This window comes from Nilaparvata lugens, chromosome 6 (genome assembly GCF_014356525.2).
Source record: "Nilaparvata lugens isolate BPH chromosome 6, ASM1435652v1, whole genome shotgun sequence".
In the NCBI taxonomy this organism is placed as follows: Eukaryota; Metazoa; Arthropoda; class Insecta; order Hemiptera; family Delphacidae; genus Nilaparvata; species Nilaparvata lugens.
The window spans coordinates 52,496,430-52,636,893 of NC_052509.1; the positions used below are offsets into that span (position 1 = coordinate 52,496,430).

The window sequence follows — 140,464 nt, forward strand, 5'->3', positions numbered from 1 at the left end:
CTACGTTGAACACTACTTTGGAAGAGAAAATCTTCTACACTACTTACATCAAACAAGAGAGAAAGTTGTAGAATAAGTTGACTTTTCGATTGAAATTCATACTGGATATGATAGTTTGGGTACAGTACCCACTTTCAAAATATTACTACCCTAAACAATCTATGTTTATTTACTGAAATTACTAGCACGAATGAAAATTAATTATCTCCCTCAAGCATGTTCTATTGATGTTCAAATTGAATATCAAATATGAAATACGTACTGTGATACTGAAATGATATTTTTAATATTGTTTATGAATGTTTATTTCAGTAAGATAATTGTAATTTGAGTGGAATATTTTTCGATATTACGTAGACTGTATGGAAACAATGTATTTATAGGTAGGCCTACTTTTCCAAATACTATGATCACATCTTTTTCCAGGAACTTTAACATTGAACAATACTAGAATTTTCAAACCAAGCTAAACTTTCACGCAATCAGAACATTGTCATGATTTTGCTATTACACAGTAATTCATTCACTTTCCAATAGAGAGGCGAAGTTTGCAGACACTATTAATATTGAACCATTTAACTATCATTGAAATTGTGATATTTTACATTTAAGCCTATCTTATAATGATGAATGATTTCAAATGTATTATATTTTCTACCGTACTATATTTGAATACCCTGGGTGTCATAGTATTCTGGATAAGATATTTTGTAACAGTGAAAATAATATATTACCACGTTATGTTATTGTGTTAGATTAGATTAGGCATTTAAATATTCGGTTTAATATTTATTAGAACATTATCCTCAATGTTATTTAGTATTCTAGTTTGGAATTGAATATATTTACGAATAATCAAATATTATTGTTCAATTCATCGATTTGCATCGTTTAGTTAGTTTTGTTACAAGGAAGCATTCAATAGTATTACAATTGATCTAAAAAAAACGAATTCAAAGCATCCACGTATCCATATCAGGAATACACGTTTCATTTTTATTTTGAAAAAATGTTCCAGGTTTTTCATGAATTACAAATAATCCGTTCAAAGATTGAATCTTTTCACATTGATGGTGCTGCAATTTGCTTTTATCACATCTTTATTGCCGGTAAATAGTGACAATTACATTTTCTCATTCATAATCACGTCCATATAAAAATTTGCAATAACTTTTAATAATATATGCATGTATAGTTTTTATGTTCTTTAGAAACCAATGATTAAGATTTGTAAGGAGTAAGTTATTTTTTATAAATAAATATTGATGTTTAATTAATGTTTTCTGAATAAAATAAGTTAGACACGTATAATTCTTCATTTTTTGTCCTTTTCAAGTTAATGAAAATTATGTTGGAAATTCCTATCTGATTTCAAATTTTCAACAGTAGCTTGTAATTCCACTAGCATTCAGTATCTAGTTGCAACCGATGTACTTCAACTGTTCTATAACTCGATTGAGCAAATTTCATAGCTTCATAGATTGAGCAATTTGTCTGAAACTCACAATTAATTGGATGTATTATGTATAATCCCAACAATAAAACCCAAGGTTTCCACCATGGAAAATTAAATGACATACACAGATACATATGGGAATGGAATGCAAGATCTATAAGTCTGTTTATAAATGTATATAAGTGTACTTATAGGATGAGAAGATATATAAATGTTTTCTTGAATTTCAACATGAGTAAAAATCAAATGTATTGAAAACTAACAATAAATGTGAAATAATTTCATGTATAAAAATAGTTTTTGAATCATATAAAGTTTATTATTGGAGGAATTGGATAGCTATCACTGAGAAAAGATAGTGAACTGAGTTCCCACATGAGTAAAAATCAAATTTATTGAAAACCAATAATACCTTAAATGTGAATTGATTTCATGTATAAAAAATAGTTTTTTTTAATCAGATCAACTTTTGAATAACTTAAGTTTCATTCTTTGTGAAGTACTTCACATACATTAGTAAATAATACTAGTGAACATATGATATTATACACACATCAAAATGTAGGTGGAAACAATACAAGAGATAATATTATTTTGTGTACTTTCTATAACAATTTTCAAGAAAATAGCACCTGAGCAAATTACGTCAACCAGAATCATAAAATCGTATAGATGTTTCATTCGTCGAATACAAAATAATTAATACTTATGTTCATACAAATAATGTAATACAAATGTTTCACTCATTGAATACAACACTTAGTATAAATACAGTACATATATTTAACAAAAAACCTAGCATTCTACGAGACTAACAGATAGATAATACAATAATAATATATAACATAATACAATGAGATAAGATATTAATAATTGAAAGCACATTTCAATATCACGTTATAAGAGTAGAAAAATACCTACTCAGCTCTAGTCATCGCCTGTATGCTCTGGCGAATTCTGAGATACTTGTCATAGTGCCAGTTATGAGGCCAACTATTCCAAAGCATACGATTAGAATATTCTTCCACAGTCGCCAATTGAATCGACCCAGACCGGGTGAGTGCCAGTAGACTAGAACTTCACAGATCGGAGGAAATATCAGCCCCACGATACTCAAGCTTAGGGCCCCAACCAGTGTCAGAAAAGGACCCAAATTTGGAAACAGCGCTGCAATCACAACTGAAAAATAAGAGAATGAAATTTTAGTAACGTTTTTGTAAGATGATTCACAAGCAGTAAAAAATATAAATTTTAAATTAATTAAGTTTGTAGCGCGAATATTGATGTTGTGGAACTATTCCATAATTGGAAAGACTTGAAATGTTGTCAAAAAATCTAATTTATTTTAATAAGAATTATGCTCATGTGAAATAATAATTTTTAAAAATAAAGTGGATTTTTCGACAAGATTTCAAGACTCTTCAATTAATTTTAAAGGTAGGTAAGGTGTTAAATTTGGTATTCAAGATTGTTCAGTCAACGTATATGACATCGTCTTGTATTAAAATCAATCTCTGAAGCCTGGGAGGAAAACTACTTAATTGAAATATCACAAGGATAAGGTACATGGTTTGTATTTCACCACGTTCACAAAGGGGAGAATCGGCGTGTTGCTAATTGTGATTATTTCGCTAATTGTGATAATTTTTGTGCTAATTAAGTATTCTGAATTTCTTATCAAATATAAATTTTTCTACTAAGCTAGTTTAAGCAAAAAATGTGAGCATTTTAATCTCTGAGATTAGTTTCAACACTTTTATCAGAAATATTGTAGAATGATCCATAATATAATATGAATACAATAGGCTTTAAAATAGGAGGTAAAATACTGTATAAGGTTTTGAATAAAATACTTAAATATAAGTTTATTGAGACAAAACGTTCCTTTCAATTCTGATGAGCCCAAAGAAAATGCTTTAGGCCTATTAAAATAATTTATATCCTATTTAAAGCTCATTGTATTTTCATTTCATTGGATAACAGTGGAAATGATTACATATGAAATCTCTTGTTGATTCAAAAGGTAATATTCATGAAAACACAGGAGTTCAATGGTAGCAAGTATTCAAAAGGCTACCAGGATGCTTAGTCCACAAACTATTGTTTTGACAAACATCTAGAAAGGATGATTAAGGAAATTCAACACTTAAATAAGGATAATATAATTATTCCACAGAACTAGAATCGTATCAATAAAATTGAACATAAAATCAGATATTATTATGATCAGATTTGGAAAGCAGATTCAAAGAACATAAAAATCGGTAGATAAATCACTACTGGTTGAAAGTGAGAGATTTTTGGCTAGTGGTCAAAATCGTATCGGCCAAAAAAGCTTTTGGCTTTGAAGTACAGATTGTACCGGCTTGGTGAGCCCAGCTGCTCAGCCTCTGCTCTGCCTTGAGTTCAGTTCTCGGCCAAAGGCAGATCTTTGCTAGTGTACAGCACACTACTTGTGTTCAACAAGATTGCATCAGATTTAAATAGACACTGATCTCATTTGCCGGCAACCAACAACTTTCAAATACGGTAAGTACGATGATATTTTTGAGTTCCAGTTGGTTTCATTTATATTTAACGTTCGGTTTAGCATTGAACGTTTGATAAGAATGAATTAATCACGGTATTTATCAGACAACTAGCAACTGAATTTAATACCTCGGATAATAGCCTAAAGTTTGTCTGTGGAAAGGTCGTTGACCGTAAGCTTAATAATATTTTAATTACATCCACTCAGATATTAACTTCGGATCTCGATAAAAACTATAAAATCTCGATAAAACTAGATAAAATAATTTTATTATTTGAACCATTGAATTATCATTAGTTACATGATAGCTTACAATTGACCATCTCATTATTATTTCTTTCTCCTAAATTCAATAGATGAATATAATGCTTTTGGATAGGAGCCAATACTTTTTAATAAATTATCAATTCTAGTGATTAGAACTCAGTTTATAATGTTTCATAGACCTTTATCATGTAGTGTATTATCATAATAATTGGGTAACATACATTCTCATTTTAAAAAGAATATCGTTGTTCAGTAACTTCATAATTATTGGGAATGTTATGGAGTCCCTTTTTTTCTATCTATGGACAGATACTCAAGCAGCTCATGACACCAGTATTTATGATAACCTGATATTCAAAAAAGTATTGAAAATTGAAACTTTGTCCGATAAATAATATATTTTATTTGAACGTTTATTATTTCCAATATTTGCCTGACTTTAAAGATAGGTATAGATAGCAAAAAAGCAAGGAATCAAATAGTGATCCATGAGAAAGTATATTATGAACAAACATCAGTCGGCTATATCAGTAGCCTACATCAGTAGGCTATAGATTCACTGAGACATCATACATTGGGTCTGTATAATCCACAAAATCCCAATTAGTTGATTTGAATTTTGACTGAGACAGCCTATAATTTAATTCTCAAGGCAAGATCCCTTCAGGTAAGCTATGCTTTAATACATGCACCTGTAGCTCACAAACGGATAAAAGAGTATAGAGAATTCAAAATGTATTTATGTGATCCAATCCAGACCTTGACTCACAGATTAAAAGCCAAATCACTGTCTGTACAGCATGGAGCTAAAATCATAATATTAGGTACCTTCAAGAAACGTGATGAAGCACACGTTCTAATTTACACATTTAAGATCTAATCGCTTTATCAATTACATTTAATGATTCAATCCGCGACTAAATTTCCAACTCTCAAAATTTATTTAAAATTAAAATTCAAGAAAATTAAATGATTTCATGTCATGTATGACAGCTCTGATTATCATTTTGTAAGAATTCTGATCATCAGGAATACTTTTTTTAAATGATTATTAAATTTGATCACGACTATTAATTTTTTAACTACATATTTTATTGTAGATTAATTATTTCTAAAAATTAAATTTCTGATTGACTTCAAATGATTTTATTCCAACTAAAAATAAATTACACATCATTATGTGTTCGATACTCTTCTGTTTTTTGAGGATATTGTAGGATTCCAACTCTTCGCAAATCCTTGTAAAAATGGGAAAAATTCTTATAAGTGTAGCTAGATAATTTAACAAATGCATATTAGCTTCTATGCGCATTTCAATTCCAACAGCTAAGATATTTGATAGGTATTTATTTAATACATCTTACATTGCCTGGTCTGACAAGACCTATAATGGCAAACACTGGTAATAATAAATAAAATAATAACACTTCTATGATGAAAAATAAATCACAATAATGAAACATATTTGTGAAAATTCATGCTGAAAATGAAAATGCTGGTGATATGAATGAATTGAATCAATAGAATTTACAGGGAAGTGGAAAATATGAAAAGTACAAGTGGGAGGATATTATAAGGATAGGTGAGGGGTAAGGATGTAAAATATAGAGGATTATAGATATAAAGGATATGAAGGAACCCGGATTTTCAGTGGGGTCTACCACTCTAGCACCTTGGGACACCTAAGACAGTATTTAGAAACTATTTTTGAATAATTATGAGCTACAGTACTATCAAGTTTGGTGATGGATTGAGAGGCAATGACTTTAGCACGAAGAAAAACAAACAAAGATGTTTTCGCCAACCACCCGATGACAAATGTGGCTGGCAAACTGCCATCAATATTGAATGCACATGCATGTATCACTTGCTAAAATAATAAACAAATAATAAATTGATTAATGAAAGTAGGAGATGATTGATTGATTGACTGATGTTGATACTGAAGAAGCTTATTGCGATTGGCAACTGTGTGGGGTACAAATAGGAAATTAAAAAAAAAAAACTAACGAATTTAGTGACTCGATAGTATGACCTAGAAAGTGAATAAAAAGCTTTTGAATTAAAAAAACTCTTGCTTTTCAAAGTGATGAACCCAAAAAGGTTGTTTTTATTTCAAAATATAACTCGTTTTAAAATTTTCAACTAATAAGTTTACTCATACTCAAATCAAAAACTTATAACTAGAACAAAGGGAAATAATATTTCTAGAGGATTAATTATGGTAATGATAGAAAATGACTTATTTCTAGAGGATTAATTATGGTAATGATAGAAAATGACTAACTGCTAGTCAATATGTATTTGAGTGTAGTTTTTGATCGGCTATCCCTTGGCTATGGGAAATAATTTTGCACGGAATTTTGGAGATGGAGGTGTTAGATAGTACAAATAAACTGCCTAAACAGCAGTCGTTAGGTCATGTCAGAGGCCCTGAAATTAATCAGTTGCGACCTGAAAACTCTGACACCAGACCTGAGCCAGCCAGGTCACTCGTTATTATTATTAATAAACTAATGTGAAACTGGCTCTCATTCGAATGGAATCATTAAAATTTTACTTTTATCTCCAATTAAGGAAAATGAGCTGTAATGTAGAACGAAAAAATGATTGGGCAGCCCATCTACTTCACTTAACAGTGAATAGAACATTCAAAAACGAAGCATAAATTTCGAATAATGTGCACCAAGAACACTTTGATTGTGCAATGTGCATTATAAATAACAGTATAGCCTATTATTTCAATGCCAAGAGCTATTCTCACGAGAGCAATGGCCTCATAAAACTTTTATACCCCTACATTAAATTTATAGAAGATTTCAAGATAATTTGTGAATTTTGAAAAAAATATATTAATTGAACTACAGTATGATTTTGTGCAATGAATTTCAATTTTCAATGGAATTGAAATATTTTTGAAGTCGAATGACTTTACATATATTAATTAAATATTGACAAACATATATTAATCGAACTACAGTATGATTTTGTGCAATGAATTTCAATTTTCAATGGAATTGAAATGTTTTTGAAGTCGAATGACTTTAGAATTGAAACCCCTCCACACTATCAGAATACAACCAATCAAGGGGAATAGTTTGACTGACAATCTTCAAAAACTTCATGAATGTCATTGAAATAAATTAAACTTTGAAAAGCTCATATTGAAAATGTTTCTTATGAGAGGATTTGCGCTTGATGCAATAAAGATTCAAATACACAAATTATTTTCTACCTGAGAGGTTCATTACATTATTATTTAAAATTTACACTACGAACAGAGATAATGTGGAATTTCTCCAAAAATCATGTTCAACTGACAATATAGTTTTTATTTCACTTTAATATTATTATTTTCTGTCCAGTGTCCAAACAATTTAAATTGCCGTACTCAATTATTTTATAAAATATTATAAAGCTCCAAAAATATTGGGAGAAATAGAGCTTATCATCAATTTTTCTAGTTTTCTAAATCTAGTTTATCTCTGTTCTTTAATCTAGATTTATTCTAGTTTATGTTCGAAGCAAAACGTCTTATTCATGAGCAGAGTGATTAACCGAGATGAAAATTTTGGAACGTTTACAGAATCTTACGTAACGGTTAGTTAATGAGCTGTCAACTTCATAGAATACCGTGACCATCTTTGCAAATTGTGCCATTATTTCACCCGCGAAGTACTTCAAGATCCTTACGGTTATCGAGATAGCTTTCAGTTGTAGAAATCAAAAAACCTCATACTACTGAAATGGACCTTAGATGCTAAGCTATAAACTTTATGATTTCCTGACCACTTATGGAAGACATCAACTAATTATCTATCTAATACAAGTATCGTACCTAAGTACACATAAAGACAGGAATGTTAATTTATTTTAAACTGTTAATAGGCTACTTACCAGTTAAGACGATCAACCATATCCTTATACTGTTCTCGGCATACCTTTGCAGCACATTATCTCTCAAGAGATCAATCGACGCGAAGAACAGCAAGGAATACGAGAGAAATATTCCCAGAGCTATTACTATCTTCAGTACCTGAGCTAATCTGTGAATGTAAAAGTTCATAAGTTATGTCAAGAAAAGTGAAAATTGAAATAATTTCAAGAGTAATGGAGAAATGAGAATATTATCAAAAAAATTATGAATAATTTAGAAATGCAGAATGCAAGTAATATATGCAGCTAGCGTTATTCATACAGAAGTTTATAGCCTACTTTTATTAATATAAAAGTCAACTCTAATTTATAAATTATTGTGAACGCCCTTGAACAAAACAAAAATATTCAAACTATGTCTCAATCAATTATTATTTCTTTTAACATCGCGATTAAATTTGAAAATTTTAGAAATTTTGAAATTAGAAATACAATATGGACCCACAGCAAAATAGAATTACTGTAGTGCAACTCAACAACTTGATCTCTTATTATGTTGAGAAGTTTATGTTTTTTATTTCGTAAAAAGTTACATTATAGAGGAAAATGTATAATTGAATACATTTTTGTATAAATTGTTCAGGTAATACTATTACAAAAACTTACATATCAAGTGAGATTATGCACTTGGTTCTTTTTCTTCTGCATCTAATCCTATGTAGGTAGCATACATATTATTATTAACGATTTTGAACCATATTATTGAATAAGATTAATCAAACACATGCCCGTTTGCACAAAAGCTCGTTAAATTTTAATCACGATTAAATGTTACGAGAACCAATCAGGGAAGGTTTTTTTTTGAAAAGAAGGCTCCCCTGATTGGTTCTCGTGGCATTTATCCCGGTTAACATTTAACAGTCTTTTGTGCGATTGGGCTTTTTTGATTTGGTTGTATTGAAATTATAAATGAACATGCTACGTAAATAATATTATTGGTATTGGCTCAAACTTGACTCTCAAATCAACATCCTAAACACTTTTTTACATTATTGAAGGATTAATCAGACACACTAGTAGTTCTGAGAACAGTAGACCTCGCCCTTTGTAATTTAAAAATCGATATAGTAATTCAAAATAGTAGGAATCTTAATACTCACGGTGCACCAGTTGGCAAATTGAATGTAATGCTATCGTCAGTGGCTGCACCATATTTTAGGAATCCAAAAAACCCTGTTATTGAGTACAGCGTAACGAGAATTATCATTCCAATATTCAAAACGCCTGGACAGCCAATGAAATGTTTCGGAGTTTTCATGCTATTTTCAATCGGCATTATCTGAAAATCAATGTTTGATAAGAAATTTTTGATGTTTGATGAGATGCCTAATAGTTTTCTGATTGAATTTCCATAATTCAATAATTTACATAATTATTACAAAGTTTCAATTTGGGGACCAACATGATTGACGAATATAATAATCATGTATCAAACCCACTGCCTTCAAGATGTTTCTACCAAGAGAAATTCACTACTATCTGAGAAAGTATAATATTTTTATAAAATATGATGTGAGAGTATCACTTGGAAATTTTAAGAATGTTCTTCACCAGTTTGACAATAGCTTATCCATTAACATAATATTTATAAAACTAGGAAAAATGAAAAGCAAAACATATTAACGTCTGCCAATTTAAAAACTGTAGATTCAACTGTCAAGTCAAGTTCAAAACGTGTAAGATCTAGAAATGTCTAGATGTCTACAAATATGAATGCAATTTGGACATAACTGTGGATGTTGGCCAAGTATTAGCCACATGCTTCTGCTGTACATCACAGTAAAAAGTAAGAATGACTTATCACTGACATTGGCCATGGCCCAGAGCCTTATTTGTTTAGAAGAAACTCTCATCACGGTTAAACGGTCAAACACGTTTACTTTTCAACTGTCAAGAAAGATAAGATGCAGTGAAATTAGCTAAGAGAATTTTTCAAGAATTGAACCAACTTTTTGAAATGTAGATCATGCAAGACGGATTATGATGAAGATGACGACATTAATAGAGGATGTTATGATGATTATGAAGTTGATAATGATGATGATGATGATGATGTTAAGTGATGATTCTGTAGAGTATGATGGTTGGACTAGCGATGCATTTGCAGCCAGGAGAGATGTGAACTTCAGTTAAGTTAGGTGTAATTTCTCGAGAATGATGTAGCGAGACAATGTGAGTAGGCATTTCCAATCACTAGAAAAAAGGAAAATGGTATTGTAATGAGAGGTGTGTCTTAATATTAGAACCGGTATTGATTTGTCAACAGCAGAAGAGATTATATTTTATGTGAAAATACCTATCAATAGTGGAAAATTAAATAAAATGTACATAATTATCATAGAAATTACCTACTATTACCCTCTTTCTCTTTTTTTTATGTTAACACAACTAGTGTCAAAATGACACTTGAAGATGGCATGAGTGCTTGAAACTAGTTGTGTTAACTTAATATAAAAAAGTAAAAAAGGGTACTAGAATTTTCTATAATAATGAAACAGCTTAAGTAGCTCTATTAGAATACTTTATTATTAAATGTAGCTATACAGAATGTTCTGAAAAATGGTGCCCATAAGTCAGGGCGTGATTCCTCACATCAAAATAAGGAAACAGTTCTAATCAACATAGGTCCGAAAATGCTTAGTTACCAAGTTATACACGGTGAAAGATTTCGTCTGAATTTCAGTTCCCCTGATGAAACGAAGCCCTATGGGTATTAAATATAAAGAAAAAGAAAAATCTCAGTACTTCATATCACTTGAAAATGGCATAAATGTTCGAAACATGTTGTGATAAAATATTTCTAAAAGGGTACTGAGATTTTTATTTTTCTTTATATTTATATTACAAGTAGCCCTATACAGAAAAGAGATAAACCTATGGGTATTTATTGGCTGTTAATTGAGATGTACAATTTACCGTACTTCATGTAAAATTAACTGAAAAATTGTATAAAACCGTTTCCAGACCTGTAGCTACAGTGATATAATAAGAAAATTAACCCTTTCAAATCAAACCAAACTATAGTGAGGTCGACGTTATAATGGCAGTGAATGAAGAAAGGAGAACAGCGTTGACTATTGTCTGCCTTAATTAAGTATATTTCTACATTGTTTAAAACGGATCTGGTAACGTTGTGGAGCTAGAAAAGGATAGCACTATCAGCTTTATCGAATGATAGACAAGGATAGCAATACAATTGCCAATCAAACACTGCCATTATAACGTGGACCTCACTATAGGTAACGTACAGTATTGTAATATTACATTTTTCTTCTCACATTGGAATCGAATCTTCAATTCGAGATCTATGGAACTTTATAGTAAATGTCAGAGTTATCAATAGACGGACAAATTTTTTGACGGAGAATTTATTATCGTAAATGTTTGTTGCATTGTTCCATAATGTCACCGAGGTAGGGTTAACAAATTACTAAATAAATCGTTTATTTGAATAGAATATATGTATAAAAATTTAAAATAACATTTTCAAAATAAAGTTTTATTGAGAACAGATGTAGAATGTGAATTCTAAACTTATAAGTTATAACTTTGTGTTGACGTGTCTGTAAAGATCGATATTGAAGAGGGCGTTGTCTTTCGTGACTGGCAAATTGTGTCCTTTTCCTGTTCGAGCTTCTTCTGAAAAACATGGCTGGCTGTTGCTTGTATAATTTTGTGCTCTGAGTTATTGTCTGTTTAAATGAATTATTAATGTTTTAGATTGAAGTTTATATAAATTTTTGTGCAAAATTCGCTATTAGTGTAGTAAAGCCAATAGCCACTGTGTTTCAACTGTAAACTAGATAAGTATTTTTTAGTTCGTAATAACTCTGAAATCATTAGGCTTGTAAGTTATAATGTTCTTTGTATATTTCTGTGTTTTTGCCAAAATTTTCATCTGAAGATTATAAGTTAATTTGCTCTGAAAACTGGATTTCTCATTCATAGGCAATAGATCCATTCACAGTTTATCAAGCATCTATTTTATTGGAGCCGACAACTTTCCTTAGGTGATAGGTGTTATATGCTATTCCAACCGTTTAAGGAAAAATTGATACCACGGCAAATGTTACCCCTGTGGTGGGACAGAATTACAAAATAAATATGTCCCAAATGGTACACTATGAAATCCCTGGTTATAAAAATTATTAGTAGGATAGATATCTTGATAGGTTATGAATGGTTTGTTGCTGAGTGGGAAATCAGTTCAAGAGAGATCAAGTCCTAATGAATATATTATCTGTGCAGACTAGCAAAATGGCATACAATATGAAAAATATTAAAATTAATGATGAGTTAATAGCTGCCTTAACACAACTGTTTGATAAGCAAGATGCTAAGTTAGACCAAATGTTTAAAAATCAAAATGCTAGATTTGATGAGTTAAATGCTAAATTTGATAAGCAAAATGCTAAGTTAGACCAAATGTTTAAAAATCAAAATGCTAGGTTTGATGATATGAAGCAAGAATGTACTAGCATTAGACTAGAGCAGGTTAGTATAAACCTTCTATTGAAAGATGCACATGAAAAACTGAGTGACAATCATGAAGATGAAAACAAATTGAAGCATGATAATAGTAGTGTTAAGATACAGGATCAACTCATTCAAGTTTCTGAAAATGTAGGCCTAGTTACTGTTGTTGAAAAAGTCAACCATAGTGAAAGTGTAGAATTGAGTAAAGAAGTAGGTAGGGAGTTGTCTTCATTGAAAGTCAACTATCAAGAAAGTACTATTGCTACATTGAAGGTTAGGAAAACAGTAAACAAATCGAATGTTTCTATGGATCAGATTACTACATCGAAAGTTAGGAAAACAGTAAATAAAATGAATAATTACATGAAACAGGTTTCTGTGGAGGTTAGGAATAATGTCAACAAAATGAATGTTGCTTTGAGTCAAGTTGATGAGTTCAACTTTCAACTGAAAATTGAAAAGGTGTATGCAATGCATTCTCAAGTGAACATGACTAACTTTTGCAAGCAAAATGGCTTTGTTGAAACAAATGAACCCATGAATAAAATCATGCTATTGAAGAAAACAAAACGCAAAGTCACCATTGATGTATTAGTATTCAAAGGTTGTTTCAAGTTGCTTATTTACAAGATGATGACTGTGAGTCACATGATGAAAGGGTATTCCCCAACACACAATGATTAGGAATCCTGTGTCATGCCGGGATTCAGAATAGCAATGACCGTAAATACTACGTATGGTAAGAGTCCATAATTGTATCTTTTTTCTTTCCTGTAGCCTATTTTCTTGGCCCTTAATCTTTTCAATTTTCGATTCTTTCCTGTCTTTGTGTAATATTCAGTAAATTTCTTCTATGATGCATATCTTAACCAATCTTGTCCATAGTCATTTAAATTTGTATTTTTTTCTGAAATAATATTAGAAGTTGAAATAGTAGCTTATTTTCCTAATCTTTAAATTGTTGATAAAACTTAACTTTTCCAAAATCTATCCATTGTAGAGTAAAGAATTGTGTGCTTGTGATATATTTTTTCATCATGTATCACTTATGTGAAGTGTATCAATTTTGTGTGTATTGTTTTAGGGAATTTATTTACCCAGTTTTCTTTTTCTCTTCTTTGTATTGTTTTAGGGAATTTATTTACCCAGTTTTCTTTTTCTCTTGTTTGTATTTTTTAGGGAACTTATTTACCCAGTATTTCATCTTGATCATCTTTGTATCATAATCTTGAAATGTTTATACTTATTATACAGTCTTTAAATTTTAAATTATTTTAAAAAATAATTGGTTTAATTTAAAACGTTGTGTTATATTATCAATTGAAATGAGTTAAAGGCTAAAATTTTTCTAAAGTGTTTTGTAATTGATATTTTTTTTTTAAATTTTAAAACTGTTTGTTCTATAAATTTTGATATGATTGATTATCGTTTGAAATGGATGCTGGAGTGTATGTAGAATTTTTAGTGGGGTTTGTTGATTAGAATTTTGCTGGTATGTGATTTGTTTTTTTTTTGAGATGGAAACCCATTATTGCCTAAAGAAGGAATAACAGAGGTTATGACTTAGAGAGGCAGTAATGAGATAATATTTTTTGTGTTGATTAATAATGTTGATTGCCATAGATGCAAAATGATGATTACTTATGAATATTGTTTGCCTTTGAAGCAGAATATTATTGATGTTTTGAATGATTTCTTGTTTAATGATTGATAGTAAAGTTTTGTCATGAAATGTAGTTTGTGTTTAGAACATTGAAGAGTCGAAATAAACTATAGTATCCAACAAACGATGATTAATAATATTAAATAATTGCTTTTTATACAATTTTTGAACAAAATTAAAACTAAATAATTTTGAAACCCTGAATGATAAATCATAAATGTGAAATGAACATGCTATAAATGAAATGTTATATTAATAATGAAATGCAAATATATTATGAAATGATTGAATAGAAGACCAAATGTCTGAAATTATTGAAATATGTATTGAAATTAAATTTTGTTGTGTGTTATGATGTTTGTTTTTTACAATTTTGATAATGATACAGGGTGTTATGAAATTCTATTTCTATTTTGAAGAATGGATTAAAATTTGATATTTGAACAGTGAATAAATGAATTTTTTTAAATTTATCATTGATATGTCCATATTTCACAATTTATGTATTGCTGACTGTATAATAAGATGTTAACAAATTTCAATTTCATATATATTTAAAATAATTTTTATGTGTATTAGATTGTATGATAGCCTAATCAAGTTTTTCTTTTTAGTTTATAAGCATTTTAAGATAACAGGTACAGCACAGACATTAACATTGAAATAGTTATCATGTGAATCTCGAAATCAGTAACAAGTGAACGCCATGAAGAGTGTTAAGAACATTTGGGTGATTTTCAAACTAGTGTGACATAACTACGCCAATATCTACGCCTAAATCTACGCTGCGGCCTACACCAATAACTACGCTAATGTCAACACCAATATCAACACCAATAACTACGCCAAAATCTACGCCGATGCCTGTGCTGATGTCAACGCCAATATCTACGCCAATGCCTGCGCCGAAGCCAATATCTGCGCCAATGCTGATGCCAACAACAAAAATCAAAGCCAAAATCTGCGCCAATGCTGATGCCAACAACAAAAATCAATGCTGATGCCTGTGCTGATGTCAATAGCTACGCCAATGCCAAAATCTGCGCCAATGCCAATAGCTACGCCAATGCCAAAAATCTGCGCCAATGACAATGCCAACAACAAAAATCAATGCCAATAGCTACGCCAATGCCTGCGCCAATGCTGATACCAAAATCAACGCCGATGCCTGTGCTGATGTCAATAGCTACGCCAACGCCAATGCCAATATCAACGCCGATGCCAAAGCCGACACCAAAGCATACACCAATAGCAATGCCAATGCTTATTGCTGACTCTGTATCTCAAACTTCAACACTACTGCATTACCTGGAGGTAATTGCCATCCATGTTCACATTCACAACTTTGAATTCAGAAGAACAGTCACAGTATCATGAAAGAATTGATTCAAAAAATCCTCTCCTAAATTATTCCTGTATGCAGAACTCTAAACCTTGAAAGCTGAAAATATCAAAAAACCAAACTTTACCTAAATTAATCCTCACCTAAATTAATCCTGTATGCAGCGTCTATCTCTTTTCCAAAAAACAAATTACATTGTCATTTCAAGCCTGAAATGTACATTGTATAATTACAAATATGATACAAAATTTATGTGACTCTGTATTGAATTTGGAATGCAGCCGTCTACTACAAACATGAAGCAATGCTAACTGAGATGTCACCGGTATCAAGTTTGGAATGCAGCCGTCTACTACAAACATGAAGAAATGCTAACAGAGATGTCACCTGTATCGAGTTTGGTATGCAGCAGTCGACTACAAGTATCAGCCCAACACTACGTGCATCCAGATCAGCCCAACACTTAACGTCATCACATTGGAGTCACACTTAACTGAAAATCATACTGAGTGCCTTAACGGACTGTTTTCCAAAATGTGCATCAATAAAATCAACCGCGTCAATAGTGAAAGAAATGAACATTTTTTGATTTATTGAAATTTTATGTGAAAATTAAATGTAACAATTCATCAATTCATTAAAAAAAAAAATAAATAAATAAATAAATAATGATAATAAATTTTTTTATTCAACATACTAAAATTTTTTTATGCAATAAAAATTAAATTTTTCTATCTATTAAATTTATGTGCAATTTCAAAAAACTATTCTTTACATATTAAACTTTCTGTTGAGATATTTTTCTTTAAATTATAAAGCTAAATCAAAAGTAATATTGATATTCTATATTTTGAGATATTGTTTGGAAACATATAACAAACGCTATTGATGAATTTTTATAATAATTTTCAATATTTTTGGATGACATGTAATGTTTTTCTAGAAAAAATTGTTACTGTTCTCAAATTTAAATTTCAACAATTTTCATTAGGGTCAATGTAAATTTTTTCTTTAAATTTTCAAACAGTAAAATTTTTTTATGTCAAGAGGGGGGTATTTGTAATATTACATTTTTCTTCTCACATTGGAATCGAATCTTCAATTCGAGATCTATGGAACTTTATAGTAAATGTCAGAGTTATCAATAGACGGACAAATTTTTTGACGGAGAATTTATTATCGTAAATGTTTGTTGCATTGTTCCATAATGTCACCGAGGTAGGGTTAACAAATTACTAAATAATCGTTTATTTGAATAGAATATATGTATAAAAATTTAAAATAACATTTTCAAAATAAAGTTTTATTGAGAACAGATGTAGAATGTGAATTCTAAACTTATAAGTTATAACTTTGTGTTGACGTGTCTGTAAAGATCGATATTGAAGAGGGCGTTGTCTTTCGTGACTGGCAAATTGTGTCCTTTTCCTGTTCGAGCTTCTTCTGAAAAACATGGCTGGCTGTTGCTTGTATAATTTTGTGCTCTGAGTTATTGTCTGTTTAAATGAATTTATTAATGTTTTAGATTGAAGTTTATATAAATTTTTGTGCAAAATTCGCTATTAGTGTAGTAAAGCCAATAGCCACTGTGTTTCAACTGTAAACTAGATAAGTATTTTTTAGTTCGTAATAACTCTGAAATCATTAGGCTTGTAAGTTATAATTGTTCTTTGTATATTTCTGTGTTTTTGCCAAAATTTTCATCTGAAGATTATAAGTTAATTTGCTCTGAAAACTGGATTTCTCATTCATAGGCAATAGATCCATTCACAGTTTATCAAGCATCTATTTTATTGGAGCCGACAACTTTCCTTAGGTGATAGGTGTTATATGCTATTCCAACCGTTTAAGGAAAAATTGGTAGCACGGCAGTATACAAAAGAAAGAGTTATCATTTTAGAAAAGGTATCCCAATTCATCGCTTGTGGTTCATATTGAAAAATGTAGGAATTTGCATGCACAGTAATAATGGTTTTGTGCGGTATGCGTGGGATATGTTCAAGTCAAAAATTCATTCTAAATTAATTCTTCACTCTATCATTGTTGAAAATGTTGAGATCTAAAGAATCTTTAATTTAGATAATGGTATAAGTTATTTGAATAGAAATTTTCTTGGATTGTTAAATTGTATTTACTATTTCATAAAACGCATTGAAATTATTCTAAAACCGATAACAGAACTCAAATTGTATGATTGAGGAAAACATACCGTCCCAATACCTTCCATAGCAAATATGGCAGTTCCGAAGAACTTGGGCCAATGGTGCCACGATACAGCCCACGGTCTCTCTCTCACTGAGGGCAGATCATCGAAAATATAGTAATACGAGACACCCACTCCGCCCATGAACAGTGAATTCGAGATAACTGATATTGGTGTGATGAATCTCAGAGACTTTCCCATGTTAGTTGTGATGAGGCAAGGTACTAGTAGCAGCATGTAGAAACGAACATCCATTTCATGTCCGCCATAGTGATCAACCAACTGTAAAAATTAAAAAGAATATTTAATAAACACAACATTGGATACATGAAGAGCAAAGTACTTCATAAATACAATATAGGAATAGATTCATAATTTATTTCTAAAGGCCAATTTGATAGATTTCTTCAATGTTAAATAATCACTTTTGAACAACTAATTATGACATAGCAGTCAGGTATTTATAAATAAAAGCTATATAAACTATAAAGCTATATAAACATACTAAGAGAGACCCCCACAACATTCTTAATGAGCAAACAAACTTCAAATCACACAGCCTCTTCAACCTCCTACTCCAATAACCTACAAGTTCAAACATTCCCGCCACCCCCGCCACCAACCATTCAAAAAATCATCCCGCCACTCCCACAACCCACGCTGCTTACTAACCATATGTATTCAACAACGGAAGTGACAGCCAATGTTGATGAAGGGCCTAGTGTACGAAAGCGCTCCACTAATGTGAGTAGATTTAATTTATAAATACCTGACTGCTATGTCGTAATTAGTTGTTCAAAAGTGATTGATAGATTTATTATATAGAATCACTAGTACCCTTTTATTCTATTAGATGACACGACCGGTTTCGGCAATTCATCCATTATCAAGTGTCCAAAAAATGAATTATCATATTATTTACGAGTTGATTCATTATTTTCCATATAGGTACCATTTATTTATTCATAATGACAGACTAATAACTAATAGCCTACAGTGTGATGGTAAAAGAGATCATAGCAATTGGAAGCTGAAAATCGCAAGAGATAATATAGCCATTGGGAGCTGGAAATGAAAAATCTCATTTCAAACTATCCTATGTGTTATTGATTTTTCAATATTGAGATCTTTTTCGTTTTGAAGCCTATACATTTTCTCATGCGTGAACGAAACGAACTTATGGATTTTGACAAATTTTGTCTCTTTTGCTTGATTAATAAACAAATCATTATCAATAAATTATTAAGAAACAAATCATATTATTTATGCATATATTAACGAAATGGAGGCTTGAAAAAGGATATTGGAATTCTAATGAAAACAATATTGATGTTTTTCATACCATACATAAGAGCTGAATCACTGTATATTGTTTCCAACAATTCTTATATTATATCTCATATACACCTTTGTAACAGGAAAATTCTTTATGAACCACTTATAGAAATGAAACTTACTTGAATTCAATAATAGTATTTATTAATAAATTTGTTTATTAATCAAGCAAAAGAGACAAAATTTGTCGAAATTCATAAGTTCGTTTCGTTCACGCATGAGAGAATTTATAGGCTTCAAAACGAAAAATATCTCAATATTGAAAAATCAATAACACATAGGATAGTAAAAAATGGAGATATTTCATTTCCAGCTCCCAATTTCTATATGATCTCTTCCATTTTCAGCTTCCAATTGATATGATCTCTTTCGATCACATTCCAATGATCTAATTCACTCAAAATTATAGTGAGTAAATTACTGAAAAAGTGAGCATTACTAATTTAATTTGAATGATAATCTGTAGGAGCAGTTAGACAATATGCGAGTTGAGAAAGAACTCAAAAGACAAAAAAATAGGGAGCGAAAGAGTGAGAGAGATGAAGAGAAAGAGGCTATACTGTAAGGCTAAGGTACAGTATGAATTGATCAAGTGAGTATTGTTTAGTAACGTGAATAATAATTACCTGCTTCATACTCTTTGCAACAAAAACGACATATGCACAACAACAACCAAGAAGTTCCATCAGTAGAGCTGCCATTACTGTTTTCCTGAAAATAATAAATGAAGATAAAATTAAAGAAAAAACGAATTTTTGATGAATTTTATAGTGATGAATTTATTGTGACAAATTCACAATACTGTAGGCTACAGTAGGTCTACAGTGGCTCATGTTTCCTGGCCAGCCCTCAGCGAAAAGATTCTTGACAATCATGAAAAATAGTTTGGTACGGTACTGGCTCAGCTACAAGTTCCTATTTATTCAACCAATTGCATGGTGTCTCCACCAGATAAATTCACCGCAATGAATAACTCAATTTTAATTAGTTCTTGCTAAACAGCCCAATCAAATTTCATAGTGGAAAGTTAATAGTGCTTCAAATAAACATTCACTGGTGTTCCATAAGAAACATTTTGTGCAGTAGTTCACAAGATATTGTTATGGTATAATTGTAACTAGAGAAACTAGTGTATTGATATTTTAATAAATTAGTTGTTGAGACAGTTTCTTACAGTATTATCGAATACTTGACAAGAAATGTCATCAATGTATCATCTATCTATATATATATATAAAAGCGAAATGGCACTCACTCACTGACTGACTGACTGACTGACTGACTCACTCACTCACTCACTCGCAGAACTGAAAATCTACCGGACCAAAAACGTTCAAATTTGGTAGGTATGTTCAGTTGGCCCTTTAGATGCACACTAAGAAATCTTTTGGCGATATTTCAACTCTAAGGGTGGTTTTTAAGGGTTTAAAGTTCGTCTTTTAACATGTATATTCTTCTTATTCTCTTAATTAGAATTGAAAAATGTCCATACCATAAATGTTAATATCGAACTATAATCTAGAGAGAGTACCTCTTCGAAACAGTTGTTTAACTGGTAACTAAATTAATAATATTTTGTCAGGTTGACATTAAGTTGAGTTGACTTTGTTAGGTTGGCACCAAGTTGAAGATTGAAATGCATTTATTGCGGAAAAATTGATTGGGCAGTTGGGCACTGCTACTTCAATCGGAGCTATTCCTGAGAATATTATATTACTAGCCGTAAGGTTCGCTTCGCTCGCCATATCCGTTTAGCCAGACGTTTAGTCTGGACCCCCGACTGGATCGTCCCAACATATGATAAAATGCTCAAATGAAAAATGCAGGCGAGCGAAGCGAGCCTGCTGATCTCATTCTTGGAGGATCCAGTCGGGGGTCCAGGGGGCGGAGCCCCCTGGCTAGACGGATATGGCGAACGAAGCGAGCCTGATGGCTAGTCTATAATATAAAGAGCTATTCCTGAGAATATTATATTACTAGCCGTAAGGTTCGCTTCGCTCGCCATATCCGTTTAGCCAGACGTTTAGTCTGGACCCCCGACTGGATCGTCCTAACATATAATATAAATGCTCAAATGAAAAATGCAGGCGAGCGAAGCGAGCCTGCTGATCTCATTCTTGGAGGATCCAGTCGGGGGTCCAGGGGGCGGAGCCCCCTGGCTAGACGGATATGGCGAGCGAAGCGAGCCTGACGGCTAGTAATATAATAAAGGAAAGAATTGGCATATACACCTACGGGATAGGAAATTCACGAATGATGCATCATCACGTCTGAAATACTGGACTGATTAACTTGAAATTTTGCATATAGATTCTCAATTTACCGAGGATAGTTAGTTATAGGCCTGTTTTAAATTATTCAAGATTTTAGTAGGTTGAGTTTTCAGTTTGTCAAGTTTTTAATTAGACACTTGAGGAGCACGGGTTACCTGCTAGTATTTATAGTTACATTTAAAAGAGTTTATATGAATTTGAACTATTCTACACCGCACTCACCCAGCAGCTGTTGAGAATTTCGTCGTGGCTTTAGGGCCTTCCAGGAACGAAAGCTCAACCACTTTTTGGAAGCCAATTTTTTGTATAGTCTTTCTTTCGCACAATATTTGAGCACATTTTACCTGAAATGATGAATTATTCAAAATCATTAAAAATGTAAAGGTAGTTCACGAAAATATTGTTCAAAAACTTGAAAAAATCCATGAATAAGAATGGTATTTTATTGAATATAAATGTAAACACAACAAGAAGATGGAGTAGATTTAACTACTTAAGCAAGCCGAAATACCATTGGTTCTCAAGGGAGTTCACCCACATTTTTAATCTGCCTTGTGTAAACACTCCAATAAGAACCAATAGTGTTATTTTTCTTCAAGCAGGCACAGAGTAACAATAACATGTATAGAATAAAAAATTGAAGCTCATCAGTACGATATACTTTTTTTGATCGGATAGAAATCTATTAAGTTCTGAGATCAACGCACTTTGAATATTTTTTACGGTAACTGAAATGGGAGACACCAAGAGACAATCTATAAGTCACTATAAACAATGTTCATTAAACAAAACGATTCTTTAAACAATGTTCACTAAACAAAACGATTCTTTCATGAGACAAAAGTGAGTTCATACAATTTCTCTTTCACCAGACAAATAAATGTTCACCAGGTAGCTATGGTTAATTTATCAACAGATGTCTTATTCCAAGATTAAAACAGTGTAGGAGCCAAATTGGAATTGTGACAGTTGAAATTGTTGAAAGTGTACACTGAACCACAACTTGACATGAGGAGGCACAAAAATTCTAAAAACAGAAACTAAAAATAGTTACCCTTCACCGGGTTCTGTTATCTACAAAATAGACGTGAAGTAAGTATAAAAAGTTGTAAGAATTTGGCAAGTTGATTAATTTCTGAAACTGGCAGAAGCCACTGCTTCACATTTTTTATGAGCCTTCAATATGAATTTGAAGGCTGTTCAGATGACGCCCTGAACTGGGCGGATAAATATTCAATGCAAATTATTAACATGAATTTCCAATATTCAGATGGAAAATATTATATATTCAATGGAGATTATTAACATGGATTTCCAACATTCAAAGGAAATGATTAAAATGAATTTCCATTCAGATGGAAAATATTATATACTAGCTGGCCCGGCGAACTTCGTACCGCCAAATAGTTTAATGCATGTAATTACAAACTTTTGCTGGTTGCACACCTGAGGAGGCGCGATGCGGCATTTTATTTATATAGATAATTTTCCAACTGCAAAATAAATAATTTACTAAAAATTAATTAATTCTGAACACCGAAGACAGCACAATTATTCGAAAGAAAGCAATGTCTTTAGAGCATGTAAGTCTTTAACCTGAGGCCGCCCTGCTGGATGGTTACACACAGAACAGTCATTTTGTTTTTAGTCGGGGCGTTTAGAATAAAATACATGGGCGGTTATGGAGCAGCACACACTCTTGTCTACTATCTACCGACGGCTGTTGTATGACGCAAAGATTATAACAGCTGATTTTTATTTCTGTGTGTCGCCAGCTTACAAATCTTCTACCATAAGGATTACATGTGAACTTTGAAGGACCGTAGGAAAGAGTCCTGAAGTCGGATTATAAATTTTATAGACCATGAACCTGGTCCTGAACATAACGAACACAACTAAAAAATCATCAAATTCGGTGCACACATAAAGAAGTTATTGAATGTCAAAATTTGAGGCTCGATTTTTATTTGTATAGATTTGTGGTAGAATTGGAAAATTATGATATTGTAAAAAGAACAGAATGATATTATAGTGTTAAGTTTGTTTGAAAAGAAAAGGGAAGCCTACTGAAATATAACATTATTTGAATTGATCTTTAGTAAGATTCACGTATAATGAAGTCAACACCTCATTAACATTAATTTGCTAACGTTGTCTCTCATTGGGCCAATCAGATAGCTTCATCCTTTTCCCGTTCTGCATCGTTGCCAAATTATGGGCCACGTAAAATTATAATAAACTATCAAAATACTCAATCTCATGCAAATTAATCACTGAATCATGAACAAATTTATTTCTTGATGAAGAAAAAAAATTAACCATTATTAACAAGAATCAACGATCAATTTATTATATCAGATATACCGGGATGACTTTAATCATGCTATATCTACCATAGAAGGCGGTGGAAATATGAAACTTGACAACTCTGTATTCCTATCATTTCCTTTGATTTGATAACGTGAAACTGACTACCTATATTATTTACTTGATGATATTGTGAGCAGTTAACTATAATAGCCATACACCAAAGATGATATTGTTATAAATTATGAAAAAGATAGAATGATGAGTGAGTTGAAGTCACCTAATAAGGTTCAACATTCGCTTACAAACATGTGGACACAATAAGTGCAAATGTATCCGATGAAAAATGTTCCCCAGCAAACCAAATATTAAACCGGCATTTTTGAAAGCCATTGGCATGGCTAAAATTCCAGTTCCCAGGCTCGATTTCAATAGATGCACCAACGTTTCAATATCTCTGGAAAAAAACATACATGTGATAGGTATGAATAAAAGAAAAGTTTAAACACTATTGCACATTTTCACAATAAATTGCACATTTGCAACATGTAATAGGAATAAATAAAAGAGAAGTTCAAGCACTATTGCACATTTTCACAATAAATTGCACATTTGCAGCATGTAATGGGAATAAATAAAAGAGGAGTTCAAGCATTATTGCACATTTTCACAATACATTCAACGATTAGATCTCTCAATCTTTTTCTGATTATGATAGGCAGAGGAGGAATTTCAATTAATGATATCATTTCAGGCTAAATATACCTTATTTCTATATGCCTAGGGTATAGGCATCATGAGTGAACATTCAACATTCATTAAAAGAAATAATTTCAATTACATTTTTAAGAATGATACATGAGTTATTTGAGTTTGGCACATAAATACACAATCCTGCTTCAAGCACGACTACAGTTAATAGTTATTTGGAGTTTCTAAAATGTTTGAAATGCATGTTTCGGTATGACGTTCTCTATATGAGAGTGAAATATTAATTGTGCTTGGAGTAGGATGAATAAACCAATCATTATAAAGAAACATAGTAAGAGTAGATTTGTTTTGTAAATCAGTATCAGTAGGTCTATAGGTGACCTAAATAAATATAGATTAATCTAGATATAGATTAGATTTATTCTCACAGTTTTTTCCAATTAGAACATAAATTTAAATGGAAACGACGCTAAAAGAAGCAAGAAACTTTTGTGTTCTACATGAGAGGTGAGATCAATATCATTACTACTGTTTCAGGTGGGTTCTAACAACTGGGAAATAATTAAAACTTGGAAGCCAGAAAAATGTATAATAGAACAAAGTTGTCACTCATGTATTTGAGCCACTGTACAAAGCAAACATGGAATTTTGAGTTGTTGACAAACTCAAGTCACTTCTTATAGCCAGAGAGTATAGAACGTACATAAAATGTACAAAATGTTCATTCTATACTCTTTGCTCACCGGCTACAGTGAGTGCAAATGAATAGACACGATGTTGACCGCTTTCGGTTCATAAAACATCTTTGTTATTAGTTTTGAGAGGTCAGTGACTCATGCATGATCAATTTACACACATAATTTAAAAATTTCGTTTAGAGAATCACTACCATTAGGAAATCTATGGTGGTCTAATGAGACGAAATAGTCTTCAATCTTTTTTAGCATGGTTGCCCTGGATACTTTGTAATATTAGCGGCTGGAAAATAGGACAACAATAAATCTACATTACCAGAAGAAATAAAAGCAATGAATGAGCATTATATTTGAGAATCGTAAACTTGCTAAGTGAATGCAGACAAATATCACCATTTGCAACAGCTCAACTGTACCGAAGAGGAATAATTGGAGTATATTGTCATTTACTAATAATAAAAGCTCGGTTGCCATAATACATGAATTGGTAGTGAGTTGTTTTATCACGAGATGAATGTTAGGTACTTAACGGACACGTGATCTTCAAGACTGCAAGCTAAGCACATGTGAAGTTTCCAACAAAAATTGACCTTGAACGATTGATGGAGTCGATAGAAATGTTCTCTCTCTCACATTCGGGTCAACTGTTAAGTAGTCCTTATTGTTACAGCAAATCAATTAATATAGGCTGGTCTTAGATCATTGTGAAATAATAATTGTTATATGATTCAAGCCAACATAACAGAGGGTCATGTCTATTCCAAGTACTGCCTTCAACCAATATAGAGCATCAAACTGTTTGTTATAAAAATATTTCTATATTATTGAGTACGTTCAATGTTCACCTGAAAATTACATGTATTTGTTCATGGTTTATGACAATAAATGAATTTCGAATTTGCACATAAACTCTTATGTTAAGTTGTTCTTATCGTACTTTCCTTTTACCAGTTTTCAATTCAATTCATGTAGCCTATCACAAGTTAAAATATCATCAGCACATTACTTCAAAGACCTGACTTGAAGTTTATCCTAAATTCTAGTTAACATCAAAAAGAAAATGTAGTCTGGTGAAGCTTGAACTACCGTGATAAAAATGAATCTTGAATAAATTAATATTATTTTGATATAACACCTTTTTTATGTAAGAGGGCTGAGAGTGTTAAGATCAGCATAATATTAATTGATTCAAGATTCATTTTTATCACGGTTGTTCAAGCTTTACCAGACTACGTTTTCTTCTTGATGTTAACTAGAATTTAGGATAAACTTCAAGTCAGGTCTTAGAACTAATGTACCGGTGATATTATCATTTGTTATAAGCTACATGAATTGAATTGAAAAATGATAACAGAAGAGTACGTTTTTAGAATAATTATCCACTGCTTAAAGAGTGTTATAATGTATAAATTACGTTATCTCCAGAATTCAATAAATTCACTCAGAATTTCAATGCTGAAATTTGTCACTAAACTTTTTTGCTGATGATACTTATAAAAGTCAATGTCTTGTGCATGAATAATGTGATGAGAACAAATAAATATATGCCAGATGGAACGGGGTCAAATCCGATGCACCGATAGCAGACAGAATTCATAAAATAAATTTGAAAAAATAGTAATGCACAAAACAATATAGAGTTTTGTTTTTGTCCTAATTTGAGGCTATCAAAGTACCAAGATTCAATCAATTGTATTTTTGATAATTTCTGATAATCAAATAGAAGATTATAAGAGCATTCAGATTTCAAGGAATGTGGCAATTAATTGTTGATAACTTCACATACAGGTCATTAAGAATATTTCATAAAATTTTATTACTTCATATCTGCATAAAGTTTCTGGTACATTGGACCTGAAGGGTATAGAGTGAAATGTATTTTATGAGAAGAAAATCAAAACAATACAATAAAATGAATTTTATAGCAAAAAAAAAAGATATCGAGTAGATATCATATATGCATATAGCTTTCATGCCAACATTCTCTATCAAAAAATGTCATACAGAAAGATAACTATAATATTAGAAATTAAAAGTAGAATTATTAACAGTAGAGAATTTGAAAGTGAAAACTAGTCTCAATTGTGATATTTATGGTTTAATATGATTTTACAAAAGATTATAAATTATTTATTTATATCTATTTATTTATTTGACAAACAGCATACAAACAAGAGGTTTGTATGAATTGAATCCAACATAACAACTTTTCAATAAATTACAAATCGAAATAGAATGAATATAAAATAATTTATTTTTTATCTTTGATGGTGCGAGCTTATTATTAGGTATTAGCTGATATTTAGGCATAAAAACAAGAGGTTTGCATGAATTGAATCCAAATCTAACAACTTTTCAATAAATTACAAATTGAAATAGAATGAATATTAGATAATTCATTTTTCATCTTTGATGGTGCAAGCTTATTATTAGGTTTTATATTTGTGATTTATTAATTGCATTATATTTATATAATTAGAATGTATTGGAAATTCCAATATGGCATTATATTTCCAAAATTGAGTTCTCTCAATAACATTAATTGAAATATGAATTGTAAAATTTGATTGAAAGTGAGGTTCAGCATTTTTCAAAAATTATCTAAGAAAATGAGTGTCTTGGGATGAGCTGTCACCTAGAATGTAGTCCATATAGGTATGTGAAAATAGATTAACGTGTTTTGAAATGTTTTTATATTATCTTTCAAATTCGTGATCATCTTCCCCTAAGTTTCCGATTATATTTTCCTTGATGTTTCTGTATTTATTTAGTTTAATTATGAAGTTGAAACTTATTTTCAACTCTCTCAACCCCTCACACTGTTATAATCTAAGATTTGAAGCCAAGTCAATCATAATCAAGTCACTCAATTGAATTCATATTTTAGTATAAAATAATATGAATATACAAAACAATGAATTTATGATTGCATAACAACCGTGTTACATAATTTTGTCTTATCTAGAGATAGGTCATTATACGGCAATTCGCAGTATGAGTTTATCAAAAGAAATTATCTAGGTATTAATCCTATAAAAATACTACAATAATTTGATGTAAAAAATAAAGGTGTGCGATTGAGATTGCATCTAACTGCGCAGGAGTGTTCGATAGGAAGAGAATGGTGGGGAGCAATATAATTTTCTCGGTTTATTATGAAGATTAATTGAAACCATGCACATCAAATGCAATCTTCTTTTACATTTGTAGATGTTGTTTTAAACAGAATAAATAACTTCATATTCAATGTATAACAGTCAATAAGCTCTGACAGAGTACCTCATTCCTCATCTTAGTAAACAGTGATACTATTAATATTCTACTATATTGTTGATGAAGAATGTCTACTCAGAATTCACCTAAAAATTTGTTAATACACAGAAATCGAAAACCCAAGTTTATGAGGATATACAAAGAAACAAACTGTTTTGAATTGTTTAGTTGATTGGATAGAAAAATAATTGAATATACCGATCAAGTATTTTAAAATTTGAATAACATTCCTTTGAATTTGAATTATTAATTTATTCTTGTCAACATAATTTGAATGAAGAATAGTTGTTGTTATTTTATATTCTCACCCAATTCCAGCTTGTTTTATGGTGGGAAGTAACAGTGGGATCTTCTCGGGAACAGCGGGAGTGTCAGTTTTGTTATCATCGTGATAACTGACGCGATCACTTTTGGTTGTCATTTTATGGCACTCACTGCAACTAATCACAGACAATCAGCATAATATGCGACAAAGACAGATGAGTCTTTGCTGATGAATGAGGTGACAATTATTGTTTACATTGTTATGGAAAGTACAAGTGCACACACGAGAAGCAAACCAGGCATCTGAGGCTGATGAGGAATATTATTATGTAAGAAGTTTGGCGTGCACCGCTCTTTCACTCCCCATCTTCCTACCTATCAGGTGAGCTGTGGCAGGGGGGGTGAGGGGGAGAAGAGTCGTCAGACTCTGGAATCCCCCTTCCACTCGAGCCCCAAGGCCAAGCGACCGCCCGGCGAATAAAGCGTGTAACAGTATTCGGTCGCCAATCAATTGTGTGCTTCACGGCTGCTTCCAAGTTGACCATCGCTGTTCGTTCACAGAGCACTCCTCTCCTGTCTGTTGAAAAAAACGCCGGCAACGCGCAACAAGTGTTAATTCGATTTTGGAACTCTTACAATGAGTGGGTACAATCTAGTAATAGTTCAATGTGGATATAATTGTTGTTTGGTGCATCTGTTGAGCTCCCCCAACTGCTTTGGCATGATTTTCCCAATACTTTTCACGCATGAATGGAAATTAGTGAAGGTTCTTGACGTTCTGCAAAGTATAACTATTTCACAGGAATTAAAAAAAAATATTTTATTACTGCAAATTGAAGTTCGGCAAAGTAATTATTCCACAGAAATTCAAGAAATACATTATTTCTGCAAATTGAAGTTCTGCAAATTAACTATTTCGCAGGAATTCAAAAAATATCATATTTCTGCAAACTGAAGTTCGGCAAAGTGAATATTTCAAAGGAATTCACAAACTACATTATTTTTGAGCCCAGATATAATAATTATAATACAGGATAAATATCATTTCACAACAATATTCGGTACCTACTAAATTAAATTTTTCATTCACAGAATCTGGAACAAAAGGTTCAAATCAAATTAAAATTCACCGTAGAGAGCCCTAGTTAACAAAATGTTATATGGTTGCGTTTTAGTTTGATGTCAATATCTTGAAATTAAATAAAATTGATTACCGTGTAATAATAAAAATCATAATCGAATACTGTAATTTGGTTGTTGAAATGATAATTTGGATTTTATTTTTTAAATCCTCACAAAGGAGTACAATATTTTTGTTCGATTTCTTATACGGGGAACCTGAAAATAATATATAACTTATGGAACTCCTCAAATGTTCTAAATGCTCTCAAATCCAGCAAGAATAGGATATATTCCATCAGATTCATAATTGCATAAAACCTACTTTTCATTTGTGTATAACGGTACATCTGTGACAAGATAAGTATTTAAATGAATCTGTGAATGAATCTTGGAAGAGGCAAATCAATTATCAACCATCAAGATTACAAATAATATAGAGTTATTACAATTACTTACTAATGAAATGAGATTTTCTTGTGAACTCAAATAATCTATACCTTATGGAAGATTAATCGAATCCGACACTTGCTAGAATAAACGTTTTTGCATCAGATATTTTTATAGCACTATAATATATGGCGGTCAGACAAACTTATGTTCTCCTAACCGGAAACTACACAACAAAGAATTTGGAAATAATACAGTGTATATCTAGGCATTTGAGACTTATGAGCTATACATTTGTTGTGTATCTGACATACGCTAAATAAATAGCACTATAATGTAATTATTATCACTCGATTCTGTGCAAGTCCACAAAAAAACTCCAATAAGAGGGTGTAATTCGCATCATTCTCCAAAAACAACGATTATTTTGAATGAGTGGTATATTTATTTATTCATCAATGATATATACACATAACCATAGAATGATTGGAAATGAAAAAACAGTCTTAGCCCTTACTATTTCATTCCATTTCTAATTTGAAATTTGTCTAAGAAATTGTAGGAATACACGTGAAATTTTCAATCAACTACCTCCCATTATAAAACCTATGTTGTAACGCTTCTTATACTTTTTCAAAACTGAACATACAAATCAAATAAAAAATCTATACAAAAGATCATTATTATCTAGTGGCAAAAATTGATATTCTACTTCAACAACTTGTACACTCCATTAAATTTTATTCAGTAAATGTGAAAGTTTAAGCTTGGTTGGGGGTGAATCAGGTAGCACAGTGTTTTATATTCTTTGTGAATGAATTGCAAAATGTGTTTCATCAAGTTTACTAGCCTTCTTCAAGTCGAGTGTTAAGTTACAGTGTATTTTATAAGAATGTCTACAACCCACTTTCATGTAAGTCCTATCCAGTAAGATCTGTATATGGCATCCATGAAGGTAACTAGTTTTGTCCTTATCCGAGTTTTCATCAAGTCCATGGAATGCTAAAAACTCAATAACATTTTCCATTTTTCAATGGTAGAAGCCGAATGCTAAAGAATAGAGTTCAATATTTTGCTATTTGAATAATTTAAAATTGCATTAAATAGCATTAGTGATACATAATAGAAGAATAAAGAATAAGTCATCTTTATAGAATAGAAGAATTAGTGGTCATAAGGATAAATAGTAAATTTTTGGTGAGGGCTACTATTTTTGACTGGCTATTCTTATTCATTTCCTGATAGGATAAATAGCATTAGTGACATCGAATTACAGGCATAATATTAATTTATGAAACCTATGTTATTAGATAATTCTCATCAATCTAAAACATGAAAGCGAAAATCATATTGGAAAAAATTAGTTTTGATTTACCACTAGACACTCCTTCCTGTACCTTTCTCCACCAGTTATATTTCTAATTAAATGCATGAGAAAATTAGTTTTTACAACAAATCGATAGATATTGCTAGTCAGAATTCAAGCATTATTCATAACTCATATCAAATAGTCATTCCATCTTCATTCAAGTTATCCTAATCACTTCAAGATAATATTATATCAATCGCCTAATTAATATTATTAGTATTAATATTATTATTGCAAACAATGAATTGTACACGGTATATGAATTTTGGGTGAAAATATATAGAGGATTTCATTTATTCATATGCTAATGAATATAGCATATAAAGTTGACAGAATTCTATCAATTTGGATTTTCGTTTCATAAGTTTTGATTACAGATTGTTTAGGCTTATAATCATACTGATCATTAAATTGACATTAATCACTTCCAAATGTGAGAGATGTGTTTAATAACTTGAATATTGACATAGGTTACAACAGAGAAGCTCAAATTTAAGAGAACAGATAAATCTAGAGTTTATGATTTAAGTGATTTATTTGAATCGGATTATGTAAATAGCAAGCGGAATTTTGGAACTTGACTTGAAGAAATATTGATCTATCGTTATCTGCTATAGATATTCTGACTTATGGTGTTCGTCTCACAAATTATATCTGGATAAAAAATAAGAGAGTTCAACAAATCTTGCTTATAATACCTATGAGATATGTGAGTAATCTGGCTTTCAAACAGCTTAGATATCCAAAATCAAAACTATTTTTTTTTTGTTAGATGTTCTATGTTTTTTGTTTTTTGAAGGAAATTTATATTTTTACACTTCCTTCATTAAACTATATATAATCCCCAAAATTGAGGATGAGACTAAATATTAAAAGGATACTGACCTTTGCATGACCGTACGGAACGAGTTCTCCGAGATTGAGATTGATATTATTTTTTAAATCCCTCCAGGCCGGTAAAATGTTTCGAGAAAAGTCAATGCTGTCTGGATAAAACATTGTTTCATAAAGCACTGACACCAGCTTACTACCACCACCTATAAATTACAATTCATTCAATTATGCTCGTTTTATATATTTTAAAGAGAAATTATTTGAATAGGCTGGTTATAGTGGGAATTTCAAAGCACGCTAGAATTTGAAAGATCTTTCATTCCAACTTATATTGTTGAATTAAGGATTCAGTAAATGTTTAATTTTTAACAAGCTCATAAATGAGATCTTTCAACTAAAATTTTGAAATACGATTATAGCATCCGTTATATTATTTCATTTAATTCATTCGAAATAGCATCCGTTATATTATTTCATTTAATTCATTCGAAATAGCATTCGTTATATTATTTCATTTAATTCCTTTTATAAAATGAATAAAATTCAATGTGGGCTACACCGAAATTACTGCTAAACTGAAATTACTACACTACTACATATTTGAAGAGAGTCACTTTTTAGATTTTGAAGAATACTTTTTGATATTAGCCTATACTTTTTATACCTTTCTGACACATTCAATTAATCGAAACAAAAGGAATATTTCATTAATTTTTATACCATTACTCCATGACAAACTCAAGTGAAGGAATAATTATTATGAATATACTTTTCATTTTATTTCAAGTAATTGAAAATTAACACCATTACTCCATGACACACTCAAGTGAAGGAATAATTATTATGAATATACTTTTCATTTTACCTCAAGTAATTGATAGACCTATCCTGTGAAGTTCAGATAGCCTCTTTTAATGTTTTACTATTTCTACTTTGATAGGAGCCTACGCAATTTATACATAAAATAGGTTATTTAATATAATTATATTAATTATATATACATATTAATTTCTTATAAAATAATAACTAATTGAAAAACGATTTCTTTGTATGATGAAACAAAACATGAACATTACAGACATCGTTAGATTGGCTTATTTATCATTTCAGGTGAGAAAGGAAGAGATTACTTTGGAGAGAGTGGTTTGGAAAAAGTATGTATGCTAGAATATTCGGATGGTAAGTGCAGCAACATGTTGTTAATTGCTATGCTAAGGAGGTATGAATGTTTACTAATGAGTATGTTGAACAGTGTATTTATTTAAAACAAATGCCTGTGTCGAAATTTTAGCAGACCAATGGAAGGCGTATAAGATTACTGTGGATGAAAATTATAGGTTATTGAGACTAGTGTGGAGGCCTGGGGATGGTGGGAAAGAGAGGACGAGTGATGTGTGTGAGCGAGAGAGGACATTGAGAAAGTGAACTCTAGTTGCATGCAATAAAGGAGTGGAAGTCTCGCCATATGGTCCCTGCACGCAAATCAATTGGCTTTTGTCAATTCAAATTCGCAACGTCTTGCAAAAGATCTCCACATTGTCCTCGCACCTTCAACGTAATTTGAATATTCTAACTAGATAGCATACAAAGGGAATATATCTCATCTATTGTGAAAACGGGGTCTTTAGAAGATCGCTGACAGCTAGAAGCTATTATCCTTTGCAAAAACATTTGTTAGATATCTGTCTCATTAGTAAGAATAAAATTACAGTCTGTAGTTGTATGTAAGTGTGTAAATCAAGTCCTAAAAAAGTATTAATCACTGACCCTTTTTATCTAACACTTTTTCCCACTTGTATCAATTGTACACTTTCAGCTCTCTGAGGAAGAATGGCCAGTTTTTTACAAATCCTTCCTTAGTGAATCTCTACACTATAAGCCGGAGTCTGCTGGCGGTGTATAAGACCCATTGTTCTCTTCTCTACATACTACACCTTTCTTTCTTATTTGCTTTTTCCTTTTGCGTCTTCTTTCTCCTTATTCGCTTTCTTATACATGTTCACTTCCCCCTTTAACGACTACTGAATTCCATTATCCCAACTCTTCTCACATACGATAGTGTCCTATCACCCGCCTTATCTTCTAATTATTTTCTTTGTGTTCACCCCTGGAATGCAATCACTTTATGCTCTTCTCATCTTTTTGTATTGTAGCTACTTTTCCTTATCAGCTTTTGTCTTTTCAAAAGACAAAATATACATACATATCTATCTAAGACATAATCTATTTCTTTTAGTTACTCTTCAACCTTCTCAAATAACTTTCCTTCCTCTTCTTGTTCTTGCAAGATAAAATAATTAACAATAGCATAAAGAGAAGTGCATCTTCGTTCTGTCTCCGACGTTTCTGACTGTCAGGCATGAAAATATGAATTTTGATTAATACTGTTCCAAATTCCTTTAATTTCATTTTTCAATTGTATGAATTTTGATCGAATGATTTTGTAGGGTAATGGTAGTTTTGCGCAATTTCCATCAAGAGATCAAAAGTATACATTCGAAAATCATAAATCAAAATTTATAATATCGAAAATCATGGTGATTCTCCAATTATTTCATTGCTTTATAAATTATTTCACAATTCACTAGTCTACTAAGATATTCACAGTAAGTTATCTATTCTTACTTCCAGGATACTAGCAATAGTATCAAGTAAATTAGTGGAATTCAAACAGCCTATGTATGGATAATATTTCAATGGTAAGTTAAATATAGATCGAGTTAGCAAATATCAGTTTGCAACCATAACACTCAGAGAGAACCGATTGTAATTTATCAATCAAATAGTGACGTCAACATAAAATATAAGTCAGAATACTATAACGACTATGTTACACGTGTACTAAGCACTTATGATAAATATATTTGACAAAAACGTGTGTATAGGCCTATATGAGTTTATATGATTGACATGATTGTCTAGTTTCTATGACACGCTGCATTTTGTACTAGGAAATTCCTCAATACTGGACTATAATTGAAATTAGATTATCAAACCAAAAGATATGACGTAAAATACTCTTTTCTCTATTTTCCTAGTCGATATTAGAATTCGTTAGAAATTATTTCCTTGAAATATTTTCTTTGTCAAATTATACCATGCCTTATCTATTTGCTGCCATAATGTGTAGCTCAATTTGCTATTTATATTGATACTCATAGAAACGAGCTTATTCAGGCATTCATTGATATTAGAGAAATGTCCAACAATTAATAAAGCTGATTCAGAAATTCGCTAACATTTTAATGAAAATAGCTAACTATGAACAAGTGTACCTGTAGAGCTTATTCAGCAACTCATTGGTATCTCATAAAATATATGCATTTGTGAAGAATGCAATTATAGATTATAGAGTTAGTTTTCAAGGTACATGCAATGTATTTGATATTTTCTTAAAATGTATGTATTCAGGGCTACTTATTTTTATTTATAAAATAGCATTAAACTACACTTTTTTGAAATTAATATAAAATAATAGATGAAAAACACAAATTAAAACTACTAGTTTCGATGTTCCACATCATCTTCAAGTTTGAAAATAGATTTCATATAAAATTGATATTGAATTTTGAAATTTGAATTTTATTGTTTGTTTCCAGTAATCGACCCTCCTGAGCTTATACCGAAACCCATGAAGGATATTGCCTGGAGAAATGGCATTTCTGCAATCGCGTGAGTACCTATATTAAACAACCAACTATTTTATACATTAATTAATTAATCACATCTATTTTTTTTGGGAGGGGGCTTTAAACTGAACTCCAAAACCTGTGATGAATAACAATAATTTTACTGTCAATGATCTTGGAAACAAAAATATATAGGTTGAGCAGGAAAAACGAAAAACATAGCCAGCTACGTACTAATCTGTGTTGAAAAACGGTTTGCTTTCTAAACTTCCGAAAATTTAATCTAGATTTAAACAAAATATGTTTTAAAATAGCATTTAGCTTGAGTAGTCAATATTTATTGTTTTCGTAGGTCACACTTGTCAACCAATTTGATGCTTGTGTACCAAATATGAGATGTTGCAAATCATGATAAGAATTTCTCGAATTTTAAAATATGTAAGATTTTAACTGTGTATGTGAGTATCAAAACAATATAATTAAAATATTCAGACAGTTATTCATTTGTAAAAGCCAACTCGATTATTACGGTAGCACATTATTGTTGAATTATTCATTAAAATCAGAAACAAAACTATATTTCACTTGGACAATCGAAGACATAACATTTCAAGCTGATTCATCAATACAGTAAAATCCTGATACAATAAATCATTTTTGATGTCTCTGAAAGTAAACTACCTGAATTATTGAAGAAATTTATAATATTTGGCAAGATTAGGTAAACCTTCAATCTATAATTATTATTGTATTGAGATGGATTATTAGAAAAATTAATGTATTTTATGACTATTTTTTATAAATAACGTATGAAAGGAATTGTAGAGAGTAATACATCATTCCGGAATTCTTACATCTGAAATTTAGTGAATGCTTAGGCCAACTTGGAAAGGAACTGAAAATTCAGAAAAATTCATGCTGGCAGGTATGATTTCCAACTTACATAGGAAAAGTTTAAAGTATGGAAAGACTTCATATTAAGATTGAAATGTCTAAAGAGTATGAAAGTTGAGAATAGAAAAAGAAAACGTGCTTAGTTCACGTGCCAATTCATCATGAATTTGACATAACAGCCTATTAGATTGGAGGAAAGCTTTCTTTGTTTGAACTGAACTTTATTATTTTGCAATTTATTTGATACACGTGGGTAACTACTGTTTTGTAATAATATTACCTTCAATTATCGAACAATAAATAATAAAGTGATCTATTTATAAAAGATTATCCTTACAATGTAATGATTATATGGCTAATAAATTGAATAATGTAATAAAATGAATCAACAGGGAAGAGTATTTACTATAATAGAAAAGAGCTTGAGTAGGCTTACATAGAGAATCTCTTTTTTAATTCAAAAGTTATTTCAGAATTGCATCCAATTATAAATCTTGCACAGTCATTGACTTTTATTTGCGTCTGAAATTTATAGGGTGTAAATCAAAAGAAAATGCATATTGCAAAAACGGAACCAAGTCTTACTACTTTTATGACCCAGCCATTTACTTTCCTTCAATTTCATTTTACAGTTTATATGGGTTTATGCATGCAATAAAGTGCATTGTATCAGGCAACGGAACTTGTAGAGAGATTTATGTATTTTCCAACTGATCAATACCAGCTACTTTGACTGCATGTGAAGTCATAGTTTGTCCATTTTGACACAGTTTTTAGTAGGGCTAGCTCACGTTTTACTCAATGATAATTTACATACAATATAAAACTTTCTTTAATGTTCCGAAGTTAGCCTACAATAAAATAACAAGCTATGAAATGCATTATAAGAAAATTTAGGTCTACATTTCAACTTTATTGATTGAAAATGTAGGCTATATCTTCTATAGAAGATATGGAAAGTAAAATATTGAAAACCACGAAAAATTACCAAAAATATTGCAGATCAATTAGTTTTTCCTTTGAAGAATTAATAGTTATAATAGCTGTTCTCGTATATATTAATAAATGTTTCATCAGGTAAAAGTCAAGTAGAATGTCGATCTTACAATCAAATTATTTCCAAAAATGTTTATTTTTCATTCAAAGAGGTATTTTATCAATTATTCCACAAAATATTATTGTAATAAAGTTTCGAATACAATATAATTGAACTTTCAAGAAGAGAAAAATACATTCAACTTGAACGTAAGTGAAAACCATGTGATAAGATACTAAGATAAAAAGCTTGGATAAAATATCTATTTTGGACCAATACTGACTATGAATGATGGATACATTACGAAAATGCTGGAATTAATTTAAAGTGATTCAAATCTAAATAAAATAGATACAGTTTATCATCAAAAATATATGAATGAATCAGTAATACAATAAAGGTCTTGTTGTTGATGAAAATATCGATTGATTGATTGAGTACTTTATTTATGTAGATTACAATATATACTGGCTTATACACTTATATACAATAGGTCACAATACAGCAAATTTAAAGATAAATTTACACAATATAGACTAAGAAAATAATTATTGAACTGTATATGATATGAAAAAGTAATTTGTAATATGATAACTATAGATAATTATATTGTTATGCATCTACATAAATTGGCGGAGCTTTGGACATATTAATGTCCATTCTTCGGAAAGAATATTAAAAATATCCTCCCCACTAACTCTCTACCAAAATCTCATCTATCGATGAGAGATTGTTAGCACTCACTCAAATATCTGCTTAAACAGTGATAAACTGATAAATAAAATACCTATCAATTTTATTGTTGATAGAAGCAAACATCTGATAGGCTTTACTGAATTAGTCAATTACGTTTTGACTAGTCTTTCTCTGATAGGAGAGAAAACATGCAACAAATCCAAGTTGATCCGTTACAACCTCCAGGTACCAGCCAATCGTAAGTTATAAGGGCATTGACAGAAGGTATTAGCATATTAGCATTAAATACAGTAGTTTGTAATGAATAGTTATGGCTATAGCCTACTTGTAGGGAGTAAAAGTGCATAAATTTACGGGTAGAGGCAATGGAGTTCCGAAGTGCAATATACTTCTCCACCTACATTGAATTCCAATAAGCAATAAACTCCAACAATGTAAAATTTTCAGCAGTAGTACTTGAATACTAGTAGTGAAAGCTGGTCGAGTATATTTGCATCTACAATGCCTCCATCTGCTAATATGTGAATGTGTAGGTTTAGAGATTAAGTACATAAACAGTAAATTTCAATACAATATTTCATGGACGTCTCATAAATTCTATCTTAGATTAAGTCATGTATGAGCATTTTCTTCCATTACTTACTGTTCACAGAAGCAGGTATCACTTGATATAGAGGCTATACCATACAAGGCTGGTAGGCTAATTTTGCTGATTATTTACAAGGCCTATAGATAAGATTGAGCTGATGTTATCAATTTCATACAAGACAAAATATATATAAGATTTTCTCTATATAATTTCCAGTGAACTATTTATTGAACCTGAAAAACGTAACTGACTGTGTGACAATATTATTGATTCAGCTATTTCATGTTGATTATACATAATAATTCATCATATTTATTTAAATCATAGAGCAGTGATTCAAGTGGGCTAGACACAATAAGTTGGACATTAACTACATAAACTATGATCAATGAATTTGTGAGTTTTAAATGAGTATACAGATAGGAAATGTTTTATTACCCGGTAAATACATCAGGCATTAGTTTCAAAGAAAAATATGATTGAAGAAAGCTATCAACTTTCTGTGATGCTGTGGGGGTGATGTGAAAGATATCCATAATATTGAATGAGAACGACTTGATATTGTCAAAACCATTGATATATTAAAATAATTTGAGATACTAGTTTCGGTTGTTGAACTAGTAAACTCTGTTCGAGTTGGACAATGGTGTAACAACCGAAACTAGTATCTCAAATAGTTCCAATAAATCGGTGATTTTGACATTATCAAGACTTGATGGTTTTCATTCAAAACTATCAACTTTACGTTATAGCCTATTAATTCATGTCCTAGTAGCCATGTACTGTATCCATGAAGCTGGAATTATGAAATGTTTAAAATTGTTTCAGTATTGTGAAAACTTAATTCATTAATAAACTTAAAATAATTTTCAAGATTGAACAATCCGATAATAATATTATGAATTTTCTATTTTCTGTGAATTACATTTGATTATTGAATTAATATCGATAAATTTCCTAATAAAATTAATTTTTTATAGTCAATTCGATTTTCACGTTAAACTGCAGCTTTGAAAGTGAAAGTCAATCTTTCAATTACTGTAATGCAATTTCCGGTTTTTTCTCATTTTCTGCAAAATGATTTCACTTAATTCTTGCTGAAAATTCTCAAGAGCTTTCAATTGCTATTTTTTGAATGCGAATTCAAAATTCAAGTGTATCACCTCTCAAAGTTTACTTATACTGGTATAATCCAATAAAATTGCGAGACCATTGATAACAATATGCTGCTTGAATTCAATAGACATTATTTGGTGTAATGATGTGGTTTAGCTTTTTAGTGTGGTAGCCTTTTAGAGTATTTTTCACGTTCAAGTGGCAGAGAACTAAACAACAAAGCGCTATAATTACGCTTTCTGAAGAGGCCATAAATAAATTACGATAATCTTTAGATGACTTTCAAACCTTAATGAGTTTTTGTAAAACTTCAGAGAGATGGTCTCTTTCCTACAGAACGGCGGGAACTGATTACCGAACGACTTGGATAAGAAAATCGTTTAATATTATTTGTGACTAGTTACTAGTTAAAAGGTTCTAATTGCTGACTGGTATTATTGGTGATCATGTCTTCTGTGGATAGATGCTCTGGACAGGAGAAAAAGGCGGCGACCATAGCAAAAAATGTAATCAGCCAGAAGGATCAGGAGGCTGCATTCTATGATCCATTCATGAACAGGAATGTGGCACATCCGACATCGTAAGTTATTCAATTTTTAATTTATTTTATGGTTTGGAATAGATAAATCAAGGTTGGAAGCAGTTTTGGGCGAATGCCTGTTGTTATCACCTGAATTGTATCTATAGTCTGTGAATAAATAAATGAATAAATAAAATTATAAACTCTGAAAAAAGTAAACTATTTTGAGAGCGTTCAAAGACTGTTGATTATTCTCAAACTTTCATATGCATGAAAAGAGATTCCTAATATACAGAGTGGATGAAAAATCCGAGAATAGCTTAATATCTCATACACAAAGTTAATTTGACGGTGGGTGTGATTGGGGATCCTACTCAAATTGAAAATACTACTTTACTATGACTGAAAATCTGGTCCGCCTTCTTGGAACCGCCATATTGAATGCAACTTTATAGGAAGGTGGTCATGCGATACATGATTTCGATACGGAATTTCAAGAAAAAATGAATGGCGAAAACCGCACATCGATATATCAAACCTTTTCGAAGATATTCACATTATTAATCAATATTATTCAAAGCAGAAAGGAGAGAAAAAGTCCGAGAACAGCTTAATATCTCATACACAAAGTTAATTTGACGGTGGGTGTGATTGGGGACCCTACTCAAATTGAAAATACTACTTTACTATGACTTTACAAATCTGGTCCGCCATCTTGGATCCGCCATATAGAATGCAACTTTATTTTTTTTATAAAGGAAGGTTGTCATACGATACATGATTTCAATTCAGAATTTCAAGATAAAATGAATGGCGAAAACCGCACATCGATATCTCAAACCGTTTAGAAAATATTCGCATTATTAATCAATACCATGCAAATCAGAAATGAAATACATAAGTGGTACCTATTGATTAATAATGTGAATATCTTCGAAACGGTTTGAGAAATCGATGAGCGGTTTTCACCATTCATTTTTTCTTTAAATTCCGTATCGAAATCATGTTTCACATGACCACCTTCCTATTTAAAAAAATATAAAGTTGCATTCAATATGGCGGATCCAAGAAGGCGGACCAGATTTTCAAAGTTTTTCGTAAAAATAAAGTTGCATTCAATATGGCGGATCCAAGATGGCGGACCAGATTTGTAAAGTCATAGTAAAGTAGTATTTTCAATTTGAGTAGGATCCCCAATCACACCCACCATCAAATTACCTTTGTGTATGAGATATTAAGCCGTTCTCGGACTTTTCACCCACCCTGTATATTATGAAGACAGTGCCTATACTGAAAGTCCACAGAATTCCTTCACAACACAAATGTTGACTACTAGTTTACACACAAATGACATTGAATTTAATTTCTTTCAAGAAAGATATTCTAGTGATAATGAAGAATTATTAATTTTAATTTGAGAATTGTCAGTGCTTTCTTGTGAAAAAAATCATAATAGCTGGATATTTATTTCTGTACTCTTAAAAATAAAAACAGTTTATATCTGTACTATTTTCTTTAAAAATGTTATTATCTTCTCTACAAATGAATAATTCACTATAGACAATAATTAAAAGTAGGCATTGCACATTCTAGTTTATAATCGAGTTTAGAATAATCATGGTTTCAAAGAACAATAAGCATTTTACATAGCATTTAAGCATAGAGAAACAATAGCGTAAGTAGATATCCCATGGTATAGGGAATTTATGTCGCAATTTTTACTGTTATCTCAAGCCGATTACTGTCAATTATTGTCAATTTTCACTGTTTTGTTGGAGTGAGAGTGTAGGAACGGCACAATTTGAGAGACTACCAGTGTCACAAAGCTGCATGGGAAAGAACTACGTGAACTATCGGCTTGAGATAACAGTAAAAGTTGCGACATAAACCCCCTATACCATGGGATATCTACTTACGCTATTTTTTCTCTATGATTTTACTATTGGTAAGCAATCTTTCAGTTTAATATTGCTAATATTTTATAGTATTATAAATGACATTCCTTCTTCATAGTGTGTATTATACAATTTGAATAGTTTATTCTATATTACGATGTTATAATCCGGTTTGAACACAAAATATTAAAAAATTAACTTGAAACATAAAAAGGTGGGAGTTTTGATGGAGATATTATGGAAGGTTTGTTGTTAAAATTGTAATATTGGAGGTATTTGACCACATCAATGTGAAGAGAAAAATGCGAAAAGTTTAATCATTATTCTTATCAAGCAATTCTTCACTTTTTTAGTTTGTGTCAGGTGGTTATATACCACCTAATCTTCATTTCTATTCAGTTATTGCAGATGCAGAAGTTTTCTGGATGATTTTCAGCAATTAATTTTGATTTTCGTTTAATAATAATTATTAATTAATTCTTCACTGACATTATAAGAGTGCAGTTGATTTTTTTTTGAAGTTGAAAGATCGAGGAAAGAAGATTTTAGTGTGTTAATATTGACAATTTGCGAATATTTCAGAGACTTTGAGACATTTGTGCACCTGCTGAAGGGCAGCCTAGGCACGGGCATGTTGGCTATGCCGATGGCTTTCAAAAATTCCGGATTATTTGTCGGACTCGTGGGATCAATTGTAGTCGGCTACGTTTGCACTTACTGTGTCCACATGTTTGTGAGTGATACTTTGAGCAGATAATATTATAAATTCGATTTAAACATTTTAGGTGATCCTAAGTGTATTATTTAATGCTTTCGTCACTTTATCTACATCTGAATCAGTGAATCTTATTTGGATTAACACTTTAATAGTATTAGTAACATAAACACCCTAATAAGGAGTGTAAATACTCGAGTGCTTCTATAGCCCTACTCATGAAAAGAGAAATGAGTTGATATAAATAGCACAACATTTGAAAACCATCAAAAATAAAATTGCGATTTTTAGGGATTAGCTGAGAGAGGAAAAAATATTAATATTACAAGATAAATTATAAAACTGAAAGTAGAAGCTCTTAAAACATAATTTTAGTACAGAAGATGACTTCATATTTCAAGCATATTATACCTGGACAATAATGTTTGAGCGAAGCAGAACGATCAAGTGTTCTGAATAAGAACATCTTATAGAAAGCAGATGTTAGAAGAATTATTATATTACTTGAAAAGTCAGCTCTCTCTAAGAGCATCTTCAAATATTCTTATATTTGCTCTTTAGTTTGTGGTCAAGTGGTACGAACTCGACCTAGCAAAATAAATTTGGCTTGAAAATAAATAGATGTCATTTTTTTGAAGATAACATGGGAAAATAAAAACTTATACCTGTAATTTCATTATGGAGTGAATGTTTTTGTATCAAAATAAATAGATGTTATTTTTTTGAAGATAACAATGGGAAAATAAAAACTTATACCTGTAATTTCATTATGGAGTGAATGTTTTTGTATCAAAAACATCGTGATTCATATTGCAAATATAAATCTCAATAATGTGTTTCATTTAAAAAAAAGTATTTCTGCTATGAATGATACAATTTGAATTGAATCATAAATCATAGGATGAAAGAAAAATAATCTATTATTTTAAATTTTGGAAGTCTAATAAAATATGATTTCTAATCCTTATTTGTAAAGAAAAAATAGGAGATATTCCGTTTAAAACTACATCATTTCTCTTTTCAGGTGCGGGCTTCACATGTTCTATGTCACAGGCACCAGCTACCCGCAATAGGTTTTCAGAAAATTGTCGAACTTTCATTTTTGGAGGGTCCTGAATGTTTGAAGAAATTCTCAAAAGCTGCTGGGTATGCAAGATTCTTCTTAATTCTTCATATTCAAACTTATTGTTATACACAGTATATAAACAATAAGTTATTAATAGACGTTCAAATTTGTCTTCTAGACTCTAAAATGTCAACTTTGTAACTCTTAAAGTGGAAATTTGGGGTTTAAATACTTTTTAATGTGTTGAATAACTTTTACAATATTGTATTCGAATATTAGTTGTTCATGAGGCTCAATGCATTGATCAATGGAAGTTGAATAAATCATATTTCAAAATCACTTCGCTTATATGGGCTACTAAAACAATATAAAAACTTGTAGTACCCTTTCATTAAAACATTTATTAAAGTTTTAAAAATGTATTAATAAAAGGGTACTACAAGCTTTTATATTGTTTTTATTAATCATATTCCAATTATTTCATTGATCATTTGGGTGAAATGATAGGACAAATCAAAACTACAATCACTAGGTAATTGAGAAAGTTAATTTATTTTCCACCAGTAACTAGTGAAATTGAACAAAGTTTATTTTCTTCACCAATTGAACATTTTTACATAGAATAGAAATACATAGATGAACTTCGATAAAATTGAGAGGAGGGAAATTCTTTTCTTTTCGTAGGCTACTTGCTATGTATATTCGCTGAATATAATTTTTTAATTGAACACTCGTAGTTCATATATTGAGATAAACTATAACATTTTTTCAGATATGTCATCAACTTTGGATTGCTAACGGAGCTGCTAGGAGTTTGCAGTGCATATGTCTTGTTTGTGGCCAAATCTATGAAACAGGTAACTTACGAGAATAAACTGTTCAGTTATTTAAGAGCTTGCCTTACATCCTATGAGTAAATCTGAACTATATTGACCATACTTGGGCACGGCTAATTTAAAAATTGGCAACAAAATATTTTACAATTTATGCACTCTATATGATAGAATGTATACTGACTCTAAAATTGAAAAATGAAGAATTGAAGATTATGTTAACCATCGGTATGAGCGTGTATGAGCTCAAGAGAAACTTATGCACTTCAAACAACACAAAAGAAAATTCTTCGAAAGACGTCTCTCCTACATGGGAGTTAAATTCTATCTAAATTTGGGAAAGAAACAGTTTTGGGCTTTAAGCCTGTTGTTCCTTTTCCAATCATTCATAGTTGAGAATGACATTGTAGCCAATGTATCAATGTATAAATAAATAAATAAATATGTTCCCATAAATTCTTCAACCAGTTACCAATTACTATCAGAGAGGATGGTTCAGATTTCAAGAGCGAGTTGAAAAGACATTTAATTTCAATTAGCCCGTACTCATTTTGAGAGATTCTCAATGGATTATTGTAATAGTACTTTTTATTCTATCATGACACTATTCATATTGTATGAATGCAATGATGAATAAGGACCTATTTGATTTGATTTGATGTTCTTATCAATTCCATTGACTTCTTACTACTAAACAGTGAATAAATCGATTTGATTAAGAAATAGCCTAGTTACCAGAGGTTTTAGAATTATTTGACAAAACTTTGAAAAATTTTCAACTTGTGTCTTACCTTGTTTATCTGTAGATTGTTGAACACTACTGGCACGTGGACATGTCGGTGCAAGTTTACATGGCGATCATGCTGCCGGTTCTGATCACCATCAACCTGACACGCAACTTGCGTCACCTGACGCCTCTCTCCATGATCTCCAATGTGCTCTTCCTGCTCGGCGTGTTTGTCTCCTTCTACTACATCTTCGAAGACCTCCCACCCATCAGCTCGCGTCCCGCCTCCTTCTCGTCCTGGGGCCAACTTCCGCTCTTCTTCGGCACCACCATCTTTGCCCTCGAAGGAATCGGTGTGGTAATAACTATTCTGCTCACATCTTAAAAAAATATAGGAGTTGGGAAGTTGTCTAGTTCAATTTTGAAAGTTTATGTGAAAAATTGAAAATTGGAAAATATTTGATTTTAAATTCATATGCATTTATTATGAATTAAATGTTAATTTATAGAAACTAGAAGCCCTAATAAGGGTATTAAATTCCAAAAATACCGATAAAAAATTCCTTAGAAAAAGGTTAATGGCATCTCTGAAAGGCTGTAAAATACCAATATTTAACCTACCCTTGAAGATAAGTCTGGTTTCAGGGATACTTGTTAAATCTAATAGGAAATTAGATGAATAAATGGGAAATTTGAGATTAGATGAATGGAAAATGAGAATAATTAATTATTCATTATTTATCTATAGTTTTGATGATCCATTAGATTTCATGTGTCCTAGAAGACCGGGCCAGAAAATCATATCAATTGGATTGGTTTTGCCAATGATGACATTTGAAATAACGAGGTTAATTGATTAAGGATTGAAAATGTAAATGAGATTAGAATTGTAAAAATATATTTGCCTTTGGGTATAATTGACATTTCTTTGGCACAGTATTATGATAGATACTTCCACTTGAGAGATGTATCGTGATCAAAAGAAATAATTAAATTGGAATAAAAAACATAAATTTTTCAAATCAGATTCAAATTGTTGAATGATATTCGATCTCATACCATAGATCAAAAATTAATTGACTTTATCAACGATGACAATTATTAAGAGGATGTCAAAAATAGGATGGTTGAATAGAAAATATGAAGTAGAAACAAGGAGTAACATAATAATATTACTTCAAATATGATAACTTGATGAATCTTGATCTCTAGTTCGGACTATGTGTAAGCTTATCTAAATTTGGGAGGGAATAGCACAAGGATAACTTATTTTTCTCTCCCTATCATTTTTATGATCTACTGATTGTATCAATCAATAAATAAATAATAGAGTTCATTTTTGTGTTTGATTCTAGATGTACAGCAAATTTTCTGTGACAGAGTATTTTGTGAATGATATTTCCACTTCAAGATTAAAGAAAGCCAAAAGAGAAAAGATGTGTCACGATCGGAAGAAATAAATTAATTAGTGAAAATGTTTCAGGTTATGCCTCTGGAGAACAATATGAAGAACCCGAAACACTTCATCAGTTGCCCCGGAGTGCTGCACATCGGAATGGTGTTTCTAATCATACTGTACGCCATCACTGGATTCTTCGGCTACCTCAAGTATGGAGATAAAGTTGAAGCCAGTATCACCCTCAACCTGCCCGTCGAAACTATGTAAGTGAATTGACAAATTAAAATATTATATTCCACCAAATACATAGATCGTCTGTAAAAAAAATTATAATTTTTAGTATAAGAATGTTACTCAGTACCACCATTCATTCGCTTGGGAGAGCTTATTCTTACTAGACATTGGACCCACTTAAAATTTTCCCTTATTTTTTCCCTTCCATTTTACAGCATCTATTTCGAAACTAAATGAAATGTAAATAATCTTTATTATGCGGAGTTAGGACTTTTCAGTCCTCTCAACCATTCAATTTCTAAATCGCCTGACTGTATAAAAATACAACTCACTAAATTAGTGCAAACTATGATTCTCATTAGGGTAGATACTCAAAACTTTATTACCATCAGTCAAAAATTATTTTTAACTAGTTTATATCATTATTCTATTATTCTAATAAGCAAAAGCATGTCATAAGTTGGGTGATTGGACGACACGACTCAGTTTTGAAAAATTGGAACTTTTATTTTACACTACACACTATAAAACCCGAATTACAGAAGATACTATAACAATAGGGTTGTTTACGGGTTGATAGAATTGGCTAACTCGGAACTCGCTGACTTCATGTTGAACTGCCATATGAATCATTACTACACCGATCAGAGCAGTTTTGATTCTTAGAGCAGTTTAACATGGAGTCAGCGAGTTCCGAGTTAGCCAATTCTATCAAACCTTGTGTACTGCTACTAGAGATATTTAACTATAGATTTGAGTTATCCAGAAAAATAGGCGTGGAAAGGCGTGTTTTCCCTTCTCCACTATATATCATAGAGAAACAATAGCGTAAGTAGATATCCCATGGTATAGGGCGTTTATGTCGCAACTTTTACTGTTATCTCAAGCCGATAGTTCACGTAGTTCTTTCCCATGCAGCTGTGTGACGCTGGTAGTCTCTCAGATTGAGCCGCTCTTACACTCTCACACCAAAGAACAGTAAAAATTGACAATAATCGACAGTAATCGGCTTGAGATAACAGTAAAAGTTGCGACATAAACGCCCTATACCATGGGATATCTACTTACGCTATTGTTTCTCTATGACTATATCTACCTATCTCCAATACTACAAGTATTGGTTTAATTCCAAATAAAAACAATTCTGTGGTAGGATTAACTCATAATATGCATCTACTTATTTACTGTGTCAATTATATTTCTGATTTACTGACCACAATAAATAATAGTAGAAGCAAAAAAATCCATGTATAATCTGAGTCTTTTTAAAGCAGAATGCTTCTTAAAATGAGGAAATAATTGATTTACTCAATTTACATAATACTTGCTTGTTGAGAAAAATGACTGCAAGCTCAGGAAATTTTCAAGGGGGAATGTTTGAGCATTGAACTATTCAATAGCTTGATCACTGATCACTTCTTCTACAATGGAATATTTGCTAGGAGATAACATTCAATGAAAGCCATTGCCTATAACAATTCATAAGCCTCAATTCAAGCATGCTCAGTTTCAAAACTCAAATTGAGTGTTTTCCAAATAGTTTATGAAAAGATTGAGATGAAACCAGCTCTAAATTTTTATTTCATAATTTCAATAATAGAAAGTGGACTTATTTTGGAATAGGATTATTCCAAATTTTAGAAGATAAGTTATAGTGGAGGATTCGCCAGATTTTACCCTCCCAATCATTTTAATGACAAGAGCTTGTTGTACAATTAATAAATAATTCGATTCAGGTAATATTGTTCTGCTTCTCTTTAAGTAAACTATAATCCATGATGAGATAATTTTTTTACCTGATTTCAAGTAATATTGTTGCGCTTATCTTTAAGAAAACTATAATCCATGATGAGATAATTCAACTTATCAATATCGTAAACAAGTTTTTTATAAGTAGCTACCGTAAAGGCCTATGCATTGTTAAAAGAAAGTAATTTTTTGTTACAGGCTGGGACAATTTCTGAAAACGATTGTGGCAATTGCAGTTTTCCTAACTTACTTCCTCCTGTTCTACGCGGCAATGGACCTGCTTGGAATTGTCAATGGCAGACGATTCAAGACTCGTCCCCTCTTGAAAGAGAACATCGTCAGAATCTTGACAGTCATTGGAACTGGTAATAATAAAACGGATATAAAATTGTTCTGTATATCCACAAAAAACATATGAATACGTATTTTTCGAGAAATAGTTTATGCGGAACTGATACAGATAGCCTAAGTTCATTCTTAGGTTTTTTAGTTCATATTTTTGAATGCTCATTGCATGATCGTGAATTTATCATTTTAATGAAAACAGCAATCTACAATATATCTTGAGATTGCATAAATTTGACGATACGAAAACTTAAAAATATTGATGCATCCATTTCAATGAAGATCAACATATTTTATATCTTGAGATTGAATGGCGATTTCACAACTCCATAACCACAACAACACTTAAAATCTCGTCTGAAATATCAAGAAAAGGGTTCAAACAAGGTTAAAAACTTAAGAGGATATTATAAAAATTATTAGCTTTTTTGAGCGAATACCATGTTTTCAGAAAGTAAATAATTTTTTTTCAAATGTTCTTGTTTTGTGGATTAGGCCTACTAGTATTTCATGCAAAAACATTGATTGCAAAAAAAAAACTGGGATAATGTTGATAAAAAACTATGATTCAATAATACTGAATAATAATCAGTAGTCAATTCAATAGTACTGAACAATCCAGATTTCAAAACTTTCCGTTTCCATACACCAATCTGAACAAGTAGTTAGATTAATAATTTTAGTTAACAAGTTGATCACATTTTTTATTTCAAACTTTAATTTATCATCAAACCAAATCTCTCTAATCAAAATACATGATCTTTCAACTCTAATTATTTTGAAATTAGTTGATGTGGCTAAAGCTACTAGAAAAATATTAGTTCACAAAACAAAAATAAGGGGTATTCACAATCTTTGAGATAGCCATTCAAGTCGATATATTCCATATTTGAATGAGCTTCTATATTTTGTTGTAATGTACTAACATAGAATTGACAGAACAAAAATAAAAGGAGTTATTTGAAGCAAATAACTTGTCCAAATCCAAGATTGTGCACACCTCTATTGTTGAGAAAAACAAACCACTATTTGAAAATATTTTATTGGCTTCATAAAGCTGATCTTCAGTAATATTGTTCAACTCACCTGAGATCACTAGGTACATAAGGCAATGTTGTTTGTTGCAGTGGTTGTCGCCGGCCTGTTCCCGAACCTGGGTCCATTCCTGTCGCTGATTGGCGCGTTCAGCCTGTGCGTGGTTGGCCTCATATTCCCACCAATAATCGACACGCTAATCTACTATCGTGAGGGGCTCGGCCGCCTAAAATGGCGGTTATGGAAGAATGGTGTGATACTAGCGTGCGGTGTCCTCGGCCTGGTCACCGGCACCATGATCAGTCTTCAGGAGTTTGTCGAGTCGATGGGCGGGGCGTGATGGCACACATAACACACGACACACAACCTCCAAACACGCATGAAGACCAACTGCAAGCAGCCGGCCAGTTTGGCCAATTTAGTTATTTCGATGTTGCTAACTTATCACATTTGAATCAATAATTCATCAATTGAATTATCTATTGATTCTTATCAATTATAAATTGATTCAATGTTTTTTAGGTTTGCAAGGTATCGTCGAGAGAAAACTATGGTGGTTGCCATTTTATTCAAATTGATAAATGATATTCAACCTGCAATAGCCTGTCAAACAAATTGGCATGAAATTTAAAAAATGTTTTGACTACCAAGTGTTGTAGACATCTTTAAAACTTGCTCTGGATTTGAAAATAGTGACCTTGTATCTGGAATGAGAGTGATTCATTAGATTAGGATGAAATTATAAAAACTGATTGCTTGACTTGAAGCAAACTTAAAACTTTCTCTTGGATTTGGAAAAAGTGACCTAGTAACTCAAAGAGAATTTATTTCTCTTGGATGACTACACCAATTGCTAAACGTATAGCAACCTTTAAATTGCTCTTGGATTAGTAAGTAATGACCTTGTATTACAAAGAGAATTTATTTCTCTTGAAATTAGAGCCATTGACAACTATGTCAATTTCAACATTCCTACCCCTTAAATCTCCTTTGCTATGGGATGTTAGCAGTCAAGTTACTCAGTAATTCGCGAATTAATCACACAATTTCCTCCTTAAAATATACATAAAATAAATTTATTTATGAAAAGATCTGAAGTTACAATGACTACATAGTGTTTATTTTTGGCTTGATTTCTACCCAAAATTTAAGTATTGATAACCGATTTTTAAAGTCTCTCATTCAAATTCGTGACCTTCTATTCATTGATTCTATATTTTGAATGAATTACATATTCACTGAGATATGTAAAATTTCAACTGAGCTGCTTTCTTCCAGCCAGAATCCAAGGCTAGAAAATCATCAGTTGATTCATAATGTTTAATTGATCAAACATCTCTACCATGATAAAAATCTCACCACTAAAGATCAATCCACAAAGCAAGTCAAAGTCAAGTTATTGCAGGTTTTATGAAAATCATATATTTGAATAAGATTTTATGCATAAAATATTTCAATTTTATACTATTTTTGTAATGATATTTGTTAATTGATAGCTTATTACAAAATAAAGTACTGTTTTGGTCTATGTGGAGACCAGGAGTCTCAAAGTTGGTCATCATTATTATTTGATGATATTGAACTTTTTCTATTATTATTATTACTACTGTAACAATTTTGCAATAAAAAATAACTATTAATTGCTTTCTCATTTGCCTTGTCTACTTTCCTACATGGAAGATTTTTCCAAGTAGGATTACTTTCCAGATATGATTTAAAAAAAAAAAAAAGAAACAAAATAATGAAATAACAATGAAAAAAGTGGTTGTTGTACTATTGGATTTGATTGAAGATTAAAGTTTCATGACCAGTGTAAGTTTTTCAGTATGTTAACAAAATAAGCTTTTCGCAGAGTTTTTGCATCGTGATTAATCAACTCAACTCAGCAGCTGGACAAGAATAAACCATTTCCTCCTACAACTTTCTATTCATGTACCTTCAACAACAAAAATTTCTAAGGCTGACCACTAACAACAGGACATTCATGATCATGATGAACATGTGGGTACATACATGTTCATCATGCATGTCATATCGTTAGTGGCCAGATTACGAAAATCGCAAAATTACAAGGAAAAACTAAATTTGGAAAACTTACAGATAGAGTCAATATTTCTTAAGCTGAGAGACAGAACGATGGGTGCGTTTGTTAAGGGCTAAACAGCCCAAGCCAGCTGGTTTCAAGTTCAACACTCAGCAGATATAATTTTCGTTCAACTCTGACGCTACTGTGGGCCTTCTGTAGTATTCAATTGATGTTGCAGCATCGGACGAATAAATAGTTCATTGCTCTTCAAGCAATATCTGAAAAATTCGAGAATCAATGTTCTACTTTAGCAAAATGTTCAGGGATATTCAAACTTATAAAACATTTCATAAATATTTGAAAATCATCATAAAATAAATATGAAAATATGAATTCTTATAACGTTGGGACGTTATAACGTTTCGTTTTGAATGTATTATAATGTTAATTTTTGCTGCTGCTCAGTGAACTTCATACGGTGGCAAAACTTATCTCACAAAAAAATAATATTGATCCTTCAGTTCCTAAAACGAAGTAACAGCTCCTTTAGATAACTGCTTATGTAGGCTATATAGTCACATGGGAAAAGAGTAAGAAATTTGTATCACTAGAAGAATCTACCAATAATATTATTCCTCATTTCCTCACGACATATCCAACTCTTATCTTACTAAGGCCCAAACTTTCTATGAAAGTTTGTTGTTCGTTGAATGTTCTTGAATGTTCGTTGTGCAGCAAACAGAGACGATTATTACCGTATATATTTTTTTAATTTACGCTGTCAGAGTCTGAAGGGCACATGGAATCATGGAAGGAGATTGGAATATTGTGTGATGAAACCAGATGAAATTGAAATTCAATGATAAAAATAAGTTTATTTTTAAAATATATAACTTTCATAAAATACATATTTTCACCAACAATAGGTTGCTACAAAATGGTTATTTACAATAATAAAGTTTTTTCATGAACAAATCCTGTAGGAAACATTAAATTTTGAATATTAATTTCATATAAAAGTTTTTCTAAGATAGTCATGAGAGAAATAATTTCAATTCAATAGAGACTGTATAATATTATTTTGTAAGATCTCGAACAGTGATGAACGTGATGTTGTGCATATTATTTGTGATAGTAGCTAGTACAGTGTGATAGTAAAATGCTCGAAGATATATCTTCCATATAGGTAAAATATAGTTAACTTTTTGAACTTAGAGTGAATCCGTTTATAAATAAATTTGTGAGTTTTTATTAGCTTATTGGTTGACTTTGGTGTTTAATTATAATTGATTGCCATTTATTGAGACAAGCCCATCACTGGTCATAGTCTGAAATTGCAGCACGCAAGGACTTGTAGCACGACTAAATCATGCAGTCGTGTTTGCCCTAATCAAAGAAGGAATCATGGCTTGCATTTCATAAAACTACTATGTAGGATGGAAATTATTATAAAATTCACAGAACTACAGAGTGATTGGACTTGAGAAAAAAACAATTAAGAGGGTACTGAGACATGGAATTTGAATACTTGTATAAAAAACTAAAAAGTTTTCCAGCAACAAAGATGATTTCAATCTTCGACTTATTACGGCTGGTTTTAATTTTAAAGAGGTAAAAAAAGCAAATTCAACCGTTGTGAAGAATTACAGTTGAAAAATTGAACGGTTAGAAAGGTATTTTAACAGAATAGAAAATTAAGGTCATTTTATTCAGCCTTTTTCTCAATAAAATTATTTTTAATAATACTATTAATAATTAACTTGGTTGTCTAATCCTACTTTATTATGACCAACATTTTGAATTCTATCCCAAGTCTGATAACATTTAAATTGAAAATCATGAACAAATACTGTTATAATATAAGAAAAATACCTTGATTGAACAGTAAAAAGGAAATGATAAAAAAGTAATATCATTTCCATTAAAATTGCATTATCCGTGTTAAAATAATGGACAGTAATGTATCCACTGCTTTGCAGTGAACATTAATGTATTTGAGAAAGTCTGTATCAATTAAAAATAATTCTACACATAAAATAAGAATTGCTATGCATGAGCAAGTTGTAGGGAGAAAATCTGAGAAAAGCGTTTCAACTGACTGACCAAATAGAATAACTATGTAGAACTAGGAACATGCTTCTAATAAAATATTGGTTTAAAATAATTGGTAGTGTTAAAACAATGATAAAAATAATTCGTAGAATGGAAACATTGATTTGAAAGTATGGATGTTCAGTGATCAGTACTCGCTTTCCTATATAAGCTTTCCAATGAACGTATAATTCTTTATCATTGATCATACGCAAAAAATGCAAAAGCAATTTTGGGATATATTTAGAATAGGAAGTAGAATAATAAATACAAATATTTTAAATAAAAAAGGATAATTGAAAATATTTTTGGAAAAATAGAATACTTTCAACTCCCAGTTGGTAATTTGTGACTTTTTGAAATGAGATCAAAACCAAATTTTTGTATACTAATAAAAAATCATTGATAGATTTTACGTTGAGTGCCGATCGAAAGTCAACCTTCATTGAAAGTTGCACAGCATTCGGTTAAATTCTAATCGTGATTAATTTCACGAGAACCTATCAGAGAAGGCTTTTTCGAAAAATTGCTTCTCTGATTGATTCTCATGAAATTAATCACGATTAAAATTTAACCGGGTTTTGTGCAACCGGCACTAAGAGTTATTACATAGGCAGTTCTTTCTTCATAACTAATCAATTCATGATAGAATGTTTTTCTATATGAAATATGAATTACTACCTACATTATGCTATTGGATATCATAGACTTACCTCTAATTCAACAACTACTACAACTACTTCTACAAGTCAAATAAATTTGAGGGAGTTCTCAAACGTTCTAATAGTTAAATAAAATCAAGTGGAAGAGTTCGCTTACACAACAATTGAGCGTCATACAACACATACAATTTCATGCTAAGACCAGACAATGGCAGTCAATAAGAATTTAAAACTAATAGTACCTATCAAAGGATTAGTTACAAGAATAAGGTTGATTGAAGAACGTGTATGGTTGGCTACCTTGTCGGCTGAAGCAAAACATATTGCGAGAAGCGAAGCGCATGCTCAATAATATATTACCCTCTCGCTGGAGCATGTTAGACCTATCAGGGACTGAACCATCAATATGATAAATATGCAAAATGAGTAAGACTACTTGTAAGGTATGCGAAATACTCTACTCCCCTCAAACAGCTGCAATTTCAACCTTATTCTAGGGACTGAACCATCAATATGTACGATAAATATGTGTAAGACCACTTGTACTGCATGTTGTTAAGCGAACTCATTGCACTCATCGCCGTTTCTGTACTTGCTTGAACAAAGTACAATTACTATCAATCCAGTAGAGCAGATTCGGCCCAGAAGCCACCAGACATTCCAACAGCGCCATAGTGTCACTCTCGGCGTGATGAGCATCCATTATCTCCCTGCCAATCAGATACTCATAGCAATCACACAACCTGTACTTTTTCTTAGGTTTTGGCAAACTACTCTCACCTGCAAACAGACTCCTCTTCACCTCTTTCAAAGTCGTAGCTGCGTTGTACACCTGAGACACTGTGGCTTTCTTACTATTCTTAACAGGCGTTACTTCTTGACTCGACTTGACTGCACTCAAATCGATCCCCTTCACCTCCTTCAGATAATCGGCTTCCGCCTTTTCGGAGGCAATTTGCAGTGCGGAGTCCCAATACTGCTCGCCCCACACATCTTCCCCATACTTATCAGTCATCAGTGTTTCGGTCTCCTTACATAGAACCGATTCAACTATCTCTTCCACTTCATTTATGACCTCGAATAGTCTCTCCTCGTTTTGCATGTCTTCTTTCTCTTGTTTGATGATCTCCTCAGTCTCTAGCAGTGAATTAAACTGAGTTTCCTCGTCGCTATCAATTTCGAGGAGGTCATCTGCGTTTTTTATTGTGTTGTAGAGCAGTGCGCGGAAGCCCTGTAGAGTATCAGCACAGTACAGGTCATCAGGTAATTCCTGCAAATGAATCACAACACCAATCGCATTAACAAGTTTGACCCGGAATAAATTGAATGGATTATCAAAGATACAACAAAAATAAACTTGAGAGAAGTAACTGTTAATTCCCACAACATATCAGTGTCAGTGTATGTGCATAGTAGAGTGAATCTAGAGATTGTGATGGAAATTTATTTAAGTTTAAAAGTTAAATAATTTATTTAAGAAATTTGGACTTTGATGTATTGTATTTAAATGTATTGTTTTTATCTTGACGAAGTCTATTGCATCTATATATATAAAAGCGAAATGGCACCCACTCACTGACTGACTGACTCACTCACTCACTCACTCGCAGAACTAAAAATCTACCGGACCAAAAACGTTCAAATTTGGTAGGTATGTTCAGTTGGCCCTTTAGAGGCGCACTAAGAACGGATTTGGAAAAATTTCCAAAGATATGCCAAAATCTGCGTTTTTTAGCGTTTTCTCAGCTTTATCAAGAACAAATGAACAGAAAATGTTCAAATTTAGTACAGAAGCTCAGCTAGGGTGTAATAATATTGTGTTAGAAGGAATTTGCAATAAAGTCAAAGACACGCCCAAAATTAGCGTTTTTCCAGCGTTTTTTTAGCGTTTTCTCAGCTTTATCGAGAACAAATGAACAGAAAATGTTCAAATTTAGTACAGAAGCCAAGCTAGGGTGTAATAATGTTGTATTAGAAGGAATTTGCAATAAAGTCAAAGATACGCCCAAAATTAGCGTTTTTCCTGCGTTTTTTTCTTTTTCTCAGATTTGTCGAGAACAAATGAAAAGAAAATGTTCAAATTTACTACAGAAGCTCAGCTGGGGTGTAATGATGTTGTGTTGGGATATGAAAATATATTTTTTTAAAATCAGTACACAGGTTTAGCTGAGGTGGAAGAATTTTGTTCGCCAAAGATACGCCGATATAGTTATCTAATTTTAAAGGATAGACTGGAGTACAATAATTCTCATAATATCCTAACGAAGTTTTTCACCCTGCACTAAATAATTGAAATTAATCGGTGATTGAATCGAGCGAGGAAGTACTTTGACCTTTTGATGGAATGAAGCATGCTGAAATGAAAAATTCAGGCGAGCCCGCTGATCTCATTTTTGGAAGATCCAGTCAGGGGTCCAGGGGGCGGAGCCTCCTGGCTAGACGGATATGGCGAGCAAAGCGAGCCTGACGGCTAGTGTTTGTATAAAGTTTAATGGCTAATGAAAATTCTTATTCTTAAAAATATTAACCCCCTGTTCTTAAGGCAATAATCCCACTCAGCCCGACCGGGCGATTATGAATAGTCCCATTGTAACGGATTGGAAAATATTTTCACTGTACCATAAGAACGGATTGGAAAAATATTTCACTGTACTGGATACAAACACTACACTGATACTGATAGAATAGAATTAATTTTTATTTGATGACGTGACGAAGATTGGATATTAGTGTTTACTCTAACACTCATCACGTAATATGAATGTAGGAATCCGCCTTGGATAATTATGGAAAATCTTTGATGTCTTCCAATAACAAATTATCTTGCGAGGATTCGGAGGATTCGGATGATTCTTGATAAAATTAGCTCTTTATGAGCTTTATGAAAGCATTCAAAGTTCTTACTAGATATTTTTATGTTCAAAAATAATGAGTTGTACATAGATTATGAACAAAACTTATGTTTTTTTTTCTTTCATAGAGCTTGAATAGGAGACAGTGTTGTGTGATTTCATCATCATGCTTCCACATGAAGATTATATTCCGAAAAATTTATTGATGATAAGTTACTAATTACTGCATCTCTTTTAAGGCCAAAGCATCATCCATCACGCCTGTTTCCAATGCCACAGGGCATAGGATAGAAGTAGCTTCATATTAATTTTTATGTTATAAGAAAATATCTAAAATGAAGAATTGTTGAGACTTGAAAAAACAAACAGCATGAGTCTTCATTTGGAATATAATAAGATTCAAATGAAAATGCTTGATTTTGGTTCCAAGTGTAGAGGAAGAATATACTAAAACTTTTCTTTAAAACTAAATCGATGTCACTGGGTTGTATGCAGCTAAATCTGGTAATTCATAATTCATTTATTGCTTCATTGATACACAATTATTCATTACAATAATTGGGGGAGGACCGAGAGACACAGTCAAAAACTGTTAATCCTCCGAATAAAGATAGAAACCAGATAAAATATTCTCTATATTATAAAATATTCTATTGGAACCTAATAAATTTCAAATGAAGACTCAAAAACAATTTTTGAGAACGTGTTTTTAACTCACCATTCCGTTTTCTGCAAGCTCCCCTCTAATTATAGGAAAATCGAATCTATTTCCATTGTGTGCCAGCATGCATACAGGTTTGGGAAGCATCTTGATGAATTCGACAATCTGTTTGCAGGTATTTTTATTGAACGATGGATATGGTTGAAGTAAGTCATTTGTTAAGCCTGGAAAACATATGAAATTTTATATTATAATAATTATATGAATCAGTAACAGCACCTAGTGAAAACAAAATGCGAATGGTAGTCCTTTTTCTGTGGTAACAAGAAATGTAGGTTGCAAATGTAAGCAAATTGTAAGCAATGTAGGTTGCAAACAAAAACTGAATATGTTACTGGCAATGTGGATGAATGTTTTGCTTCCGTATTATTAGACTGGTGATTTTTTAATGATTGAAAAAATGTGTACCTTGGTATTTGTTAGTGGTTATTTCTAGCACTTCTGACCCCCTGGATTGGAGAACTAGCTCAAGAACTGTTGTATTGTAATCTTTGAAACCCTCAACTTTTAATTAGCCTATACAGAGTTGATGAAAATCATGGAAACAGCCATAGGCCTATATTTCTCTAAAAAGAATAATTTAACAGTAGGTTTCATTGAGGATCCTATTGGAAATAAAAAATTACTCGTCAAAAATTACTTAGTTACTCTAACATCTTTGAACCTCATATGAATCCAATTTCAATTTTTGAAATGTGAAGGTTGTCATATGATACATGATTTCGATACAGAGTTCCAATAGAAAATAACTGGCGAAAACCGTACATTGATAATATCTCAACCACAGCCTACTATAGATAGATTATCTTAGGCGGGATGCACACTGGAGAAACGCATTTCGTAAAGCCCTCTTTCATGAAATTTGTTTCATGCAATCCGTTTCACTCGCGCATGCATACAAAAGAAACGTTCCCTGCTCAATCTTATCAGTCGATTGCGAGCAGCTTTCGTTTCACGTTTCCTGAAACTTTTTTCACGAAACGCGTTTCTCCGGTGTGCATCCCGCCTAAAGTAAGCCATGTCTCAATCCGTATCAGTTTGTTGATGTAAAAGTTGTAAATAATATAATGTTGTATATTAACCAGCTGAAACCATGTGTCACCGCATGGAGGACTGTCTGTCATAGATCCCAAATAGCCTCAGCTGATGTTATGAATGAATGGAAAAACTGTAGTAATTGCATGCAATGAACAAATTCTTTTAAACGACTTTGGTCTTTAGTAAGTCAAAAGTGAGAAAACGCTACCGCTTGATCAAAAAGCATGTTTGTTCGGTTTGAAATATTTAACTTATGTCACTTCTCAATCGCCAAATTTCAAGCAAGAAAAATTTCACATGAAACAAACCTACGTGCCTTGACAGATCCTTCAATCAATTAAACTGGAATGAGAAAAAATAAGAGACATATTATAGAACAATAGCAAGGTGAAACCACCTAGAAATTCCAATAGCCTAGACCTACACTAGGCCTATAATAGACAAGAAATAATAGGACCTAAATCTACCCTACATAACGAACATAAGCCTAGGTCAATAAATACTCAGTATAAAACACAATCATTTTAGTAAATTTTATGAAATCATAATAAAAACATGACTCGTCTTCAAGACTCGTAACACATTAGGAGAGCAACATCAGAGAGCAACCATTGGTGGGTCTTGTGTGTATCAGGTTCAGACACCAGTGAGACACAAACTGACCGCCAAAATTTGGCGTCCCAATAATGGCACATTATAAAGGGTCGCGTAGAAAGGTGGGAGAACAGCGTTTCCGATTCCCTGCCTTGCCAGCACCTGGAGGGTGGCTGATACCAGTACAACTAATGTAATATCAACTGTTCATTGCTGTTTAAAATCATCATCATCGTCATCAGTGTTCTGTCCTAGAGCAGATCCAAACATGATTTTATTTTTCCATTCCTATCTTGTCAATTATAATATAATAAGCAATTATATTTTATAGGAGTGGCCGTAGTTGAATGGATCAGATGCTGGCTTCATGATTCAGAGACTCGGGTTCATATCCTGGCTCGGGCAAGATATTAATCTCGGCCACTCCCGTGTTTCGGATGGACACGTTAAGCTGTCGGTCACAGCTGCCTGAAAAACAGTCGTTAGGTCATGTCAGAAGCCCTGAAATTTATCAGTTGCGACCTGAAAACTCTACCACCAGACCTGAGCCAGCCAGTTCACTCAATACTATTATTATTATATTTTATCCGTCAATAAAATATATTTTTAATGATTTAATGATACATTCTCATAATTGAGATTTAATATTTTGTTTATTAATTATATTTCTACATTGATAAAAAACGATCTGGCAACCCTGCGGTGATAGAAAAGGATAGCGAATTAATAAAAACAATATAAAAACTTGTAGTACCCTTTATTATTGAAAACTTTAAAATATTTCAACTTTAAAAACTTATAAATATTTTTTTAATATATTAGTTGAAATATTTCAAAGTTTTTAATAATTCAGTTTTCTCCATCCATGACCAGCACTTGCTGGATATATTGCGTCATTAGGTCAAACTTTAAAACACAATCCTATCCAACCATTGGTTCCTATCCAACCATCTAAAGACAATATCGAGATGGGTGGCAGTTAAAGCGAATTAAAAAAAACTCTGTATTGCCTCCTCATTCAGGGAGTAAAGCGGCAGGTTCACAAGCTTTGCCCGAAGCACCCTCTTAAATAAATCTTCACTTCCTGCACACGGAGACTCGCTGGCATCCTGTAGAATATTTTTAGTGCACTGACAGGGAAACTACTGTGTGACCGTGTGAGTCTTGCATGAGGTAGATCAATGTCAGCCCGTTGTCTTGTGTTGTGATCGTGCATTTGTCCTCTTTGAACAAATCTGCAGTGTTAGACAGATCTGCAGTATCGTTAGTTAGATCTCACTATGGTGAGATCCAAGTTTTAATGATAGTATAGCGCTATCCTTTTATTAAAACACTTCACTTATATGGACTACTTTTGTACAAATTAATAAAAACTTGTAGTAACCTTTATTATTATTTAAGAGGACAGCACACCTGTGAAGGCCCGTGAAGCCAAGTGCTGGCAACCCACTCATCCACACACTAGCGCTGGTTGACATTGGCCTTCACTGGGCCAACATATAGATGCGCCATTAGGCTCAAGTCATAAAATTATTCTTGCTACTCACAAATGGTGTAGTTCAATCAACATTTATTCTGAGTTCATAAACTCCACAAAGCCTTATTATAAAATTACTTGACCTTATAAAATTATCCCATTTTAAAGCTACTCCACAGAGTATTTATTTATTAATTTTAAAATAAATTAATTAATGAGTAGCAACTTCAGAGATAGCAGATCAATCTGTACCAGTTCTAGTGTGCCTAGGCTATAGGCTACTGACTTATCTGACTTACACGTAGGAGTGACCCAAGAATATTATGCAGGATAGGGTATAAAACATATCCCTATCCTACTATCCTTGAGAGTGGCCTATCTACAAAGTATAGCCAACATTTGAATAAATACAAGTTACTTGTTTTGACGATAGGCTATGAGCAAACTAACCTGTAACCTCTGAGACAAGATTGTTGATCATCCGATTAGGATACACACAAACATTTAATTTTTGAACAACACGAGGAATATTTATACTTTTACTATGTCTTGGTGATTTCTTAGCATGGCATTCTTCTATGTGCTCACGAACAACACCTAGTAATGATACTTCTGTGATTTTGGAATTGATGAATCCAGTTGTTTCCAAATCCAATATGAGATAAGAACGTATTCTTGAAGATTCCATCGATGAAATATTACTGATTTACAATAAAAATATAATTGAAAATTTCAAAGCGAATTAGGTTGCTTAATATGAAAAAATGATGAAATATAGGATATGGTAGCCTAATATTAGGTATAAAAAATTCTAGTTCAACTGAAATTGAATCACTAAAAAAAGAACGTGAGATATAATATAATGTGAACCTTTCTATCTCATACAAACAAAAATGACCGTTAAATTGCTTATTGTTTTGATCACTCAGATTACAGATTTACGGCTTAATTCAAAGAAAACGACATAACCACACCAGTTGCACTTCTTTGTTATATGTTTTTATGTTTATGTTTTCGGAATCGATCTATCGATACTTCAAAGCCATCGATGATTTCGATCACTTAGTACCTCGATTAATCATATATCGATATTTAATTATCAGGTAAAATTTAAAATCTAAAAGAGCAAGGAAAGTAGGATAGCAATAGGTAATAGTATCACAGTATAGTATATAGTATCCTACTGTAAAGTATAAAAGTAGAGTAATATTTTTATTTTAATATATTTAATGACCATAAATAATCCAATTGATTAAACGATTGATTTCATTGATACATTTGATTTTACATTCTATATCATTTAAAACGAATTTTAATTTAAAAATAAATAAAGATTAAATAACATTTTCTTAAATTTTCAAATACCTAAATTTTTAAATTTTATCAAATTTTCTATTTCATTTATATTTTATTATACATTCTTTTTCATTCTACTTGCAATTTCATTTTTACATTCTATACTCACTGGTCACACCTGATCAAATTTATAAGGCCTCTGACTTACCTTTTATTTTGCTTTCAGCTAGGACCGACGATTTAACGTATCCGTCTGAAACACGGGACTAGTCCGAGAAAAATATATGTCACGGCCCGGACTGGTTCACAAAACCACTTGACTACGGCAACTCATCAATTCAGAAGATTGAAGATAGGCCTATAAAATAAAAGCTCAGTAGCCTACGGTAGCCTATTCTGTCTATCAGATAATAAAGATGTGTATGGGTCAAAACATAGTGGACGAGTGATGGAGGTATAGCGAGAGTGTGTCAGACTGTCAGTGAAGTTAAATACTGAGATTGAGTGTTCTCATTTTAAATTATAAATAATATATATATATATTATATATATATATATATATATATATATATATATATATATATATATATAATATATATATATATATATAATATTATATTTAAATAATTTAAATCAATGTCTCCGCTTCCTTCTGCCTTCTCCTTTTACCCTACCAGTAGGCTACCTTCGCCGCTTCAATATGTTTTGACCCTATATTGACAAGAGTGTTTACATTAAAATTTTGATTAACAAAATTATTCTTAATCATTGGAAATACCAAGATTTTCATTATTTTTCTTCAGGGAAATAATTTTTAACTAGGCCTAGGTTGATTTCTCAAATTGAGTAGCTTAGGACCTACATTGTACTCAACAATCTTTCGCAAAAATAATAATCTTTTGCTATGAAGTAAAAAAGTAATCTATGTTTTTTCTATGACAAAGCACTTAATAATAACACTATTGTTAATAGACATTTGTTTCTAAGTACCTAAATGTTTTATTCAACTTACTTTTTGATAAAGCTAAGTGGAATGATTTCCACTTCTTATGAAGCTCCTCTTCAGGAGTGAAATGAATTCTACATTGCTCAATCAAAACTATTATATTGTTTGTATTATTGATGAGTATATCAGTATATCGATATTGTTGATAGTTCAAAATGGAAACGGACTATATATTACTGTATATAGTAGTATAAATACAACACTAATTTATTTATCCACCAACATTCCACATTATCATTTAGGCTCAACTCACACTTACGCGACTCAGGTCGAGAAGAGACTCGACTCTAGTCGAGAGCATGTGTTTTCAAATGGTGAAGTCGCGGGGACTAGAATAGACTGGTCTGAGTGTCACCATTTGGAAACACATGCTCTCGAATAGAGTCCAGTCTCTTCTCGACCTGAGTCGCGTAAATGTGAGTTGAGCCTTATTGGGTACTGAACCGGTATATAATATTTGTAAAAGAAATGACACATTAGAAAAAAAATATCGATAGTGACGATTGTTTTAATTTTGTACTATCCAGCTTGTTGGCGTAATTGTATGGCACTGAAGACTCAACAGAGTTTTCGACTGAATTCGACTGAGAATCATGTACCTGCTACTCCGATTCAAGAGTTGTAAAATCGCTTCCTGGTGGTTCGGAACGCACATAAAACTGTCGGTCCCGGCTGAAGTATGACAGTCGTAAGGCCCATTGACGGCTTAAATGACATATTCAGGCGAGGTGGAACTTCCGTCAGGGAATACCCACTAATAAAAGTCATACGAATATTAATATTATAATTAAAATTTGACTTATTTTCTTTTAGATTTTGATAAGCATGTAACTTACTCTGTAAAACATAAACGCTCTGATATTGCATTGAAAACGTCTTGAGAGAAACTGGAACATTCCTTTTTTCGACCAGAGACTGTCACAAAGAAATCTAATGACTACTTCCAAATCCAAATGATTAGTCACTACAATTATTGTGTATTATTAAACACTGAAATCACAGTTTTTGCAGAGATATAATTTGGGGCTTAGTAACTGTTCCACTATTTTCTGTCATAAGTGTAGCTTGGAAGGAAATAATGACTGTCATTAAGCAAGAAGGGCTGCAATCTCAGTAATTATCGTAATAGAAGGTCAGAAAAGCTTTTATTGCGATGACCAGATTGAGCCGCACATTTTATAAAAGGGTGACATTTATTTTGGGAAATACTCTTGTAATGACTGAACTTCAGATTGGTAGTCACTTTGGAGGAGAAATGGTACAGTATGGTTCGAGCATGTAGTAAAGTGATAAGTTTGTTTTGTTAATATTGCAGGGTTTGGTTGAATCTAATAAATCCTAAAATCTATTGTATTTAGAGTTTTATAATTTTCAAATTCACTTACTATTACAATAAACTATGTACTCAAGCTATCACAAATTACTTTGCAAATGTGAGTGTTCCCAGAAATTTTTTATGAATGTTAAACACAGTAAGGATAACCTTGGTTACTTTACCTGAAGAATTAGTTAGATTAGTGAACAGATCAAATTAACACTAGTAGTTCTGTGAACAGTGGACCTCGCGCTCAGTAAGTTACATTGACCTGTTGTTATGCTTTCTCAAAAATTAATAAATAATTTATCAATTTTAAATGTCTAGAAAAAATCCTAAATAAATATAGAGCTTTCTGTCTTATCGTACCGTGACGTGTCGTCCCGGAATGTGAGTGTGAGCGCTGTTATCAGGTCTGGCTGCAACTGTCTACAACGTTGATGGAAAGATACAATTTTCAAGATGTTCGATGTTTTTTATTATAGTCAACTGTCTACTAACGTTGATGGAAAGATAAATTTTCAAGATGTTCGATGTTTTTGATAGTAATCTATTCAAATGATAGATTTATATCAAATCTATTCGTCGAATGATTATCTAAAATATACAGCAATGAGATTTATTAAGAGCATGATAGTTTCTTGGAGAACTAAGCTATGCTGAAAAGAATTGTCTTCTAGGATGCATTCAAGATAGATGCCCAAACGCAAAATACTTGTATTCTATTCAGATGATCTGCATTATAAACAATAATTTATCTGCATGGTCGTTGGTAGAGCACAAATAGAGGAGTTTATTCAGGACATTAACATGAGTTAAGAAATTGACTAATGTAGAGGATTGTAGTATTTCAATATGTGCCGAGATACTACTATTGTGGTCTGTTAAATTTTTCAATCATATTTTGCTAAATACCCTTGAAGTAAAGTATTTTTTCATCTTAAGTAGATAACAATCTTTATTTTCCGCAGGAGCATAATCAAGTCGAAAAAGTTCTGACAAGTATCACTGCAACACTGAAAAGCCTTAACATGCAACCAGCTGAAAAAGCCTCAACGTTTAAAGCCAGATTCCTTCAAATGTCAGCAATGTACATGCTTATACAATCAATCATGATTATGTTCTTGGGCTGGCAGCACTGGAATTTCGCTTCAAGGGTCGCCGCAATGGAAAATCTTGTTTATTCCTTCGGATTCTTTTCTATATCCACAGATTTGTTCTTGATGTCCTCTCGAACATCTGAGCTGATTGCCATGATACGATCGAAATACTATTTGTTCGGAGTGAAAACTGACAATATCAACCAAGATATATTCAGAAAAAAGAAACAGTTGGTAGAAAGTCTGGAAAACGCCTGTTTGAATGGGTTGCTAATGATTGAAAAAGTCCTTAAATGCGTATATCTTGGATATATGACTTTGCCAGTTGTTAGTATTACTTTCTACTTGGCAAAATTATCCAAGATTGAAGATTTGAGATTGCCTTTTGTAATTTTCATCCCTTACATTTATCCATTATCACTGACTTTCTCATCAATTCAACAATATCTACTTTCAACGTTCATTACAACGGTTTATGTCCTCTATTCAGCAATTCTAACAATATCTGTTTTCAAAATTATGATGTTGTCTGTTAATAACGTGCTCATTGAAATGGAGTTATTCCGGCTGAATTTTGAGGATCTAAATCTGTATTTCGATCACTATGGTATGGAGGAGACTTCCAATGACCTGATTTTGGTGAGAAACATTGAAGGGAAAGATTGCGAGCAGCAGAGTAATTTGAAGGCATTGATGACGCATGTTACCAAACACCATCAAATCATTTTCAGGTAAAATAGAAATAATTTAATGTGTAATAATAGTTCATAACTTTCTAATCACTTCACAGTTCTTCTAGGCTAGGCGCACACCAGTTATTCGAGATAAGACAAGACATGATCAGACACGTTTAGTCACAATACTAGCTGCTTGTGGCGCAACTCAAACTGATTAGTCATTGCAATTAGACATGTCTTCATAAGCAACTATGTAAAGTATTGTGACTAAACTTGACTGATCATGTCTTGACTTGACTAACTGGTGTGCGTCTAGCCTAATATTATCAACATGTTTGGAAATTTATTATCAGACTGGAGGGTAGGATTGTGTTTTTGTTGGAAAATGATTGACTCTTTTTTCCTTAAAGATTGTGAGAGAAAATACAGAGCTATTTTTGCCTATGACTGAATGAAGAGAATGTAATTATTTAATAGAAAATCTTTTAAATAAGAGGATAGAGATAACTTAATAACAGTAAGTTATGGCTTTGTTCAATAGTGAATAATTCTGAATAATTAATAAAATAAAATCGATTTTCACTAGTTCCTGACAGTTTTTTAAACACTTACAGCTTACGTTAAAGGCTACATACCATACAATAAACGATGGAATAGTTGAAGAGAAATTCAGGTTTATCAACTCATTAGTTTACTTTTATGTTATTACAGAAAAGTGAAAATTCTAAACTCTGGACTGAGATTTCGATTGCTATATTTCAATGCATTCTCCTGCTTGCAGATTTGTTTATCCATCTTCAGCTTCATGGTAAGATAGAATTTTAAACGTTATGATCATCGATTTCACTGCTATTTCATTTGGTCGATCATTTTACCAATCAAAGCTTGGATCTGTTTCTAAACAATTTAAATGCATTAGAAAAGTTTATAATTTATAAATAGTTCTATCAAAAATCAAATTGCTTAGAACTCTAGAACTCTGTCCAATATCTTAAAATGTTTCTCGTGGTTAGCCAAATTAGCTAACAGGCAATGTATATCACAGAAAGAATATAACGGACAATTGAAAAATTATCCAACTCCAAATTTTATTTTGATCAGTTGAGAATTAAATATTTAAGAAGCAACTACAGTATAGGAATTGTTTAATTGCTGTTAAGCCCTGGCCTTTGAGTCGGTGTGCTAATGGTAGAGGAACTGTGGAATAATAATTGTAATTGATTATAAAAGGTTGCTTTGATTCTTGAAAATTTGTCGACTGAAATTATTTACAGAGAGGAGAAGCAACATTCAAAATAAAGCATGGCCTTGTGATATTGGGAATGATTCTCAACAGCTTTTTCTGCTGCGATTTGGGACAAAAACTTCAGGATGAGGTACATTATTTTCAAATATTGAATTTTTATTTCAATAATCATCAAGTTCAAATAGGATAAGTTGAATAACTATGAGTCTGTCCACTGTCAATTTTGAAGAGAGACCCTCAGGGAGCCCCAATCAGCTATTGCTGCTTCAGTTTCAATTCCTATTTCACCCGACATTTGATATACTAATTTGTGACGGTATGCACCGTTATCTCTAAGAGGAAGAGGGAGAGAGTGAATTTTTTATGGGAAAATGATGATAAAATACAAATCTAAAAGCTTTATAACTCATTAAAAACGAGTTTTCAGGACTCAAAATTACATTTTTTCCGGGCGAGGACCCCGACCCCCCTAGGTTCCCTCCTCCGTACCGGAACCTTCAATTTTACAAATTCAGCACTATCATATACCTAACTATCATCACCAATTTTATCCAACACATACCTCATCAATTATTCAACACATGAACGTTATTATTAGCTCAGACGTATTCAACTGCAATTTAAAAAAATTAGGAGGTCTGCAATCCACCGAGCATATATGGCTATATGGCAATGTTGAACATTATTAAGGTCCCTTCACAAAAAATAAAAAGTGATAATTTTTTTAACCAATAATGAGTCAAAGAATATTACTCTTCAAAAGAGTTTTTCAAAGAAAGGTAATCTAATTGTTTGTTATTGTAATTTAATTTTATTCTCCATTCCCAACACCTTGACAAAAATGGGGTACAATTATTGCAATTGAAGTTATAAATTTTTCAGAGCAATAATGGGTCAAACAATATTACTCTTCAAAAGGGTTATCAAAGAAAGGTAATCTGATTGCTTATTATTGTAATTGGATTAAAGTTATTCTCTATTCCCAACACCCTGACAAAAATGGGGTATATTGTAGTTGAAGTTATCCATAATTCTAACATAAATTCACTACCGAAATAGGATAGTTATTGTAATAAATATATTAAATAATGAACATTTTTGTTTCAGGGTGAAAGAATAAGATTGGACCTTTTCTATGGCAGTAAGTGGATGGGAAGTCCTAATTGGCTCCTTCGAATGTTACTTGTGATGATGCTTCAAAGTAATAATCTACCAAAAATTGGACTCTATAATGTTTTTACACTCAACAGGAATAACTTGAGAGTGGTAAGTAGGCTGTATTACTACTCCAATGCCAGATGCTGGCTTTATGATTCAGAGGCCCGGGTTCAATTCCCGGCTTGGGCAAGATATTTATCTCGGGCCACTCCCGTGTTTCGGATGGACACGTTAAGCCGTCGGTCCTAAAAAGCAGTCGTTAGGTCATGTCAGAGGCCCTGAAATTGATCAGTTGCGACCTGAAAACTCTGACACCAGATCTGAGCCAGCCAGGTCACACGATATTATTATTATTATTATTACTACTCCAATTTCCAATTAAATGATCTTGCTATTATAATCTATTGCATTTCAAAATTTGCGTAAATGCATTTCATAAGCTACCAAGATTGAAACTTTTCAAGTTAATGGCTTGCACAATCGTACAAGGTTTCTATTACTTTATGTGAAAAATTCGATAATATTATGAATCTTGGATTTTTTGTGGAGTTGTAGACTAACTTATCACAGGATTGATTTTTTAATTAACTTAATAATAAATTATTCCACTAGCATTTTTTACGAGCTCTTTTTTCAATGAATTTATAACAACTTTTGACCAGGAAAGATAGTGTTTTTAATTTAATGTACCAATCTTTCAGATTATTCAGGCAGCGTATTCCTACTTGAATCTACTAAACAATTTTTCAAATTGAGACAAATGAAAAATATTGTACGCTATTACCTTCTCCAAGATTACTGCTGAATGGACCAATATGGAAAAACTAACAATCAGTGTCAGAAGAGATGATGTATCAATTCAGTTATAAGAAAAATAAACTTTATTGAAGAATCTGATTTATTGATCATTGTTTTATTGTTACACATAATACGATACACAAATAATGCATCAACATTTTCATACCTACACTTTTGAACACATTCATTTTTTCATATTACAATACTCTTCACTGAACTATCATAGATCCGTAAGAAGAATCATTGGAACAAATTGACGCCACACACTCCCTAAGAGAACACTAGGACTATATCTATGAACCAAGACTCCATTGTATATTAACTAAGTAGCTTACCAGAATCGTACTAAGCAAGAATTTCCTTGATGGGAATAAATTTATTCAGAAAATATCACAAAGAGAATAAAAATTGTTCCGTGTATAACCCCTTACACCAAGTAACATCAACGTTTTTTTCAAAAGCACAACACTTTCCAGTACTTACATTAAAAACATTGATGGGTCCAACTATTTTTCTAATAAAAAGCTGACATTTACTCAATTTTCATCAAACTCTATTGAGTTTGATGTAACACTGTGATTTCCTGTTACTCGTTGCAATAATTCTAAAATATTTACATTTATTACAACCTTCACAGAACTGTTCATCAGAGGTAATTCCCGAACTGATTTTTATGTAAGAATGTATGTCATGTTGTCAAAGTACATTGAGTCAAACCTTTTATTTTGAGTTTGTTGGGAGGCAACTTGACAGGCCTCAAGTAAGGGTTGTCGATGATGTCGTTTTCAGCCTTATTCGCCTCCTCTTCTTCTTTTATTCCGTCTTTCTTTTTCCTTTGCGGACTTCTGTTCGATTCATCCTCTTCAAATTCGAACACTTGGTCTTTCGGGAGAAGAGCGTTCAGATAGGGTGGGAAGTTCGGCTTGCTGGCAATCACTGCAATTCAAAATAAAAGAAGTTTATCAATTTACAATTATAATATTCTACAATAAAGGAAAGAATCGTCTTAAACATGTACGGGATAGAAAATACACGGATGTCGCATCTGAACTGATTATCTTACAATTTTGCATAAGGATTCTGAAATTACTGACGATGGACATAGGCTTATTTTTATTGCTATTATTCAATAATTTCCAATTAAATGATCTTGCTATTATAATCTATTGCATTTCAAAATTTGCGTAAATGCATTTCATAAGCTACCAAGATTGAAACTTTTCAAGTTAATGGCTTGCACAATCGTACAAGGTTTCTATTACTTTATGTGAAAAATTCGATAATATTATGAATCTTGGATTTTTTGTGGAGTTGTAGACTAACTTATCACAGGATTGATTTTTTAATTAACTTAATAATAAATTATTCTATTAGCATTTTTACGAGCTCTTTTTTCAATGAATTTATAACAACTTTTGACCAGGAAAGATAGAGTTTTTAATTTATTATACCAATCTTTCAGATTATCCAAGCAGCGTATTCCTACTTGAATCTACTGAACAATTTTTCAAATTGAGACAAATGAAAAATATTGTACGCTATAAAGATTGAGACTAACAACGAAAAATAGTTGGTACCTATTACCTTCTCCAAGACTACTGCTGAATGGACCAATATGGAAAAACTAACAAACAGTGTCAGAAGAGATGATGGATGTATCAATTCAGTTATAAGAAAAATAAACTTTATTGAAGAATCTGATTTATTGATCATTGTTTTATTGACACATAATACGATACACAAATAATGCATCAACATTTTTATACCTACACTTTTGAACACATTCATTTTTTCATATTACAATACTCTTCACTGAACTATCATAGATCCGTAAGAAGAATCATTGGAACAAATTGACGCCACACACTCCCTAAGAGAACACTAGGACTATATCTATGAACCAAGACTCCATTGTATATTAACTAAGTAGCTTACCAGAATCGTACTAAGCAAGAATTTCCTTGATGGGAATAAATTTATTCAGAAAATATCTAACAGAAAATATCACAAAGAGAAAAAAATTGTTCCGTGTATAACCCCTTACACCAAGTAACATCAACGTTTTTTTCAAAAGCACAACACTTTCCAGTACTTACATTAAAAACATTGATGGGTCCAACTATTTTTCTAATAAAAAGCTGACATTTACTCAATTTTCATCAAACTCTATTGAGTTTGATGTAACACTGTGATTTCCTGTTACTCGTTGCAATAATTCTAAAATATTTACATTTATTACAACCTTCACAGAACTGTTCATCAGAGGTAATTCCCGAACTGATTTTTATGTAAGAATGTATGTCATGTTGTCAAAGTACATTGAGTCAAACCTTTTATTTTGAGTTTGTTGGGAGGCAACTTGACAGGCCTCAAGTAAGGGTTGTCGATGATGTCGTTTTCAGCCTTATTCGCCTCCTCTTCTTCTTTTATTCCGTCTTTCTTTTTCCTTTGCGGACTTCTGTTCGATTCATCCTCTTCAAATTCGAACACTTGGTCTTTCGGGAGAAGAGCGTTCAGATAGGGTGGGAAGTTCGGCTTGCTGGCAATCACTGCAATTCAAAATAAAAGAAGTTTATCAATTTACAATTATAATATTCTACAATAAAGGAAAGAATCGTCTTAAACATGTACGGGATAGAAAATACACGGATGTCGCATCTGAACTGATTATCTTACAATTTTGCATAAGGATTCTGAAATTACTGACGATGGACATAGGCTTATTTTTATTGCTATTAATCAATAATTTCTAATTTAATATATACATAGTTATTTGTGCAACTAGTGCGCAAAGTGACAGTTTGCTGCACTGAAAGAAACGTTTACGCACGAGCGGAATGGTTACTGTTGAGTGCAGCAGAGGAACTATGCTCACGTATTCACATTAAATTTTTCCTACTGTTACCATTGAATATGAGAAGTGGTTGATTATCGGTTGAATGATGGCTGAAATCCATCAAATGTTTGTGTGTATAATTTTGTTAATAATAACAACTTCAATTTATTTTAAACTTGATAATCCAATTGAAAATTAATAATCGATAATTTATTCAAATTAAAATTTAATTAAGCCACTTAATTTGATAATTTGAATAATTTTGAGTAAATCTTAATTTCTAAATAATTTTTCAACCAATCAATTTATGAATGAAATAATATTATTTAAAATAATGAATAATTGATAATATTCAAAATGTATAATTTAATGAGTTCTCATTTTTATTTATTTGAAAATCAGAAAATTACTATTTCATACAGTTACCTTGAAAAGTAACCATTCTTGCACTGATTACAGAACGCAAAGAATCACTTTTCCGCTCTAGTGCGCAAAGTATTACTTTGCGTACTCTTAATACTTTGCGTATTATCTTGCAGCCATCCCAATCAGCTGTTGACATTTTTGGCGTGTATTTTGAATGCGAATTTGTTCTATCTATATTTTTGTGAAACTAGTGCGCAAAGTGACAGTTTGCTGCACCGAAAAAAACGTTTATGAAACGTAAGAAACGAATGGTTTCTTGAGTGCAGCAGAGGAACTTTGCGCACGTATTTCACATTAAATTTTTCCTACAGTTACCATTGAATATGAAAAGTGGGTAATTATGGGTAAAATTCCCTGAAATCCATCAAATGTTTTTCTTTGTAATTTTATTATTAATAAAAACCTTGATTTATTTAAAATTGAATAATAATGTAGTAAATGAATGAAGGCGACTGTCACTCATGTGGTGGCTGTCGCTGTCATCCACTGCTGTGCACTGCCTTCATATTATTATAACGAGTACCAAAACACTATACCACAGTTACCAACTTCATTTTGATTTTGCTGCACTGGTGCTCCATATAACCTACTAACTATTTTGCGTTGCCATGTTGCAAATCTGGAGTGCAGAAAAAAATTTTCCGCACTAGAGCGGAAAAGTGATTCTTTGCGTTCTGTAATCAGTGCAGGAATGGTCACTTTTCAAGGTAACTGTAGGAAAAAAAATTTATTCTATTTGTTATTCAAAGTAACTATAAAAGCCCAACCAAACAGGCTTCTCTTCAAGTGACTCCGTAGCTTAGTTGGTAGAGAGCGCGGTTGATGAATCAAAGGTTGCGGGTTTGAGACTCATCAAACCCATTTTTCTTGCTAGAAATTTTCAACTCTTATAAATATTATCCACTTAACTTTGAACAAAATAATAAATAATTATTTTATTTCTTTATGTTTCCTGGACATAAGGAGATTGCATTTTACAACACCAAATTTTCCCCACTGCAAAGCATGGATTACATGCTTTAATTGATAAATTTTTGATTTATGTTGAGCAACAATTATTGAAGAAGGCGACTACCTTAGAATGTATGATGATGTATTGGAAATGACAATTAAGTAATCATTATTGCATTATTGAGACAATCAAGTGTCAAACATCGGACAATTGGATAAATCATCAAAAGCAATAAAGAATTGAACAAATATGATATTTATAGAATGAGATGGATAGAAAAAATTGAATAGTGTAGCATTAAAGCTGATAGAAATGAGGGGGTACGAGTCAGTGCCTGCACTACTCTTTGAAGAATCTATGCTGATCTTGGCTAACTTACATGGAAAGATGTTGTCCTGGGAGAGAAACAGGCTGTCTGTTTCACCAGTTTTCGCAATAAACCGATTCAATGCTCTCTCCAAATCCCTTTTTTGGGCCGCTGATTTTTCTCGAATGGCTTCATATTCTGTCACGGGTTGTTTATGGGTCTGAAACAGATTTTCAACAATTGGCAACCAAGTGCTTTTACCAGAACTATATAAAAGTTTCTTCGAAAATAGTGTATACTGCTTGAAAGAAAGGTAAGAAATTGAACCTGAAAATAATCCAAGGGATACTTAAGGTGATCAGAACAAAAGGATTTTATTTTTAAAGACGTTAAATGATAAATTTTCTTGTGTTTTTATAAAATATGATTGAACTACTGAGATGTCATCGTAAGGTTGCCAACTTTATGTCCCCGAGAGTTTCATGTAGATTAATATTCAGCTGTATTATTGTTGATTCTTGTTAATAATAATGATGATTTTCATCTCAAAAATATTTTATTCGTTGAGAAAATATATTTTTTATGATGTTATAATCCTGAGATGAAATATTCTGGCAGTTAATCATATTTCTTATATGCAAACGACTTGGAAATAATGCAGAGTCGGAAAAATATAGAGCTATCTGATGTGTCTGACAGACAAGGATAGCAAACTTGTCTACATCAGGTGCTGATTTTATAACCTGGATCTCACTATAGTAAATATACCAGAAATTAATTCTACTCACAGGTGTGCTAATTGGGCTTGAGTATCGAGTTAGTAATATCATAGATAAAAAATAGAATTATAAAATATCCCATGGTATAGGTCGTTTATGTTCCAAATTTCACTGTTAACTCAAGTCAATAGTCCTAGTAGTTCTAAGTTATTTCTCGTAAAGCTATGTGAAGCTATATTATTAACTGAAACCAATAGTCTTAGTGGTTCTTTCTTGTGACGCAATGTAACGCTGGTAGACTCGCATACTGTGCCGTTCTTACACTCTCACCTAGCCAAAACAATGATAATAGACAGTAGTTAACAGTAATCGGCTTGTAATTTGGAACATGAACGACCTATACAATGGGATATCTCCTTATGCTATATTTTCTCTTTGATACAAGTGATTTACATATTCTTGCATTTAATTTCGTCCTCTTCATATTATTTGAAAGGAAGAATAACTCAGAAACTTTAAAAGTACAAAAAGCTGCATGGCACATATATATATATTTTTTCTCTATGGTAATATTTTCTCATATATCTGATGAGGACACTACTCGTGCTACAAATATTATATAAGAATAAACAGACTAGTCATATAAGAAAATATAAGTAGTATAATATAGAAGTTGGATTGTACTGACAGGCGTCCGAATGTAGGCATGCGGATCGGGAAACGGCGGCAGATGCGTGGGTATGTGAGGCGGATGACTCTGCTTGACCCCTGCCTGCAGGATGCTGAGCTGCTTGAGCGGGTTGGAGGGGAGGGGCGCCGGTACTGTGCTGTGAGCAGGCCTATGCGCATGCGCCTCAATCGACGACACGTCGACGCCCATGTTCACCAGGGCCAGGATTACGTCGGCGACCAGCGGCTCTGTGCGCCCCGCTAGCTCGCAGCAGGCACGGCTACTGTTGCCCACCTCGGTCACAACTGCGCCCAAAACAAACCATCCGTTTATTGGTGTAATATTGCACAAAATGTGCGACAATTAATATTTATATAGGTCCAAATGAAGTCTGTCACGCTTTTTCACTCGTTAAGCCTCATTTCCACTACTATACATGCGCTGCAAAATCTAACATTCTTATAAAGATAGACAGATTCTGTTTTCAGATTCGGATCCAGCACCCCTAAAATCATTTTCAGATTTGGATCCAGCTTCCCTAAAATGATTTTCAGATTTGGATCCAGCTTCCCTAAAATGATTTTCAGATTTGGATCCAGCTTCCCTAAAATCATTTTCAGATTTGGATCTAGCTTCCCTAAAATCATTTTCAGATTTGGATCCAGCTTCCCTAAAACCAATATGAGTAAGTCACATTTCCGAAAATACCGAAAAAAGTGAGTTTTGGTAACTTTTATAATTTTATAGTGCTCTAGTTCTCTAGTGCATAGTCTCACGCTAGTGCTAAGTTGTGCTAATCTAGTGATGTGCTAGTGCTAGTCTACATTGTAATTACACTTTCAAACAGTTTGCGCAGAAATGTTAACAATAGATTAAAAGTAGCAAAAATCGCTCAACAAGCTATATATACTATCACAGCTCGTCGTGTTGTTGTGATATCGGCTTTACAGAACACATAGCCCCCCTTAGCTCCCGCATCAAGCGGACCATTCAACATCAGATTTTTGGATCGTGAATGAAGTTGTTGGAAGTTTGTTTGGATGTTGGAAGTCTAGTCGGACGAGTTGGATCAACTAGAGGCCCGAAATCCGGCTAGTTGGAAGTTGGAGAGCAAGCCGATGCGTGAGTGGTGAAATGATCGGACTAGTAGTCCTACTTGTGGGTCCAACAATGGGATCCAACTTATTAACAAGGTCAAAATACTTATGAGTTGGACCACTAGTCGGATAGTGAATGGCCTGCTCAAGTCCCCTTTAACGCAATATTATTATTAATCAATCGTCCATTGACCGCCCATGGAGGGGGCATGTGGATTAGTCGAAATTCAAGTCCATTATCTAACTAGTCATATTTGAATATTTTTTAACCTAACTTCCCAAACGTTGCTCGCAATCAGCAATTAATTCCTCCCTTGAATATGGAGATATATCCAGAAACTCCCTCTTCAATTGAGCTCTAAACTCCCTACTTGTGATTTCCTTCAGACGTCGTGGTATATATATATATATATATATATATATATATATATATATATATATATATATATATATATATATATATAAGCGAAATGGCACTCACTGACTGACTGACTGACTCACTCACTCACTCGCAGAACTAAAAATCTACCGGACCAAAAACGTTCAAATTTGGTAGGTATGTTCAGATCGCCCTTTAGAGGTTTTGGAAAAATTTCCAAAGATACGCCCAAAATCTGCGTTCTTCCAGCGATTTTTAGCGTTATCTCAGCTTTATCGAGAACAAATGAACAGAAAATGTTCAAATTTAGTACAGAAGCTCAGCTTGGGTGTAATAATGTTGTGTTAGAAGGAATTTGAAATAACGTCAAAGATACGCTCAAAACCTTCGTTTTTCCAGCGTTGATCTCATTTTTGGACGATCCAGGCGGCGGTCCAGGGGGCGGAGCCCCCTGGCTAGACCGATATGGCGAGCGAAGCGAGCCTGACGGCTAGTATATTATATAATCTTATACCAGAGCTTTTTACACCTCGTTCATATAGATGATGGGCATCGTCCCTTATTTTTCGCCTGTATCTTGTCTCATAATTATGGAATAATGCTCCCGAATTGAATGTGCTCTCATATTTTTTATGAAACATATAGTTTCAAAGATCTAGGCAATGGTAGGATTTTAAACTCCTTAAAAAGTGGCCGACAACTATTTCTTATTGATTCTCCTGCTATTACTCTTAACGCCCATTTCTGAAGTCTGTATATCTCGATAATACCACTCGAATTGCCCCAGAAAACAACCCCATACGACAAGAGGGAATGATATATTGCAAAATATACCTCTCGGAGAGTTTCTCTTTCAAGGAGTGATTTTAAATTTCTAATAGCAAAAATTGCCAAATTCAGTCTTCCTTTCAAGTATGCCAAATGAGGCTTCCAGGAGAGCTCGGAATCTATAATTATTCCGAGTACTATAACTATAGAAGACTATGCGTTCAGGTATTACGCTCAAATGGTGTACCCCTCGAGAGGTTACCTAGCAAACAATTTCGTTGTCTCTATTCTACCCGTATAGTTTAAGCCTAAATCAAAAAAGATAGCAAGACTTATACATGCGGAATAGACGTGAAAAGATGTTGGTCGCGTTTATCGATCGCATAATAGCTTCCCTGTCCGAACACTCAAGATCTTCAACATGATGCCCGTGTATTTCCGTGAGCAGGAGGAGAAGGCCTTTGAGAGGGCACTTTGGGAGAGGCTTGTGAGTCTGGCACTCTACTCACTAAATGAAGAGGCAAAACAATGTTTTCTGAGATCTATAACTGACCTCCCATCTTGATATTAGCCTTTGTTATCAAGTTTCAAATTTTTCGACGCAATCTTTCCAGCAAGTGCTGGTTAGATCACGTTTCTTATCTTGTTACAGAACCAACAGCCTCTTTTGTAGGTCAATATACGAGTGGAATTCCACTTGTATAGAGTTCCACATAAGAGACAATGCATAGTGTCATACAAAATGACACTAATTCCTTATTAGTGAATAATCTACTGTACTTTGCTAGGTGTTCTACATTGGTTTAATAATGATTAGATTAACCAAGTATGAGTGATCTTGGTATGATTGAAAACATCAAGAACTGCCCCAGTCTTCAAGAAGGGTGATTGTGAGAGTCTTCCGAGTTGGCAGATTGACAGTGGGTGCAGTCGACCATGTAGCTGAGCGGATTGATGCTGCCTTCGAGGATGGTGAGTCTCTAGCTCTGGCTCTGTATGATCTCAGCCGAGCTTTCGACTGTGTGAACCATCGCATTCTACTTGGAAAACTGAGTTTCTATGATCTAAGGGACTCGGCCCTCTCCATCTTGGGCTCACACCTTTCTGGAAGGACTCAGATTGTCTCCCTCAGTGGTGCAAACTCCCAGAACCTTCTGGTGGCTTTTGGTGTTCCTCAGAGATCAGTGCTGGGGCCTACTTTGTTCCTAGTCATAATAAATTACCTCGACGACCATGGTTCCTCTCTGATGTTTGCGGATTATCCATCGCTGCTGTCGTCGGGTGCTGAGCTTGAGTGGGTTTTGGAGGCGTCAGCTGAGCATCTTTAATCTGTCACTTCATGGTTTCTGGAAATCGATTCCAGCTGAATGAGGACAAGACCCAAAAGATCATCTACAGCTTGCCACGAGAACTGCGTGACCATCAAAATCCAGTAAAGCTGCTGGGTTTTGTCTTGGATTGCAAACTCAGCTGGAACATTCATATACAGTTGGTAACCAGCCGACTCTTCCGCATTTGATTCCTACTGCTCAATATGAGGGGCCTGGTGACGGAGAGGTATATGGTAATGTTCTATCACGCTCTCTTCCATTGTCACTTATGGATTGCTCCTGTAGGGTCATTCGGCTGGGGCTGAGGATGTCCTGAGACTGCAAAAGAGGGCTATAAGAATCATAACAGGCAGCGACCATCTTGCCCACTGTAAGCCCATCTTTTCTCGCCTTCGCCATGGTGTACTGATGGTCATCAGCCATTACATCCTCCTGTGCTTGGTGTATGTCAAGAGAATACAGTAGGCCTATACTCTGGCTGCCCGTGGTGACATGCACCACCACAACACCAGGCGCAGTGAGCTGTTAGATGTCCCCGGGAGACGCTCCACCGAACACAGGTCAGTTATGGGATTTCTGCCCTGAAATTCTCCAACAAGGTGCCTAATAGTGTGAAGCAATTAGATTAGAAGGCCGTTTTCAAGAGAACCGTCTGGAAGCTACTGTGTGACAAGGCATATTACAGTGTAAATGAAATCATTGGTGATAAACTGAATTCTTACTGAATTCAATTCTTACTAAAAATGGTCACTGGATCGCTGCCATCTGAACGATTACAATATGTGTTGAGTTACGTGTTTCAATTTTCTTGACGCCATCAATCCCAAATTGTGGGTAATAGATGAAGCAGGAGGTATTAACATACTAGCTCTAAATAGTTTAGTCCAAGAGATTTCCTATAAAAAAGAAAATGCTTGTCTTGAATAGACACTACTAACTTAGGGGTTTTTGTTTCAGTAGATAACTTACTGAAAATGTAAAAATACATCATTATCAAAACGTAAACTTCAAATTATATAATTATTGGGATCTAAAAATGATTCACTTTATTAAAAAAAGGTAAATTATACTTAATATTACTTACAGCTTTGTAGCATTTCAGTTAATGTTTCTAATGCCCCATTTTCAGCCGAGTCAAATCCTAGCTCCAACAATAAGCTGGAAACACTAGTTACTAGAAGTTTTCTATGAACAGAATTCATCTTTGAAACAACTATGAAATAAACGACTCTTTAAATAAGCAAATAGTTTAGATAATATATTTATACATTAGATTCTACATTCTGGTGATTACAACAATAAAAATATATAAACATAACCTACAAATTTTGTGAACATCTGTTTTATTTCATTTGATGGAAGTAGTGTGGTAGTGGTGCCAACCTTCAAATGTAAATAACAACTTGAAGTGTCGAAAAAGAAATAATATTATCCATGTAAATCTAAAAATACTGTTTCTATTTTAATCTATTCCTGATAATTTAATTCAAATTAAGCTCTTACAATAAGAATAACTACAATAAATCCCTTGAAATTCTCGGCCGAGTGTGACTTGGTCACAGCCTAAATCTTCTAGACTCGGCGAGAGTAAGGAGACTGCATCCCCGTCATTTGAAATTTTGAATGAATGAGAGTTGAGAGCAACAAAAAAATGTTGAGTCTGACAAAGATAGAGAATACTAAAAACCGTAGAGCAGCATGAGATCAAAATAAATTACATCCACGAGAAAAAGGACAGAATTAGAATGCATCTGCAGTATCTTTTGATTAATTTCGACTACACAAATGCATATTTTAATATTATTAGCTTTTATAATTGCGTTATTTTTCAGAAGATTACTGTAATAGAAATAATTAGAATGTATGGAATAGAAAAAACAAGTTCCTATGAATCTTTCCTTTTTCTATACAAAGGAATTCCTTTTCTGAGCATTACGTCATTGAGTTGGTTCATGGTCATTGACCAAGCCAAGTGTAGCAGCAGCGTTATCATCACCTCTTCTCTTCTCAGAACGAATATAACACTGGCATTACAGTTAGCGCTTCGCGGGTTTCTTCTGTGATGTTGACAGTCTGCTCTACTGGATGGTGTACTTCATTCAATTTAGCGCGTTGGTTGCATATCGATTATCCTATGAGATACTGAAGTGATAGAGTCAATTTTCCATAGTTTTCTCTCCCTATTACATTGTAGGCTATAAAGGAGTGATCTAGAACAGCAGAACATTTTTCTGTGCGCTGTTGATATAACTTATACCTAGTGTCTATGTTATAGAAAAAAGTTGCATTTTATTAGATTTTGGTTTCCACACATGGCTAAAAATATGTCCAGAACAGGTCTGAATAAAAAATTAATAACTATTTTATAACGAATATAGTTACAGAACTAACTAACTGAAGAGCATGACAAATTTTGCCTTCTAATAAACCAATAAATTATATACATTCATCATTTTAGCGCTTGAGAATGCATGTTATGGATAAAGTGACCAAGGTAAGACCAAGGTAGCACTTCTGCTTGATTATTTATATGATAATAATTTATTTATTTATTCATTCAAAATTACACAACATGTAATAATAATAATATAATCTAGTTTATTCATGGTTCCACTGTTTTTCCAGAAATTGTTCATATATTAGAAGTTTTATTTTACCGGGTATCGAGATATTATTGAATTAAATATTATCAAGGCTCTAAATGATATACCGTACCTATAAAACTCTGTAACAAGTAAAAAATGTGATGGGTTCATTTTTCTGTTATCAATTAGAAACTTATTTGTGGATTCTATGTTGGTTATTTTAACAAAGGCGCAACGCTAGACATAGTCCTATATACTTCACTTCTCTGAACAATGTTGTAAAAAGTTGAAATTCTGGTCACTTAAATGAAGCTGTCAGGGTCATCTTCACGATGAAAACGGCTAGATAATTGAAAGTTTGATTTTACTATTTAGTACGATACCATAATCTATTGAATGGCTGTTATGTGAATAACTTCTTATTCTATGTGAAAATTGATGTGGGCATGGCATGAGGCACTCACACTGTATGATAATTGGAATGTTATTTCTTACTATATACAAATATTTCTAAAACATGATAGCTCATATTTTTTAAAGTTGTTTCAACACACAAAGTACCCAGTAGGCCTATAGTAGCCAAGACCCTGTAATCTGGATCTGATTTGCTGAACGCAATTAAGTATTTTTCCACCAGAATGGGATACCATACATAATGAGGTATATATCTATATAATAAATATCCATAGTCAGTATGAGTATTGATAAACAATATATGTCATGGAAAATAATTATATCAGAAATTATTGATTGTCACTCTCATTATAATTTCCCATCAAGGAATAATCATATTATATATTATTATATAGATCCTTCTTACGTTCATGACATCTTCTCAGCTTCCTATTATTTACTTATTACCGTCCGGTACTTAATAATTATTATTATTTCAACAACTTGATGATTTTCACCCCAACAATTGTAAATTTATATTGATATTCAATTTACTCAAAACCTGTACTATATTGAATAATTGATAATATCATTATGATATATATCATAATAATCGGATAATCATTACAAAATCACAGTGATCGACACTATTTACTTGGTTGAAAAGTTACCGTTTTTTTGTTCAAAATTATATAATAGCCTAATAAATTTTTTCATCTTTAAGGGAAAGTTCATTTACTTGGTAAAAATTGAAATAAGCAGGCCAGCTCAGAAGAAAATAAATGAACAATTAACTTTATTATTTTATTGAGGTCAAAAATGCAATAATTTAAATAAATGCCCAAGCTTTTATTGGGCTTGTTTATAAACACTCCGTTGAAATGTTATCGAATAACTCTGCTCCATTCTCATTAAAAGGAGGAAGTACGATAATAATTATCAGTTTGGCTTTATAATTGAAAAAAAAACAGACAGGGATTATATTTTTTATGCGTGTCAATGTCTTCCAATGACCGCCCCAGTACTGATAATAGATCTATTCTGGAGTATTTTATCTATTCAGTAGTTGAGCTTTTCATCGACTTAATAATTATATGGTTTTAGCATCTGAAACAAATGTATGCTTGTATGAATCTGAAACCATTCACTTGAATTGTTTTTATTTTGTGTAATGTTCAAAGGTAGAATAAAAATCATTTTCATTTTTATTGGTTGATGAAATTCGTTGATAGGTAACTCAAGAAATATGCTGATAAAAACCAATACTCATATCAATTAATGATATCACTGTGGTCAAAATTTGAACTTTGAGGCTAAGTTATCTATTTCCAATTTGTTTTATTTGTAAAAATACCAATAATTTTATTTGATGAGCTCGATATAGTAGCATATCAAGTAGCTTATCCTAAAGACTCTCTATTATGTTTGTTCATTGTTTATTTGTAAGGAGTACGGTAGCGTAAGATAGAGTTTTATAAAACAATCAAATTTGCATGAGAAAGATAGTAAGTATTATTGTAACATATAATATCACATCGATAAATGAATAAAATTTTCAGGGCAACAGAATATCGAGTTAAGTCGGCAGTCTGAAGCAGAAGACATGGAGCCGAATGGAGGGGGAAGGGAGCCTCTCAATCCAGGAGTAGGCCTACCGAATGGCTTCCCCGAGGATCCAGCTTTCATTCCTGTAAGGATTACAATACTTATATAATAGAAACTCTCTTTTGATAATTGATAAGTATGTCTCCAGGAATTTGAAGAATAAACTTTTTTTTAATATCATCCAATATTCGATTTATAACTCGAAATAGCCTATCAGAATAGTATGAATTCATTAAATAAATCAATTTGTGTATCAATAAATAATTATCTCATTTTGAATAGATAAATTTAGCTGAACTGACTGACTGACGGAAAAGATAAAAATAACGAAAATAGACCTATAAAAGTGAATCCTGTCACATCCACATTTTGTAGGTCAATATAAAAGCCCAATCAAATAGTTTTTCTATTGCATATTATTACAGTAGGTACATTTGTTGATTGCCTATTCTCAATATCAGCATGGAAATATAAAACTAACTAAATTCCACCTATTTCTGCATACAGACCCTTACCATGGGAAAAAGATAGAATGAGAAGATATCCCATGGTATAGGTCGTTTAAGTTCCAAATTTCCAGTCGATTACTGTCGACTACTATCGATTATTACTGTTTGGGCCAGATGACAGTGTAAGAACGACACAGTACTAGTAGTTCTGTGAACAGTAGACCTCACGCAGTATTCTCATCCACAAGTACCTGATTGAAACTATAGGAAATAGTTACCTAATGGAAATACATCAATAGACTGGCTTTTCTTGTCAGCTGATTTATGATGAATAATTCTATAGTCTGATTTTTACTATAATATTGGCGTATGAAGGAGGCTCCTTTTTCCTTTTATATTATCCTTGAAATGCAAAATTTCCAAAAACCTTGTATATACGTCGACGCGCAATTAAAAAGGGAACATACCTGTCAAATTTCATGAAAATCTATTACCGCGTTTCGCCGTAAATGCGCAACATATAAACATTTTAAACATTAAGAGAAATGCCAAACCGTCGACTTGAATCATAGACCTCACTTCGCTCGGTCAATAATAGACTACCAGCGTCACAAATTTTCACGAAAAAGAACTACAATACCATACATGAACTATCACTTTCAGTTAACAGTAAAATTTGGAACATTAACGCCCTATACCATGGGATATATTCTTGGGCTACATTTTCTCTATTCCATTATTATTAATTACTCATCTATTCTTTATTTATTGATAGGGAGAGAAAATAATTAAATATTATTATATTTAATATAAAGGTATTTAAATATAAAAATAATTTAAAATCTATACTTGAATATGGAATGATTGAGATAAAAAAACAGTCGAACTTTGAATTTTGATCATTTTTTTCTCTCAGCCTGATTCTCGGTCCCCGGACATCAACGTCTACCAACAGAAGAAGACGCTGGCACAAGGCATGATGGACCTGGCTCTGTTTTCCGCCAACGCCAATCAGCTGAGGTTTATGCTGGAGCAGCACTCCGTAACCAACGTCCGATTCTTCTATGCTGTCACCACTGGCATTATCATCAGCATTCTATTGCAGGTAAGCCAATTTTATTAAGACTTATCTACGTTTGATTGCGCAGTGTAAGTTTTAACAGCATTTTGCACTGCAAATAGTATCAATACGGTACTGACGCACTCTGTATATTCAACGTATTGTACAATAATCTAATATATACATAAAGGAAAGAATTGGCTTATACACGTACGGGATAGGAAGTTCACACATCATCACAGCTGGATTACTGGACTGATTAACTTGAAATTTTGCATATTTGATTCTTAATTCACCGAGAATGGTTATAGTAGGCCTATTCTAAATTTTTCAAGATTTCAGTAGGTCAAGTTTTCAGTTTTTCACGTATTTGATTAGACCCTTACAGATCACGTGTTACCTGCTAATTGTACATAAAACGGTTCATAACTTTGTTGTAGTTTAGACACTGTATATCTTCGTAAACATTAATTTAAGAAACACTTACTTTTTTATGATGAAAAAAATGAGGAATGCAACATGCATGTCATTCCAGAGGAGGAGCTCTACCAGCAATTCATAGCCAATAAAGACGTGGAATTGTGCATATGAATACTCATTGAATCAACTGAATAATAAAGCTTCAAATTATAATCAAGGAACAACATTTCAAATTACTGTTTTCTAATAGTCAGCGCAGCATAGCCTACTCCTTGAAAATGTGCATAGCAGGCTATTCAATCATAGAAACACTCAACTTATATGGGCTACTTTTGTACAAATTAATAAAAACAATATAACAACTTGTAGTACCCTTTACTATTAAAAACTTTAAAATATTTCAATGACTAGTTTCGACTTTCAACTTTCAAGTTGAAAATGACCTAAGTTATGGTCGAAGCTAGTCATTGAAATATTTTTAAGTTTTTATAATAATAATTAAAGGGTATCCACAAGTTTTTATATTGTTTTATTAATATTGAATTATGTGTAACTTGGGTAAAACCAAAGATAAACGAATATCTTTCTCTCTGGTAAAACTAATTTGATTATGGAATTGTACTTTGATATTAATATAATTATATTAGGAAGTATACGGATCCCATTATCCAGGAAAGAGCATCTAAATAAATTTTGTTCCATAATAACAAAAACAATTACTTTAGTGCTGTTTTATCGGTGTTGTGACACATTTATATAGGCGGGTTATCATCAGTCAACTACCGTAGATATGAATGTCAAAATTAGATCAAATTCTAGTTTTAATGGATTTAACTGATGCACACAGCCTTTTTCCTTTCTGTTGTCAAAAGTCATAATTTTGAAGCTCGATAAGGTTTAGTTGAAATAGGCTTATAGAAAAATGTCAACAAACAAAAAAGTGATTCTATATTTTATTACTTAGCTATAAAACTGAAATCCAAGTTAAAAATGTTCGGTAGGCTAACATACTATTGTCAAAAAGTTTGAATAAATTAGAAATAAAATTTTAAATAACTCACGATTTTTGGGTTACAAACTGAATTAGATTACTTGAATCGTTGAATGTTACAACTAAATTTGTTCTGTTTTGTTTTTCAGATAGCAGTAGCTCTGGGACTGATCTGGAACAGTCGTTACAACGTCAAAAAAGATGGTCAGATACATCGAGCGAATCAAGCGAATAACTGCACACTCATAGGAATTTTCTTCATAACAATTATAAACATTTTCATTTCAGCGTTTGGAATTCCATCTTATGAGAGACCAAGTTTAGAAAAAATGCAGCAAATTTCTCTTCCTCCGGATGTGAATGAAACCAGTAGTGTTTTATGAGTTATCAATCGTTACAGGACATTCAAATGATGCTCGTTATATTTGATAAATAACATTAATGTAAGGAAATATTCAAACTAAAGTGTTCTGAAACATTCACGAGTCTGAAAACGTGATCACCTTAGTAGTCAAATTTGAATAATATATTATTTAATATTACAAGGAATTTTATCCGATTGTAAGTAATAGCTTGCTACCGTACCTATAAAGATATTGGATCTTTTAATTTATAGAATTACAACAGTGGAAATTAGTGAGTTTATATAGAATTAAAAAATAATAAGGACGATACAGTAGCCTATACCGTAGTAAATTTAGTTATACATGCTTGCAATAAATTACTTTAGTTCCACACACTATTGTAAACTGTTAATGTAAGTATCATAATTATTTATAATAAATGGAGAAAATATATTCAATATCAATAAATGAGAAAAAGCTTATTTTTTCTCAACTTCCATGAAATTTTTCAATCTCAATTGTAAATCGATCAACATTATTAATTCCATATTACTATATTATTCGTAATTCTGTGGGGTATAGAGAGTTCACAGTATCTTTATTTTCACTGATTTATTTTGTGTTCCAATTTACTCAATGCATTTTACAATCGTTCCGGATGTGATTAATCAAAGGGTGATTAATCACCTTTTCTTTGAAAAATATTGAAGAAAAATCATTGTATGTGAGAGAAAGAAAGAGAGAGAATGAGATGCTTTGAAGCGTTTGCTGTCTGCCAACTCAAGGTTGACTATGTAGAGTGTAGGCTACGGTATATCTCTTGGAGCAGCAAGTCCCATCTCTGGCTCTTTAGTGTTGGAGTTTGAATACAGCCAAATTTCTTCTCAGACAAAAGTTTTTCCGCTCGTGATCAGAAGCTCCAGAAAGAGAGTAAGGAATAAGGAAAAGAAGGAGTATTGACGGGAAAACCAATAAACTGTATGACTAAGAGTGTGGGTCAGTAAGAAAAAATATAAGGAAGGACAAAACTTGTCACAAGAAAATAAACAAGAAGCCCGGACACACAGATAAGAGATAAGGTACCGTAAATTCAAAGTTCAACATGTAAACGGTGCCTACCTATTAGAGCTTTGTGGCAGTAGTAACAACGATTACTATCGTGCTGTGCTGGTGGTGGGAGAAGATAACAATGAAAAACAATATAGTAAAAGTGATAGTTCCCGTCAAAATCGTGTTGATCCACGGTTGGAGAAGCGTTTCGTGAAGAATAGGTGTTTCAAAGAATCGTATTTTAAGTATTCACATCTTGACAGAACTTACACATCGTTAAATCAGGTAGGTTCAGTGAGAAAAACAGTTTGCTAATCACATATAATATATACATACAATCAGAGAACCTACATGTGTTAATTCTAATACAATTGAATTGAATCCATTTTTGTATTTTTCAAAGGCAGAATGAAGATTATTTTTTATTGCTCATTTTTAAGCTTATTATTACTCATTTTTAATCAATACTCATTTAAGCTCATTTTAATTTTATTGCTTAAATAGAATTTGTTGATTGGAAGCCTCTGATAATACCACTGTGAGTAAAAACGCTTATAATAATCAAACTTCCAAACAATGCTATTTCCAATTCGTTTCATTTGTAAAATTTGAATAACTTTCTTTGGTGATATGGCCTATCGATCTCTCCTATGCGTAAGAATCTCTATGATAAAATTTTTCGATTCATTTCAATCACAAAAATCTGGTGTGGTGCACTCACACAACTTTCCTTGCCGTTATGAAAATTGATCACCTGACGCTAGTGTACTCGCGCATCTCAAATCTACTATTCAAAGATATGAGACAGCTGGTGATAGGTCAATAACGCTGGAGACACACGAGGTCTGCTATCTCTTCGTAGTGAATGATTTAATAGAACCAACAGTTGTCAACAGTTTGCAATTTAATAATCACATTTTCTCGGATTTCAAGCTTATTTTCAATTTTAGGAGGAAATGTTACTGGACATTAATTGCAGAGATTTTCATGCTCAATATTTTCCACTTGGAAATTTTTGTTCAAATTGTATATGAAGGCTGATAATTGAGAATCTAAAATCGAACTATGCATAGATGGGGCAAAGCTCCTGAAATTTTTACAGATATAGGACTTGTTGCAGTTGATAGAGCTTATCAATGACTATTTCAGGTATGAATTTGATCAAAATCGTTGGAGCCGTTTTCGAGAAAATCGCGAAAACCCTGTTTTTGACAACATTTTCGCCATTTTAGCCGCCATCTTGGATTGCATTTGATCGAAATTGTTCGTGTCGGATCCTTATAGTGTAAGGATCTTACGTTCCAAATTTCAAGTCATTCCGTTAACTGGGAGATGAGATATCGTGTACACAGACGCACATACACTCATACACACACACACACACACACACACACACACACACACACACACACACACACACACCACACACACACACACACACACACACACACACATACAGACCAATACCACAAAAACCACTTTTTCGGACTCAGGGGACCTTGAAACGTATAGAAATTTAGAAATTGGGGTACCTTATTTTTTCGGAAAGCAATACTTTCCTTAACTATGGTAATAGGGCAAGGAAAGTAAAAATACCGTGCAGTAGCATATATTCACACATAAAATTCATATTACTAATAGGCTACTCATGAAGTATCACATAGAAGGCTACACATAACTTAGGTAGGCCTATCTATAGCCTACATGATACAATGTTTAGTGTATTTATCTATTCATAAGTACAAAATTAATTATCATTAAAATGATATTGGAAGAGCAAAAACTAGCGGACCCTTCAATATTGTATTAATTTACTATATTGGCTTACAAAGAGCCAATAAGAGCCTGTCCTGGATGCCTAGTCTACAATAGGGGCATGAGATAGTTATTGTGAAAACTTTTGAATTTTCTCTTTCCAATGTTACTGGTATGAACATTGTTCATTTCGTTTATAGAACTTTATGAAAAAAAAAGAAATTTTCAAAATGGGTCTGGGTCTATCATATTCATGTTATTTATCAGGTCAGAGCATTACAATATTGGAAAGAAACAGCATGCGGTAGCGCAGAACGTTTTCTCTTCATAATTAAAGATAATTTAGAATATCTCTTCATGTACTGTGACATAGTTATATCAATTCAATTGATGGATCAAATTTGCAGGCGCACGCGATATTGAGATGCATCAAAAGGGTACAGCAGACGAAAAGACGCCGCTTCTACAGCAGCAGTCGGGGCCGCCATCGAAACATCATAATAAAAGCACATCAGAAAAAAGTTCAGAACATCAAAATCCAAGCACATCAATGCCTATTCCCCAAGAACATTCAGTGATTAATAATCCAAGCACATTGGTGTCTATTCCCCAAGAACATTCAGTGATTAATAATCAAAGCGCATTGGTGCCTATTCCCCAACAACATTCAGTGCATAATAATCAAAGCACATTGGTGGCTATTCCTCAACAACATTCAGTGCATAATAATCAAAGCGCATTGGTGCCTATTCCCCAACAACATTCAGTGCATAATAATCAAAGCACATTGGTGCCTATTCCCCAACAACATTCAGTGCATAATAATCAAAGCGCATTGTTGCCTATTCCCCAAGAACATTCAGGGCATAATAATTCAAGCACATTGGTGACTATTCCCCAACAACATTCAGTGCATAATAATTCAAGCACATTGGTGACTATTCCCCAACAACATTCAGTGCATAATAATTCAAGCACATTGGTGCCTATTCCCCAACAACATTCAGTGCATAATAATCCAAGCACATTGGTGCCTATTCCCCAACAACATTCAGTGCATAATAATCAAAGCACATTGATGCACATTCCTCAACAACATTCAGTGCATAATAATCAAAGCACATTGATGCACATTCCTCAACAACATTCAGTGCATAATAATCAAAGCACAGGAGTGAATATGCATGGACAACATTTAGCAAGTCATTCAGGTGGTCCTTCCATCATTTCAGTAAGCATTAGAATAGCCTGCATGATATAAATATGTAATTTTCTAATATTAACATCAATAGCTGTATCCTTATAGAGATATGGATACTTAGCATTATACATTATTATTATCAATATCCGAATAAAAATTATATTATGTTCAATAATTATTCAAATTATGAAAAAACATGAGCCATGGAAGAAAGAATTAGTGAAAAACAAAAAGGAGAAAGAATAGTTCTGTTTCATTATTCCATGACGTGGAATGATTGAACTAGAATAACCAATAAAGATGAAAGTAGAGCATAAGGTAGGTACAAAAAGGCAGCATCCCTAAATTACATAACGATATACGAGGAGAGTCAGTGAGTTACACTCCAGTTTTCTTCTAAATTTGAATACATAGTCATATTTTTTATTACCGTAATGCAACGGCTTTTATGTGAGTAGTTGATATTTGACAATTTTTTTGAGTTAATAATATACGAATGTGAGTGTTGATCTGGAGATTACTGGAATAGGCCAACATGTTAGGGCTTGTTGCTAGACCAAGATTTCAACGAAGTTTGTTCTAGGGTTGTTAAAAAGTTGAGGATACATTTATGGATTGAAAACAGATTGAAAAACAGGGTTTTTGAGTCAAAAATTTTGAGTGTTTGAAATTTTAATCCTTGAGGTGTCCGTATGATGCATGCCTCTCCACTAATAAATAATTAAAATAAGTTCATCTAACGGGTGAGTCTGATGTATTTAACGTGATGAATCTATATTATTGTGAAAAATCTCAATGTGAGGGCAAATGAAGTTAATGATGGTGGTTGAAGCTAAAAATCGTGTTTTTCAAAATACAAGAAACATTGCTGTCAGGTGTACCTGGAAATCTATCTCAGATAGAACAGTCTACCTGGTCTCAGGATATAGAGCACAAATTTACGCCCGAAGGCATTTTGAATTATTAATTTCAATAATTAAAATCGGAATATATAGTCGATTGAAAAAGGAATATTCCTCCTAAATTTAGTTTTTTTCTGGAAATTGAACTTTTTTTAAATATTGTAACTTGAGCCTCAATGAAGATAGATAGAGCTCCGGATTATTTCGTTTTATTTGGAATTTTGTTATAAAAAAGAGTGATTTTTTCTCTGTCCATCAGTCCGATGGCTCGATTTGGCAAAAATCTAAAAAAAAACTGGTAAAGGAAGCGAAAATCCGTAAAACCGTGGTTTTTGGGGCACTCTGTAAAAAGCTCCAGGGCTAGGTCGACATTTTTTATTCAAGATGTCCAGATGTCCATATACAGAATTATTGCACGAAAAAATTAGGATGTTCGTAGTTTTTTCCAGCAAAAAGTACCTGGAAAGTGACTGGACTAGTTATTCATCTACTACCACTCAAGCAAAGTATCACAAACTGGAAAACAAAACTTACAAAACTGAAAATAGACATATAACCATCCTGGGTGAATTAAGAATCTTTATGCAAAATTTCAAGCTAATCAGTTCAGTAGTTCAGACGTGATGATGAGTCAATCGTCTATCTCCTTGTCAATTCTTCACTTTATAATATTATAGGTTGTAAAGTGTAAACTATGAATATGGATATTCTATTATTAAATGCATATATTAAGAATAGGTAGTATTTTTTTGTTTCAAACAGTATTATAGTTATATTTTTGGCTTGTCAATTTTTAGCTAACCACCAGCAAATAGAGCAGATTATAATATTATTTGTATTTTACATTGTTTCAGAATGAAAATACCCAAACAAATAGAAAAAGTGTAAGTATTCGTTTGATTTAATACATAATATAAGATAAATGTTTTTATGACAAATCAATGGATCCATTTACAAATCAATTTGATTCCAAGCAAATATTAAATTGAATATTGAATATACAGCCGCCTTTTATTCTTGATTTAGTAATGTGGAATTCAATTCAGAAGCTCCGTCAGGGGGTATAAGGTACTTGTGATTGGACTGTGTGTGGCTAGAATATGTATGAAAAAAATGCAATTTGATTTGAAATTGACTTGACCATTAATTAAATCGTTTCAGCCTTGTTGCCTTGTTTGTAGTTGTTTGATTATTATCACATATTGTTGAAATGTCTGCTAAATGTTATTCATGATGTGTAATATTTGTAAGTTATATCTGTTTGCATGTTTTTCTGCAAATGTGGATTCCGAGGAATTTGATTTTATTGCTTTCACATTATGTGATTAACTAGACCAATCGTCTTCAAAAGATAAACACTGATTATTTTTAAAAATCTACAAGAGCCAATAATGGGCCAAGTAATGGAAATTTACAGGTTTAAAACCTCTTTGAATGATTTTCAATAAAATGTTAAGATGAATTTATAGCTGAATATCTTACTTTAAATATTCATATTCCCTAATAATTGAGTTACTTTAAATATTGAGTTATTTTGTTGTATTTTGGAATGATAAATTATTTTAGAACGGTATTATTCTATTATAGTAAGGTATGTCATTATTACTAAGCATTTATAATCAATTAATCACTCTAATTCATTCATGATCAAAAAATATTCATCAAAATATGATCGAAACTATTATAATGTCTTCTCTTTTAAGATTGACTAAGCTAAAGAATGATCGACTTGGACATAGTTGTTACAGAGATTAAAGTAAAGTAGCTAAGCTAGAACTAGTAGTTAAAGTGGTAAAGAACATGTTTTGATATTGACTATTTTTTGAACAGCATTGGGACGAAATAAATTTATATCAACAGAGAAGATCGCTGGGAAAAGGATTGATGAATCTGGCAACTTTTTCGTCCAACGCCAACCAGCTGAGATACATACTCGAGGAGTCCCCAAACATGGAGGAAAAATACTTCTATATTATCACCTCTGCCATTGTAATCAGCATTTTATTGCAGGTAAGACAATTTGATCAAGGATTTTCACTAGACACAGAGGTGTTGTGGAATTTGTTCATATCAAGACAATATCTTATAATCATTCAGCGTACTTTAATCAAGAATGCTTGATATCAAGTTTTTTATTTGCACAGTGCAGAGTGTAAGTTTTAACTAAATTGGAATAGATAGTGGTTTAATTTCTAAGTACTGTATATCACGTTAAATCATAATCTGATTTCATCTGAACAGCGGCTCTGATTCTGTTTAAACTTTCTTACACAGTTCAAACAACTTTAATAATAATATTAAAGTATATATTAAAGTAAAGTAATATTACAAGAGGCTGGGAACGTGTCAGAAGGACCATTTTTTGAAACCCTAACCAGAATTTAGTGGAGGAAACTCCAGTGTTGGTAGCTCTTCTTTTGACTTTGTTGCATTGGTTACCGAAGAGAACAATTTTACTGTTGCTTTACTGCTATTATCAATGTTCTAGCCTATATTATAATAATATGAATGACCAAATTTGATTTAATAAGGACTTAATGCACCTAACTGATCCCCTTCTTCTCATGTCTGTCGTCAAGAACAACAATTTTGACACTTATTGATGAGACTATTAATTACGTAATGAAATAGCTTATGAAAAGACACAAATTCTATTTTTAAACATTATATATAAACTACTACTACTCATTGACCCTACGGCCCTTGAAAAGCCTTGACCTCCTCCACAAGCCTTTTCCGTGAATCTCTGTTCTGTACTCGCTGCCTCCATCTCCTTACGCCCAAGGATTGAAGGTCTGCCTCCACATCTCTGCATGGTTGGTCTCGTTTTCTTTGTGCCACTGGTTGCTGATACAGAGACATAGCCTACGTGCTGTACGGGTTTCCGGCATCCGTTCCACTTGGGCTAACCAACGAATTCTAGCTCTTCTAATTTCTGTAACAATGCTCTCTAGCACCCATGTATCACAAGCATACATCACCACTGGTCGCAGCACTGTCATATAAATATTAATTTTACTGCTTCAGCTTGACAGCCTTGATCTAAGAATTTTCTGTAGGCTGAAGTATGCCTTTTTTCCAGCTTTCAATCTCTCCTTAACTTCCATTTGATTTTCATTTTTGTTAGTGATCAGGGATTCTTGAAACATTCTGTTTTAAAACGATGTCCTTCCAGTGCGACTCTTCAGGTTTCCTTCTCTGGTCTCTTGTCATCCACATGTACACAGTCTTACTCACCAAACCTGCTTTCCTTGACTCTTCTTCCAATTTCCTAGAACTTTCAATCAGATCCTCCTCCCTTCGGGCTAAGATGTCTACATCATCTGCATATGCTAGGCATTGTGCCATTCTAGTAAGCAGCGTATCTCCAGCATTCAAACCTATATTTCTAAATGCTCTTTCAAAGACAAGGTTAAACAGAGTGCCTGACACAGCATCTCCCTGTCTTAGACCCCTCTCAATGCGGAAATTTCGGGATCTTTGACCAGAAATACTAACTTTGCTTTTAGTCCCTGTCAATGTCAGCTTATAATTTATCTGGAATCTTTAGTAGGCTATAAAATAATAGGCAAACAAATAATAACAAGTCCAGTAGGCCATAAACTATGAAATCGAATAAGTTATATTTATGTTTGTAAAAACACAGTATTATTTTTGTCACATTCACATTTATTAGATTTGTAGGTAGCTTGTTCGTAGGCTACACAGGACTTATTGTAGAGAAATACCACTTTTTATTATTATTCAGCAAATTTTATATTGATGTGTAACATATCATTGATCTAAAAGCTATTTCAAGCATTTTGAAAGAAAAACTGAACTGGCTTCCCCGAAGTGTTATCACATATTTCAACTGTATTATTATTCTTGTTTGTTTTTAAGGTAGCAGTAGCCATTGGACTGATCTGGACTGACTCTCACAACACGATAAAAGATGCTCCCATGGAAAGTAATGCGCAAACACATGGTAACATAATCCTTGGAACAATTTTGCTCATAACAATTATAAACGTTTTCATTTCATCTTTTGGAACACCATCTTTCGCGATGAAACATATACGAAAAAATTACCAAACTTCTCAGGAAAACCGATAGTAGATACGGTAGTCTACGACCAGCGTTCGAATCGTTACAAAACATTCGAATGATGCTTGTGATATTTTATAGAGATGACATATTCAATCTAAATGAAAATATAATTCTTATTACCCTTTTTTAAATTATTTAGTCATTAAAAAAAGGGTACTGAGAAATAAACGAAAATAAGTTTTTCTTGCTGTATTTTTATTTATATTCAAAAAGTAGCGCTAAAGAAAAAAACAATATGACATTCATTATAAATAATGAAAAATATCGGGGGACCGAGCTTTGCTCTGGAGTGTAAAAGCATAGAAAATTTGTAACGAAAGATTGAATTTATAGTTTATATCTATTTTTTTATTCATTTTCACAGTTGTACAATTATTTTGACAGTAATGAGGAAGCACAACCACTACCTCCGTAATTTTTTACGGAGGTAGTGGCACAACAGGCTTATGCCCAAAACTGTCCCTTTTCAAATTTATACTACCTACAGTCCAAATCGAAATCTACTATCACTCATCAAAATAACAATTTATTCACACTTCGAAAAACAAACACATCATCAATTACAAATAGATATACTATGAATTCGATTTAGAATATGATTTCGATTTACTATGGTTGCTACAAATATTTGTTAACATAATATTTACTATTCTACACTAACAGCATCTAGTCGTTACTATTTTGGACTTTCTAAAGTGAACATGCTTTCTAAAAAAAAGAGAAATAAAAAAAAATAAGTTTTTCTTGCTAAGTTTTTCTTCTCGTGAGATCAGCTGAATGATCCCAGACATGCACTCATTCACTCACTTCCATTGCGGTATTGACAGACGACAAAATTTCCATCTGTTTTTCCAAGGACGTATTTATCCTTTTAATGTCCTTTAGCGAGTTTTCCTAGAGTTGAGAGTTGGGACCTAGCAATCGAATTTTTATATCATAAACCTACTTTGTTCCAAATATCGTGAGAATCGTTAGAGCCATTTTCGAGATCCGGTCACATACTGATATATATATATATATATATATATATATATATATATATATATATATATATATATATATATATTGTGATGAATTTTTCAAATAGATCTCATGAGAAGAGAGAAAAATTGTGATTACCTTTTAAAATGAAAGAATTTGCTAAAGGAATAGTTAGCGACCGAGCGATAAAGCTTACTTATCAATAAATGTATATTTGATAAGAGTACCGTTCTGTACTGAATATTTTTCTAGGAAAATTATTCAATAAAATTATAATTATTTTGCGAATAAAGCACAAATTATTTATGAATCGCTCACCGATTTTGAGGTTACACTTGTTTACTATCGATCAGATGTTTTTAAAACAGTTCGAACGCAGCTGACTGATTCAAAGCATTGTCAAATATCATACCGGTTCTCATGCAAGGTAAAATATCATTCCTAAAAATTATAAAACTATCAATAAAGGATCAAGAATTTCAAAATAAAAAATAAAACGTATGTATTATTGTTGAAATTATTTATTATTTAAGAAATTGTATTATGCGTCAGGTCTTATTGTGACTAAATAGGTCATAGCATGAAATTCTATTATTGATAAAATGGCAGAAATTAATTATAATAATCTCAAACCTAATGAAAATTGTACAAGAATATTAATTTATTAATAATTTAATTCAACTGAACCACATGGTAATTAAATCTCTTTGGTAGGTCTAAACCAATCACAGTGCATAGAAATAGCACCAAGACAGTGATCGTTTGAAAGCAACACATGTTAATCTATTATCAGACACCAACCCTGCCTTATCAGTTACACTAGCACGTGTACATTGTAGGAGAGGAACTATGTCTATAAGATTAAGTAGTTTTAAGAATTACATAAATTAAATTATTATTGTAATTAAAGGAATTGTATTCTACTACTTGCCACTGACGTCATGTTTACGTCAAAAGCTTTCTACCAATGGCAAATTTTTATGCAAATGATTACATTGAGATTCCGAGAAGCAAGGTCTAGCCTAAAAGCTTAGAGAAAAGAACAGCACTTCCCTTTTGAAATCCTTACCGTGTAGATCTCTTTCATAGTTACCAAAGACCTATTTGTAAAATTTCTTGTTCGATTTTTAAATGTTCTATTTGTGAGCCGATATTTTAGGCCAATCTATTTGTTATTTATAAATTTCTGTTTTCATCAATCGATAAATTTAAAAGCTTAAAGTAGATTATCCCTTAATTAATTCGGTGAAGGAGATATTTAAATTAAAATTCCCCACGTGCTGAAACCAAAGCCTGGATTGCCGCCGATCAAACGATTTTGATCTAAAGAAGAAAACCACGACTACCAAGGAATTTCACGTGAGTTATAAGTCATAAGGGGCCCCAATCTACGCTTCGAAAATATTTCAGTGCAGAAACATAAATTTTTCTTCGTAAATTATTGGCCACGCCGACAAGCGCTTTAACATTTAAGAGCCTAGAATTATTCATATTTAATTTCTAAGAATTTGTAGTTGATTAACTATCCTCCGCTGCCTGAACCACGACCCCGAGCATTTTTAAAAATATTTTATAATTCATTTTTTCACTATTTTTCAAAATTGTTCAATTTTATCAATCGTAAAATTCTGTTGAATCACGCATGGTATCATGCAAGCACAAGAAATTTTTAACTATTCTGTTAATGCCAAATTATTATCAACCTGTAAATCAAATCCTGAATCTGCACTGTATGATTACATATTTTATTGTAATATATTCAGTTTTGTTAATTCGCTTTCTGAGTTCGATTATTTCTTAAGCCTGTCAATTATTGTGTCTGATACGTTCTATATCATCAAGAACCGATCGAATACGATCATTGGAATAATTGAATCAAGCTGGATATTGGAACAGGTCTAAGTGGATGTAGCGAGTGGGGTCAGATCGAGATATTTATTCTTTGTCCTTACCTGCTCATACATCAGCTTTTATCTGTTACCTACCTCGAATTTGGAGCGAACTCATCAATTGTACAGCAGAGGCAGCCATAGATCATATAAATTCCTACAATAGAGCTTAAAACCCGACAAGACTCTGTTCTCGAAATATATCTGAACGATATTTGTTCAAATACCGTATTTTAATCCTTCAGAACTTATTAGAGACGCAGTCCCGTAAATTATCTACATCGGGATTTTTGCTCGACCTGTATGATTTTGTATGCTCATTCTTCACAGGTAATAATTTTAAGGTATCCGTCTTCAGTGTTTAGCGATCGCTACACTGCTTATAAAAATTTCATCACTATACAATTTGTCATTAGAAGAATCAAGGGTGAGCGAGCGTTAGGCTCCCGCGATTCCGACAATTGTATTGAATCTTGTAGTGATCAATCAGTCTGGTGTACATTCAGCGTATACGCACGCAATTACAAAATTATAGCCGCTACACCATTGACTCAGTACAGATTCACTCTACATGTGTGAAGCCATCAAATACCGCTTTACATGATTTGCCAGCCCAACGTGAGGCATTTAGATACAGCATTACATCACCCTACGTGTATTGTCCTATCCTTGGAGGTGAGAGTGACTCCCCCAGGAAGAGCTTTACATGATTTGGCGCCCAACGTGGGGCATTTAGATACAGCATTACATCACCCTACGTGTATTGTCCTATCCGTGGAGGTGAGAGTGACTCCCCCAGAAGAGCTTTACATGATTTGGCGCCCAACGTGGGGCATTTAGATACAGCATTACATCACCCTACGTGTATTGTCCTATCCTTGGAGGTGAGAGTGACTCCCCCAGGAAGAGCTTTACATGATTTGGCGCCCAACAGTGATAGGCATTGAAGAGGCGGATAATCGACTGCGAGGATTATTTAGTTGCTCAGTATACTATAGCGCTGACAACGGAAAATTTGTGAAAAATTCATGGTTGTGAATTTCTTCAATTTAATATTAACTGTTCACTGTTATATAAAATAACAAGACGTACCATACCCAATTTTTGAACAGAAAAGAAATTTATCGATTGATGAATTTTTAGAGAAAAAATCGAACTCAGAATTTTATTATCTTGTTATTCGAAAATTGGTCATACTATAAGTCATAGGTATAAGAGATATCATAAGAAAGGTCATATTATTTGAAGAATATTAGGTCTATATTGAAACAATTTATAAATATTTACAGAAAAGAGGATTGAAGTTATTTACATTTTTTAAAAGTTTTTAAAGCATAAAGAGGGAAGTAAAATTAAATCACGGATATATTGCGGAATAATTTAAGCAGAGTATCACTGCTTTTGTATAAAATTTTGCAAAGAACACTAGCCTATATATTGAATTGCGGCAAGAAATTATAAGAATAAAATATTTATAATAATAGTAATAATAAATTATAAGAGGCGTACCTGTATTACCGCATAAGTGTTCACTGTGTATCCTGTGTGTCCTTGTCATTTTTATGTTAACGATATTGCTACTTTGATTCACTTCATCACTGAACATATTATTGAAGCACACTTTTGTATTCCTTCACTTCAACGAATTTTTTACACTATTTCAACTTGTGGTCATTCATCTGTAATCTTGCACATAACCCCACATATTTGCGGTCGTTTCAACGCACTTGCACCTTTACATCATCCAATAAATTATGGAAGTACCACACCGCATCCTGGAACCCACATCGGCGACTTCAAGGGCGGAAGATGTCGCGCAGGAGAAACGCCCATGCACCGCCGTCCCAGAGGTCCAGACGTCTGTACTTCACACTACAGAATCCCCACCGCTGACCGAAGACCACACACTCATCCCGCTATATTGGGCAAACATCATCCTGGAAGTAGTAAAAAATTCATATGAAGGAAACACACGAGCAAATGAAGAAATAATTGAAGAAGTCCGACAGATGCGGATAGCAAGTGAACAAGGTTTCGAAAAACAGGAACAAAGGTTGAAGGAAGCAGCAGAGGAAAGCAGGATGGTAACACGGCAAATCGAGGGGGATCATCAGACAATAAAAATCAATATTGGACCAGAGACTGAGCCCATACATGCGAAGGCAGACACACCCAAGAAGGAGGTCATAAAACAGGCAAGCGAACATGACACATGTATGGAAGACCAACCTACCGAGAATGTCAGGACTGAAGTCGCGCCGCACCCCGCAGAACGCCGAGAGGACCAGCCGACATCACCCGCCAGGCCGAGGACGACATCCATCAAGCAGAGGGACAGCCCGTATCACCGCCCGCAGAATGCCAAGAGGAGCCGGACGACATCGCCCGCCAAGCCGAGGACGTCATCCATCAGGTAGAGGAGCAGCCCATACCACCGCGCGCCGGACACCAGGAGTCCAAGGATGTTGCCCACCACGTTGAAGAGCAGCCCGGACCGCCGACCGCACGTATCTCCCATCCACCGAGGACAGCACCTGCAACAGAAAAACCCAGCACTCATGAAGATAGTTCGCCAAACAATAGAAAAACAAAAATCCACAACAAACCAAAATCACAACCAAAACTGAAAACCTATAAATCAAAACAACACACAAGTAAAATAGCAGCTCCACGGAAAAGAAAAATGGTCTCAAGGATAATTTATCTACATCGCCGTCATGTTAGACTAAAATCTTACATCACGATTCCCACCGACATGCAAGGAAAAAGGAAGACGATATCTAGAAGAACCTACAACCACCGCAGTCATGTTCGGTTAAAATCAAGTAGACTGTACACCGGCATGCAAAAAAGGAAAATATCATTTGGAAAGACACACAGACACCACCGGCATGTCAGGTTTAAAAATAGCAAACTGCATGTTACCGGCCGACAAAGAGGAAATGCATTTGTGAGAATCGATTTACACCATAGGCACATTCGTTTTAAGCCAAGTTTGATAAAACGGATAGTTGCAAATTGGAATGGAAACTTGAAACAAATCAGAAATCAAATTTAGATGGGGGCTTAAGAAAGAAATAATCTTTTAATCAATTGGAAGCTACATTTGTGAAGTACATCAGCTATCAAACTTCTTCATAGTCACAGCCTACCCATCAAATCATATCCTTGCATACTGGCATCTTTTTACTGCAGCCTAATCATAATCAACATAACCTAAACTTCGCCGCATCTCATCTAATAAACAACAATCCACTTCAAATGAAGAAATTATTATCAACTTTAAATCAAGAAATTAAAACTACGAAATAACTCCAAAAATTACCAACCTGATCAAGCCATCTGCCTCATGTTACAATCATCACAGGAAAAATCGCCTAGTATCATCTGCACAACTGAAAAACAGAAACAAGAATTATATTATCCACAGAAAATAATTATAAATTAGAAATAACATGAAGTTAGTAGTGAATAGGAGGAAAGAAAATAAACAAAGTTTATTTGAAAAAATGTATAAATCTAACCTCGAAATACAGAATCGATAGAAAAAATCTATTCAGAACCAAAGCCTGTTCGATAATTTTCTTCGTCCCACCAACCAATGTGTACGAAATCCTAGAGTCAATGTTAATAGAATCCAAGCAATATCGTTATTCAATTATTAATGTAACATATTATTTAATGTGAAATTATAAGCAAAAACGCAACCAAAAATATATATTTATGTTAATTTGCACGAAATGCGCATGTTCTATGTCATATATGAATGTATCTCTAAAAAACTCCAAAGAAAATGAAATTCTTACCTTTAAATGTGAAATTTATTACTGTTGCATCAAAAGATCATGAATTGTAATTCAAATTGATAAATGTAATCTTAAGGACTTAATATTTGTAACCAACATTGATAAAAATCAAGAAAGCCATTTCAAGTGTAACCCTGTTTGTACGCAACGTACTAAGCGCAAATAAGAAATTGCTCGAGTCAAACGGTAGACGATTGTCAAGTCACCGAAGTAAAATCACACTCTCACCCAATTTATGTAAAAGCCAAACCAAAGAGTCGAAACCTGTAATAACTATGAAAAAATGATGAAAGTCTATATTGTTGCAAATACTATTCAAATCTTAAGAAGTAATATGTGAAATCTTGTATATTTGTTATAATTATGGTCTGCTCATAAGCCACCCGTGAATGGAAGTTGTGGAGTTGTTTTAATGAAGGATCCAAAGAGACCTCATTAATTATTGTATTTCGATTGTATCCAATGAAGGAACAATCAATTATTTATTTTTTCGTAGCCAAAAGTGCACGATATATTGTTTTTAGTGTTAAGTGTTGAGTTTTCGTAGAAGTAAGGAGATGAAATAGTGTATTCATCACAATATCGGATTTTTCAAATAGTCATTGTTTCGACTCGTCTCCCAATTACCTATTTAAAATATCCTGGGGGCTTTTGTGTGATGAATTTTTCAAATAGATCTCATGAGAAGAGAGAAAAATTGTGATTACCTTTTAAAATGAAAGAATTTGCTAAAGGAATAGTTAGCGACCGAGCGATAAAGCTTACTTATCAATAACTGTATATTTGATAAGAGTACCGTTCTGTACTGAATATTTTTCTAGGAAAATTATTCAATAAAATTATAATTATTTTGCGAATAAAGCACAAATTATTTATGAATCGCTCACTGATTTTGAGGTTACACTTGTTTACTATCGATCAGATGTTTTTAAAACAGTTCGAACGCAGCTGACTGATTCAAAGCATTGTCAAATATCATACCGGTTCTCATGCAAGGTAAAATATCATTCCTAAAAATTATAAAACTATCAATAAAGGATCAAGAATTTCAAATAAAAAATAAAATGTATGTATTATTGTTGAAATTATTTATTATTTAAGAAATTGTATTATGCGTCAGGTCTTATTGTAACTAAATAGGTCATAGCATGAAATTCTATTATTGATAAAATGGCAGAAATTAATTATAATAATCTCAAACCTAATAAAATTGTACAAGAATATTAATTTATTAATAATTTAATTCAACTGAACCACATGGTAATTAAATCTCTTTGGTAGGTCTAAACCAATCACAGTGCATAGAAATAGCACCAAGACGGTGATCGTTTGAAAGCAACACATGTTAATCTATTATCAGACACCAACCCTGCCTTATCAGTTACACTAGCACGTGTACATTGTATGAGAGGAACTATGTCTATAAGATTAAGCAGTTTTAAGAATTACATAAATTAAATTATTATTGTAATTAAAGGAATTGTATTCTACTACTTGCCACTGACGTCATGTTTACGTCACAAGCGTTCTACCAATGGCAAATTTTTATGCAAATTATTACATTGAGATTCCGAGAAGCAAGGTCTAGCCTAAAGCTTAGAGAAAAGAGCAGCACTTCCCTTTTGAAATCCTTACCGTGTAGATCTCTTTCATAGTTACCAAAGACCTATTTGTAAAATTTCTTGTTCGATTTTTAAATGTTCTATTTGTGAGCCGATATTTTAGGCCAATCTATTTGTTATTTATAAATTTCTGTTTTCATCAATCGATAAATTTAAAAGCTTAAAGTAAATTATCCCTTAATTAATTCGGTGAAGGAGATATTTAAATTAAAATTCCCCACGTGCTGAAACCAAAGCCTGGATTGCCGCCGATCAAACGATTTTTGATCTAAAGAAGAAAACCACGACTACCAAGGAATTTCACGTGAGTTATAAGTCATAAGGGGCCCCAATCTACGCTTCGAAAATATTTCAGTGCAGAAACATAAATTTTTTCTTCGTTAAATTATTGGCCACGCCGACAAGCGCTTTAGCATTTAAGAGCCTAGAATTTATTCATATTTAATTTCTAAGAATTTGTAGTTGATTAGCTATCCTCCGCTGCCTGAACCACGACCCCGAGCATTTTTAAAAATATTTTATAATTCATTTTTTCACTATTTTTTCAAAATTGTTCAATTTTATCAATCGTAAAATTCTGTTGAATCACGCATGGTATCATGCAAGCACAAGAAATTTTTTAACTATTCTGTTAATGCCAAATTATTATCAACCTGTAAATCAATTCTGAATCTGCACTGTATGATTACATATTTTATTGTAATATATTTCAGTTTTGTTAATTCGCTTTCTGAGTTCGATTATTTCTTAAGCCTGTCAATTATTGTGTCTGATACGTTCTATATCATCAAGAACCGATCGAATACGATCATTGGAATAATTGAATCAAGCTGGATATTGGAACAGGTCTAAGTGGATGTAGCGAGTGGGGTCAGATCGAGATATTTATTCTTTGTCCTTACCTGCTCATACATCAGCTTTTATCTGTTACCTACCTCGAATTTGGAGCGAACTCATCAATTGTACAGCAGAGGCAGCCATAGATCATATAAATTCCTACAATAGAGCTTAAAACCCGACAAGACTCTGTTCTCGAAATATATTCTGAACGATATTTGGTTCAAATACCGTATTTTAATCCTTCAGAACTTATTAGAGACGCAGTCCCGTAAATTATCTACATCGGGATTTTTGCTCGACCTGTATGATTTTGTATGCTCATTCTTCACAGGTAATAATTTTAAGGTATCCGTCTTCAGTGTTTAGCGATCGCTACACTGCTTATAAAAATTTCATCACTATACAATTTGTCATTAGAAGAATCAAGGGTGAGCGAGCGTTTAGGCCTCCCGCGATTCCGACAATTGTATTGAATCTTGTAGTGAATCAATCAGTCTGGTGTACATTCAGCGTATACGCACGCAATTACAAAATTTATAGCCGCTACACCATTGACTCAGTACAAGATTCACTCTACATGTGTGAAGCCATCAAATACCGCTTTACATGATTTGCCAGCCCAACGTGAGGCATTTAGATACAGCATTACATCACCCTACGTGTATTGTCCTATCCTTGGAGTTGAGAGTTGGGACCTAACAATCGAATTTTTATATCATAAACCTACTTTGTTCCAAATATCGTGAGAATCGTTAGAGCCATTTTCGAGATCCGGTCACATACTGATATATATATAATCATAAAAACATCTTAACATATATAAACATAAATTGCTCGTTTAATAGTATAGGAATACTTCGTAAAAATCGTTAGAGTCGTTTTCGAGGTCCGTTGAACATAATTATAACCAGATATAAAAATAACCAGATAAAAAATATAAACAGATATACAAAAATTGCTCGCTTAATATAATAGGATAACCAGATATAAAAATATAAACAGATAATTATACAGAAATTGATCGCTTAATATAATAGGATATAGAAACAGATATCGTGAATTGCCCAGCCCATATGCATTTTTGTAGTGGGCGGGGGGCCAAGGGGAAGGCGGAAACTTTTTGAAGAAATAATCTTCTCAAACGCGTTTCAACTCATTTATTTTATTATCAGTAAAATGCATCTTTTTTAGCTTTTTTGAAGTACGGAGACTTTTTCTCTCAAATCAAGTAGAAATTAATTAGAATTTTACTTCCTTATTACTATTTTAAAAGAAAAAATTGTAACTTTTAATTGCAATTTAAATGTTACGTTCTGGGAGTGTATTATTTAACCTCTTCTTTTCGTATTAACACCTATTTATATATTTTTATAATAAGGATAAAGTTCACATTGGATAAGATATTTTAAAACACGCATTGTATGAGCACTCATTGATGTATTACAAACATATATTTATTGATCAAGATTAGAAAAATTTTCCAATCAATTAATTATTTTGACAAGATAAATATATACTGTCTTTTAGTGGAACAGGAAGAATTTACCATAGATAAAAAATAATGCAAATCTTAAGTCCCGCCGCAAAGTAGACCCACACTAATCCACGAAAAGCAACCCACGCCGTGGGACGTTTTGCTATAGAAGCCATTGCTATAGAATTATTCATAATCAATCAGCTGACAAGTGGATTACTGTCAACGTAAAGTGAAACCACGGTAGCGTGGAACATGGCTACCTCGACAAAAGCCGAGTATAGCCGAAAAAACTCAAGAAAAACCGAGTATAGCCGAAAAGACCCGACAAAAGCCGACAGAGTATAGTTTGTAGGTATAAAATAGTTTATACATTATTGTGAGACAATATTAGTTGACACCTAGGTGCATATATGAATGTGAATAGTTTATAATAAATAAATATTTGAAGAAATGGTATTAAAATTCAATAGCGTCTTACTGTTGAGGAATACCGGACGAGAATTGTGAGTTTAATGATCCTTGATTAATGCAACTTCCATGTCGATGTAGAATTTATAGTTGAGAACAATATAAAAATCTTGTAGTACCCTTTATTTTTTAAAAACTTCAAGATAGTGCAATAGTTGAACTTTTTTTAGATTTTTATATTGTTTTTATTAATTAGATTTATACCTATATTAAGTCGAGAAAAAACGCGCTAGTTGTAGGCTTGCGCAGTACAACGAACGAGTGACCCACGTTCCACGAAAACAGTGAACAAATCACAAACCAATCCAAGCGTGGAAATCAATTTCGTGGAAAATATTCTCGGCTGGGTGCAGTTTGCGGCGCGCCATTGCTAGCAATGCTTTTACAAAACTTTCCATCAAAACATCTCCTCGGTTTTAATCGATTGCTATAGAAATATTCATAATCAATCAGCTGGCACGTGGATTATTCATTGCATGTATTATACAGATGTCTAGAGAAGCCTAGCACTGGTTTACAAAAAATCCCACGGCGTGGGTTGCTTTTCGTGGATTAGCGTGGGTCTACTTTGTGGTGCAGGGCCTAAAGCAAAGATAATCAACAAAACCGTTACCTACTCGGTATCGTCTTAATTCAGTAAAAAATCACCAACTTGGAAACAGCTCACTATAGTAATTTCTGTACACAACAAATAATAATTATCTGTTTAGTAGGTACCTATATAGCATATAGACATTTTTCTGTGGAAATAGATTTGAATGATGAATTGATCAAAAGTATGGTAAACTAAAAAGCATTTAATGTAGGAGATTTATTGTTTTGATTGAAAAATACTAGGATATTATCAAACTAAAATAGGTACAGTAATAAGTGTCTGAAAATGTATACATTATTAGTACGGTAATAGGCCAAAAACTTGTTTCTAAACATTTAACCCATAAAATTGAGATTTGCTTAAGCAATTTAAATTGAGCTTTAAATTTGAGATTTGACGAGCATTTGGGGTTGAACTTTTGTTATATAAGTGACAAATATAATGTTAATTCTATTATAAATGAATGAATAAATACATTTATACATCACAAGTAATACGCTAAAATCTTGTTTTTAAACATTTAAGTTTTATATTTGAGATTGACCATTCAGGGTTGAGCTTTTTCCTAATTGTGATAAATATATTGTCAATTTTATTATAAATAAATGGATATATACATTATTAGTGATAAATCAAAAACTTGTTTCCAAACATTTAAGCTTTAAATTTGAGATTTGACGACCATTTCAGGGTTGAGCTGGCTGTTATATTTGTGAAAAATATTTTGTCAATTTTATTATAAATGAATGAATGAATATGTTTCTTTCTAATAAAATTTTTATAAGACAGAATGATTAGGCCTAGTCTCTGTTAATTACTGCCTTGTTATGCCCAGAATAAATCAGTGATTGTCTACAGTAATGCTTTTTCTAATAAAAATGATATGATTAGGTCTAGTCTGTGTTGATTACAGCATTGATATTATGCCCAGAAGTGAGGGATTGTCTACAGTAAGTAGGAGAGAAGTGGAAGTCTTGAGAAACAAGAATGCTTGAGACAGTGCTATATCTCTGGATTTTCAATTCAAATCGGGGTTCCCGGCTCATTGCTGCTAGCCTAGACTATAATAAATAATTAAGCTTATTTATTTGATTTGATTTCTGGTTTCAGCAAGATAGCAATTAATATTCAAGAAGCAATTGATGCAATATCTATTTCTGTAATTACAAGGTATATAACCTTTATAGATTGATATAAATAATTTGTATTGGATAGTCACCAACGATTCACATCATGTAGAATGCTGTCAATAATAATCTTCCCTTGTAGTTTCTGAATATAAGTTAAATGTAATTTAAAAAACAAATGATGTACTCAAGGAATAAGTTTAGGCTTGCGACTATTGGTTAAGGGAGACTGCCTTCCTTTGGATATGCTTACAGTCTCAAGCCTCCATCTATTTTTTCACTTAAAATTTTATATTTTGTTGAAAAAAGTTTCTTGGAAAAGACATGTTAATTTACATGTCGACGATTTTTCTGAACAAGTTGCACATCAGTAATAAATGGTACCACCAAAAGGTGTTTCAGGAAAACTATTATTAAACGTGTTTGCACTGTTCTAATGGAATGCCATTTACCTCGGATGCCCTTGAAGATATGGATAATAATAAAATGAGGTCTCAAATTGTTGACCAGAATTATTTCCTCTGGTTAATACATGGTTTTTGATAAGCCGAATATTTCAAGAAGTCCATCAATCTCTACATAGAATAGTTAAATCCATACTTTTCAAACAAACGGAATGCTTAACGTTGAACTAGATAGAAAATGGCTTGAAGGGAAAAAACTTCCCTATAATTCGAGACCAATTAGTAGTTTTTCTGGCTTTAATCTCCAGTTAGTGGGTTCCAAGTGGACGGTTGGACACCTAGTCGCGTACCGGTACCCAATTTAAACTCTGAAATTTAAAGTGACACCTGCGATTCCAGTAGGTGCCATGCAAACGAGTTAAGCTATCAGCCAATAGAAAACAAGACTTGCATTGACTAATCTAAATTAAATAATTTAAATCTGACAAACACATGCTTGCAAAAACTTGACTGTTTTTAATCAAATATTACCATTAGTTTCATAACCATAAATTTTCACGGAATGGGCCGTGCTTACCGTTAAATATAAATAAATAAAGTTATAATATTATAAAGTTTGACGATTTTTTCAAAAACTCTTTTTTTGATGTTCTGTTTCTAATTTATTACCTTCTAATCACAAAATTTTGCATTAGCGTAGCACATAAGACAAATCAATCGTCTGAAAATCGTCAATTTGGAAACAGCTCATCATGGTTAGTAATTTCTGTACATAAATAATTTTTAGTTTAGTACCTAGCATTGTATACATTATTCTCTGTGGTAATAGAGTTGAATTATTAATCAAACGTAGTACAGTAAACTATAAAGTATTTATATGTTGGAAATGTGTTGTTTTGATTGAATAATTTTCTAATCAAATCAAATTGATAAGTGTCTGTAAATGCATTATTAGTCCAAAGTCTTGTTTCTAAACATTTCAGCTTTAAAATTAAGATTTAACTAGCATTTGGGGTGTATTTTGTAGTTATATTTGTAACATTCATATTGTCAGTTTTATTATAAATAAATGTCTTTGTAACAGAAGTTACAGTAAAATAATTAGGCTTAGTCTCTGTTGATTACAGCCTTGATATGCCCAGAAAGAGGGGATCGTCTATACACCAAGTATAGAGGCACCAATTTTTCTATCAAAAGAAATTTAAAATTATTTAATGTGCAAGGGTATAGCTACCAGTAGCATGACTGCCTACAACCATAGAGAAAAAATAGCATAACTTACGCTATTGTTTCTCTATGCTACAACCCTCAAGGTAATGGGAAAGTAGAACGCTATAACGGCATAGTATGGAAGACAATCCGTTTAGCTCTCTGATCCAGAAACATGGAAACATGTCATTGGGAGAATCTCTGAATCACTTGGAAGCTTTCGCTCGCTTCTGTGTACTTCTATCAACTGACTGAAGCACTGAAGTTTTTTTATTTTTTTACAGCAAACACTGAAAATGTTTGGAAAAACAGTAATTTTTTGTTTGGCAAACAATGATTGTCCAAACTTTTTAAAATGTTTGTCTCTGAGCCCCTCAACAAACATGTATGTCAAACATTTGTTCAGTGACCCAGCTTAAGTTAGTTACATAAACATCAATTTTGGACCTACATTTTTTTGCAGTCCTTAAAAATTCTATTAGAATAAACAGATGATTTCACACAGATGATATTTGTCAAGTTCCGTTTAATCTGATCGAATTTACAAGAACGCAAAAAATCCTACGTCCCAAAATCGATGTGCGAGTAACTGGCTATAAGGCTTTGTAATTACTGATCATCAGTTGGAGAAGATCTCATGTACAGTATATTCTTGGTTAAAGTTTTATAACTACCTACCGAAATTTTAGTCATTTGTGACGTGTAGTATGTATAGTACAGTCATCTGAGTAAGTCGATGAAGAAGAACATTGGGTGCCGCGTCTACTCACATTAGACCAAAACTTGTTCAATTCCAGCACCTTAACAGTCCACTGATTTTTCAGTTCTGAATGGTAAGTGATAACGCGCAGGTCTAATAATCAAGAGAACCCGAGTTCGAAATGCGACCGAGGCAAACGTTTTTGACCACAGCACAGTCACATAGATACGGCCATACCGTCTTTCGGAGGAGACGATAAACCGTCGGTCCCGACTACCTAAAAAGTAGCCGTCATCTCTCATCATCATCCCTCTCAATCATTACCCACGCACAAGCCTAAGAGCTTATGTGGAAATCGACCCAGTATAAAAAAATGCATTCAACATCCAAAGTAATTAACTCCTTAGGTTTAATCTGCTACATCTTAGATTATTTGTACCTAAATTGCGTCAAGCAATCAGTTTGAATTGAGCATATTTGTTGTGAAGTGAGCAGACACAGCACCCGACATCCACTTAACTCTAACAACTACGTACAATAACATAAATACTACGCGCCGAAATGGCTGAAAATTTAATGTGTAATCATAAACCTGAAAATATGCACGAGATATTGTTAGCGAGAATTGTCATCTCCAAGTCGGAGAGTTTTCAAACTGTCTTCGTATTGTGCGGTTTGAAACTTACATATTTTATTAATACTGGATTATTTAGTAATGGTGGTTTTGTGAATGAGGAATTTGTTTGTCATGCAGCCAGACTCTGGGCCACCGGATCTGAACACTTATCAACAAAAGAAGACTTTGGCAGAAGGCATGATGGATCTTGCACTATTTTCGGCCAACGCAAATCAATTGAGATACATAATTGATCAAGAATCTAAGACCTCTCACAAGTATTATATTGTGTCATTGACTAGCATTATTTCAAGTCTTGTATTGCAGGTAGGCTACCCAAATCTAAAAACAGGAATTACTCATTATTAATAATTCAGTAGAATTAACGGGTTTACTAAGCGCGGTCAAGACATTTGAACATGGTCAAATGTTGAATTATTTCAACGCCTACACTTTACAACGATTGCATTGAACATATGATTTCTATGGCGATAGCTTCTATCAATAATCCCAGTGCACTCAAATAAAGTCAAAAGTGTATTTGGTTTCGACATGTTCAAATCTCTTGACTAAGCTTGATAAAAACAAGCATTCATCTCTAGAATATTGAACTGAAATTTGATAAAATGAATTGATTTACGCATTCAACAAATGGGTAATTTGGAAGAGGTCTTTATGAAGTAATTGCTACCGGTTACATGTATACTATGATAGAGGAAATATAATATAATAAAGGTATAATAATATAATAAAGGAAACAACTGGCTTATACACGTAAGGGATAGGAAATTCACGTATGACGCATCATCACGTCTGAACTACTCAACTGATTAACTTGAAATTTTGCATAAAGATTCTGAATTCACCGAGGATGGTTATAGGTCTATTTAAAATTCTCTAAGATATCAGTAGGTCAAGTTTTTAATTGGACCCTTGCGGAGCACGGGTTACCAGCTAAGAAAACATATGGATGCTTTCTTGACCAGGAACTTCATCATCAGCGATCATCATCATTATTGCTTAATAATTTTGTTTTCAATAACTTATCTTGATCCAATTATTGAACTTGTCACTCCATAGATTCGTCATTAGATATCATAGATTTCCATTTAAATTTAAAATTTTATTTTTAGATCCCTTTGGCCACAATCAATAAATTCAAAAATATTATCGATTTTTGCAGATTATAGTAGCCATAGGACTGATCTGGAACAGCAGTTATGACGTTAAAAAAGAAGACCAAGTTTCAAGAGCAAACAAAGTAAATAATTGGACACTGATGGGAGTTTTCTTGATTACTATTATAAATATGTTCATTTCGGCATTTGGAATTCCTACATAAATCAAGCTCAACAGAAATTCAACGAAATACCGTTTTCTATAAAAGAACGAGACAGTAAGGAATGGGAAGAAATTTAATGAGAAGATAGCAAGTAAAACTCAATTCTATAATTGGGAAAAATTGAAGAATTCGTTGATGAATAACAGAAGTGTTAAATTTCAAATCATTATGAGTAAGTTGAAATAACCTATCCGCTATCCCAAGAAGAATTTAACATCTGAATAAAATCATCAATCAAAATGTACTTTCAATTTGTAATTCATTAAAGACATTTCAATTGAATACACTTTCAATTTTCATCGGTGAAATAAAATCAATTAGAACGTTCACTTGAGAAGATAGGAAGACAAAGTCAATTCTCTGATTGGGAAAAATTGAAATTGAAGAATTCATTGAGGAATAACAGAAGTGTTCGATTTCAAATTATTATGGGTAAGTTGTAATAACCAATCCCCCTATCCCAAGAAGAATACAACATCTGAATAGAACCATCAATCAAAATGTACTTTCAATTTGTAATTTTCATTAAAGACATTTCAATTGAATACACTTTTCATTTTCATCGGTGAAAGAAAATCAATTAGAACGTTTACTTGTCCAAACCATGACTACATTCATTTTTAGAAATATTTCATCTATTAGAATAGATGGAATCTATTCTAATAATATCTATTATAGAATAGATGGAATCTATTCTAATAATATCTATTATAGAATAGATGGAATCTATTCTAATTCAGCTATTTCCATTTCACCCTTTTTCTATTCCATCAAGTAAATTATCAAATTTCTAGTAACTGTTGAGAAAATAAAATAAATATAAATTGTATGTTGATGCAGGACCTCCTAAATATTTAGGAGGTCCTGGTTGATGGCAACCAACGTTAGTAGACTGATCTGTCAACTAACTTTGGATTGCAACAGCTTCGTAATTCTTGGGACTTCCGGGCACTAATCAACTTGGCAGTAAATTTGCACTATAGGGAAGTCCAAATTAGAATGGCAGTGGAGAAAGATAGGAAAACAGCGTTGCCGATTTTCTGCCCTGCCACTGGCTTCTATAGCAGATAGCTGATACTGGTATATCTGATGTAATATTAACTGTTCATTCTTGTTTGGATAATAATCTCTTATCTATCATCCGTCAAGAAAATATATTTTCTAATATTCTAATAAACGTTCATGATTGAGATTGAATGTTTAAATTAATTATATTTCTACATTGTTAAAAAACAATCTATTTAACAAGCTGAAAACAAGCTAGAAAAGGTTAGCGCAACCTGCAACGGTGCAGATTGATCTAGCATGATTAATCTAGCAACGGTGCAGAGCTAGAAAAGGTTAGCGCAATCTGCAACGGTGCAGATTGATCTAGCATGATTAATCTAGCAACGGTGCAGAGCTAGAAAAGGTTAGCGCAATCTGCAACGGTGCAGATTGATCTAGCATGATTAATCTAGCAACGGTGCAGAGCTAGAAAAGGTTAGCGCAATCTGCAACGGTGCAGATTGATCTAGCATGATTAATCTAGCAACGGTGCAGAGCTAGAAAAGGTTAGCGCAATCTGCAACGGTGCAGATTGATCTAGCATGATTAATCTAGCAACGGTGAAGAGCTAGAAAAGGTTAGCGCAATCTGCAACGGTGCAGATTGATCTAGCATGATTAATCTAGCAACGGTACAGAGCTAGAAAAGGTTAGCGCAATCTGCAACGGTGCAGATTGATCTAGCATGATTAATCTAGCAACGGTGCAGAGCTAGAAAAGGTTAGCGCAATCTGCTTTGTCGAATGATAGACAAGGATAGCAACCCCAATGTTAATCAAATACAGCCATTATAACGAACCTCACTATACTTCTTCTGATTATAATATTACTAAATTCTTCTTCCATTACTTCGTAATATTAGTCACTATCAAACACCAACAACGAAAATAACTAGAAAATGTATGAAGCATAACATTATAATGTATTGTTGGGATTCCAGTATATGGAAGAACGCATGCTTGTTTTATAAATCTTTAATACAAGTGAATGGAAAAAGAGCCAATACATTCTGAAGCAAGTAATGTACTTAGGCCTGCTGAATAGGGTTTATAAAATGAGTAGCTGAAGTTCAGAAGCGACTTGTAGGATGGTTGATCATGCGTCCGATCCATCGCTAACGTTGTTAGCTTCCTCCTTCTCTTCTCCGTCATCGTCCTTGTCTCCATCTCTCTCCCACTCCTCCTCTTCGTCTTCATCGTCATCCCCAGCCACCTCGGCATTCTCCGCTTCAGCTTTCTCCATCTGCCTCGCCAGTTCGGCCTCATCAGTTGCTGTCACAACTTTCGGCTACCAAAACAAAATCAATGCAATTAGAGCTGCTATGAAAACATTGCATATTTTGGTAGTTCATTATATTTATTCAAAAGCTACAAGCGATTTGGCAACGGAGCGCAGTTGAAAAATTATAGAGCTTTAATGGAGACATAGTTTAGATCTCTAATAAAGATTGAGATCTCTCTTTATAATTGTATAGATATAAAGCATATTGTTATGATAACTCGAGCTTACGCAAAGGTCTTTGTTGCCTATGTAAGATCTCTCCTATCTGATTACAAGAATAAAATTGTGATAGCTCAAGAGTTTTATTGTATAGTATAGTTCTATATTTTGTTGTTTTGATTTTAGTAAGGATATTATATCGATTCTTGAATTGTATACACTTTATTGCTTAAGATTCTATGAAACTGCTTTGAATTGTATTCAGAAGGAAAAAATAAATTGAATTGAATTTATTGAGGTCACTACATTCAAATACAATAAGACCAATATGTGGTAAACGATGTTTTTCGAAAAAATGTTACTCTTAATTTTGTATTCATTTTGGCCCATAAAACCATTTAACAGAGTTGGGCACTTAACATATGGGACAGCTTGTATACTATAACATATGATCTCATATCTATAGCAAGATATCTCTCCTTTCTAAAATGAGCTTTGGCATTAGTATTCAAATCAGTTTGATATTTTATTGTTGTGGCAAAATAAAACTGATATGATTGAATACTAATGCCGAAGCTCATTTTAGAGAGGAGAGATATCTTGTTATAGATATGAGATAATATGTTATAGTATACAAGCTGTCCCATATGTTAAGTGCCCAGCTCTGTTAAATGGTTTTATGGGCCAAAATGAATACAAAATTAAGAGTAACATTTTTTCGAATAACACTTCGTCTACCAGATATTCGCCATTTTGTATTTTTTACAAAATAATTTATATCTCAAGAACAGTTTGACCGATAGGGTTTTTATTTGAAATGGTTTTTACTTTGGTGAAGACCTAATTAATGAAAAATAACCAGCTCAGTTTGATGATACATTTCGAAATGGTGGCAGTTTTAAAATGATTAATAAAATAGACAAAACATTCAAAAGCTATAATACTAATAATCAACAATACTTATTATTCAATAAATTATCGACAACAATAAAAAATTTACCACAAAAAAGTTTATATCCACAGTAGCACAATGACTCAAAAAACAGGCTTTTTATACAATTGACGAGTACCTAAGTCATAACGTGAGCATCTGACTGTTTTATATTATATTTATATATGTATACATATGTGTACATGTTTAATGTTATGTATATATGTGTTAGCGGTACGGTACATTGTTAGTATATGCAAAGCTATGTATTATCTTCACATGACGTTTGTTTATGAACATTTTTAATGTTCGATGTTTACAACCTGTCATAAGACCAGCCGTACTATATGGTGCAGAATCCTGGGTACTTACTCAGAGGGACGAGACCATACTCAATGTCTGGGAAAGAAAGATCCTCCGAAAAATCTACGGACCCACCTATAGTGATGGAGAGTGGAGGATCCGCACTAACCAAGAGTTGCGAGAGCTCTACAACAACCCAGACATTGTAGTTGAAATACAAATGAGACGTATAGGTTGGTTAGGACATGTGGAGCGCATGGATGACTCAAGGAGCGAAAAGAAAGTCCACAGAATGAATCCTGTAGGAAGAAGACTGAGGGGAAGACCAAGAATGCGTTGGATTGACGACGTGGAGAATGACTTGAGGCAGATGGGTATCAGAGGATGGAGAAGGAAAGCTCAAAATCGGGACGAATGGAGAGGCATATTGCGGGAGGCCAAGACCCTCAATGGGTTGTAGAGCCGAGGAGTAAGTAAGTAAGTAATGTTCGATGACAAGAATAAAGATTATTGATTATTATACTAGTTAACTGGTTTTCATAAAAAATGTCAAGAATGCTTTATTGTAGCCCTTTTCATTAACAACTGAATGGTGTAACTGTCAGACGACAGATGACACCACAGCACAGCATCGATAAGTAGCTAATTATGACCATTAATTCCATGTTTTTAAGCAAGGATATAAAAAAACTTACCTCCATTTGTATTTTGAATACACCTCCCATTTCTTTGATTTTCTTGTCAATAGCTTCGATAGCTACATTGAGTGCTTGCAGTCCATCTTGCTTTTCAGGGGTCGCTGTCGTCATAACTGAAATAACAACATTTCATTATTTAATATGTATCATTTGTGATATAAAATTCTTTCTAGCAATTTGGAAGTACAGCTTTATTTATTGGATGATTTGCAATTTCGTGGATCACGAAGTAATTTGATAATTATTATTGCAGATTGCTGTAGTCGATTGACTAATTTAATCATGCTTTCTTTTCCAAACTAATTTATTGAAGCTTCGAAATGGATGAAAGTGAGCCTTCTAATCAATTCAAAAAGTAACAAAACAAATACAGTGATAAGAAAGACTGCAAAACTAACAAAGCTTATAAATCCATTAATGTTTGTGCATTCAGATCGTACATCTGATGAAGCACACGTAAGCTCCAGACTTGTGTTTTGGTGACGGGAAGAACAATGTATGAATCTACATTTTAAGATGGGGTCCGAACATCGTTCAAGTGATGACGAACATAGGCTTTAGACTTGCGAATTGGGGAAAGGAATGGTAGCCTATATGAACCTAGGGTTAATTTCAAGATAAAAGATTATGAAGAAGAAGATAAAGATCAGGGTAACTTAACCTCAAACACAACCCCAATAATTATTATTAATTATATCCCCAATTACTGTAGTAGAAGTAACAAGTGTACACAAATAGTATTAAAGTCTGTGATGTATTACTTTTAACACGGCTCTTTCTCGAAGACGGAGACGTCCGATGCTCTATCCTCCACTAATCACTCCCACTACCTAGCAGCATTCTAACGCGTCTCTCCAACACTCCCCTCCCGCTATTGCCTGGCATTGTTCCAAAATTGTTTACTGGTCAGCAAGTATATTGATTTGTGTGATTACGGGAGATGTGTACATCATAAGAACGTAAAGCGAAATGACACGGCGCATCCAAATGTGCGCAGGATGACCGTCTCTGTCTATGCTACAAACTGTGGAAGGAGAAATGGGTTTCTCCTCTTCGTGTTAAAAGTAATATCTCACAGACTTTAGTAAGAGTATGTAGTGTGTATATTAACAGACTGTATAGTAACAAAGTTTGAAGACAGGACATTCACATAGTCAAATCCTTAGTAGCATTAAATAGTTTCTGTCCAATTTATTATTATTGATACGAGTGATTCTTATATTAAGTAAACTTCTACAAAGTAACTAATACAACTTTTCTTGAGTATGTCAATAATTTTGTTTGGATAGCTCAGTTCTCACCATACAACGGAGGAGCTATAAGATTAATTTTAATTGGCAGATCCTCAGTGGAACAGGCGAGTCCAGCCCTGAGTGCTTCTTTGACGGCGTCTATTCCTTCATAGCCGTAGCATGCCACTTCGATATCAGCTCGAATTTTCACAGCCTGTGAAGTCAGTTTCCTCTTAATATTGTTCAGAAGTACTTCTTGAGTTTCGGCATCCAATCCACAATCAGCCAGAATTGATGGATCCCTACAAAATATTGAAATTTTATTGAATTACTTGAATTGAATGGCTCAAATAAATAGCACATACAGTGAGATTCACGTCATAGTCAGTGAAAATTATAGAACTGCTTAGCCCCGATTGCACAAAAGCATGTTAAATTTTAATCGCGATTAAAAACCACGAAAACCAATCAGAGAAGATTCAAGTGGTATTTAATCTTGATTAAAATTCAACAGCATTTTGTGCAACTGGGCCATAGCTTCTTTTTATCGCCCTCTATAGTAGCTGCGTTTAAAGTGTTCCCAATATATCCTATGCCTTGTCCACATTCTCGCCAAGTCACTTGCCAAGCTGGTAAGCTTGGCCACGTTGGTTTTGCCATCCACAATGTAATGTGACAAAGGCCTGGATGGGATATATTATTTATGGAAGCTCGCCTCCGTTTGGCTGGCCTTTGCTCGCCTCGTCTCGACAAAAATCGGAGCGAAGGCAAGTGAATGCAAAGAGCGCTGACTTAAAAGTCATCCACTATCTCACGCTCGTCGTCATTTGTATGCACTTGGCGAGAGTGTGGAAGCAGCATTAATTGTTGTTACGTTCTATTAATGTTCAGATTATATCTCAAATATACTATATTCACCAATTACAAATAATTTTTTGTATGCAAGAATACCAACAGTGGGATCAACTATTTCTCTGTTTGGGACTTTTCTTAATAGGATGTTGGAAACAAAAAAGGGTTTGTGCGGTTTATTGATTAATAATTCTAGGGACCTGTAGGCTCACATTTGCAGAGCTTCTAGTATTGTAATTATGCGTTACTTCTGTGACATACAATCCCTATTTCTGAATGTAAAAACAAGTACATTTTTTATATATATTTGTCTGAGAGTCAGTAATCTGGAGTAATTGAAAAGTGCTTCTGTGGGGTACTGCTTCTCTAATTTCAAGCCTGCTTTAATTATCAGCTTCTGTATAATATACAGAGGCTCTAACGTAGTTTTAGCCGCTCCACCCCATGCAATTATACCATAAACTAGAATCGATTGGACATAGGCAAAATAGACTGACTTAATTTATTTTTCATTTAGTATGAAGCTAAGCTGGTAAAATATATAGATCATTTTTCGGAGCTTACGTTGCAAATTGATTATATGATTTTCATATCTAAGATTACTGTCTATCATAACACCTAGATAGTTGTAGCTTTTTACTCTCTCAATTGTCTGGCAATTGCAGTCAATGCTATAGTTATCGTCACAAGAATGGAGTTTCAGCATCAAGTCATTAGGGGGCTCACTTGATGTTCTAAGTGCGATAAGCAAACATTTTGTCTTTCCCACATTCATGGTAAGAATGTTTTGATCACACCATGCCTTCAGCTTCTTCATTCCTATTTCGGCTTTTAGGTAAGTTTCATTCCAGCTTGCACCCCTGAATATAACTGCAGTATCATCTGCGAATAGAAACAGCTCTCCTTCAATATTAAGCTTATCAATATTATTTATATAGATAAGGAACAAAACCGGCCCCAGGGTACTGCCCTGCACCACACCGTATTCCACATCACTAACTCCACTTAGTTTCGACCCAATGGAGACAACTTGTTTTCTGTCACCAAGGTAACTCTTGAACCAGGCCAAAGCCAAGTCACTCACCCCCATAATCTCCAGTTTTGAGAAGAGTATACTCCTGTCAATCGAATCGAACGCTTTGGCCAGGTCAATAAATACTGTTAGAGCTTTCTCATCTCGTTTGATTGCCTCCATAAAAGTGTTATTTATGGAAAAAGTGCATCTGAGGTATTCTTACTCCTTCTAAAGCCAAACTGAGCATTAGAGAGCAAGTTGTTCTCCTCCAAATAGCTCTGCAGTTGCACCTTGACACATTTTTCCAATAGCTTTGACACTACACTTAGCAGGGATATGGGCCTATAGTTGTTCATATTATCTTTACTACTGGTCTTGTGAATCGGTATAACCTTGGCGACTTTCAGATCATCAGGAAATACACCAGTTTTCAGGCTCAGATTTATAAGGTGATTTAATGGGACCAATAGAATATCAATATTGTCTTTAATTAAACTTGTACTAATCCCATCAAAACCTGGGGCCGAGCCACCTCGCATATCTCCTACAATCTTTAAGAGCTGACCTTCCGTGACTGGCTGTATTTGAAACTGTAATTGGGATTGTTACACAAAGTGCCTTCATGAAGTTGTTCCTGTGAGGGGGGAGGCAACTCTGCAGCTAACTTACTTCCTACTTTTGCAGTTATTGTCCGATTTGGATAAAACTTTGTATACAAGTTCTTTGAAACAAGGCGCAAAAGCGTTTGTGTAACGATTTTTGATAGGACCTCCGGTTTTTTGGTGATTTAGAAAACCGCAGACCAACCTCCTTCCAGAAAGTTACTTTTACGTATCTATAGTGAAGTCCACGTTATAATGGCAGTGCAGGATTGACAATACTGTTGCTGTCCTTTTCTATCATACAACAAAACAGATAGCGCTAGCTTTGCAATGTTGTCTGTTTGCCAGAATATTTTATTTTTACTTTTGACAGTGACTGTACAAAAGTGGACAAACAATATTCTCAGCCGCCATTTTTTCACCATCTATCAAAATACTCTACTGCACAAGTCGTATAATTGATTTAAAATGTATTTTTGAAACAATTAAATAATTTTTAGACATTACCATATGAGAAACACAAATTAAATACCTGAATTGACATTTTAAAGTTGATAACTAACCATCCTAGACTTCATCCATGCTTCAGTTAGCCTAACATATAGGTTAGACTACTCGTACCGGTATATAAAAATATTGAAAGGTTATTTAAGAATTATTTCCATTGAAATTACTTATTTTAAATAGGATTTATATTTTTATATTATTAAAAAAATGGAATAGAATGCCTACCAAATAACTTAATTTCTATTGTTTAGAAATTCAGATTGGTGTATCACAGCTTTTTAAATTAGCCGCCATTTCAGGTTTGTATGGAAATAAGATCTGATCTCAGTTATGGAAGCGAATTTTTGAATAAAATTATGTAGAAATATATATTCTTGATTAATTTGACATTAAATTGATTATTTTATCAAGGAAATGATAATTATTATAAGATCAAATTTAATGGGATGAATTGAGTAACAGCAGCGTACACTCAGTGGCAAAATGGAGAGACTTGGCAAAGTTTTTCTCCTATCTTTCTTCACTGCCATTATAACGTGGACCTCACTATAGCACCTTTATCTTGCAAGATACAGCAATTTTTATTCTTTTAAAAGTGATAGATCATTGGATTTACAATAAGTTAATAGTAAATCTTGCCCATAATAAATATAAGTAAAAAGATTGGCTCTCATTTTTAGAATAGAAATTGTACCGCTGTAAAATATGCTGTATTGAATGAATGGTATTGATGGAATGATCAAGGAATGCTATAATAAATTATTAAAAGTTGATTTTGTAAATATGGGGACGATATGAAGGTACCTACTCGAGAGACATTTATAAGTCCAGTGACTCTGGAAACAATGTCACTAGCACTTTCAATTGAAAAAATGTTAGATGACATGGCTGAATCTTCACAATATGCTGTACTTTCATAATGGCCCTTTTCATTAATTTGATAGTTGTATTCATGAGCGAAGTCTACTATTCGCAGAACTACTAGTAATTGAGATCAAATATTTTGGTAGTTCATTAAATTTATTCAAAACCTACAAGCGATTTGGCAACGGGGGCAGTTGAAAAATTAAAGAGCTATCTGCTTTGTCTAAAGATAGACATGGATAGCAATCCAATGTTAATCGGGTGCTGATAGTGAATCTATAGTGAGATAGATTCATCTCTTCTATCTCTTCAGTCTTTTCATCTCTATAGTGAATCTCACTATAGATATGAAAATGGAGTATTTCATCTATGTACGGAAAGTTCCTGATATAGTTTTAGTAATTCGTATCACCTCAATCTAAACGCGCAGGAATCACAATGCTCACATTACTTCATCTATATAATAAGAGAGAGTAGGGTTGTGTTTGTTCGTGTGTTCGTTTGTTCGCATCAAAACATGTCAACTTGTGGATTGCATACCGGAAAAACGGGAATGATTATTTTAGATCTCCTAATTTTAAACATAGATTCTAAAAATATCAATCTCGTGCACCTGGAAGCCCAAATTTCAATTTTCCTTCTAGATTTTTCAGAATTAATGTTTAAACTTCATTAATAGTACATACGATTTCATAAAAAAATCACAATCATATGGTCGGAATTAAAAAATTTCTTATATTAAAGCATGGATTATACACGTATACAGGTGTGAAGTAGTATAGGAAAATTATGTATGACGCATCATCACGTCTGAATTACTGGACTGATTAACTTGAAATATTTGCATTTCTAGATTCTTGCTTAACCGAGGATGGTATAAACCTATTTCATTCTTTCCAACATGCATTACCTTGCTCTTATTCGCGTTCAGAGTCATGCCTTTCCTCTCCAGTTCCTCCTTCCATTCTATTATGGCGCTTTGGAGTTTCTCTATGGTGTCTTCTATGAGCACTATATCATCAGCATAGAGTAAGGCCTGAGCTCTGACCGGTCGCAGTCTCCAATATCCAACTGTTGCTCTTGGGTCCGTCTTTTACATATTTTATGAACCTCATCCATGCAATTTATAAACAATAATGGGCTTAGACTATCTCCCTGTTTTATACCTTTCATAATGTCAAATTGATCAGACATTACACCATTCAGTCTAACCATTCCTTTTGGCTCATTATAAACACTCTTTATTGCTTTGATTAATTTATTTGGGACCTGTTTTGCGTGTAGAGCTTCCCATATCTCATTTCTGGGCACCGAGTCGAACGCAGCTTTCAAATCCAGAAAAGCAAGGTAGAGTTCTCGTCCTCTATCTAAGCTTTTTTCCATTATCATTCTCAGGCAGAAAATCTGGTCATGAGTCTGCCGATTCGGCCTAAATGCAGCTTGCTCTTCTTCAATCTCATGTTCTAGAATTAGTCTTAGTCTACGTTCCAGAATTCGGGTATACAACTTATACACAGTGCCGCTCAAACATATTGGCCTGTAGTTGGCGCAATCATATTGGCTTCCTTTTTTATGTATGGGTATAATTATGTTGATTTCCCACTCCTTAGGTATTTTACCACTTTCCCAATGAGGCTGAAAAGTTTCTTAGAGCTTGGTTTACGACTTCTTTGCCATATATAATATACTCTGGTACTATGTTATCAAATCCAGCAGCTTTGCCTTTCCTCATTCTCTTGACTGCAGCTCTTACCTCTTCCATTTGTATATCACCAACCACTTCTTCTCTCTGATTCTCTACAACCTGGACATCATCTCGTCTCCCTTCTCTCTCGTTATCCTGCTCAGCAGCAAATTTTTCTTCATAGTATCTTCGCCAGGCCTCTAGAACATCTTTTTGCTCAGACACTAGTATCCCATCTCCATTCCGTATACTTCGCACCTCCTTAACTCTTCTACCTCTCAGCCCCTTTACCATTTTCCAGAATATCTTGTTATCTTATTGTATTTCTCTTCCAGATTCTGTCCAAATTCTTCCCAGGTCTTGGCTTTTGCTTCCCGCACCTCTTTCTTAACTTGACGTCTATACTGAATGTAGATTGCCCTATCCTCTTCGCTTCCGCTGGCCAGATACTTTCTCCATGCATCTTTCTCTTTTTGACCAATTCCTTCACATGATCATTCCACCATTTTGTTCTTTTGTGTTTTGTATTAACAATCTTCCTTCCACAGGATACCTCTGCAGCTCTCAGTAATCTGTTTTTAATCTCTTCCCATAGAGCGTCCAGGTCTCTAATGTCTTCAGGTAATGTCCTAAATTCTTCCTCAATGTTTTGGTGATATAGTTCTTGAACTTGCGGACTCTCCAATTTTTGTACGTGCACTCTACTGTACCTTTTTTCCCGTTCTTTCACCGGTACCTTCATTCGCAAATCCATCACTACAAGCCTGTGATCTGTGTCTAGTTCCGCACCTCTAATAACTTTGACATCAAAGAATAGAAATTGTACCGCTGTAAAATGTGCTGTATTGAATGAATGGTATTGATGGAATGATGAAGGAATGCTATAATAAATTATATACCTCTATACCTTCGATGAGTTCATGGGAATCTCATTCGAGGACTTGATGTGACACTACCCAGATGTGGCACTGCCAATCCAGGATCCTGGTCATGTACGAAGCTAAAGGTAATAGGTATTTGGACTTTTTCATTTCATCTTGATTCGAGAGAGACATAGCAGGACAACCTCAATTTTTTCTCTCATAATCATTTAAATTATGCTTAATTGAAAAAATAGAAAATGGAGAATAGGTACTGATTACTTACAGAACAGCCTGCTTGAAAAAGTCATAGGCAGAGGCTTTCTTCTTGAGCCTTTCCTCGAAGAACCACGCTGTTTTCTGGTACAAGTCTTCTAGCTGCTCATTACTCTCGAACTTGAGTAGTTCAGCGACGTGTCTGAGAATCGAGTTGACTGCTTTCGCTTTGGCGAATCGTTCAGTGCATTTCTCTATATCTTCGGGAGAAACACGTCGCTTACTCAAATCAATGTACCCTGCAACCAAACATTTTTTTCTCAATTGTCATTTCAAAACTAAACTGAGGAAGCATGATTCGAAACATTGATGAGTTCTATTAATGAGTATATTTTCAAGAAAATTATAGGAAACCAAAGTTTTTTTATCATTTTTTCTACAATACTCAGAATAATTGTTTATGCCTAGCAAATAGGAAAACGGTTTGGCCTTTTCACACTCACCGATTGTCGGTCAACACTCAAAATTGTCCTCCGAATGGCCGTTTTCACCCCTACCAATTCCTCGATGACACGACAGGACAGGAAGCTCTCCGATTGACTAATTGGGTTGACGTATCAAGAGTCAGCCAATTGGAGAGCTTCCTGTCCTGTCGTATCGTATCGTACAGGAACCAGTAATTGTGAAAACAGCCCATTGGTTGAAAATCAACTGTTGGTGAGAATTAGCCAATTGTATCACAATTCTGGGTGTCAGCAGATGATCTGCAAGTGCAAAAACGGCCATACGCACACAAGGGCAAACTTCACGGTTCTTTATTAGTTCTTCTTTCAATCAACAGACTAGGGTATAATCATATTGGATGTGTATATGTGCGAGTGCACGCGTGGGCATGCATGATCAAGCACGCAGATGAGAAAGAAAATCTGGAAAGAGCAATAGGAACACTTACACTGAACGCTTGCACTTGCTGGTGTGAGCTATAGTCACAACGTGTTTCAATGGCTTTTTCCCGATTTTGTTTTTCGGCTTGCATGATCTGACGTGCACTTGCACATATACGCATCCAATGTGATCATCATACCTTACGTCACAATACCATACAAATAACAATTTATTAATACTGAACCAAATCACACATTTTCCTAGTAAATCTGTGGTAGTGACCATATCAACTATAAAACAGGTTTCAAGTGAATAGCCTGTCAATGAATGAGGGGAAGACTCAACATCTGCTCTGCACTCTGCAGCGGAATCCGCCAACCTTTGGGGAATGTAATGTAAAGCTGCTTGGGTTCATGATGGATGTCACTCTGACATGGGAGCCACATATTGACATGATGTAATAGACTGTCAAGAGTAACCTATCTAATGCGTATGCTGAGAAGTCATGCTTCCAATGAGTTCCTTGTAACAGAATACCACGGCCTCTTCCACAGCCATATCAACTATGTTATTGTGCTGTGGGGTCATGCAGAAGGATTTTGCTCCTGCAGAAAAAGGTTCTCCGGATCATCACTGCTTCTCATCGCCTTGAACAATGTGCGCCGATCTTCAAGAGACTGAAGATTATGACAGTCTACAGTCAGTATCTGTTCAGCTACCTGTCACTGTTGAGAAGTGGACAGCACACCTATCTTCAAAGAGGACAAGTGCACGATCACAACACAAGACAGCGGGCTGACATTGATCTACCTCATGCAAGACTCACACGGTCACACAGTAGTTTCCCTGTCAGTGCACTAAAAATATTCAACAGGATGCCGGTGAGTCTCCGTGTGCAGGAAGTGAAGATATTTGCGAGGGTGCTTTGGGCAAAGCTTGTGAACCTGCCGCTTTACTCCCTGAATGAGGAGGCAATTCAGAGTTTTTCAAGTTCACTTTAACTGCCACCCATATCGATCTTGTGTTTTAAAGTTTGGCCTAATGGTCATGGATGGAGAAAACTGAATTACTGAACAATTATTCATTAATTAAAAGATTCAATCAGATAAAGAAATGTTAGGGGTCACCTATTCACGGGTGTCTTGAGCCATATTACGATTTTCTGGACATTTGACCAGAAAAATTATCCTCGGGTTTGCTTTTTCAAGTTTGGCGACTAAATAACGAAATCTTACTATTATTTACTATTACATAAAATAATAAAAAATACTGAATTTTGAGACTTTTTAGAAGACAGCACTCACCTTTCTCTTTGTCAACTCGAATGACAACTACCGGCTCAGTCTTGCCAACTCGAATGAGTTTGTTGATAGACCTAATACGCCTTCGCGACAACTCCGACAACAGGATCATGCCTTCAATGTTGTTGTATTCGAGCAGGTGCACGTAGGCGCCCATCTCAGCAATACTCCTCACGTTCACCATCACAACATCCTCCACCTCTGGATACTTTTCTTTATAGAAACGACACGTCAGCGGCATGGTGTCTGCAAACAATTAAAAAATATACATAACTAATCATTTCTATCTGATCAATTGAAAATTATAACTGAATCAATTAATAAAGATACATTTGCCTGTGGGAGAGGGAACAATTACAAGTAGTGTCTCTTTACGCCACATTACGCTATGCTAACCTGAAAAAGGTCTTCGGGGTAATAAGAATCATAACTGTTGAATTAATAAATAATATATAATATAAATATAATTTAATATATTTGCATTATTTAAATTTTCAAGTACAATTTCTGTTTTACTTTATTACAATTTTCAAATATTTTTTTATATTTTTTTCAAGTACAGTTTCCACTTTATTTCAATTTTCAAGTATTTTTCAACTATAATTTCCATCTATAATCATATATAATTAAGTATTCAACATGTGAATTATGATTTTCTAGTATTTCACTTACAAATTAAAAGGTTGTAAAAAACTTTTGGCCTTCAACTTTATGAACCTAATTTTTGAATACTCGTAACTTTGAAATGAATTGAGGGAAAACCCTCAAATTTGGTGGGGCATTAAGATACACCAAGGAGCTGTCCCTAACAGTCTCCTTTGATTTTTAATGCTACTACTAAGTGAAATGACTACTGTTCCTTGTTATCCCAAGTGGGGCAATAAGATACACTTGAATGGGGTAATAAGAAACCAATTTTTGTCTCTCTTCATTTTCCAGAGACATGACAAATTTTTAAAACAGCTATTGGTTGTATAAGTATGGCATAAAAATCACTACCGGTATCATTAATATATTAGTAGGCCTATATGCGGTGGAATTTTCATAAATTTCTTATTCCCCCATTTGCATCTTATTCCCCCGTTCCCCCCTACTTATAGCTTTTTCTACGGTAAGGCTAGTATTGCATTTGGTCAACAGTCTTGGCCACCAGTGGTTTGTTAGGAGTTTAAGAGATTTGTGAAGAATTTGTTTTCATTGTGATTATTACACCAGATTTTATCGGTTAGCTGGTGTTTTGCTTTTTATAATACCTATATTTTTTGCTAATAGTGACCGGTTATTTATTAAAGTGGGCTAGTTAGGTTATTACTAGCTTAACTGAAAATAATAAAAAAAATACTTTGAAAAAGCAAAGATATCATCTTACATTCTTGTGTTTCTTAGAAATAAAATATAAACTGGTCTACTCAATGAATTATAATAGTTGGTTTAATATGAAATATTGAACAAGATTTGTTGTCTAAAACAGGAACATCATTAACTGACAAATTTTAGAGGTGTAGGCTACCTTCTTCATTAGAACTGACTGATTGGAAAAACTTTAGAAAAAAAGCATTTCGTAAATGAAAGTAAAAAAAAAAACAACTTGTAATACTACAGTAAAAACAGTAGTAGAATCCATGAAATTTACCAATTTCATCATTCCTAACCAAAAAATGTCATACAACGTAGGCTAACTCAAGTTTTAGTGAGAATATGATTTAATTATTACTTGTTCTAACAACTAAAACTTGAAAAAATTATTGAGGAAAATAAGATTACCTTATTTTTAGGTGATTAATCACAGTTTTGATGATAAAATACAATATAAACTATCAAATAATGCCTACACGGCAGATAACCCCAACCGCATGGCACTCAAAGAACTGTAGCACGAAGAGAGCGTCAAAACATCAAATGCTAGGGAGCTTCATAATTAATATACATCTCAATATAATTTTATTAATATAAAATAATAATTGTATTCTGGTTGAAAATTACATGTATTTTTAATTTGTTGCATTTTTTGTGTAAATATAAATTGGCCTATATTTATGACGCGTATCAAGTATCAAGCCACTGCCTCTGAGCCACTGCCATTACCGCTAATTTTGAAAAAAATAACATGAATGTACATAATAATATTATTTTGTCTTTATCCTTTACCGCTTTACCAATTGTTATGCATTTGACAAATTTTGGCTTAATCCATCTTAATATATAGGCCTTTTTAAAATTGCCTCAAATCTTGATTTTAGTTAGTAGCCTATAATATGCCTTTATTCTCTGTGATGAACTGATGGTGAATTGGATTAGCTCTCTTCTATTGTACTTATTCGGTATGACGAGACCTATATTATATTATTGCTTCAAGCAAGGTGTGTTCAATCAGACTTTTATTCCCAAAAACAAGTCTGAATTTCAATGTTTGACAGTAGAAAGAAGCAATAAATAGAAAGCAGACATAAGAGAAAAAAGCGAAGTTAATACGTACTTATTGTGAATAAGTACATTGTAAGTTATTTATACTGGTGAATTGTATTTTTTAAAGTGCATATTCTGTGAGCACATTTAGAGAAAATTTTTTGGTACCATTTTGAAAGCATTTTTAGGTTGAGTGGGTGGGGGCAGCCCCACCCACTAAATGTGTCTTTTTAGGACAATGGAATGAGCACATTTTTTTAATGCATATCCTGAGAGCACATTTTTAGCACATTATTTTTTCTGTGTCACTTTCAAATGATTTGCTTAAATGTGCTTTTTTCAGGACAAGGGTATGAGCACATTTTTTTAAGTGCATTTTCTAAGAGCACATTTTTTGGTTCTATTATCGACTGGGTGGGGCCAACTTCACGGAGCTCGAAACTGCTTGTGTTGTTATATAATTGAGGAGTTGGGTGGAAGAACGACCTGAGTCAAGAAATCAAGTTTTGTGTAAATTGAGTTTGAAATATTTAGTACACATCTTTATTATTTCATCAGAATGCAATATTCTTGCAAGTATTTGAACTTTATTGATCTTTTAATACTATGTTCAATGCTATTATTCATAATTAGCCAGTAATCCAAGGCTAACTGATATTAATTGATATAAGGTGTGTTGTCTCAGGTCGTTTTTCCATAACCCTGGTTGTTACATGTTCAGAGGTTCAATAAAATGATGAAAACCCCGTATCAAGAGTAGTGATAATGATAATATATTGCTCATGATATTGGATAATTAATAAGTAGGTAATAAAGATCTAAAAAATGTCATTTGGAAGTGAACAATTGAAGATGATATTTTCTTCTTGAACACGTTCCTTCCCATAATCAAGACTCTGGAATGTTACATGGTACTGTTCTGATTTTTGGGAAATTCATACACCCCAATGTTTCCAGCATCGGATTCTTCTTCAGGAGCGTCTTCTTCATTATTTCCATCATCTAGAGGATAATTGGTTCCCTTGGATGTATTAATGATCTTCTTATACCATTCATTTGGTAGAGAGTTAGTTGGGAGGATATTTTTAATATTCTTTCCGAAGAATGGACATTGATATGTTCAAAGCTCCGCCAATTTATGTAGATGCATTACAATATAATCTTGTATAGTTATTCCAAATTGCTTTTTTCATATTATATACAGTTCAATAATTATTTTCTTAGTCTATATTATGTAAATTCATCTCTAATTTTGCTGTATTGTAAGCTATTGTATATGAGTGTATAAGCCAGTATATACTGTAATCTACATAAATAAAGTACTCAATCAATCAATCAATCAGCTTCTTCTTTTGTAAGAAAACAAAATAAGGATTTCACTGGCTGCTGGCTCACAGCTTGTCAGCTGAATAATTTCAGGTTTGCCACACAAACAAAAAATTTTCACAACTCAATCATTTTTCAAGATACAACATTTCATGTACCAATCTGTTCAGAATTTAATGGCGGATAGAATCAAGCGTGTTGCGGAAAAACGACACAAGTGGCCTCGGGTCGTTTTTCTACCCAGCTCCTCAATTACAGTACCTTATTTCATCAGGGCGTGTTTCAAGTTTTGATTTGACAAAGTGAACAATCTTTGAGCGCCGACTGTAGTCTACCATATTGCATCAATTGATGCTTTCAAAGAGAGAATGAATATTAGGTACCTACATTTAGTAGCCTTCAGGAAAGTATGTACTTCCCATATATATGATTAATAAATTTTTTTTCAGTACATAATAAAAGAGTGCTACAGGTACTAAGTTACAGGTACTAAGGTGGGAAAAATTAACTACATTAGGATATCTCTATTTAATACCTTGATTTTTTAATCATAATTCAAAATGTTGACATAAAATATACAAAAAATCATGCCCCCCCCAAAAATGTTGATGGCGCAAATTGCGCCATGCCCCCCCCTTGTGGGCACCCCTGGTCCTATCTTATTCATTAAAAATTATTTGGAAATATATTGGAAATTTGAAACTTATCACTTCTTTTACCGATTGGAAACGTATTTTGAACTTCCGATGAATTTGGTATGAAATTTTCGAAGGGAAACTGATTATACTTTGATATAGATCAATAAGGTTTATTTAAATAACAATAATAACGCTTAAAACATCAATTCTTCTTCCCTCGGGCGCGCATAAGTAGGGTACAACTCAAGGATAAAAATTTCACTCATAACTTTTGTCACAATGATCGGATGTCATTGTACCACAGCTCATTCTTCTCGGCTGGTCAAGGCGGTTCAAAAAAAAAATGCTTCATGAGTATTCATGAGTCGAATTCGATCGAAAAATATGAAATTCATCGCTGAGTGTAGATTAACCAGTACTTCAATACACAAAGAAATGACAAATCAAAGCTATGTATCTCGGTATCCCATTATTATGAAAAAGACTTGATCTTGAATTTTAGAATTGAATTTGAATTTTTTCCTACCAGTTTTAGTTGCTGCACACGGAAGAATATAATAATTGTAATTGTATCGATCGTAAAGAGTCAAGAAATCGAAGATACTTTTCCCATAAATTAACGGTCTAGGCATTGCTATGATAGGGAACAGTGATTCAAGATGAATTTTAGGCAATTATGAGCTCGTAGAGGATGAATTGTCTACAATTTGGAATCAATCATGAGTTTCTTGATGTATCAGACTCTTGATTAACAGAAAAATCGCGAAAAAATGAAAAACTGGAATCGCCCTTTTTAAAATCGGTTTTAACTGACTAATAATACTGGAATCGAGGGTATTCTTTATTGTAGTGGAAAGAAGAAATACTTTTCCACATTTTGAAATTTTATCCGAAGTATTTCACAATATGCAGCTTCAAATAATAAGGAAATTAGTCATTTTTTGTGAATTGAAATACTGTTTAAAGTACACTCAAGGATGAATTTCTCTATTTTTTGGTCGAATTTCACATATAATGCGTAATTTGGAACCGCCTTGACACGCTGAGAAGAATGAGCTATGGTACAATGAGATCTGATCATTGTGTCAAAGTCAAAAGTTATGATGTTTGAAATTTTGATTCTTGAGGTGTCCTTATACGCGCCTCTCCACTAAATTAAGAGCATATAACGGGTGATTCTCATAGAACATGATCTAATGAACTTATATCATGGTGCGAAATCTGAATGTGATGACAATGGAGTTGCTGATGATTGATTAAGCTAAAACTCAGGTGTTCTCCAAAAAACAAGGATGATTGTTTTCAGGTTTACCTGGAAATCCATTTATAAGATAGAGCCTGTAGAGCACAAAACTATGCTCAAAGGAATCTTGAATAATTCAAGATTGTATAATTATTATACATTTAAATGGTGACAATTGGAAGATATTGTTGATCTAAGACTAAAATGATTTTTTTCTAATTTTACTTATTTTTGAAAAAAATTAAGTCAGTACTCATTGAGGATAGAAAGTTCCGAATAATCTAATTTTATTAGTAATTTAATAATCTAAATAAAAGGCGGGAGCAAATTTTTCTGATCAATTACAGGATTTAGCGGAAATAACATAAAAAAGACTGGAAAATGAACCGAAAATACAAGGTTTTTGGGCCACTCTGTATCTAGCACAAGGAAATTTATGTATCCAAACAATATATTGAAAATCAGAACTACAATATAAAATGCAAGAATAAATGTGTATTTAAAGTACTGTAGTTGCAGAAATAAGTATCAAGACTTTAGCATTTAAATGAACAAGTTCAAAAATCTAATCAATTTCAACAAATAAAGCTCTCAAATGCTGTTATCGATTAAAAACCTCAACAATTTTCAGGTGGGGGTCCCCTGGACGCCCCCCCCCACAAGTCAGGGTCCTGGATCCGCGCCTGTGAGCAGCTGATGATTCAGCTACTTCCCCCACCACCTATTTCAACTCCATTCTATAACTTGTAACATGTTATAAGTAGTAAAACGTTCTTATAACACATGTAACATGTAACAAAAAGTTATACTTAGTTTGATATTTACCGACGTCGTGCGGGAAAGGAAAAAATTGTTATAAAACACGAAATTATGTTATAAAACACAAAGTTACATGAATTCATAGCATTTTTGTTAAAGTTGTTATATAACCAAAACGTTTTATAACAAAGTTACACAGTTTAAACGTAGCTAAATGGAAAACTTGTTATATATAACACGGAATTATGTTTTAAAACACGAAGTTACATGTAACAAGTTAAATGAAGTCATAACATTTATGTTAAAGTTGTTATATAATCGATGTTTTATAACAAAGTTACACAGTGTAAACGCAGCTAAAGACCTCACACCTGATAATTATATGTTTTATAAGTTAAAGGGGGTGATTACCAATACAACTGATTGATAATGTAAAAGAAAATGGCCACCCCAGGTGGTTATGCTATTGTCTATTCTGTCATATGATTCCATACTGTCTGCAAATAACTGTCTGCAAATCTGCGATAATATTATATATTTATTTATACAATATGACAATTTACACCAAGTCTAACACTACCCATAGTTGCACAAAAACAAAAATAGCACTGTACATGAAATAGCACATAATGTAAAACTACTTAAATTATGATGAATGAGTTTAGTAAAATGTGGATTCCACTAAAAACAAGACATAAAAATATCTTCTAACTATATACATCATAACATACAAAGCTGGTGGAAAGTTTGGAAACAGCTGAATATTTCTTTTACAAGGGAAATTTCAAGGCACAAGTCAGTTTGTCAGTTTATACAATAGATTTTCTGCTTTGTCAAAGTCTATAGAATACTAGCCGTCAGGCTCGCTTCGCTCGCCATATCCGTCTAGCCAGGGGGCTCCGCCCCCTGGACCCCGACTGGATCGTCCAAGAATGAGATCAGCAGGCTCGCTTCGCTCGCCTGCATTTTTCATTTGAGCATTTTTATCATATGTTAGGACAATCCAGTCGGGGGTTCAGACTAAACGTCTGGCTAAACGGATATGGCGAGCGAAGCGAGCATGACGGCTAGTAATATAATATTCCCAGGATTGAAGTAGCAGTGCCCAATCAATTATTTTTCCGCGATAAATGCATTTAAATCTTCAACTTGGTGCCAACCTAACAAAGTCAACTCAACTTCATGCCAACCTGACAAAATTATTAATTTAGTTGCCAGTTAAAAACTGTTTCGAAGAGGTACTCTATCTAGATTATAGTTCTATAGTAACATATGATATGGAAATTTCAATTATAATTAAGAGATTGGGAGAAGAAGAATATACATGCTAAAAGACGAACTTTAAACCCTTAAAAACAACCCTTAGAGTTGGAATATTGCCAAAAGATTTCTTAGTGCGCCTCTAAAGGGCCAACTGAACATACCTACCAAATTTGAACGTTTTTGGTCCGGTAGATTTTTAGTTATGCGAGTGAGTGAGTGAGTGCCATTTCGCTTTTATATAAATAGATTGATAGAATACAATGATGTAAGAATAACTACATATCGATTTATAGCTATAGTGTGGTCCACGTTATAATGGCAGTGGATAAAGATAGAATAGCGATGCCGATTCTCTGCATTGATAAATTATATTTCTACACTGTCAAAAACATAATTGTCATCGTTGTTGACCTAGAAAAGGATAGTACCACCGGCTTTGTCGAATGATAGACAAGCATAGCAAAACCAAAGTTGATCATATACTGTCATTATAACGTGGACCTCACTATAGATTCCCGAGAAGACCCAGTCTGTAGTCTGAATGCAGCAACAAAGAGAGTCGAAAAAATGACCCAGTTTGTCGCCAACCCACTCTGTCACATTTCTTCTAATAGAATGAAAATCAAGGTACCGGTTGCACAACAGTCGGTTAAATTTTAACCGTGATTAATTCTGCGAGAACCAATCAGAGAAGCCGTCTTATCAAAAAGGACTTCTCTGATTGGTTCTTGTGAAATTAATCACGGTTAAAATTTAACTGACTGCTGTGCAACCGGTACCTTGATTTTCATTCTATTAGAAGAAATGTGACAGAGTGGGTTGGCGACAAACTGGGTCATTTTTTCGACTCTCTTTGTTGCTGCATTCAGACTACAGACTGGGTCTACTCGGGAATGTATAGTGAGGTCCACGTTATAATGACAGTATATCATCAACTTTGGTTTTGCTATGCTTGTCTATCATTCGACAAAGCCGGTGGTACTATCCTTTTCTAGGTCAACAACGATGACAATTATGTTTTTGACAGTGTAGAAATATAATTTATCAATGCAGAGAATAGTTTAATAATAAATAATATAGGTAATCAATTATTATCATCTTGATTATATAAAATTATAATAAATCCATTATCAATAATTTTAAATTATCAAATCAATAATTCATTAAATAATTTTCATTACAGTACGGTAATTAAAATGAAAAAATATATAATATTCATAAGATAAAATTTTTCCAATGAAATAAATATTAAGATGATATTAAAAATTCATCATTATGAATAATCATTCAATTATTATAATAATTTATTGATAATAATAGAATAATAATTATTATTCTGTACCCTACTTGTGCAGTGAGCATTTCCGGTAAAATGCAAGGGCAAGGGCAGTTAAGAGTTAATGGCGGTTAATGGACATCGTTGTTGCTATGTTACTGTTTGTTGAGTTTGTTGCTGTGCTGTACATCGTTGCTGTTTTATTGTTACTTTAATAATATTAATAATAATTAACGGTATAATAGTATTAATAATAAATAATAGTTAACGGCGGTTAATGGACATCGGTGTTGCTATGTTACTGTTTGTTGAGTTTGTTGCTGTTTTATTGTTACTTTAATAATATTAATAATAATTAATGGTATAATAGTATTAATAATAATACTAATAATAAATAATTAATATTAATTAATAGTTAACGGCGGTTAATGGACATCGGTGTTGCTATGTTACTGTTTGTTGAGTTTGTTGCTGTACATTGTTGCTGTTTTATTGTTACTTTAATAATATTAATAATAATTAGTATCAAAATGACAAACAAGAACAACATTAAAATATGCTGCATTCTAGGATGTGAAAATAATGACTACTGTGAATGTAGTTTCAAGTGAAATTAGCCACAAAGAATGTTCTCCTACTTTGTGAATTAGCATAGATTTCTACAATTTTCCTGAAGAACTTGGCAGAAAGACAGAAGTTTGCAATGTTTGGATTTCCTGGTTAAGTACAATAATTATTAAAAATGACTATTCACATCTATTGACCATTATGTTGAAAATTGATGGTTCAAGAGGTGTCTTTGAACTTTACCAGAATCAAAACCTCAATCACGGTAGACTTGTATCTACCAATTACTTATGGTGGACTTTATTGTTCCAATTTTGGAGAGTTAAAATTTTAAATAGCCTGCAATCAATACTCAAGCAAGTATTCTGCAATGTTTGAAGAATATCATTCGATATAGAAAGTAAATACTTTTCTTCACTCCAATAAAGATATATTCTTTTGAAATTAAGAGACAATGTCAACCAGGGCCCACCCCACTTTGTCATCACAGTAATAGATAGTATTATAAATATGTGGATATAATATTGTTAATATTTAATTTGAATGCCTAATTGGATGGTTGGTTGGTTGGGTAGGGTGTGGGTGGAACTCGAAGTGCAGCCACCTCCCCGTGGTGAGTTCTGGGTCGTTTTGTTGAACAAGATGAGCAAAGAGCTGCAAAAAAATGAATTATGTTCTAAACAATATTAATGCAAAATAACTATTACATTTCTAAATTATTTGAAAGAGAAACATAGTCAAATAGCATAATTGAGCGCCAAAAAGTTGTGTCATGTGCATTGGAAATCTTGTATAGTAAAACTTGTATAGTATACTGTAGTACCCTATTCAACGAAATGAGATTGAGAAAGCATTATAGAAATCATGCTCTCTAGAGGTCTATATGTATATGGTAAAAGTAAAAGACTCAAACGGAACACACATAATTTACTTTTACCAATGTATGAATGAATAAACAAATAAATACACAGATAGAACTATAAAACTCTAGAGAGCATGATTTATTTATGCTTTCACTATCTCGTCTCATTGAATAGAGTATAGTATTAGAATTACAGTTTCTGAGTCCATAAACTTCAAATATACAAACCAGCATCTTCTTTTAAATATGAGGTATTATTTATTCTTTTTATTATTTACTTAGATTCTTATTGATCAAAGTTTTGGACCTAAATTACTATAGTGAGGTTCACGTTATAATGGCAGTGGATGAAGATAGAAGAATAGCGATGCCGATTCTCTGCATTAATTAATTATATTTCTACACTGTCAAAAACATAATTGGCATCGTTGTGGACCTAGAAATGGATAGTACCACCGGCTTTGTCGAATGATAGACAAGGATAGCAAAACCAAAGTTGATCAAATACTGTCATTATAACGTGGACCTCACTATAGTTGAGGTATTGGCTACAGAACTACTCAACTGATTAATTTGAAATTTTGCATATAGATTCTTAATTAACCGAGGATGGTTATATGCCTATTTTCAGTTCTTAAAGATTTCATTACGTCAAGTTTTCAATTTGTCATGCTTCTAGTTGTTGTATAGAAGCAGCTGAACATTTCTTTTAAAAGAGACATTAGATGATAGGTATGATTGGGGATCCTATTCGAATAAAAATAACTGATTTTCTGTCGCATCAAAATTTTGTTCCGCCATTTTGAATTCAACTTAATTTTTTTTTTTTAATTGAAAGGGCCTATGACAAAGTTGGAAGACAGAAAACTTACGTTGGTCATAATATGATACAGGATTTCAAGAGAAAATGAATGGTGAAAACCGTAAAGATAGTATACGTACATACACCTACGTGAAATTATGTATGAAAATTATGTTTGACGCATCATCACGTCTGAACTACTGGACTGATTGATTTGAAATTTTGCATAAAGATTCTTTATTAACAGAGGATGGTTATAGGCCTATTTTCAAATTTCGAATTTTTTATTACGTCAAGTTTTCAAAGTTTTAAAATAGACCCTTTCGAAGCAAGGGTTACCTACTAGTAACATAATTTATATAATAAGAATACAAATTATAACTTCAAACATTTTAAAATATTTCAAATGGTGATGGTGTGATCTCCGAAACTAGTACCTAGTTGAAATATTTTAAAGTTTTAATATGTTTTAAGTTATAATTTGTATTCTTATTATATTATGT

General features: G+C 33.0%; 9 protein-coding genes across 20 annotated transcripts; 5 read left to right on the top strand and 4 right to left on the bottom strand.

Annotated features, from left to right (window-relative positions):
• Positions 1 to 1,831: 1,831 nt before the first annotated feature.
• LOC111053394 (proton-coupled amino acid transporter-like protein pathetic) lies at positions 1,832 to 29,098 on the bottom strand. The gene is given in 9 exon segments (XM_039431228.1): positions 1,832 to 2,635; positions 8,151 to 8,299; positions 9,290 to 9,468; positions 17,880 to 18,155; positions 19,835 to 19,919; positions 21,704 to 21,825; positions 24,094 to 24,141; positions 24,143 to 24,245; positions 28,776 to 29,098. Coding segments are annotated over 9 exon segments (1,323 nt in total). The 5' UTR covers positions 28,889 to 29,098; the 3' UTR covers positions 1,832 to 2,387.
• LOC111053393 (proton-coupled amino acid transporter-like protein pathetic) lies at positions 3,805 to 52,561 on the top strand. Of its 6 annotated transcripts, none has more exons than XM_039431224.1 (11): positions 3,805 to 3,985; positions 33,554 to 33,622; positions 36,043 to 36,115; positions 40,867 to 40,983; positions 43,401 to 43,551; positions 44,558 to 44,679; positions 45,372 to 45,456; positions 46,239 to 46,517; positions 47,643 to 47,821; positions 49,740 to 49,906; positions 51,014 to 52,561. In XM_039431224.1, the coding sequence occupies exons 2-11, from the start codon at positions 33,604 to 33,606 to the stop codon at positions 51,259 to 51,261; spliced, it is 1,440 nt and encodes a 479-aa protein (XP_039287158.1). In that variant the 5' UTR covers positions 3,805 to 3,985; positions 33,554 to 33,603; the 3' UTR covers positions 51,262 to 52,561. The 6 variants fall into 6 exon arrangements, with proteins under 6 accessions (XP_039287158.1, XP_022195967.2, XP_039287157.1 ...); XM_039431223.1 differs by lacking the exon at positions 3,805 to 3,985 and adding an exon at positions 29,219 to 29,372; XM_022340275.2 differs by lacking the exon at positions 33,554 to 33,622 and having other exon boundaries at positions 3,810 to 3,985.
• A 443-nt stretch (positions 52,562 to 53,004) lies between these two features.
• Positions 53,005 to 63,409, bottom strand: LOC111053395. 2 transcript variants are annotated; one of them, XM_039431229.1, is made up of 4 exons: positions 62,833 to 63,383; positions 59,271 to 59,437; positions 56,481 to 56,970; positions 53,005 to 53,225 (listed from the first exon to the last, which is right to left on the bottom strand). In XM_039431229.1, exons 1-4 carry the CDS (start codon positions 63,068 to 63,070, stop codon positions 53,215 to 53,217), a joined length of 906 nt encoding a protein of 301 aa, XP_039287163.1. In that variant the 5' UTR covers positions 63,071 to 63,383; the 3' UTR covers positions 53,005 to 53,214. The 2 variants fall into 2 exon arrangements, with proteins under 2 accessions (XP_039287163.1, XP_022195970.2); XM_022340278.2 differs by lacking the exon at positions 53,005 to 53,225 and having other exon boundaries at positions 53,802 to 56,970; positions 62,833 to 63,409.
• Positions 63,410 to 67,673: 4,264 nt separating this feature from the next.
• Positions 67,674 to 72,577, top strand: LOC120351969. 2 transcript variants are annotated; one of them, XM_039431236.1, is made up of 5 exons: positions 67,674 to 67,830; positions 68,488 to 68,584; positions 69,051 to 69,152; positions 70,130 to 70,288; positions 72,441 to 72,577. In XM_039431236.1, the coding sequence occupies exons 1-5, from the start codon at positions 67,709 to 67,711 to the stop codon at positions 72,492 to 72,494; spliced, it is 534 nt and encodes a 177-aa protein (XP_039287170.1). In that variant the 5' UTR covers positions 67,674 to 67,708; the 3' UTR covers positions 72,495 to 72,577. The 2 variants fall into 2 exon arrangements, with proteins under 2 accessions (XP_039287170.1, XP_039287169.1); XM_039431235.1 differs by lacking the exon at positions 72,441 to 72,577 and having other exon boundaries at positions 70,130 to 70,816.
• An 85-nt stretch (positions 72,578 to 72,662) lies between these two features.
• LOC111053396 (transcription initiation factor TFIID subunit 8) lies at positions 72,663 to 81,826 on the bottom strand. The gene is made up of 4 exons (XM_039431234.1): positions 81,548 to 81,826; positions 76,907 to 77,193; positions 75,572 to 75,719; positions 72,663 to 73,527 (listed from the first exon to the last, which is right to left on the bottom strand). The coding sequence occupies exons 1-4, from the start codon at positions 81,663 to 81,665 to the stop codon at positions 73,280 to 73,282; spliced, it is 801 nt and encodes a 266-aa protein (XP_039287168.1). The 5' UTR covers positions 81,666 to 81,826; the 3' UTR covers positions 72,663 to 73,279.
• A 584-nt stretch (positions 81,827 to 82,410) lies between these two features.
• LOC111053400 (ninjurin-2) lies at positions 82,411 to 88,787 on the top strand. 2 transcript variants are annotated; one of them, XM_039431237.1, is made up of 4 exons: positions 82,411 to 82,800; positions 85,001 to 85,131; positions 86,412 to 86,600; positions 88,116 to 88,787. In XM_039431237.1, the coding sequence occupies exons 1-4, from the start codon at positions 82,776 to 82,778 to the stop codon at positions 88,347 to 88,349; spliced, it is 579 nt and encodes a 192-aa protein (XP_039287171.1). In that variant the 5' UTR covers positions 82,411 to 82,775; the 3' UTR covers positions 88,350 to 88,787. The 2 variants fall into 2 exon arrangements, with proteins under 2 accessions (XP_039287171.1, XP_039287172.1); XM_039431238.1 differs by having other exon boundaries at positions 82,471 to 82,957.
• Positions 88,788 to 89,450: 663 nt separating this feature from the next.
• On the top strand, positions 89,451 to 98,277 carry LOC111053397 (ninjurin-1). Of its 4 annotated transcripts, none has more exons than XR_005571677.1 (5): positions 89,451 to 89,645; positions 91,523 to 92,326; positions 94,073 to 94,102; positions 95,049 to 95,228; positions 97,101 to 98,277. XR_005571677.1 is itself a non-coding variant. In XM_039431230.1 (5 exons), the coding sequence occupies exons 2-5, from the start codon at positions 91,540 to 91,542 to the stop codon at positions 97,311 to 97,313; spliced, it is 1,230 nt and encodes a 409-aa protein (XP_039287164.1). In that variant the 5' UTR covers positions 89,451 to 89,645; positions 91,523 to 91,539; the 3' UTR covers positions 97,314 to 98,029. The 4 variants fall into 4 exon arrangements, 3 of the variants coding, with proteins under 3 accessions (XP_039287164.1, XP_039287165.1, XP_039287166.1); XM_039431230.1 differs by having other exon boundaries at positions 91,523 to 92,346; positions 97,101 to 98,029; XM_039431231.1 differs by having other exon boundaries at positions 91,523 to 92,346; positions 97,105 to 98,029.
• A 12,747-nt stretch (positions 98,278 to 111,024) lies between these two features.
• Positions 111,025 to 114,725, top strand: LOC111057271 (ninjurin-2). Its single transcript, XM_039431239.1, has 3 exons — positions 111,025 to 111,271; positions 113,180 to 113,368; positions 114,225 to 114,725. The coding sequence occupies exons 1-3, from the start codon at positions 111,269 to 111,271 to the stop codon at positions 114,381 to 114,383; spliced, it is 351 nt and encodes a 116-aa protein (XP_039287173.1). The 5' UTR covers positions 111,025 to 111,268; the 3' UTR covers positions 114,384 to 114,725.
• A 1,662-nt stretch (positions 114,726 to 116,387) lies between these two features.
• Positions 116,388 to 130,905, bottom strand: LOC111057268 (eukaryotic translation initiation factor 2 subunit 1). Its single transcript, XM_022344697.2, has 6 exons — positions 130,584 to 130,905; positions 128,823 to 129,065; positions 126,704 to 126,932; positions 120,103 to 120,335; positions 118,799 to 118,914; positions 116,388 to 116,716 (listed from the first exon to the last, which is right to left on the bottom strand). The coding sequence occupies exons 2-6, from the start codon at positions 129,058 to 129,060 to the stop codon at positions 116,525 to 116,527; spliced, it is 1,008 nt and encodes a 335-aa protein (XP_022200389.1). The 5' UTR covers positions 129,061 to 129,065; positions 130,584 to 130,905; the 3' UTR covers positions 116,388 to 116,524.
• Positions 130,906 to 140,464: the final 9,559 nt, after the last annotated feature.

Bases quoted from the DNA above. Each gene is read 5' to 3' on its own strand.
- LOC111053393 (XM_039431223.1), top strand. The intron at 45,457-46,238 runs GTAACTTACGAG...GTTTATCTGTAG, and splicing joins TGGCCAAATCTATGAAACAG to ATTGTTGAACACTACTGGCA. The intron at 47,822-49,739 runs GTAAGTGAATTG...TTTTTGTTACAG, and splicing joins AACCTGCCCGTCGAAACTAT to GCTGGGACAATTTCTGAAAA.
- LOC111053395 (XM_022340278.2), bottom strand. From the start codon at position 63,070: ATGGAATCTTCAAGAATACGTTCTTATCTCATATTGGATTTGGAAACA. The intron at 59,438-62,832 runs GTTAGTTTGCTC...TATGTTTTCCAG, and splicing joins TCTTGTCTCAGAGGTTACAG to GCTTAACAAATGACTTACTT. The intron at 56,971-59,270 runs GTGAGTTAAAAA...ATTCATTTGCAG, and splicing joins AGCTTGCAGAAAACGGAATG to GAATTACCTGATGACCTGTA.
- LOC120351969 (XM_039431235.1), top strand. From the start codon at position 67,709: ATGGAGGAGACTTCCAATGACCTGATTTTGGTGAGAAACATTGAAGGG. The intron at 67,831-68,487 runs GTAAAATAGAAA...ATGTTATTACAG, and splicing joins CACCATCAAATCATTTTCAG to AAAAGTGAAAATTCTAAACT. The intron at 69,153-70,129 runs GTACATTATTTT...TTTTTGTTTCAG, and splicing joins GACAAAAACTTCAGGATGAG to GGTGAAAGAATAAGATTGGA.
- LOC111053396 (XM_039431234.1), bottom strand. From the start codon at position 81,665: ATGAATTCTGTTCATAGAAAACTTCTAGTAACTAGTGTTTCCAGCTTA. The intron at 77,194-81,547 runs GTAAGTAATATT...TTTTGGGCGCAG, and splicing joins AACTGAAATGCTACAAAGCT to TTGTGACCGAGGTGGGCAAC. The intron at 73,528-75,571 runs GTAAGTTAGCCA...TTTGAATTGCAG, and splicing joins CCAGGACAACATCTTTCCAT to TGATTGCCAGCAAGCCGAAC.
- LOC111053400 (XM_039431237.1), top strand. From the start codon at position 82,776: ATGGCTAAAAATATGTCCAGAACAG. The intron at 85,132-86,411 runs GTAAGGATTACA...TTTTTCTCTCAG, and splicing joins AGGATCCAGCTTTCATTCCT to CCTGATTCTCGGTCCCCGGA. The intron at 86,601-88,115 runs GTAAGCCAATTT...TTTGTTTTTCAG, and splicing joins TCATCAGCATTCTATTGCAG to ATAGCAGTAGCTCTGGGACT.
- LOC111053397 (XM_039431230.1), top strand. From the start codon at position 91,540: ATGCATCAAAAGGGTACAGCAGACGAAAAGACGCCGCTTCTACAGCAG. The intron at 94,103-95,048 runs GTAAGTATTCGT...TTTTTTGAACAG, and splicing joins CCCAAACAAATAGAAAAAGT to CATTGGGACGAAATAAATTT. The intron at 95,229-97,100 runs GTAAGACAATTT...TTTGTTTTTAAG, and splicing joins TAATCAGCATTTTATTGCAG to GTAGCAGTAGCCATTGGACT.
- LOC111057271 (XM_039431239.1), top strand. The intron at 113,369-114,224 runs GTAGGCTACCCA...CGATTTTTGCAG, and splicing joins TTTCAAGTCTTGTATTGCAG to ATTATAGTAGCCATAGGACT.
- LOC111057268 (XM_022344697.2), bottom strand. From the start codon at position 129,060: ATGCCGCTGACGTGTCGTTTCTATAAAGAAAAGTATCCAGAGGTGGAG. The intron at 120,336-126,703 runs GTAAGTAATCAG...AATATTTTGTAG, and splicing joins TTTTTCAAGCAGGCTGTTCT to GGATCCATCAATTCTGGCTG. The intron at 118,915-120,102 runs GTGAGAACTGAG...TTGTTATTTCAG, and splicing joins TATAGCTCCTCCGTTGTATG to TTATGACGACAGCGACCCCT.